Consider the following 144179-nt stretch of genomic DNA (forward strand, 5'->3'; position numbering starts at 1 on the left):
ATGAGCTATTTTGTCTCCTTTTTTAAATGGACAAATGAGGAAATTGCTAAAACTGTATGCTGTTCTTCCTTTATGTTTCTAAACCAGAGAAAGAGCAAGATTGTCTAGAATTCTGTGAAGTCCAATATAGTATCCACCTGCCCTATTTAATTTAAATTAAAATTTCAGTTCCTTAGTCATGCCACATTTCAAGTGCTCAGTAGCCACATGTGGCTAGTGGCTACCATGTTGGACTGCACAGATATAAAATATTTCTATAATCACAGAAAGTTCTTTTTTAAAATATTTATTTATTTGGATGCACTGGGTCTTAGTTGCCGCATGCAGGATCTTCATCGCCACATGCAGGATCTTCGTTGCATCATGCAGGATCTTTAGTTGCAGCGTGAGAACTCTTAGTTGAGGCATGTGGAATCTAGTTCCCTGACCAGGGATTGAACCCAGCCTCCTTGCATTGGGAGTGCGGAGTCTTAGCCACTGGATCACCAGGGAAGAAAGTTCTATCGGATAGCACTGTTGAAGGAAAAATTAGCAAGTTGTCCATGGCTTGCCTTTCTCCTTCCTGTAATGAAAGGCTAAATCTACTTTTCGTGGCTGCTTGGATGTCCTTCTCTGAATTTATCTTCATTCTCTTTACCATTAGTCCAAAGAAAATATGAGTGATTAATCTAGAAAAATGCCTGTTACTGATCAATGAAAATCCTTAGCCAAGGTCCTCATGGATTTCTTTGGTACCTAAATTTATTAGTTACTTTTCTTTTTTCTCTCACTTGACCTGTCTGTTATTGCATATGACATTTTTGAATATGCCATTCTTTTTGGCTTTTTCCTCTTTTTGTTTGTATGACACTGTGACTTTGCCTTTTCTACTTCTATCTCTCTGGTCCCTTTTTCTTAGCCTTTTTAGGTTCTTGTTCCTCTGCACATCTCTTAAATGACAGCCTTCCATAGCAGTCCATCCTTAACCTTATTTTTAACTCCCTGGACACCAGATACCACATATATGCTGAAGACTAACAAATCTATAAGCAGTTCAGATTTCTAACCTAAGTTCCTAATGAATATAACTACGTGGCTGCCCTAAGAGCATCCCAACCTCCATATGTCCAGAACGATTTCACTCCCTTCCTCTCTTGCGAACCTGCCTCTACCCCACCTAAGTGTGGGCCATTACTATCCACCACACTTCTAGCTAGAAATCTGGGGCCTCTCTCATAATTCAAACCAGTTAATCAGTTCCTGTTGATTCTACTTCCTAATTACCTCTGATACTGATTTTTTGTTTTTTCTCAAGGCCCTGTTTTCAGATCTTCCATATCTTCAGTTCTTACAACTCATTTATCTTTCTCCTTCTAGTTTATTTTCCCTGCTACTGAGGAGTGATCTTCTTAAAATGCAGAGCTGATCATTTTATTCTGCTATTTAAAATCCCTCCAAGGTCTCACATTACTTTGGCAAAAATGCAAACATCTTAGCATATCCAGTAGTCTCTTCTGGGTCTGCCTCTTCTCACCTCTCCCATCCCCATCTTTCAGTCCTCAGCTTAGAGCCTTTGTTCATTCATGTCCAGCCACTTAACTGCCTGGGGTTCTCAGAACCAGCCATGTGCTTCTCTCTCACCGCTGTGCCTTTTGAATTTTCCGTTCCCTCTACTTGGGGCTGATACCTCTTCCCATCCCCCACCACCGCCCACACACACCCTTTGCTTCCTTGCCTGGCCGATTGCATCTTGTCCTTCAGGACTCCATCAGGCCTCCTCCCATTTGGGAAACATTCCCTGATATTGTCCCTCCCCGGGCTAGTCTTTGTGCCTTCCTGACTTCCCTAATGTTCTCATAGTATTCCATGCTTTTCTCTACCATAGCAGTTATTTCCCTGTATTGTAATAGCACAGAAAGTATTCAATAGCAATTTATGAAATACTCAAACAAGTGTAAACTCTGAAAATATATTTGAATTCACAGACTAATGCATCATTATAGTAACCTTCCACTGTGTTCTTATAGGTGAAGATGCTGGAAGCAGATCTGGTTTCAAAAATGCTACGAGCTGTTCTACAGTCTCATAAGAGCGGAATAGCATTACCCCGGCTCCAAGGAGAGTACAGATCCTTAACTGGAGACTGGATCCCCTTCAAGCAATTTGGTTATCCTACGCTAGAAGCCTATCTGAGAAGTGTGCCAGCAGTTGTCAGGATAGAGACTAGTAGATCTGGAGAGGTAAGAAGGTAATTGTGTGTTTCAGAAGAGTTAAACCAATTCTTAATTGCCTGTCTCGCACTTCCAATCTCATAATTAGGGTAGAAGTCAAAGTGAAAAGCACTAGCCAAGATTGGTAGTGATAGAACAGCATCCACAGCACAGCCAAGATTCTCATGTCTTTTGTTTTACCCTCAAATTCTTTCTGTTGTAAAAATAAGGTTTTAACCATATTAAATTAAAAATTTTCAAGTTAAACTTTACCCAGTCTCACTGTCCAAACTAAATGTACTGGAGACCTTAACTGCCTAAATGTCATACCCACTCATTATAGACCTGCTACAGCTGTTTTTGCCTAGGTCACTAATGACTTCCTGATTACGGAATCTAGTAGACACTTTAAAATTCTCATCATTTGACCTGACTCCTATCTATTCCTACTGTCTGGGTCCTAGTTCAGCCTCTAATTGATTGATCATCACTTTTGGTTATTACACAGTCCTCCCTACTGTTATCCCTGTCTTTAGTCCCTAGCCTGTTCCTCACCTTCACACTTTAGTAACAGTGATCATGTTATTCTACAATTTTAAATCCTTTAGTTTCTCTTAAAGAATATTTTATATATAACATGGGCGATTAGGTGGTAGCAAGTGAATTTTTTACTGCATATACTCTGTGACCCAAAAGTTTCACTTCTTGGTTTCTGCCTAATGTACAGTATGAAAGATATGGACAAACCACCATCCAAGACAGAAAGGCACCCATCCCCACAATCAGTACCTTTTTCAGGGTACATTTCTATATATGTAAATATGTAGAACAGGTCTGGAGTATTTCTCACCAAAAATTATAATAGTTGTCCTCTTGGGAGGGGGGTGGGTAGGGAGGCAGTGGATAGAGGAGAAAAGGAGCCCAGGATTGGGAGAGTGGTCAGAGGTTCACGTAATCTGTAACAAATTTTATATAATGAGAAGGTATAAACTAATTAAATATTATATTAATAATAAAACTTTCTTCAGTGACCGTGGTTCTCCCAGACAGATTTAAGCCCTCCTTTCTGTCTGCTTGGCCCCTTGTAATACATCCAGTATTACACATGACATAATGTTTTCTGTTTAGTCTCTTTGTCTCTCTTTCCTTCATAAGTTTCTTGAGGATAAGGGATTTTTTTTTTTACCCCTAACAGTAGGTGTTTAATAAATATGTGTTGAATGTATAAATGATCAGATATCTGAATGAATTAATTAATAATTTAGTAATGCTTCATATACTTACTATGCTATAATTCACTCAACTCTTTATTCTCCTATTTTGGATATTTTTAATGTTTCCAGGTTTTGACTATTAAAATAACCCCTAATGTACATATTTGGGTATGTAACTTTTTCTTCTTTTGAAATATATTCTTACATTTTCAGGAATGGAAATACTGGGCCAAAGAATAGGAACATGTTTTGGCTTGTGGTGTAAAGCCTCACTGCTTTCCTGTTCTAGATTTCAACTTAGAATCAAAGACTTTAACACTAGATGTTTCTCTAGAGATAGTCTGATATCAACAGTCTACATTCTTTTTTCAAATCCTTTTTCAAATATCCTATATATCCCACCATTTTTTTTTTAAAGATAAAAAACTGAACTACTGTATTTTAAGTAGGTGCCAGAGGGTCCAGGCCTCTGCTTACCCTGTCTTGCCCTCACAGCCCTGAGGCACCTCCATGAAATTCTGTGGCTCCATTGAACAGTTTGAAAACCCCAGATCTAAGCTCTTCCCTGTTTTACAGCTGATAATACTAAGATTTTAGAAGTAAACTGGTTTGCCCCAAGTCACCCAGCTAATCCATTGCAGTGCAAGACTAGGATTTAGTGGTCTTTGGGAGACCACTAAATACAAATAGCAGTTACAAGTGTGTGCTTTGAATTCAGAGAGATAGCCTAGCTGTGTGGCTTGAGAAGTTTGCTTAACTTTCCTGAGCCTCTGTTTTCCCATGCGTAAAATGGGAATAAAATATATCTCACAAATTATATGAGATAATATATGCAAATCACAGGTTTCGTTTGGTTCATTTGTTAATCCTACAGTACCTAGCACATTTTAGATGCTTAATAAATACCTGTTTAAGGAATAAGTGAAAGTTTCAATTTGAGGAGAGATTATTCAGTGTGCCGGACTATGCTTGATTTCTCTTGCAGAAAATATAATTTAGCTCTAACATTATCGAAGAGAGAGAGACATGAATATTTGCATACAGCTTGATTTGGGACATATAAACACACAAAGATGCACTTTGAAAAATCAGCCTTTAGGTACCAGTGAATCTGAGAAATGTTTCTCCTCTTGCCTTGCCTCTCATAATTAGATTACCTGCTATGCCGTGGCCTGCACAGAAACTGCAAGAATTGCTCAGCTTGTAGCTCGTCAGAGGAGTTCTAAAAGGAAAACTGGTCGGCAAGTTAATTGTCAGATGAGAGTAAAGAAAACCATGCCATTTTTTCTAGAAGGTAAGATCTTTTCACATGCTAAAATTTTAAAGCCTGTCTATGAGTATACTGTCAGATGGAAATATTGCTTGTATTCATGATAAACACCTTTATTTGTTAATATTCATATGTCAAGGGAGAAGTCCTGAAGCTAGTATTTCCATTTGAAATTAAGTGAACATGATAAGCATGACTTATTAAGTAAAGTAATTATACAGTGTGAAATAACTCAGCATAGATTTTAATTAAACTTATTATGGCAAAGTGTGGTTTTACTCTTTATTTTGGGGGAAAGGCTCATCTAGAATGTTGGATGAACCAAGAACCTCTAAGTTAATGTCTTATTTAGGAAATCATGTCTTTTACTATAAATGCTCTATTTTCAGAAAAACGTGAATTATATAGTACATAAAGGTATTATAGGCAACTCAGCCTGTGTTTACTGATCATTTATCTCAAGGAGCTTATAAATCATTTCTAAAACTAAATTCTCAAGAAATAGTTCAATGATGGTAGAAAGGAGTTGATGCCTAAATGCCACAAGGAGCATTTTAGACAAAGGAGCAATCATTGTGAGAATGGCAGTGGAGGGCTTCATGGCAAAGGGGAGACTTGAACCCAGACCTCTAACAGTTGGAAGAATTTAAATTGATGGAGAAGAGATGGGAGGACTGAGATAATGGCTGAGTGTGCTGCATTTGTAAGAATGTGAGGTGACTGCCACCACGTTACTTGGTGAGTAGAGGGAAGGTAATGGGCTAGCCTAGCAGATGAAGCCACGTTCTGAAGAACCTCATCTGCTAAATACACACCAATCTACTCATCCCCTGCTGACCGACCCTCTAGTGACCATCTCCTCATATTCTTTATTTTTTTTAAATATTTATTTATTTATTTTTTTAACATGTTTATTGGAGTATAATTGCTTTACAATGGTATGTTAGTTTCTGCTGTATAACAAAGTGAATCAGCTATACATATACATATATCCCCTTATCTCCTCCCTCTTGTGTCTCCCTCCCATCTTCCCTACCCCACCCCTCTAGGTGGTCACAAAGCACCGAGCTGATCTCCCTGTGCTATGCGGCTACTTCCCACTAGCTATCTGTTTTACATTTGGTAGTGTATATATGTCCATGCCACTCTCTCACTTCGTCCCAGTTTACCCTTCCCCCTCCCCGTGTCCTCAAGTCCATTCTCTATGTCTGTGTCTTTATTCCCGTCCTGCCCCTAGGTTCTTCACGACCATTTTTTTTTAGATTCCATATATATGTGTTAGCATACTGTATTTGTTTTTCTCTTTCTGACTTACTTCACTCTGTATGACAGTCTCTAGGTCCATCCACCTCACTACAAATAACTCAATTTTGTTTCTTTTTATGAATGAGTAATATTCCATTGTATATATGTGCCACATCTTCTTTATCCATTCATCTGTTAATGGACACTTAGGTTGCTTCCATGTCCTGGCTACTGTAAATAGAGCTGCAATGAACATTGTGGTACATGACTCTTTTTGAATTATGGTTTTCTCAGGGTATATTCCCAGTAGTGGGATTTCTGGGTCGTATGGTAGTTCTATTTTTAGTTTTTTAAGGAACCTCCATACTGTTCTCCATAGTGGCTGTATCAATTTACATTCCCACCAACAGTGCAAGAGGGTTCCCTTTTCTCCACATTCTCTCCAGCATTTATTGTTTGTAGATTTTTGTTGATGGTCATTCTGACTGGTGTGACACCTCCTCATATTCTTACAAACTGTTCCAAGAATAGAGACCGACAGAAAACATCTGGACAGGGGAGTGACATAATGAAACCGTGGTTTTGGGAAGCTAATCGATTCCGTTATGTATGCCTGACTTTGTAGGAAAACCAAAAGCAACCCTCAGACAACCAGGATTTTCTTCAGATTTTTCTATCAGCAAAAAACCTAATCCAACACTGTTAAGAGACAAAGGAAACTCTCTTGGAGTTAAATCTGTTGCTGAAATGCCACCTTACACATTACATACAACTATTGGAAATGAAGTATTCAAAGATGTTCCAGTGCAGAGGCATGTGACCATGTCTACCAACAACAGGTATTTGTGCTTTGTCTGACTAAAAGGAGAAGTTTGGTGAACCTAGGATAATAAATATTAAACATGTGTGTTCAGGGTAAGAAGGAAGTACTTTCTGTTTTGTGTAATACAAGTTCACATGTTAGTAAAGAAATGCATCGTTACTAGTTAGTCCACTTTCCTGGCTGCCTAAATGTCATTCTCTGAATATCTCCATTTTGTATTTGTTGTGCGTTATTGGTAATCTCTCTTTGTAAAAATTATTTTAAAAGCTCTCACAAATTGATCTAAGATGCTATTTCAGCATAACTTACTTTTTCTGAAAACCTTTCTTACAATTAATTTTGTAAGTTTTAAATAAAATCTGATTGATTTGTACACTCTGCTGTGTTCCAATAATTATACCCTTAATTATACAGTAGCATTATACATCCATGCATCAGAATACTGAACTGGAAGTAATAACACAACTTTAAAGTTTTAGTTTGAATGCTGCCATTCACTAGCCAGGTGAAATAAGTGAAATTATTTCATCTTTTGGGGCTGTGGTATCTTCATTTGACTAATGAAAATGTTAACTGGGTGATCTCAAAGTTCCTTTCTGGCTGTAAATTTTATGGTTTTATGAGGTAACTCAGGTGAGCAAACTACAACTTATGGACCATTGCCTGTTTTTGTAAATAAAGTTTTATTGGAACACAGCCACATTCCTTTATTTATATATTGTCTGTGGTTGCTTTTACCCAACTACAGAGTTGTGCAGAGACAGTATGGCCAGCAAAGCCTAAAATATGTACTGTTAGACCCTTCACAGGAAAAGCTTGCCATCTCCTGATGAATCAGTATCACGTTCTTCCATCCTGTTTGTACCTCTGCAAAACAAATTTTATTGTATCATGTTCATTTAAATCAGTGTTCAAGACTTCCATTTTGTATAAAAGATAGTCCCCTTCCCCCCAAGCACTCCCCCTTCACTAGACTATTTAGAAATAATTAATTTTGTTAAGTTAGGTAAAAGGGTACTAGTTTTTTATATTTTGGTATTTTTTATAAAGTAACCCTTAAATATTTTTCATAATGGTATATATTTAATGGTGTTTATGGTTAGTTATTATAATTTTTGATAAGGTCTAGAAAATACATAATTAAAATTTGGATCTTGACCCAAAGCACTAGTTATGTCCAGTATGTGACTGAGGTACCATTGTCTTCTCTGGTTGTGGGCCTAAATTTCAAGATTTTGAATTGAATCTATAAAATGACAGCAAAACCAGGCATCCTGGATTGTGGTCCCAGAGGAGCATTCTCCACCCCATGGCCTGGTGTCTCCTCCTTCTCACCTAGTGCCACTGCATGGCCCAGGTAAGTGCCTTCCATCCCTGCAGGTAGCACTAGCAGTGATTGAGTGGGGGCCTTGCCAGCACCAAGCAGCCCACAGAGTAGGCCCAAGGTGGTGCTCTCTGACCTGCTGCCTAGTGTGCTCCCAGCCCTCCTCCCCAGCAGCAGGGGCCCAGGGAAGTGTATTCTGCTGTACCAGATCAGAATAGCACCATGAGGGCCCTGAAAACTAAATTATTATTGGAACCACAGCCTACAAAAGTGGGCCAGGAGGTATATGATAAACCTAAACGGAGTAACTGTCTGCTAAAATAGGACATTCGTAACTGATTCACTTTGTTGTAGGGCAGAAACTGACACACCACTGTGAAGCAGTTATGCTCCAATAAAGATGTAAAATAAAATAAAATAAAATAGGACATTCATCTTAACATATGTCCAAATGTCCAGGTTACAATAAAAAAAGTCAATCTTTATACTAAGAGGCAGGAAAATGACAACTTGATTGAGAAAAGATAACCAACAGACATGAACATTATGATGAATCAGATGTTGGAATTATCTGACAACGATTTTAAAGCAGCTGTTGTAAAAATGCTTCAGTTTGCAATTGCAAATACTTTTGAAAAAAATGAAAAAATAGAAAATTCACCAAAGAAAGAGAACATACAAAAAAGAACCAAATGAAACAACCAAAATAAAAATGCAGTGTATGAGCTCAATAACAGAATGAATATGATAGAGCACAGAATTAGTGAACCTGAAGATAGAACAATAGAAATTACCCAATCTGGACAACAGAGTAAATAGACTTAAACAAAACAAAATAACTAGCTGAACCTGAGGGGCCTATGGGGGGAAAAAACATCTAGCAGAGCCTTAGGGACCTGTGGAGAAAATAAGAAAAGATCTAATATTTGTATTATCAGAGCCTCAAAACAAAGAATGGGACTGAAGGAGTATTTGAAGGCATAATGGCTGAAAACTTCTCAAATTTGCCTAAGGACATAAACCTACAGGTTCAAGAAGCTTAGGAAATCCCAGACAGGATGAATCCAAAGAATCCCACACCATGGCACATCATAATGAAACTTCTGAAAACTAAAGACAAAGAAAAAATCTTGTAAACAACCAGAGAGAAATGACACATCACCCATAGGGGAATACCAGTTTTAATGACAGTGGATTTCTCATTCACAGTCATGGAGGAATCATGAAGGAAGGAAATGGCACATTTTTAGTGCTGAAAGGAAAAAACCTATCAACCACAAATTCTGTATCCAGCAAAAGTATAATTCAGGACTGAAAGGGAAATAAAAACATTCTCAGATGAAAGAAAACTAAGAGAATTTGTCATTAGCTGACTTACTCTTAAAGAGTGACTAAAGGAAGTTCTCTCAACAGAAAAGATGTTATATAAAATGGCTTGGAACTTCAGAAAGGAAAGAGCAAAATGGGTAAAAACAAGTGTAAATAAATGGATTATCCTTCTTCTCATGAGTTTCTTAAATCATATTAGTTTGAAGTAAAAATTATAACACCATCTGATGAGGTGCTAGCATATGTAGAGAAAAACTTAAAGTAATTGTATTTGTAAAGTAGGGAGGGCAAGGAGACCTAGATGAAAGTAAGGTTTTTACACTTGAAGTGGCAAAACATTGAGATGAGTAGAATGTGATGTTATATGTGTATTGAAATGCATAAGCAACCAATAAGAAAACTATACAAAGTGATATACTAAAAAAAATTATAAGTAAATCAGAATGGAATTTTCAAAAATGTTTAACCCACAAGAATGCAAGAAAAGATAAATAGAAGAATGAGAAACAGGGAACAAATAGAAAACAAATAATAAAGTGCAGACATAAGCCCTAACAAAACAGTAATTACTTTAAATGTAAAAACACATGAAAATATGTTCAACTTCATTAGCTATTAGGGAAATGTAAATTAAAACTACATTGACAGAAAAAAAAGCAAAAAAAAAACCAAAGAAAACCCTATATTGACAGGGACTTCCCTGGTGGTCCATTGGCTACGACTCCGTGCTCCCAGTGCAGGGGGCCCGGGTTCAATCCCTGGTCAGGGAACTAGATCCCACATGCTGCAACGAAGTTCCCACAGACAGCAACAAAGATCCTGTGTGCCACAGCTAAGACCCGGTACAGCCAAATAAATAAATAAATATTTTTTTAAAAAACTGCATTGACGTATCACCACAACACACCTATCAGAATGGCTAAAATAAAAAATAATGATACAATAATAGTAGGGGACCTTAACACCCACTGGCATCAATGGACAGATCATCCAGACAGAAAATCAATAGGTAACAGTGGTCTTAAACAACACAACAGACCAATTGGACTTAATAGCTATCTATAGGACATTAAATCCAGAAACAGCAGAATACACATTCTTTTCAAGTGCACATGGAACATTGTCCAGGACAGATCACATACTAGGCCACAAAACAAGCCTCAACAATTTAAGAGGAAGAAATTATATCAAGCATTTTTTTTCTGACCACAATGGTATGAAACTAAAAATCAACTATGGAAAGAAAAATGGGAAAAGAAGAAACATGTGGAGACTAAAGAACATGCTGCTAAAAAACCTTGGTCAATGATGAAATCAAAGAGGAAATCAGAGGGCTTCCCTGGTGGCACAGTGGTTAAGAATCTGCCTGCCAATTCAGGGGACATGGGTTCAAGCCCTGGTCCGGTAAGATCCCACATGCTGTGAAGCAGTTAAGCCTGTGCATCACAACTACTGAGCCTGTGCTCTAGAGCCCACAACCCACAACTGCTGAGCCCACGTGCCACAACAGCTGAAGCCCACACACCTATAGCCTGTGCTCCACAACAAGAGAAGACACCTCAATGAGAAACCCGCATCCCACAATGAAGAGTAGCCCCCGCTTGCCACAGCCAGAGAAAGCCTGCGCACAGCAATGAAGACCCAATGCAGCCAAAAATAAACAAATAAATAAATTTAAAAAGTTTTAAAAAAAGAGGAAATCAGAGAATACCTCAAAAGACAAATGAAAATGGAAATAGAACTTTCCAAAGTTGGGATGCATCAAATGCAGCGCTGAGAGGGAAGTTTATAGCAACACAGTCCTTCTTCAAGAAACAAGAAAAAAATCTCAAACAACCTAACCTACCACCTAAAAGAATTAGAAAAAGAACAAAGCCCAAAGTCAGCAGAAAAAATGAAATGATAAAGCTCAGAGAAGAAATAAGTAAGAGATCATAAAAACAATAGAAAAGATCAATGAGACCAAGAGCTGTTTTTTAAAAAAGATTAAAAAATTGATAAACCTTTAGCCAGGCTTACCAAGAAGAAAAGGGAGGGCTTTCCTGGTGGCGCAGTGGTTGAGAGTCCGCCTGCTGATGCAGGGGATGCGGGTTCGTGCCCCGGTCCGGGAGGATCCCACGTGTCATGGAGTGGCTAGGCCTGTGAGCCATGGCCACTGGGCCTTAGTGTCTGGAGCCTGTGCTCCACAGCGGGAGAGGCCACGGCAGTGAGAGGCCTGCATACCGCAAAAAAAGAAAAAAAGAGAGGACTCAAATAAGTGAAAGAGGAGAAATAACAACTGATACCACAGAGATATTAAAAAAAAATCATAAGAGAATACTATGAACAGTTATATGCCAATGAAATGGACAAATTTCTAAAAACATACAGCCTGCCAAGGCTGAAATAAGAACATACAGACAATTTAAACAGACTGGCCACTAGAAGTGAAATTGAATTTGTAATAGAAAAACTCTAAGCAAACAAAGTTCAGGGCTGGATGGCTTCACAGGGGGATTCTACCAAACATATAAGAAGAACTAATACCTATCCTTCTCAAACTATTCCAAAAAACTGAAGAGGGAACACTCCCACATTCATTCCATGGGGCTACCATTATCTTGATACCAAAACCAGACAGAGATACTATAGAGATAGAAAATTACAGACCAATATCTTTGATGAATATAGATGCAAAAATCCTCAACAAAATATTATCAAACCAAATCTGACAATATATAAAATGGGTCATACACCATGATCAAGTTTGGATTTATTCCAGAGTCACAGGGATGGTTCAACATTTGTAAATCAATCAGTGTGATATACCACATTAACAAAAGGAAGGATCAGAATCACATGATCATCTCAAGAGACACAGAAAAAACATTTGACAAAATTCCATATCCATTCATGATAAAAATTCTCATCAAAGTGGGTATAGAGGGAATATATCTCAACATAATAAAGGCCATTTATGACAAACCCACAGCCAAAGTCATACTCAGTGGTGAAAACCTTCCCACTAAATTCAAGAACAAGACAAGGATGCCCACTCATGCCACTTCTATTTAACATAATATTGGAAGTCCTAGCCACCAGCAGTCAGAGAAGAAAAAGAAATAAAAGGTATCCAAATTGGAAGGAAAGAGGTAAAACTGTCTTTACTTGACGACAACATGATACTTTAAATAGAAATCCCTAAAGTCTCCACCCCAAAACTATTAGAGCTAATAAATGAATTTAGTAAGGTTGCAGGATATGAAATTAATATACAGAAATCTGTTGTGTTTCTATACACTAATAATGAAATATCAAAGAGAGAGTAAGAAAGCAGTCACATTTAAAATGATATAAAAAAGAATAAAATACCTAGGAATAAACTTTGCTAAGGAGGTGAAAAACCTATACTCTGAAAACTATAAAACATTGATGAAGGAAATTGAAGATGATACAAAGAAGGAAGGATATCCCATGCTCTTGGATTGGAAGAATTAATACTGTTAAACTGGCCATACTACCCAGAGCAATCTACAGATTTCATACAGTCCCTATCAAAATAGCCAGGACATTTTTCACAGAACTAGAATAATCCTAAAATTCATATAGAACAACAGAAGACCCCGAATTGCTGAAACAACCTTGAGAAAAAAGAACAAACCTGGAGTATAACCCTCCCAGACTTCAGACAATACTACAAAGCTACAGTAATAGAAACAGCATGGTATGGGCACAAAAACAGACACATAGATCAATGGAACAGAATAGAGAGCCCAGAAATAAATCCATGCACCTGTGGTCAATTGTTGACAAAGGAGGCAAGAATATACAATGGAGAAAAGACAGTCTCTCTAACAAGTTAGTGCTGGGAAAACTGGACAGCTACATGTAAAACAAGATACTAAAACATTCTCTCACACTATATACAAAAGTAAACTAAAAATGGTTTAAAGAACTAAATGTAAGAACTGAAACCTTAAAAGTCCTAGAAGAACATAGGCAGAATACTCTTTGACATAAATTGTAGCAATATTTGTTTGGATTTGTCTCCTAAGGCAAAAGAAATAAAAGCAAAAATTTTTAAATGGGACCTAATTAAACTTAAAAGCTTTTGCACAGCAACGAAACAAAAAGACAACCTACACAATGGGAGAAAATATTTGCAAATGATGTGACCAACAAGCGGTTAATATCCAAAGTATATAAACAGCTCATACAGTTCAATATCAAAAAAACAAACACCCCAATCAAAAAAGTGAACAGAAGACCTGAATAGACATTTTTCCAAAGAGGATATGCAGTTGACCCCAGGCACATGAAAAGCTCAGCATCACTAAGCATGAGGGAAATGCAAATCAAAGCTACAATGATGTACCATCTCACACCTGTCAGAGTGGCTATCGTCAAAAAGTCAGCACATAACCAGTGTTGGAGAGGACGTGGAGAAAAGGGAACCCTTGTACACTGTTGGTGGGAATGTAAATTGGTGTAGCCACTATAGAAAACAGTATGGAGATTCCTTAAAAAACTAAAAATAGAATTACCATATGACCCAGCAACTCCTCTCCTGGGCATATGTCCAGAAAAAAAACAAAAACACTAATCTGAAAAGATACATGCACCCCAGTGTTCATAGCAGCACTATTTACAATAGTCAAGACACAGAAGCAACCCAAGTGCCCACCAACAGATGAATGGATAAAGATGATATGGTATATATATACAATGAAGTATTACTCAGCCATAAAAAAGAATGAAATTCTGCTATTTACAGCAATGTGGATGGACCTAGAGAATATTATGCTTAGTGAAATAAGTCAAAGACAGGTACTATATAATATCACATTTATATGTGGGATCTAAAACATACTACACGTGAATATATCAGCAAAAGAGAAACAGGCTCAAAGTCAAAGATATAGAAAACAAACTTGTGGTTACCCAAGGGGAGAGAGGAGGGGGAGGGACAAATTAGGGGCATGGGATTAACAAACTATTATGTGTAAAATAGATAAGCAACAAGGATTTACTGTATAGCACAGGGAATTATCTTATTAGCCATTATCTTATAATAACTTATAATGGAGTATAATCTGCAAAAATACCAAATCACCATGCTGTGCACCTGAAACTAATATAATATTGTAAGTTAAATATACTTCAATTTAAAAAATAGTGATAATACTGAATCTGGCAAGGATACAGAGAAAATGGATCACTCATACGTTGCTGTTGGGAATATAAAATTGTACAACCACAATAGAAAATAGTTGGGGAGTTTCCTTTTAAAAAAATAAAACATGATACCACTATATGACCCAGGAATTCCACTCCTATACATTTATCCCAGAGAAATGAAAACTTAGATTCACACAAAAACCTGTACACAAGTGTCCATAGTAAATTTATTCATAATAGGCCAAAACTGGCAAAAACCCAGATATCCTTCAGTAGTTGAAAGTTTCAGCAAACTGAATACATCCACACTACAGAATACCTCTCAGCAGTAAAAAGGAATGAACTATTGACACATGCAACATCAGTGGATCTCAAGGGAATTATGCTGAGTGAAAGAAGCTAATCTCAAAAAGTTACATACTATGTGATTCTATTTATATAACATTCTTGAAATGACAAAATTATAGAGACAGAGAACAGAGAAGTAGTTGCCAAGAGTCGGGGTTGGGGAAGGGGGAAGGGTGTGGCAATAAAGGGGTAGAAAGAGGGACCCTTGTAGTCATGGGATAGTTCTGGATATTGATTGTAGTGGTGGTTACATGGACCTATATGTGTAGTAAAATTGCACAGAACTATACACACACATGTGTATGTTTAAAACTGGTGGAATTTGAATAAGTTCTGGATTATACCAATGTCAGTTGCCTGGTTTTGATATTGTACTATGCAAGATGTTACCCTTGGGGGAAACTGGGTGAAGGGTACATGGGACTTCTATGTACATTTTTTGCAAATTCCCATGAATTTATAAATATTTCACAATAAAAGGTTAAAAATTGATAGCAAAATCTTTTTATATGGTTTTAGTTTTGAGAATTAATATAGTATATGCTTTTGTCTTTTGCCTTTCTCCATAAGAATTTTGAATTCCATATAGTTGAATGTCTTGTACATTATTGTACAATGATTTCTAGAACTACATACCTATTTGTCTTCATCTGTCTGACTTTGTATGGATTATATTTCAGACTATTTTAATTATACACTATTAAAGATGTTGTAAAACATCTTCATCAAATCTTTTTTTAAAGAGCATAATACAAATTGAAAGATACATTTAAAGAGAAATCTAAATACCATCTGGTGGCAGAGGTTATGGGCTGCCTTTCTAATTATAAAACCAAAGAAGTTGCTCTTACCAAAATAGAGCAATAGCAAAAGATTTTATTTCTAAACTTATGAAATATTAGGCAGTAATATTAAGTAGTATAAGTTATTATGAGCTTAAACTTTTTAGAGTCACCAAATCTTTAGAGTCACTAATGAAAGCTATAAATTATCTTCCCAGAAAAATTAATTTGTGCACATATACATGCATCTTTGTATACTAATGCAGGGAATACATGGGCCCCAGAAGCCCATTCTCAAAAACTCTGGTTAAGAACTCATGCCTGCTGGTTAACAAACTGGAAGGTTCTAGAAAAATAGTATAACTGATATTCTCTAATATTGTAGGTATCAATCTAAGTTTACCATGTGTCTACAGTAAAATAGAAAGAGGGGCCAAAAGTGAGGATGTACGATTGATTTATGGTTTCTCTGGGAAATGTTTATTTCTAAAAAAATAAAATTCATGACCGTTGTATTTTGTTAAAATGATGAGATTATTAAAATTTGGTTTTTTAATGTATTTATGCATAACACATAGATGAGTATGGCACTGAAGACCAGGGTTCCATTAGGCCTAGAATGAGAGAAGAAATTGCTGTATGTATATTGTAGTGAGTAAGATCATGGACTTTGGATATGAATAAAGGACTGTCTGGCATTAGCCAATGGGAACCATGATTGAAAAGGCATCTTTCAAGTATTAAGTTAAAGTAAATGAATGTAGGTTTCTGAGATCTTGTAGGTTTAAAAGTCATGTACTAAATATTTACAGGAAGCATTTTCTAAAATACATTTATTGCTTTCTTCTGATTACAAAAGTACTAATGTGTATGGTATAGACAATTTGCAAAGTAGAAGAAAGTAAAAGGAAGAAAAAAGTCACCTCTAATCTGGACATAAATGTAACCATTAAAAATTAACTTTCTACATTATTTATTTATATAAGTTTTAAAAAATACATATTGGGTCATGATGTATATTACTATTTTATAACCTGTTTTAAAAGGCAATATATTGTGAACATTTTCCATATCATTAAGTACACATCTCTGTTATCATTTTTAGTGTCAGGCTAGTCCATTGTCCAGTCACTCATTGTTGAATATAAATGATTTTCACTATTGTAAGCAATACTACAATGAACATATTTGTAGAATGATCCTTGCATATATTCACAACTAGTTCCTTAGAATAAATTGGTAGAAATAGACTCTCTGGGTAAGAGGGTATACACACTAAGGCTTTACTGATTTGTGCTCTAAACAGATTATACCAGTTAGATTCTTCTAGAAGCATATGGGAGTGATAGTTTGCTTGTGCACTTGCCAACATTGGGCATCAGTGTTTTATTTGCTACTCTAAAAGGTGAAAAAATGTACATATGTTTTAATTTCTATTTCTTTGATTTTGATTCTTAAGGAAGTTACATTTTTTCATATGTTTATTAGCCCATTTATAGATCTTTTGTAAATTACAGGTTTTTGTCTTTTGTTGCTTTTTCTTTCTAATTGGTAAAAATGATTTATAAATTAAAGATGTTGAGCCTTTTGTCCTGTAATATGTTGGCAATTTTACCAATGTTGGCAAGTTTGTTTAATTATGGTATTTTTGGTATACAAAAACTTTAAAATTTTCTATTTACATCTATTAATCTCTACCTTTATGGCTTCTGCCTACAGGTGTTGTGCTTAGAGAAGCATTTCTACCCCCATATTATGTAGTATGTCTTCTGTTTTCTTTTAGAATTTTTATGGTTTCAGTTTTTGCATTTAAACCTTTAATTCATCCAGAATTAATTTTGTTGTATAGCATGAGAGTAGGAATCCTGTTAGCCAGATGTCCTAATATCAATTATGACATAATCCTTTCTTTCCCTGCTGGTTTGAAACACTATCTCTATCAATACTAAATTGTTATAAATATATGACTCAGTTTCTGGGCTTTCCATTTGGAATCACTGATTACCTGTCTATTCTTTAGCAGTGCCAAACTACTCAGATTATTATAACTTTATAATAAGTGTTAATAACCTTTACTTTTTACTTGCTCCTCTCTCTGCCTCCTAATTTAGTTGGTTGCTTTTGTCATGTGCTTTTGTTAACACCTACTGCCCCTATTATAGCACTTAGTAGACTTTGTTCTTACATACAAATTCTGTCAGTTCATTATCTGTTGTGTAACAGGTTATCACGAATTTAGCAGTTTACAGCACATACTTATTATCCTGTAGCTTCTGTGAGTTAGGAATCTCAGAACCACTCAGCTAGATCCTCTGCTTCAAAGTTTCTCATGAGGTTGCAATCAAGGTATCGGCCATGGCTGGGTCAGCTGAGCAGGAATCCCCTTCCAGGCTCACTCGTGTGGTTGTTAGTACAATCCGTCCCTTTTGAGTTGTCCCTTAGTTCCGTCTGGCTATTGGCCAAAGACCACCTTCAATTTCTTGCCATATAGCCCTTCCTAACATGGCTATTTGCCTCATTGAAACCAGCAAGAGACAGATTATGCTAGCAAAGTGGAAATTAGAATCTTCTGTAATCTAGTTATGTATAATCCCCTCAACCTTGAAGTATCCTATTGATTAGAAGCGAGTTACTCAAAGGGAGGGGATTACACAAGGTTGTGGATACCAGAGGGGAGAATCACTGGGGGCCATCTGCTAGCCGCTTGCTACAGTCACTTTTCTCAACTATACGTGTAGTCCGTGAGAATAATGGTACCTTCCTCTTGTTTAGTCATTGATCATTACCCTCTGACACAATGCCTGGCATGTAATAGTAGGTCCTTAAATAAATATTTGTGGGATAATAATGTGTCTCTAATAAGTGGCATATGTTTGAGTTGGGAGGTATTTTTGTGGGGGGACAGTCTAAGTATTTCTTTTAAGAAACAAAATAATAAGTCTTTTATACTTACTGTTATAAAACTGGTTGGACCTCTATTATCTTATTAAGTTTGTTTTCACATGTCCCTGTGGTTTTCCTTGAACATCTTTCTTTTGCTGTGTTGACAGTTTTCTTTCCTGTGCATTAGGCCTACCAATGTTTGCATGATAGCAGTCTCTGCTGTATCCTTGCTGTACTTTCACTCTTCGCTTATATCCCTCTGCTTTCTGCTAGAGCCCTCACAGCTGACTCAAAGCAGGGGAAGATTCCAGTTTACATTTTTAGGGCTCTGGTGCAAGGGAAAGGATTGCTGGTTCCCTGCCAGTTCTGCAGAAGTAGGAGCTGGATATGTTTTTGGCATCTTCTGTCATTACCCAGATGCATTAATACACAAGTGTGATGCTCTTACAATTGCAGAGCATTGTATACTAAGTAAGCTTTTGCTGGTAGCCTACAATCTAATAATTTCTTTTAGAATTAAAATATTTTGAGGAGATGTGCTTCATTTCAAAGAATTGATCTAATTTTTAGAGTATTCCATTCTATTGAAAAATTGCGAAATAAGTGTACTGTCACTATCACCACTAGTCCCGTACCCGCCGCTGGGCAAGATGTACTCTTTGATTCTTTCAATCATCCTATTCATTCTTACAGCATTCGCTCTCCCTTGCATGTACCAAGCACTGCCCTAGGCACAAGAAACACAAGTAATTAAGACACTTGGGGTCTAGTGAGGGAGACAGACATGAATACAAATTATTTCACTTTGTGGGTGGTGGTGGTGGGTATTTCTTTGTCCGCATATTTAGAAAATTTTTCTACATATATCCAGCACAATTTACATAAAAATTTTTTTGGTGAGGGTATGAGGTGGGAAATCTACATTTCTTTCCTAAGTAGTTAATTGAATTTTAACTTACCTTTTTTTTTATACCTTAGGTTTAGCCCAAAGGCATCCCTTTCGCCACCTTTTCAGATGCATCTCTCAAGAACCTGTATTAAGGAAATGAGTGGTATGTTTTCTAAACATTATTTTCGTAATACATTATGGTTTCTGGAGCCTCAGAGCCCCCCCAGAAATATCTAATGGTGGCTTTTACATTTGTTCTCACCTTCTCCCACTTGGAATACATCTCTCCTCCCCTCTTTTTTGATTTCTTTAAGTTATGAATTGAAGTGATCTAAAGAGAAAGTAATACCTCCAAGGATATCATTATTATTCTGACTTGAGGCCTTCCTCACACTAGACCTATTCTGTTTCACTTCCACGTGTTACCTACAGAGATATTTGTGTCCCTTGTCACTCTCTTACACATTAGAGAGTAAGATTTAAAGCACATAAATAGGGGACTTCAACTCATAAAATAGTTCCAGATACTCTACCAGGTAAACTCTGGGGCCCTAAACTATGTGCATTGGCCACTAAGCATCTAAATAGGAATATAAATATATAAAATCCAAAAGGGCTGTTAAGAAATCAATAGAAGACATAATAAAGTTGAAGAATCTGAAGATTAGAAGTGCACACACTCATCTTGTCTCCTCCAACCAAAGTGTAAATTCCCTGCTGTTAGACCCACCCAAGGGATACAGTATTTTCAGAAATTTTGCTGCATGAAATTTAAATGTGGTTTTAAATGATTTGCTGCTTTAAGTGTGATTCTTACTGAGTTGAAATCATTTTTTTCCAAAGGAATGTATCTCCAGTATTTCTCATGGAAATTAATTGAACAATTTGATTTTTGTTTATATCAATTACTTTTACATATGCATTTTCTGAAAAATGACTACTCAGTAAAGTCATATACCCTTTAGAGGCTGTATATCCTTTACATTAGAATAAGCTTTTTCTGCAGAACCAGGAGGACTTGTTTCAGGACGATTATGATTCACCCAGCAGCTGATTTACACACACTTATACATAACCTCTCCTACCTGCTGGCAGCCTAAATTACTTCCTTGATTTGTTTAACAAAAGGTACAGAAGCTTAGCTGACTTCAGTGGCCCCACAGAGCAGGTGCATTTGCAAAGCCTCCAACTATATGTCAGCTGCTGACACTCTCTCTTTAAGGGAGGGACTGGCCAGTTCCAAGAAACTTATCTTTTCTTTCTTCCTGGTTCTTTTATATATCATTATTTGGGAAGAACTTTATAAATTAACTGTGCCTTTAATAGGAAATGTATGTGGACATCCTGGACCCTTCTGTTGGCTGAGCCAAACTAAGTCTCAGCAAGGGCAGGTCTCGTGCCCTATGGTGGGTAAAGGAGAGTCAGCATCCAGCCATACTCAAGGAACAGCTCTCCCTTTGGCTTCCTGGCATCTTCAAAGGCCAGCATCCCCAAACCAGCCTATGTGTCTCCACCAGCCAGTTTAAAAAATAAAATAAAATAAAAATTGTTGAATCCCAGCAGAAATGCTATATGATTAAAATATGAACATATTTTGCATATAGATGGTAATTTTTAAAATATTCTGATCTGTATCCCAGTGAAATTTAGAAAAGGTTTGGAATGAATTTCATAGTTCTTAAAATACCAGAAATATCAGCTATTGGGGACACTTAAATTTCTTTATTGCCTTAGGATGTTAACTCAGGCATTCTAAGTTTTAAATAAAAATAAATGTAAGAGAGCTAGCCAAAACTTTATAAATATTCGCTTATGAAAAATGAATGATTTGGATTGGAGAAATAAAAACAAATCGTTAATAGTTATTTATGAGCACCAAACCTTTTATTTATGTTTATAAACTGAGGCTAGGATGATTATTACAGGTGGATCAATTTTTGAACTTTCATTTATTGCTAAATTATTTTTTCTCATTAATAAAGGGAAAAATTGGGCTTCCCTGGTGGCTCAGTGGTTGAGAGTCCACCTGCCAACGCAGGGGACACGGGTTCGTGCCCCGGTCCAGGAAGATCCCACATGCCGTGGAGCGGCTAGGCCCATGAGCCATGGCCGCTGAGCCTGCGTGTCTGGAGCCTGTGCTCCGCAGCGGGAGAGGCCACAACAGTGAGAGGCCCGCATACTGCAAAAAAAAAAAAAAAAAAAACCTGGACAATTATTTATTTTTTATAAAATGTTCTTTGATCTTACTATTATGGCATTATCCTTAGGCTTTGTAAAATATAGCTTTAAATTTATCATTACATATACACCATTATTGTCTAATATTTAACCTTTCTTAGTTGCAATCAGAAAATGATTGGTTAAATAATAAAGTTCATTATTCTTTATGAGTTTAAATTAAACTATGACGTATCCTTGGAAAATAAAGGGGCTAGGTTCCCTCTCTGAGTGGCTGTTGACCTTCCTGGTTATTTCAGGGTTAAAACTTAGAATGAAATTGTCATGGTCCTGCTCTCCTAATCCTGCTCTCTTTGAAAGTCCCTTAACCCCCACAAGCCTGAAGTATAACAAAGCCTGAAGACACAAATACTAGGTAATGGGGATAATCTAAAATGTTAAGCATTCTGGTTAATTCTATCATATTTTTTAATTTAAAGATAATTTAAATCAGGCTGTTGAAAAACCAAATGTCACGCCTCCTGCCTCTTACACTTATAAAATGGATGAGGTTCAAAACCGCATAAAGGAAATACTAAACAAGCATAACAATGGCATTTGGATATCTAAGCTTCCACATTTTTACAAAGAATTATATAAAGAAGAACTTAATCAAGGAATTTTACAACAATTTGAACACTGGCCTCATATTTGCACGGTACGTTTCTTCTTATTCCTCCCTCCTGATGCCTCCTCCCTGCCCCACTTTCAGATTTTGAGTTGTTAGTAATATCACCTTTTATTTGGGGAGCACGAAGCTCTTTACATAATATTGCTTCATTAATCTTTATGACTAAGATTAACACATACTGGTTCTTATTTATAGGAGAAATATGTCACGGCTGAGGTCTGTGTGTGTTGTAATTGCTGTTTTTATAGATTTTAAGTTATTTTTAAATGCATTTAATATGTGATAATATAGATACCATTTTGTATTGAGCTGTTACCAATAGATACTGATGGCTTTGTAATTTTAATAACTTGAACTTAACTGGTAATAGAACGTTTTTTGTTAGCCTCAAATTTTATATTCTTGTTCCTGAGCATTTTTAAAGACATTCAGCTGAACAAATTTTAGTTATTTTGGCTAATTATTTATACAATACATCTAAAAAAATTAATACAGGGTTCAGATTTAAACTATTCACAAATTTCTTTGGAGAAAAATATTGAAAAGTGAGCTGACATCTATTTCCATGCCTCTTCCTATTTGAGAATCTATTATAATAAAACGATGGCTCAGAGTAGTTTATTAGAAATCTTTTAGTTCATCCAGAGATAGAGACAACTAGATTCTTAAAACAAAATAACTAATTTTTAGATGTTTCTTAATGTTTTTATTTACATAGAATATATTCAACAAAATAACTTTTAAATTAGCGGTTACTTGGTGCTTCTAAGCTTATAGAATTGAATATGCATGACAATTATTGCTTGGTAGAGGGCTTTCATTTCTTTAACTTAATATATATTTTGGCCCCCAACCCTGTTGGGCAGAGTGTGGGCCTCTCTCTTATAAGCACCTGGCCTAAAGACAGCATGTATTTTTATAACCACTTCTTCCTCCAGGGCACTGACACCCACTCCAGTCCCATGGGCTTTCCAGTCAAGAGTCATCCATCCATCCATCTATCTGTCTTATTTGTTCTTACATCATTTACTCTGCACCTGCAGGTACCATGCACTGCTTTAGGGGCTGAGACCACCTTAGGGCAATATGATGTGCTGATGAATATACATACAGTGTGAAGTGGGAAAACAAGAAGAAATGTCAAACTCTGGAATTATGGCTGTTCCCCTACCTATAAAGTCAAGAATGATCATGAGAACGTTATCCCTGATTTATGTTGAATATGGGGTTTATTCTTGTAGTGGGAATTCCTAAGGTTGCTATTCAATTCATTCCATTTTGACTCCTTTCTGAAAAGAATATTCTCACTGGATGCAGGTTTAGCAGCATTTGAGGGTTGACCCCCTTAGGTTTCCATAATCTTGAAGGGGACTTTTGAGGTTTCACCAGGCTGCTTGATTTGAAGGTTCAGGGCCTGGAGCTCCTTTTTGGAATACATATGGTTCTTTTATTTTTTAAATCCATAGACATTCATGAACTTATGTCTTCAATGAACTTTAAGCCCTTTTATTGTAAATAAATACATAAAACCCACTATTAAGCTTCGATAAAGAAATTATCTTTAGAGCAAAAGAATTTTAAATTAAATTCACAGATTCTTCTTAATGTATTATGTTTCTGGTCACTTTGTTTTACACTGCATGATAATTACTAGTATTTGTGTAGCTTAATTTATGACTTTTGGGGGGAAATTTTCATCCTCGCTACTCTGCATATCTGCAAAGCCTCAAAATTTCTCTTGCTAGGACTGCAGGAGAGAGAGTACCTATCTCTTTGATGTTAAAACTTTATCTAAAATGGGTGGTTTCCTACTAAATTTCAGGTGCTCAAATGACTGATTTTTAATTTTTTGGTTGCTCAAATGCATCTATGTTGCATGATTATTTTCTGTCCAGGCAGTGAGGGTGGAATGTGAAGCAGAAATGTAATATATCTTTCTTATCTCCATGCTGTTTCTCTCAATTTTGAGTAGGACTGTTTAGATGCAGTCACTATCAGTTGTCAGGTATGAGAATTTACTTAGTGAAGCATTGTGTCTAGGATGATAAAAACTGCCAGTTTTTTAATGACATCTGTTGATATTTTTCAAAACTTTTTTAAATAGCTCTGATTTTTTTTTTTAACAGCCTACTGGTAAACAGTTTCAAACTGTTACACCATGTTTATTTTTAGGCAGTTTTAAACAGTTACACCATGGTTAATTTCCCTTTCTTCTGACTTCTTGCTTTTCATCTTGCTGAAAAGCAGGAACACTGATAGCATGCCCAGGGCTGATTCTACTGCAAACAGGGTCAGACAGGTTAGAACACAGTGCAGAAATTTAAGGTAAGAACGACTTAGTAATGTGTATCTCCATGTTGTTGTGTAACTGAAGAAGAAATCTGAGTGCAGTGTACTTCTTTATTTAAAAAAAAAAAAAGTGCTTTCTCCCCTCAGTCATGTAAAATGTCCCATATAAAAATATTGAAAACTAAAGTTATAAATGAAATAAAAATCACCATCATCCTACCTCCCAGAGATAATCACTTGCAGGATTTCCATTTTAATATAGGATGGGTAGCATCAGCTCAAGGGACCAAATAAAAGCTCTGAAATTTTACCTTCATGAAGGTTTAATCAGCTATATGCTATAAGTCACTTTACAAGGTTGTTAGATGGTATTTTGATGCAGGCAGAAGGATGCTTTGAATCTGTTGTTCTTAACCTTTTGGATCTCTCTGACAACAAAATGTGGACTGAGAGTTTTGAAAGCTAAAGAGAATATAAAATCATATTAACAATGGTGACCCAGTTCCATAGTGTTCCTAGGCAACTTTCGAGGGAAATGGAACTTGTGCAGAAGCTGTCTTCAAAAGGCAAAGAGCCCAAGATGGCAGGCTTGACCAGTACTCTTGACGAAGGATACTGGCATCTAAGAATTGCCATTGAGTCCTAGGAGAAGGATAGCAACGTCTCTTGGCTGTTCTAAAGTGGTGGCCTTATTAATAATGTTCTCCTTAATTGTTGTATTTGGCTAGTATTGATAAAATGCTTCTGTGAGCCACCCACTGATCTGGGTGCTAAGAATAACAGTAAACAAGACAGACCTGGACCTTGCCCTTACGGAACTTAATGTCCAACAGGGAAAATAAACATTGAGCAGATAAGGGCAAGCCTGCAATAGTTATGAAGGAAAAATGCAGGGTGCTAAGGAAACTTGTAAACAGGAGGATGAGACGTAGTCTGATGAGTCAAGAAAAGCTTCCCAGAGGAGGTGTCTGTTACACTAAAACCTGAGAGATGAGTTGAAGTAAGTTAGACAAAGGTGGGAATGCTGGGGAAAAGGCACCTCAGACAAAAGAAACAGCTTGTGCCAAAGCCTGAGACAGAAAAACATGGCTTTTTCAGAAAATTGTAAGAAATTCAATAAGAAGACAGTGGCTCAAGAAGAAACTCAAGAGGCAAATGGGCCAATTCACTTTATTAAAAGAGTCATAATTTGGTGGAAACTTAGCGGGTCCCTGCCATGAGGTCACACAGAATCCAGACCCTCTGGCTGACTTCAATTTCTAGTAAAATTTCAAATCTTGTGACAATTACTGTTGAACATGAGAGATTTTGTTGAAATCCTCCACTCTGAAACATGGGTGGAGAAACGTCTCCATTCCTACCTGAGACAGAATATCTGTCTGTAGTGCCTTACCTGAAGCTGTGTGGAGAGCTGGGTGGTTCGTTTAGAGCCAGACAGGAATAGATGCACTCAGCTGAGAAGGCTCTCTGACAGTAGCCTCAAAGACCTATAGCGTAGGAGCATTGGGAGGCAACTTCAGGATAGTGGGAAACATTCCGAGTTCACCTGGAAGCACCTCAGGCCTTAATTACAAAACATAACATTTAGTGAATGAGAACATAAAATGTTGTAAATGAGAAAAAATACCTAATGACACTCATTATTCATGCTTTTATAAAAAGGTTTTACTGTTAGGCTGTATTTTATAAGTCATTTTTCTGTCCATTAGAAATCACTGAGCTTTAAGTCATTTAGTCCCCTAATACCTCAGACTTTTAAAAATTCCTAAAGTTCTGGATTCCTAAAGTCAATATAGCAATTTCTGTAATATCAAAAGAGGCAACAGCAGTTCTGCCACTTACATATTTTTGTATGTTCAGGAATTTGTCTTAACTTTAATTGTGGTAATTAATTATATAAGATAAAGCACCTGTCAGCCCATGCAAAATGAATTGCCTCTTTTTTTAAAGCCTAGATATTTCTGGGTTAAAAACAAATTGAATTTCTAAGGAAGCGAACATAAGTGAAACAGCAGTGATATATCCTCAGGCTTAGTGGTGTTGATACAGTCTGTGCAGCCATTCCAGCAGAAGCAGCAGTGAGAAGTAAAGCTAGGACTTGAAAGTACAGCCATAATATCTAATTGGAATCCAATTTCCTTTCTAACTTTTCATCAACAAAAAGAAATATGCAATGAACACGTTGGAACAGTTTTTAAATTCAATTTCAGTGACCATCTGAATAGAAGAAAGATAAAAGAGCACTGTGGCGAAATCAGAATAGGGCAGTAGGGGAGTAATGTGACATTGCTGTTCTGGAACTTGAAACAGAAAATTACCCATAAAGCCCAATAGTACAGTAGAAAGAGTTTGGGCTTTGCAGTTAGGCTTTTGCCCTGGCCATTTCTTAGTGGTGTTACTTTCAGCATATAAATCTGGGCTTCAGTATGCTCTAAAATGTGACTGTTTCTTCCCATCTCTTAGGGTTGTTAGAATTAAGTTACACAAACTATAAACAGCTGCCAGTACAGTATAGAAACATAGCAGGTACATAGGAGACTCCCCTGGTGGTCCGGTGGTTAAGACTCTGTGCTTCCAATGCCGGGGGCGTGGGTTTGATTCCTGGTTGGGGAACTAAGATCCCACATGCCGCACAGTGTGGCCAAAAAAAGAAAAAGAAAAGAAAAAAAGAAACATAGCAGGTATATAGGAAAAGACAGCTGTTATTTTTCCAGGAACAGTCTAGCTTAAATGCAAGCAAGTTAAAACCCACTGGTAATTTCCCCCCAAAAGTCATAAATCAAGCTACACAAATACTAGTAATTATCATGCAGTGTAAAACCAGAGGCATACCCAGCAAGCTCTACAGAGGAGCCTATCTCAATGAAAACAGAGGAAATGCTAAAGAGGGCAGAACAAAAGTTTAAATTGAAAAATAAGAGCAGTGGATAAAGGAACTAAAACTCTTAGATGAAGTGAATTTCTGCCATCCTAGAGGAGCAGATCCTGCTCCCCGCAAAGGTAATGAGAAGCATATCTAGTACCTGCTTAGCGTAGAATGCACAGTGAAAGCCGCAGCTGCCAGCCAAGATCATGCCCAAAAGGTCTGCACACAGTTAACCAGGATAATGTCTTCCTGAAGGGAACCTGTGAACAAGGGCCTAACCTTGGGCCACACTAAAGGAAAATGGCTTGAAGTTTATCCAAACATAAATGGTTGTAGTCAGCATCAGTGCGAAGTCCTTACTAGGAAAGGGATGGGAGTGAAAAAGTATTAGCCTTGAAATACATAATGTCTATAAAACTACTTACCCAAGATGGTGGAGAAAGAGTTTCTCTGGATAGGTGGTTTGTGAACAGACAGGGTACCATCTACAAGGAACTTTTTTTTTTTTTAGTGTACGCGGGCCTTTCACTGTTGTGGCCTCTCCCGTTGCGGAGCACAGGCTCCGGACGTGTAGGCTCCGGACGCGCAGGCTCAGCGGCCATGGCTCACGGGCCCAGCCGCTCCGTGGCATATGGGATCTTCCCGGACCGGGGCACGAACCCGTGTCCCCTGCATCGGCAGGTGGACTCTCAACCACTGCGCCACCAGGGAAGCCCTACAAGGAACTTTTTACCTTTACCTTTGATTAAACCTCTGTGGAATATGCCACAAACACCTGTACTTTCTTGAACAGAAGCGACTAAAAATTATAACCCTTTCTGAATAATCTTGGGCGTAGCATGAACTGCTGCAGAGAGGGTGGCAGTTGTAGGTGGTCTGGAACACTGAGTTGGGTGTTAGCTCATCTCAGTGTATTATTATCCTGCGTGCAGTATAAGCCTCACCCACTACCCTTAGAGGCTTCAGATCTGAACCTATCAGTTTGTCTTCACTGTGGCCCAGTCAGGCCATTGGGGACCATTTCCTCATCTCTTTCTCAGTTGTCTAACTCTCCCAGCACTTCTCAGCATTAACACAAAAAGACTGAGCTCTGTAGAAGGTCATCAACCAGTCTTCCTTTCTGTGAACTTGCTAATCATAGGGTGCAAGCTTCTGGTCAGTGACTCTTTGATGTTGTAGTTGTTGCTAGGTACCCAGAGGTCTTTACTGCCTGCTGAAATTGAGTTTTTTAATTGGCTTGTTTTTGAGTTCCAAGCCACTGCTAATAGTTGGAGTGCTGGAAGGCAGGTTTCCAGGTAAAGGTGATTTTACCATACTGTCTGAGGTTGGTATTGGGTGGTGAACATATAAAATGAGATTTAGAATGTAATTTAAAGCTTCAACACAAAAAACTACTACCCAATGGAAACAAAACTGTGTCTGAATGACACCCATAAAACTGCTTTGAAACTTTTTGATTTAATTGGACAATACCAATTCTGTTACAGAATCCCAAAGAAAATTCTAATTCCATAAGAAACAGTAAGTTTACCTCAGCAGCCTGTGCTGCAGAGTTAGCAGGTGAGCCTTCATAAACTCAAAGGAGTTTGGCTTCAAGAACTTTACAGAACAGGTAAATTAGGAAGAAGTAAAGACCTTAGAATTAAGAAGACAATTTCTAGGCATATCGCATGAAGACTTCTATTTGTGTGAACTTACAGGGCTCCTGAAGAATTTGATGTTTTAAGTCCTTGAGTCTCACATCTACCAAAGCTAATCTGTCAACTCCAAACTTACAAAAACTCAGAGGGATGTGAGAGAAGTATCTCATTCAAGTTGTGATTCCAAATGAGGCAGAAATCAAGCTAAATATAGTGAACTTGTGGGAATAGAAGGTTTAAGGCATGTTAGATACTAGAATCTTCTGATGATCACCAGAGGAGATGGCTTGAACTCCATGGTGTAAGGAGTTAATCCTTTAGGTTACTACCTGTCTCTTCTGTTGGGAGGTGGAGGTAAGGACCCATACATAGTAAATCTATGGAGTTCCAGGTCATGCCAGTTTCCAGTCATTGGACTGGTCATTTTTTGGGTGAATATCCAAAACCAAACACAAAACTGAAGAGCCACGAAACAATGAAACCGTGGAAGAAAATGGCAGGATTATGATCCTGAGGCTTCTCCTATAGAACAGGAGGCCTTTTGACCCCCTTCTCAGGTATGTACCTGAATCAATTAGACTACAGGAACTATTGGGTTGGCCAAAAAGTGCCTTCGGTTTTTAAGTAAAAATAAAAGACACACTTTTCATTTTCACCAAGAACTTTATTGAACAATGTACTCACCCTTTTGTTCCACTACTTTCTGCCACTTTTCAGGCAACTTCATAATTCCATCTTCCCAAGATTTTTTATCTTTTTGAGCAAAGAACAGTTCCAGGTGCCTTTTACAGTCTTCCAGGGAATTGAAATTTTTTCCATTAAGAAAATTTTGTAAAGACCTAAATAAATGGAAATCCGAAGGTGCAATAATATCTGGTGAATACAGCAGATGAATCAGAACTTCCCAGCCAAGCTGTAACAGTTTTTGCCTGGTCGTCAAAGAAACATGCGGTCTCACGTTATCTTGATGGAAGATTATGCATTTTCTGTTGACTCATTCTGGACGCTTTTCGTCAAGTGCTGGTTTCAGTTGGTCTAATTGGGAGCAGTACTTGTTGGAATTAATCGTTTGGTTTTCCTGAAGGAGCTCATAACAGAGGACTCCCTTCCAATCCTACCATATACACAACATCACCTTCTTTGGATGAAGACCAGCCGTTGGTTGGTGGTGGCTCATTTTGCTTGCCCCATGATCTCTTCCGTTCCACGTTATTGTACAATATCCACTTTCCATCGCCCGTCACAATTTGTTTTAAAAAACAGAACATTTTCATTACGTTTAAGTAGAGAATCAAATGTGGAAATATGGTCAAGGTTTTTTTCGCTTAACTTATGTGGAACCCAAACATCAAAGCGATTCACATAACCAAGAAGGTGCAAATGATTTTCAGTGCTTTATTTGGATATTTGAGTATGTTGGCTATCTCCCACGTGGTAGAACGTTGATTATTCTCAATGACTGTCTCGATTTGATCACTATCAACTTCAACTGGTCTACCCGACCATGGAGCGTCGTCCAGCGAGAAATCTCCAGCACAAAACTTCGCAAACCACTTTTTAAAATTTATTTATTTATTTCTGACTGCGTTGGGTCTTCATTGCTGCGCACAAGCTTTCTCTAGTTGCGGCGAGTAGGGGCTACTCTTCATTGCAGTGCGTGGGCTTCTCACTGTGGTGGCTTCTCCTGTTGCGCAGGACGGGCTCTAGGCACGTGGGCTTCAGTAGTTGTGGCTCACGGGCTCTAGAGCACAGGCTTAGTAGTTGTGGCGCACAGGCATAGTTGCTCTGCAGCATGTGGGATCTTCCCGGACTAGGGCTCGAACCCATGTCCCCTGCATTGGCAGGCAGATTCTTAACCACTGAGCCACCAGGGAAGCCCCACAAACCACTTTTGACATGTTCGATCAGTCACAGCACCTTCTCCATACACTGCACAAACCTTATTTTTGCGTTTCAGTTGCATTTTTACCTTTCTTGAAATAATAAAGCATGATATGTGGAAAATGTTGCTTTTTTCTTTCATCTTCAGTATTAAAATGACTACACAAAAATTCACCAGTTTTGATAAGTCTTTTTTTAAATGCACACTGAAATGATGACTGTCACAATACAATCTAACAAAATCGTTTCAATTGAAGTTAAAAACAACTAAGTGCTACTAGAACCATCTTTCGGAAAAAAACAAATGAACATTTTGGCCAACCCAATAGAAGTTGTAAAAGCACCCTCCTGAAAGATCCAACTGGAATGATTAGCAGCTGATTATCACACTAAGGAAATAATAAAAGCCATGTTTCAAGTAGCTATTGACTTACCTTGGTCATTTATGAAGGCCAGAAGACAGCTGTTCTGTTTTGGGGGATGAGACAAGAGAACAGCATGTAAATCTGGTCAGATGTACCAGAGCACAGTGAAGAGTGGACACCATACTGTAACCCACATTCCAGCCATTTCTTGCCTTTGGGAAGATTCTCATAGGCTGGGAATAGATAGAGTAATAGGTGTTGTTTCTAAGCCCATTGACCAGAAAATTAAAAAGAAGACACATGTTCTGAAGGACAGATGGTGATCACATTGGAATGCCTGAGAAAAGCAAATTTTCACTTTCATGATAAATTTAAAACAAAGAGTTTAAGTTGAAAAAAATTACATTTGTCTTAAATTACATATATTTCAAATTCTATACAATATGAGTTTCATGATCTTTTCCTTTGAATTGAGTAACCCTTCAGCTATTCTCCAAAGATTGGCTAATGACGTACGTGGACCAGGCATATTTTCCATGTCACTAAATTATCCATGAATAGTTGTCTAACATGTTGAGGAACATCTGCATCAACTCCAGTTAGTGTCAGATTCTGTTCCTAAAGTCAGGCTTATGTTTAATCTTAGTAGATGCTAATTTGAATTTAAAGAGGCCAAATTACTAGAGAACAAAGTGGAATTAGGCACATAACTGGCTTATGAGATCAAGAAGAAGCCAGTAAAAATTGGAAAGTGGCTACAATTCAAGGAACTAGTCATTTGGGGATTGCTGGGGGCTGGGGTAGGGTATCTACTTTAAACAATGAAAATAAAACTGCTGAGGAAACAAACCTGCCTTCTAGTTCAGATGATTATTTGGCCATTGTTTGTACTTTGAATAAACTCAGGCTTATTGGTCAAAAATCTACTTTATAGGCTGACTGGCAAAGCTTGATATAAATGCTACTGGCAAAGCTTGATATAAATGCTCCAGACAAAGCCCTGGAAGCTTACTACTTCCAGGTGATCTTTAAGCATTATTCTGGAATAAAGGCCAGAAAAATGGGAAGTCTCTCCTTGTCCTGACCAAATTCACATCAAGTGGACCTAATATTCATAACTTCTGTTAAGATAGTAATCCCCGGGCTTCCCTGGTGGCGCAGCGGTTGAGAGTCCGCCTGCCGATGCAGGGGACACGGGTTCGTGCCCCGGTCCGGGAGGATCCCACATGCCGCGGAGCGGCTGGGCCCGTGAGCCATGGCCGTCTGGAGCCTGTGCTCTGCAGCGGGAGAGGCCACAACAGTGAGAGGCCCGCATACAGCAAAAAAAAAAAAAAAAAAAAGTAATCCCTAGTTAGAAGAACTCAGTGTGCTGGTCATGTTCAGAGGTCATGTTTAGAGGTTTGATAATTACATTGTTAGGTAATTGGTCCTGATTGCATCTAAAGCACAGGTGGGAATGGAAGCTTTGGGGCCAAGAGTGGGGGAGATTAGTAAACAAACATTGAAGTATCTCATATTCCCAGTTAATTTATTGGAAAGAAAAGGATCATTAAACTGAAGAACTGTTGTCCTCTTTTGGGTTAGAAGAAGCCATGTGCACAGATAGGACATGCGTCTTGTGAGAGTTATTTTAGATGAATAAGATGGACTATATTCCATTGAAATTAGCCTCTGCCATCCACTTCAGAGAAGGTGTTGCAAAGAGTTGAGAAGATGTTGCTAGGTGAAGACTGAAGAAGGGTTTTAAGATGGGCCCAGCAGGCTCAGCTGGCTTTGGATATGGAGGACTGCCATGTCTAAATCTAAAATTGTACTAACCGGGATTCTTTTTTTGTTTTTTTAACATCTTTATTGGAGTATAATTGCTTTACAATTGTGTTAGTTTCTGCTTTATAACAAAGTGAATCAGCTATACATATACATAGATCCCCATATCCCCTCCCTCTTGCTTCTCCCTCGCACCTTCCCTATCCCACCCCTCTAGGTGGTCACAGAGCACCGAGCTGAACTCCCTGTGCTGTATGGCTGCTTCCCACTAGCTATCTATTTTACATTTGGTGGTTTATTTATCTCCATACCACTCTCTCACTTCCTCCCAGCTTACCCTTCCCCCTCCCCGTGTCCTCAAGTCCATTCTCTATGTCTGTGTCTTTATTCCCGTCCTGCCCCTAGGTTCTTCAGAACCATTTTTTTAAGATTCCATATGTATTTGTTAGCATACGATATTTGTTTTTTTCTTTCTGACTTACTTCACTCTGTATGACAGTCTCTACGTCCATCCACCTCACTACAAATAACTCAATTTCGTTTCTTTTTATGGCTGAGTAATATTCCATTTTATATATGTGCCACATCTTCTTTATCCATTCATCTGTTAATGGACACTTAGGTTGCTTCCATGTCCCGGCTATTGTAAATAGAGCTTCAGTGAACATTGTGGTACATGACCCTTTTTGAATTATGGTTTTCTCAGGGTATATGCCCAGTAGTGGGATTTCTGGGTCGAATGGCAGTTCTATTTTTAGTTTTTTAAGGACCCTCCATAGTGGCTGTATCAATTTACATTCCCACCAACAGTGCAAGAGGGTTCCCTTTTCTCCACACCCTCCCCAGCATTTATTGTTTGTAGATTTTTTGATGATGGCCATTCTGACTGGTGTGAGGTGATACCTCATTGTAGTTTTGATTTGTATTTCTCTAATGATTAGTGATGTTGAGCATCCTTTAATGTATTTGTTAGCCGTCTGTATATCTTCTTTGGAGAAATGTCTATTTAGGTCTTCTGCCCATTTTTAGATTGGGTTGTTTGTTTTTTTGATATTGAGCTGCATGAGCTGCTTATAAATTTTGGAGATTAATCCTTTGTCAGTTGCTTCATTTGCAAATATTTTCTCCCATTCTGAGGGTTGTCTTTTGGTCTTGTTTATGGTTTCCTTTGCTGTGCAAAAGCTTTTAAGTTTCATTAGGTCCCATTTGTTTATTTTTGTTTTTATTTCATTTCTCTAGGAGGTGGGTCAAAAAGGATCTTGTTGTGATTTGTGTCATAGAGTGATCTGCCATGTTTTCCTCTAAGAGTTTTATAGTGTCTGGCCTTACATTTAGGTCTTTAATCCATTTTGAGTTTATTTTTGTGTCTGGTGTTAGGGAGTGTTCTAATTTCATTCTTTTACATGTAGCTGTCCAGCTTTCCCAGCACCACTTATTGAAGAGACTACTAACTGGGATTCTGTATGACAAGGGAAAAACTTACATAGAAATAGAATTCTGTTTTATTTTTCCATTTTCTCAAAAAGTATATTTCTCAAATCTTTTCTGGATACCCAGTCTGTGTCCTTGTATCTTAAGTGTCTTAAAGCACAGTGAAGATAGGCATTTTAAGATTCCAGATTTTAAAATGTGAGTCTTTGGAGAGGTAGGCTAACCATTGAGAGCAAAATGAGGAGTGTCCCAAATGTTTGTGTTTCTAGCCTTAACATTAAGGACACAAATTGTGAATATCATATAAATACCATCCAGAGTGTCACACGGTGTCAGCAGGGTCAACTGTATTTATGTTCTCTCTTCCTAAGCATTATATAGAAAATTAGTAAATGAAGTCAATGTTTTTACTGACAAGCTACCCACCCAGCAACTTTAATATTCTATTCTTCTTGGGGAAGGGGTTACTTCTTGTAAGCTTGTATTATCACCTTAGTGGTCTGGATAGCCTCCTAAGGTCTTAAATTTCAGCTAAAGAATAGGTGAATAGGATCTGACAGAATAGAAGAATTTCAGAGGGCTATGAGTACTAACTTCAGTCTAATCGGAAATTGAGAAATTCTTTTTGTAAAGGACCAAGTAATAAATATTTTAGGTTTTGCAGGCCAAGAGCTTTGTGACTGTCACCCATAGTCTGGCACAACTACCCGACTCTGCCATTGTAGTGCAAAAGCAGCCATACGCACTACATAGAGAATGGCTGGGTGCCAATAAAACTTTGTTGATGTACACTGAATTTCATATCATTTTCATGTCACAAAGTAATTCTTTTGATTTTTTTTTTCAGCCATTTAAAAATAGAAAAATCATTCTTAGCTCATGGGCTATGGAAAAACAGGTGGCACGCTGCATTGGGCCGCAGCCTGTGGTGTGCTGACCCCTGGTCTAGAAGTGGAAAGGCTTAGAACTTGGAAAAATGGTTCCATACATCAGTTTCTCTTTTCCTCCTTCTCTTATATTGAAGCCGTCCCTCTCTGGAATGTTATGAGAAGAAAATTAGAAATTGAATGGTATACAACTGCTGGGCATTCTTAAGTCTTGTTCATTAGAGGGACAACACTTTTAGCTAACTTTCTACTGTAGTTGTTGGAAAATGTGTGCCTTACCTCTGGACTGACCTTCCTACATAATGGAAAGCTGAGGGTTTTCTCAGGACACTGCAGGAAGAAGAGGGACAGCACCTCAGTTTTGCCTGAATATTTCCTAGCTTTCTTCCCAGTGGTTTATTCCTGACAGTTCTGATACCTTTTCATGGTTTCATTCCTCCTTGTATTCTGTCAGTTTTGTAAGCTGTTGCTTTGTATTTGTTAGAGAAACTAGGTGAGACAAAACTATTTGTCAGAGAAACTAGGTGGTGTACAGGGCAGAAGCTCTCATGATTTCCTAGGGTTATTGGAGGTCAGGTGCTTCACATGGGAAATTCATACTATTTCATTTCCCTGCTTGTTACTGAAATGTGCATGATCATGTTTGCAGGTGAAGGCAGTGTATTAGAGTCTTAGTGATTGAGAAGAGTAAAGTGTACAATTTTGTGTTCTCTTCATAAATTTGAAAAGTGTTTCTCTCAAATTTAAAATGCATTAGTGTGCTCTCAGGTTGTTTTTAGCCATTAAAATATCTGTCATTTGCTGTATTTAAAAATTTCAGGTGGAAAAACCTTGCAATGGTGGTCAAGATTTACTTGTTTATCCAGCTAAGAGAAAGCAGCTTTTGAGAAGTGAACTGAATGCTGAAAAAGTGCCACCATCCCCACTACCTGCTCCAAAACAAATACCACCACTCAAAGGGTGTCCAACAGTTATGCCAGGAGACTTTAAAGAGAAAGTTGAGGAGCTGCTGGTGAAATACTCAAGTGGTCTTTGGGCCAGCGCACTCCCAAAAGCATTTGAGGACATGTACAAAGTGAAATTACCTGAGGATGCCTTAAAAAATCTTGCCTCGCTTTCCGATGTATGCACCATAGACTACATTTCTGGAAACCCTCAGAAGGCCATTCTCTATGCTAAACTTCCACCACCCACTGACAAAATCCTAAAGGATGCAGAGCAAGCACATGGAGATTATGATGTCAAGTCTGTGATTGAACAAGAATATTTGCAGATAGAAGAAAACATTACCAAAAGTGCTGATACCTTTATGGAGACTGTAACAATTCCTCCGTTAATCATTCCAACTGAGGCATCCCCATCTGTACTGGTGGTTGAACTGAGCAACACAAATGAAGTGGTTATCAGGCAAGTTTTATTTTCTAATTCTTTAGAATCCTAGTGTACTCTTGCTACTTGGCTATTCTTCATATAGATGCTGGTTGAGGAAGAATAATATATTTTTAGTTCTATAGAGTTATATTGAAGTATAATGTTTAAAATAACTATTTTTGCGAGAAAAGATTTCTTACAGTTTTAAAAATTGAAATGATGATATGGTCTGAACATGAAAATAATCTATGTCAAAAGCATAATGGTAACTATATAAGTCAAAAGCAATACCTAGTCCGTAGAAAGAGCAATCACCCACTAGGTAGGTAATACTGTTTAATCTGGGATTACGTAGTGTTTCCTAAAAGTCAGAATAGCTAAGCACCGCCTTCTAGTGTAATGCATCAGATTAGCCCTCTGGTTTCTCGAGCCTTTTGATATCATTGCCTGGGAGAAGGAATTATTGCCTAAGTGGCTAATGATAACTGGAATTCCAAAAATCAGTTCAGTTCAGGCACTTGATGTGGACTTTTGGAGGAAATGTAGAATACATAGAAAATATTGAAAGACTATAATTTGCTGTTTCTGACTTGGAATGAAGAATGGTAACCACTGTAGCTGGATCTCTGGAGGCAGCAGCCCAAGGTGTGGCTGTGGCTGGAGCAGAACAGAATCCAGGCTCCTTCACCCAAAATGTCCCTGTGCGTTGGGCTCTTACTCTTCCCAAGGATCACAGCTGAGCTGGGAAGATCCAATGAAAGGCCACAAAAAATAATCAAAGTCCTATACAGCAAACCTATTGAAGCTTTTCTGTTTGAACAAACTAAGTCTGATGATGAAGTGAGAATCAAGTATCTTAGGATGTTCAAACTAGAACATGTAGGAGCTTTGTTGAGGTCCTTTTTATAGAGGGGTGGTAAATGTATAGAGCTTTTATTCTAAGATGTGGTATGGCCTGAAGATAGAAATAGCTTGCTGAGGGTTAGGGTTCCCACTGTGGGTCACTAATAAACTGAGGTAAAGGAAGGATGTTGAGGAGCACATTGCTAACTTTTACCATTTGACATTATAAAGAAAATCTAAATCTGCTTCCTTGGCAGGATCCTTTGGTATCTGTTACCAGTAGTCATTGGTGCCACTTTCAGAGAGCCAAGCACCCAGCACTGGACTGGATGAATCATGTGATTTCTTACGTTCTTCCCAAGATCTGGCAAGAATCTGGATCAGTTCCAGGACTTCAATAGGATGGGGGTTCAATCTACTCCAGGATGATTAGGTCCAGGGTCCTCAGGTTATCTAGATCCCTTTTTCAGTATAAGTTAGAATCCCAGAGCCAGCATTCTATGTGTTCATTAGGGTGGCTGGCAACCAGCAAGCATGATGGGTAATGTCTGCCCTTAGGTTGACCCTAGGTCATTAGTATCCCCCCACCGTCCTGACCCCAGCAGGCTGAGCCCTATTCTACATCCACACCTTTACCCAGGCAGTAGACTCTGGAAACTAGTAGACTTGTGACTCATAAAAGTTACAGGGAGGTGCCATGGCAGGACCCTTAGGTCAAGTATGGGAATCTGTTGTCTCCAGTCTAAAAATTAACTTTGTAAAACTTTGTATTTATGGCATATCTAAATTGGCCTGCATATCATTCTTTGTTCACTTGCTCAGGTAATTTGGGGATAATGTATGACCTTATTCTTGCCACTACCCACTCTTATACCAACTGTCATATTACCTCCTTACCCCGCCCAGGCATCGTTCTCTGTTGGTGGCTACAGAGAACAGAAGCAGCCTGCAGATCTCATGCTGCTTCTCACCACCTCCCTCCTCCCTGGCAGGAGCCCATGCTATGCAGACTACCAAACCACGGGCTACAGCCTAGGCCTCTGCCAGTTGAGCTCCCAGGACTGTAGCAGCGCTACCAGGAGGCCCCATGAGACTCCAGATCCCAAGGAAATGGGCACTTGAGCAGAGCTGCAGATCTACTAGGAGACTCCAGAGCCAAAAGTGCAGCTGTATTCCAGGCAGTACCCTAACATTTGTAAAGCTCAGTAACCTTAAATGATAGAGTATGACACAGCTTTTACAGCTGTTTCTGGAGTGAATAATATGCATGTCATATTTTGTTTTAAAATAGCCATTGCCTCCAAAAGAGGCATTATTTCCACATTGTGTAGGGCTTTTAAAAGCTTTTTTTCCTCTAGTAACAAATAGGTTGACTCTGGTTTCTTCTGTCCTGCTGATAGTTACCAAAAACACAGGAAGATACTCCTAAAAGGAATAGTTTCTGAAAGCTGTATAGGACCACTTGGGCCCTGAATAGAAGCTAGAACAGTTCAAAGAGCAATGTTCTTGTGGCATATCCCCTGTCTCGCTGGCCAGGTGATTCTGGTGCTGGTACAGCATAGCCTTCAAACTCAAAAGGCTTCATCCCATGGCTGAGATATCTCCTGTTAAAGGAGCCAGGTTTGATTTGCCAGGTTTTCCATCCTGGAAGGAGGCCTTTGTTGGAATTGTCTCTGAAGACTAAAGGACAAGGAAGCAGCAGCCTATTTATGGCAGAAAGCAAAACAGTATGTTTTGATAACATAAACTAGGACAAGGTGATTGCAGTTGTCAACAGCCAAAAATTGTAGAAGGGGGATAGAAGAGTATCCTGGAAAAAAACATTTCTTAAAAAGCATGCAACTTAAAGAGGCATTTATCTAGAACATGTCATCTCTTTAAGGGTATCAGAACTCAACATTTTGTTGTAATTTGTTCAAATTTGTTCAGTAAGTTGGAGGGATGGGTTGTCACATGGTTCTATCTATTGTTTTCAAGGGTTTGTTTTTCTCTAGGAGGAGTCAGATTTCATTGGTTTTCAGAGATTGAGACTTGTTCAGACCCAGCCTTAGTTAAGGCAGAACTATCAACTACATTCTCTTCTCAGAAACCTACACACATCTCCAGCAGCCTGAGTCAAAATCTCAGGTCGACTCTTGCTCATCTGGCTTCCACTGGTGTCTTCCTTTCCACTTCCTCCCTTTCCTTCCCTTGAGTCTTCTCTCAACCTGGTCCTCCCTGAGTGCTTACTGTTATATCCTCTAGTTCTCTGGATTGTTGTTGAGCATTTGCTCTGTTGTGTGGTGTGTTGGACCTTGGTCTTTTTTTGTGAGCTCCACAGTATTGTATTCTCCTTTTTCAAGGTACAATTGTTGGGCTTCCCTGGTGGAGCAGTGGTTGGGAGTCCACTTGCCGATGCAGGGGACACGGGTTCATGCCCCAGTCCGGGAAGATCCCACATGCTGCGGAGCGGCTGGGCCCGTGAGCCATGGCCACTGGGCCTGCGCGTCCGGAGCCTGTGCTCCGCGACGGGAGAGGCCACGGCAGTGAGAGGCCTGCGTACCGCAAAAAAAAAAAAAAAAAAAAAAAAAAAAAAGATATAATTGTTTACTAACTCCATGTTCTCCTCCCTGTCAGTGTAAGCAAGTCTGAGCCTGGAACCAAAGATGACCGTAGAAAAACAGAGTAATATTAATGAATTCCTGTAGCTTTCCTTCTTCCAGGTTGCTTCATTTGTGTTCTCTTCCTTTAATTTAGGTATGTGGGCAGAGACTATTCTGCTGCTCAGGAATTAATGGAAGATGAGATGAAGGAGTATTACAGTAAGAACTCGAAGGCCACGCCCGTCCAGACTGTGCAGATTGGCCAGTTGCTGGCTGTGAATGCTGAGGAGGACGCCTGGTTACGGGCACAGGTCACCTCAACAGAAGGGAACAAAATAAAGGCAAGCATTATGAAGACAAACGTTATTTTTCAGATGAAAATGTTGCTTCTAATATTCTGTCCTCTCTAACTATATTTAGTTTTCCCCAGAAGTTGAAAAGATAGTATCTGTAAAAGATTATCTCTGTCAACTTTTAAGTCAGTGGTAGTTATATTATCTTAGAATTTTAGTTTAAAAAAAAGAAAAAAAATTCTTCTCCATTGTAGTACCATAACCCATGATGTAAGTAAGCAGGAAAAAAATCTCTGTTCCTATCCCCCAAGGTTATATAATGAATACTGATCAGAGCTCTGTGGGCTTCTTATCAAGGTCAATACTTTGGAGTGAGGGAAACCATACTGATTAGAGGAGATGGCATTCTTCTCTCCCTTCTTGCACAGCCAGCTGAGGAGAACCCCAGATAAGACTTGGGCCATGCCCCAAGTCTTGCCCTCTTGGTCATCTTGGAAAGGTTAGAGGGCTCGTTCACCAGTCTCTTCCCTCAGAGGCTCTAATACTTCCAGACTTGACCACATTCGTGGTGATCATCCTCTGCTCCATTGCCTCCTTTTTCCCTCAGCTCAGAGACCCAGAATCGGAACTCACTCATGAAGGCACAGTTTTGTCTAAATTTTGTAAGCAGGGTTAGCACATCTCAGAACCCTTAGCACTGCAGGGGGCAGGAAGTCCAGGTGAACAGGACCCCAGTCAGTGTGGCCCCATCACTGCTTTGTGTTCACTGAGAAACCTGAGTGACCTCTAGTCGATAGGAGATAACTGCCCCAGACATTCCTAGCTAAACTTCAGTCTACTTGCTGACCGTTTCCCTGCCCTTAGGAAGTCTAATACAACTTAAGCTATTTGAAGGCACAGGGATTGCTTATGAAGAGAAGAACCATACAAACCCCGGTGACATGTTAACAGTGCATCAGTGTTTATAATAAATGCTACAAATACTCCACAAGGATATCTCCTAGTCTGCGATCTATAAGGCAAAAATAACTTGGGCCTTCCCCTTCCTTCCTTACCTCTACTTTGGGAATTTAAGCTCTGGAGTCAGTTAGACCTGAGTTTAAGTCCCAACTCTGCCACTTCTAGCTGTGTGGCCTTGGGAAAGTTATTTAACTTCTCTGATTCCTTACCTATAAAATCAGACACTATCATTATGCTAGTATCTTCCTGTTAAACTTTTCATTCATTTTTTCCACTGTCCTAGGGCAGGAGACAAGACTGACAAGTCCTTGTTCTCGAGAAGCTTATATGCTAGTAAAAGAAGACAGATAATGAACAAGTATACAATAAATAAACAGGACGATTTAACAGCAGTGAAGGAAATAACCAGGGTGCTGTGATAGAAAATAACTTTGAAGGAAGGGATAAGCAGGGAGATGTGATCTGGTTTATTTGCTTCTAAGATTGTTCCAGTGCCCGTGTGGGGCATGGATTGTAGTAGTGTAGAGAACATGGATTGTAGTAGTGTAGAGAAGGAGAGTAAGACTGGTTAGATGGCTATTGCAGTAGCCAGCAACTTGTGACCTGAATTAGGGTAGAAACAGTGGAGACAGAGGTAATGGGACGTATTCAGGATGTATTTGGAGGTAGAACTGATAGGACACTAATTCATCGGATGTGGAAGAGAAGGAAGGAGAAGATTCAGGATGGCTGCTGGGTCTGGGACTTGAGCAACCTGGTGGATATTGGTGCCATTTATTGAAACTGGGAAATCAGGGAAAAGAACCAATATATAGGAGAATCAAGAATTTTGTAGGACCTGTTAGGTTTGAGAAAAGCTATCAGATTTCACCTGGACAAGCCTGGAGCTCAGGGAGAAGTCAGGACTGGAGATGTAGCAGCAGGGTGGGAGACATCAGCATGTAGGTGCTACTTGAAGCCATGGGACTGGGTCAGATCTCCTTGAGGAAGAATCACCCATAGAGCAGAGAAGGGGACCCAGAACTAGGCTCTGAAACACTTCAGCATTTAGATGGTGGGTGTGAGAGGAGCAAAGAAGACTGTCAGAATGGCCAGAGAAGGAGGAAAACCAAGAAGGCAGTGTCACGGAAGCCAGAACAGGAAAGTACCTCATAAAGGAGGAAGGAACCAGCTGTGTCATTGCTTCTGAGAGCTGTGAGCTGGTGTGAGGAATAAATAGAGCAGCTTGGTGTGTTTTACGGTGGCAAGCTCTTAAGGCAGCAGTAGTTGTGGCAGTCCTGGCCTCATCTTCTTCCCCATATCCCATGAACCAGACAGAGATGAGTTTTACCCTTTATTAGGAGAAACCCCAGCTACTTGGAAAGTCTTGTTTCTCTTGAATTTTACGGTGCCTGACAGGAAGAACAGGTTCCCTCCTTGCTTTCCGCAGAGCTTGCTGAGTATGAGAAACAGGAACATGCGGTCACCCCCTCAGGTTGGTGCCAGTTTGGCCTGGCGCAAACCCACATCCCAGGGGTGTTTTCTGGGTATCACTCAGGTGGTGCTGTGAGACCTGCGGCCACTTGAGGGAGCCAGAGACCCAGGAATGAACTGGGGCCCGGTGCCACGATTATGAGCCTGCTTGTGCTGATCTCAGGGCCAAAGGACACAGGACAGAGGGTGGTGAGAGTCCAGCTGGACAGTCCATGGGCAGATGTTTTATGAGCCGCAGATGACATACAAATACATGGTATCGTGATTCAAAAGAAGAAAGAAAAGAAAACAAGCTCCAGACATTACAGAAACCCTTTGAAGATTTTAGAGCAGTATTCTTTAGTCTCTTAGTGCTAGGAGTACATTCGAAATTGCCCAGGAATCATGATTTCACATACTATGTCCTATTCACAGACACGTTGTCTCCATTTTAACCTAGGAAGAGCAGAATCCAAGTTGTGGGTGTTGATAGCTATTAAAGGACACAAAAAGCTGCGTGAATCCTGAGGCCTTTGGGAAGGAAAAGCAGGTGCTAATTAGGGGTTGGAGAATTGGCTGGCTGTAGTGTGGGGACCCTGCCAGGGATCAAGGCCTCGGCGGGCACTGAGTCAAGATACGGACTCTAAGAGATGATCCTTTCCAACGGGGGATATACAGGCCCCACAGACACGGCTATCAGGTGGTCAGGGAAAGGCGTTAGTCATCTCTCTATTCTTTTCTTCCTTAGATTCTCTGATGGGGAGAATTTTTCTTTTGTATACTTACTGTCAGAATCTTGGTGCTCAGAAGCTGTGGACTTTATTTTACTGCAGAAAGTAAAACTCTGTATTACTTGGTATTTTCTTTGCCATGCCTTTGCCCTGCGTTTTTGTGATTTGTTCTGTATTTGTAGTAACTATCTGCTTTAATTAGAGAAGTGTACTAAGTTTTCAACACTTTCCCTCTGATTCCTAGTTATCATTCTAAACCACGGCTTAATGTCTCTAGATTTATTTTTCTCCAAAAAGAAAAAGCCGTTGGTTATATAGTCCTTCTCAACTGAAGGTTTTATTAATACACTAAAAATAATATCCAGGCTCTCCATGATCTGTGATGGTGGTGAGGAAGTGCCATGCAAGTTTCTGTAAACACAGAGCTCTGTCCAGCAGACTTGGGACCTTTTCCTGAATTGGATGAAGGCCTAACCCAGCTTCACAGCCCCCAAAAAACCCAGAATTACCTACCTTTACAGTGTAGAATTCCATGTTATCCAGCCATGACATCATTGTTGTCATTGACAGAAAGCATCTCGGTCCCTGGAAGCATAACAGCTGAGAGCAAGCTGTCACAAGTGCTGCTCTGGGGATTTAGAATCTGATAAATACCACCAGTGTGATGCCTCCTCTAGAAATAAATAAGGATCTGCCTAAGGAAGCAGATCCTTAGTGGAGTTGTATAAATCAAGAAAGAATAAGGTGATGTAGGCATTATGCCAGCAAGGAAAGGGTGGGGACAGTCAGGGCTGGCAGACCAGGTACGTGTGCTTCTGAGAAGCTGACAACAGAAGGCATCGGAGTTCAGCACTCTCCCTCTTCTCCCCTTTGGCAAAGGCGCAGCGGAGGAGTGCGGCTTGGAAGTTAGGAGCCCTGGCACCCCTGGTCCCATTCCCAGCATTCCTCTTCCAGGCTAAGTCAGGGGTACCTCCCCTGGCATTTTCCAGGCAGTGGTGCCACTTCACATGCCGATTATGGGGTAAAATGAAGCCAGTTCAATGCATCAAGTGATTTTTTTTTTAAGAAATGAGGATAAAGAGTTTTATTTGAACCTAAACGTTTTTGTTTCTGTTATCATTAGGTATGCTATGTTGACTATGGTTTTAGTGAAAATGTTGAAAAGAGCAAAGCATACAAATTGAACCCGAAGTTCTGTTCACTGTCATTCCAAGCTACAAAGTGTAAGCTCGCAGGTAAAAGGAACTTTTTTTAAAGTGCTCTCCACTTTGACAAACGTATGGACACCAAGCAGGGAAAGTTGGGGCCTGTGGGGGCGGGGGATGAACTGGGAGATTGGGATTGACATATATACACTAATATGTATAAAATCGGTAACTAATAAGAGCCTGCTGTATTTCTCTTTGTAAGATTTGATCATTATAAAAATGTTACAATGTTTTAATATATTTTTGTTACATTATATATAACATATAGCACATTTAACTTTATTATTAAAAAGCCTGTTGGACATCTGAGAGGGTTTGGTTGCTGTTGCCGTAACTGCCCTAGTAATAGCTGTTCGAGGCCCTGTATCGTGGGATACAGGATCAGTGTAAATCATGTTGTTCGACCTGTTGTAAAGTGACTCCCAGCTTCGTTCCCACTGAGATGGACTCCGTGGGTGCTGCTTGTTAGCAGGGAACACTCCCTCGTGCACCCAAGCACGAGTCCAGCTGTGGGTCATGTGCGGTCTCTGGCACTGTCACGTATCACTGTTCTTTTCTTTCCTCCTCAAGGAAGCGTAGAGAAATGCACATGTGTGAGAGTGACGTGTAGGGATGACCTGAAAGTATGGGGGGCACACGTTAATGATGAGGAAAGACATTGGAATATGTATGCCTCATGCAGGAGAGCCAGAGCTATATTCAGAAAACTATCAGAATTGTTTTCATGAAAATTAGACCTGTGAAGAAATGCCTCCTTCCCAGCAGGGATGTCTTTATGTCAGGGGAACTGGGTTTGGCTCTCTCTGTGAGATAAATCTAGAGTGATTTAAAAATACTGGTACAAACCTGTGGGAGTTAGTTTTGAAAAGAACATATCAAGAGCATAGGAAAAGATTTAGGATGCTGAAATGAAAGGTTTGATAAAAGCTATAGAGGTGTGTGTCTGGAGAACAGAATATGAAAAAGAGAAAGGTAGGTCAGAAGGAATCTGTAAACTTTTGCTTACGGATTTAAAGGGGGAAAATATAGAAATAGACATTGTAGTACCATTGGGGAAATGATGCCCTAGTTTAATTAGTTTAATGAATTAACTTAGAGTTGTCATATTATGTTATATGAAATTACAGTTTTCCAAGAATTTAAAGAATAATTAGACTGCAATAAAATTCACCTAATACCCACATTACATTAAACAGTATTTTACCTTTCTTTCATAAATCTGAAAGTTCTTTGGTGTCCTCAGGGCCATGATGGTTTACTTAAAAAGAAAGAATGAAAGGGAGGGGGAAAGCTTGTCTAAATTTTCAATAAGTGCATGTTCATGCAAGAAATAATTGTGCATATTTAATTAGAAAATGAAAAAACCAAGGGTATATTTTTAGGAAGAGTGTTACAAATACATGACTGGCAGACATAATTGGCTGACAACTTCTTTATGTGTTAGTCTTTTTGTTTTAAATATGTGTTTGTCAGTAAAGTGAAGGCTGTTTCTCCTAAGGTAGAAATTCAGATTGATCGTCAACTTTTCTTCTTGTTTTAAGATTGCCCGCCTTTGTGTAATCATTCAAAAGGGCATTCATGTTATAATAAATATTTTTAAACCTAAGGGTGGATGGTATAAAGAAGATTGTATAACAAAGCTTCCCTATTAAATTTAAGAATTTTGTAGTAGATTCATAATTGTAATAAGTAGCCAAAACAAACACAATCTCTGCATCTTAAAATGATTCTTCTAATTAAGTAGAAATTTAAATATTCAATATTTTTCAGGGTTGGAAGTTCTAAGTGATGATCCTGATTTAGTGAAGGTGGTTGAATCTTTAACTTGTGGAAAGATCTTTGCAGTGGAAATACTTGAAAAAGCTGATATTCCACTGGTTGTTCTGTACGATACCTCAGGAGAAGATGACATCAACATCAATGCCACCTGCTTAAAGGCCAAATGTGACAAGTCACTAGAGGTTCACCTTCAGGTACCACTGTGACCACTGTTGTCTATTCACAAGTATCACAGGAAAGAAATTCACCAGAAAAGAACGTTGTACATTTTAGGCTAACACTAGATAGAGACAGATTACGTATGTATTGGGGAAAAAAAGGAAGGAAGGGAGCTAAAAGGAGGGGAAATGCCAAAATATAAATAGTAATTATTAAGAATTGGATTTTTGTTTTATTTTCCAGTTTCCACAATGAGCATATATTAATTTTATATGAAATTATTTTGCAAAGATAATAAAGGAGGATAATTCAAATGAAGGGAAAATTAGATCAGTGAAGATGCTTATTAAATTGCTAGCTTTAACATTTTTTAAATGTGAAGAACATAGATGTCTGTACGAAAGGACACTTTTAAATAAATTATAGAGCAGCCACTCGAAAGAATGAGATGTTAAAAATGATCATTTTTAAGGCTTCATAGCAACATTGGGAAAATATTTGTTTTAATAAGTAGAGCAATAGTAAATTGCCTTTATATTATGATTTGACCAAAAATGGCTAAAATTAAACCTTTACTGTGATTATAATTTTTTAAAGTTACTAAAAATTCCTGTGGCCCATGGACGTGAATTAGAAAGTAAACTGATAATGGGATTGATTTTGTGAGAGTTTTTTATTTTTATTTCTGTTAATGCTGCAAAAATATGTTTTATATAATAATTCTTTTTCTAAATTAATGGGGAGAAGATAAACCAGAGTTAAAGCAGAGCTAAAAATACTCGTAGCCTTTCAGACAGTAGAAAGTGGTAATAATATAATGTGTGCAAAATGTCTACTCTGTGCCTGACACAAACGATACCAGATATTCCTTTTGGAAAGAGTGGTATGCAAACTAGTTTTTCACATTCACGTTACGAATTTCATTCTATCTGTCCTCCAGCTTGCTTAGAAGATTGAAAAGCGCAGAAATTTTCAATGAGCTACTTAGATAGATCCCCTTAGGTAGGTAAGAGCTGCACTCTGTTCTCACATCCTTGGTGTGTCCTTTGTTTCAGGTCGATGCCATGTACACAAATGTCAGAGTGACTAATATTTGCTCCGACGGCACACTCTACTGCCAGGTGCCTTGTAAGGGTTTGAACAAGCTCAACGACCTTCTGCATAAGATAGAGGAATACTTTCATTGTAAGGTATGGCCAAGCAGCATCCACCTCTAAGATGAGTCCTAACATTGCAAACAAGAGGAGTCACTAAATTGTACATGTGTAGTAAGTTTTGTATATTTTGAGGTAGACTCTCTAAAATAGAGGGTAAGAGCCCCAGACTTCAGAATTTAAAACAAAAATAAAAATCCCCACTAGTTTCTTCATGGTAAAATGAGGATAATAATAGTGAGTACCCACAGGATTGTTATGAGGACTAGTCACAAGGCTGCTTATTATTAGCACAGGGCCTGGCACATAGAAAGTGTGCAGCGACCGGTAGATTTGTCATTCACAAGGTGCAGTTGATGAGCCTACAGTTCAGCTGCCTGTGACTGTCTGCTCGAGCAGCTGGCTCCTCTGCCTGGCCAAAGACGGAACCGTGGAATTTAGAAGGAGAATAAAACTTCCGAGGCATCACTCCCCAACCTCTTTATGGTCCCTGAGAGAACCTGCGCCTTGGAAAATGTGGTTCTGCAGTTTACATTTATTAGTAATCTCTTTTCCCTTTAATTCTAGTATTATTTTCTGAATCAGGATCTGTAGAGGTTTTGTTTTAAGGTCCTAAAGGGACCTCCTTACCTCCATTTGGACATTATAGTTGTAATCCACAATATGCTGTGGTTTCCAAGTGACTAAACTCTGATGCCGCTTCATCTCTGACCCCCTCACCTGGAAGTGAACCCTTGCCTCTGACCTACAGAGCACCCCGAGTGCCTCATGACACTTGTACACAGCATTGTTTTAGCTGTTTGGGTATTTGTTTGCTTTACTAGAGTATAGGCTTCCTGAGGGCAGAGACTGAGCCTCACCAGCTTCTGGTAAGTACCTAATTCATTTAGGTACCGTAGTAACTTATCTAGTGTCTTACATAAAATAGGTATTCCAAAATAGTTGCTGAAGTGGATTAAACTTGTATTTAGACTACAGCCTAGAATCGAGACGTTAGATCTATAGCTTTACCTCTTTCTCTGTTACAGATGTCTTAGCTTGTATCTCAAGGTCATTACTTAAGTTTGATTTGCGGATCTATCCTAGAGAAATCTGAGACATCCAGAGGGTGACTGTAGTTACTCATTTGCACGCACGTGCTTATAATCTATAATGGTGAAAAGCACTCTTGATAGTTCTTAGTGCCCTGGAAACTCAAGTGGAAGGAGACATTGCCTTTGGGGAGAGTAGAAACATTCACCCTGAAGGAAAGAGGCAATGACAGGTCCCCCATTTCAAGCTGCAGCAGAGGAGGAGGATGAAAACACTGAACAACATTGAACTGGCACTGATATCCATATTTGTGTTGATAACGTTTCTTTTGTTTTGGATTAAAATCTTATCTTTGAATCTTGAATGTTAAAAGATGAAAAGAGGAGGCCTTATGAACAGCTAGCCTAACTGCTTCCCTTTCATACAGGCTGTTCATTTTATCGGATTCATCTTCCCTCTTTGTGTTTAACTGATGGTGCCTGAGCCTGGATGAATTATACTGACCTCCATGCTAACATTTTTAGACATTTTAACAAGGCTGATTTATGAGCCATGTGCAAGGAAGGAGGGTAGATGGCTGCCACCAACATATGAGAAACAAGGCAGAAGCCCTACAACCCCTGTACATATGCTGTGTCCACTGTAGCACACACCTCGCCGAAAGCCTGATCACATACGGGTGAAGCAGTTTGCCTGTGCCACAGCGGTGTTTTTCTCATGGTGTAGCAACGTGCTCTTTGCTGAGAATAATAAGTGTCATGCGTTTCTGTTTTGCAGCACATGACCTCTGAGTACTTCGTTTCATTACCCTTCTGTGGGAAAATCTGCCTCTTCCATTGCAAAGGAAAATGGTTACGAGTAGAGGTAAAATCAGTCACTTGACTTTTTTTAAACTTAAGATGAAATATTTCAGACATATAAATGAGGTTTTTAAAAAATGGAGTAAGCATCCATATACTCATCACCAGTTTAAGAAATAAAACATGATACATGAAACCAATATACAGTTGATGCTCCCTGTCTGCAGCCCTTTCTTTTACTCCCACCCCGGGGGAGCTACCAGCTGAATTTCGTGTTTCTCCTTCCTATTCACTGCTTTAGACTTTTACTATATTTGTGTCTATACACACATACTTTTACTATCTGTATATTTCAATATAGAGATATTTAAAATGTAGAAGTGAATAGTATATATAATATTTATAGTAAAAACATGAATAAAGTATAACTAAATGAATGAATGTCTTAAAAATTTACACAAATTGTAAGATGTATTGATTCTTCTATAACATGCTTTTTCATTCATTATGTTTGTGATGTAATCTGTTTTCCCTGCTGTATGCTGTAACAGTGTACGAATATGCCAACATTATCACTCCATTCTTCTGACAATGGATATTTAGATTGTGTCGAATTTTTTCCTATAAACAGCACTACCATGAACCTTCCTGTGCATATCTCCCAGGGTACATATGTAGGAGTGGAATTTCTAGGCATAGGAAATGCCTAATTGCTCTCCAGAGTCACCCCTCCCTCGAGGGGTAGCCCTTTGAGTGTTCTGGCTTCTTGGGGGCATCTCATGTCCTCCCTCACCCCTGCCCAGGATGGCTTGGGTTTCAGTGTTCACATATTCCTCTATTTCCAGGGCCTAATAATTGTTTTATTTTCTTACAAGCTCAGTTATGAATTTGCAAGGAGGTTTGTTATATTTTGTCATAAATCTCTGTATGTTTTTCAAAGGTAGGTTTTGGATTTTTGTGGTTTCTTTCTTTTCTTTGTCTTCTTCTTCTTTTTTTTTTTTGATATCTATTTTGCCCAGTTAGTAAAATTGCAAATCTGGGCTTGATTTTTTTTTTTTTTCCACAGTGGTGCTTAACCTAGGTGCAAAGACCTCTGCTTACAGGGAGCGCCTGGACCCCTACCCAACAACTGTATGCAAATTATGTGTGTGTGTATTATGTATTTTGGAGGGAAAGTATTCATAATTTTCTTAAGATTCTCAAAGAAACCAACCCTAAGTAAGAATCATTGCTTTATTGAGTTTTATTACTGCATAGCAGCATTGTGATTACTTAATTGTACTGATTTTCCCTTTATTTAAGTAAATCTTGATCATGGCCACTTTAATGAAAGCATCAGTTTTGAAATAACTATTGTCAATGTGAATGTGTGTCAGAAAGTTGAGATCTGGAGTTATATGACTAAGATTTGGGTGCTTAGCTATAAACTTCAAAACATGATTTGTTAAAAAGAACATGACATTATCTGAATTTTAAAGCTCTGTGCTGTTTAGTGTATAATATATAAATGCACAAATACTTAATTTTTTAACCTTTTATTTTGAAGTAATTTCAGACTTTTAGAAAGTTGCAAAAATATTTTAAGGAGTTCCCATATGCCCTTTACCCACCATCTCCAATTGTTAACGTCTTACATAACGATTATCAAAATCAGGAAATTAACATTGGTACAATATTATTAACTAATCTGCAGAACATACTGACATTTCCCAGATTGTCCTCCATATGTCCTTTTTCTGGTCCAGGATCCCAAGATGTATTTAGTTGTCATGTCTTCTTAGTTTCCTCCAACCTGGCAGTTGCTCAGTCTTTGTTGTTTGTGGTCTCTTGAAGAGTAGCAGTGTTTTGTAGAGTGTCTCTCAACTTGAGTTTCTCTGTGTGTGGAATCAGGCTATGCCTTTTTGGCAAAAATACCTTCTCAGTGTATGCTCAAATACTTTAGATAAATATCTAGTATTATTTTTATTACTGTCAAGTTGTGTATTATCTACTTTTGAGGTAGCAAAAGTGTTCATTCTCTTAGTGATGCATAGAAAGTTAAGGAAAGAAAGATGGTTAATGAAAAGCAGATCCTGTGTTTAAGTGATGTATTTGCTCTTGACATTGTAACTTGTCTAAAATTTAGTGCCTATACATTCTGAACTTATTCTGTAAGTCCAACCAACTTTATTCAGTGCAGTGGCCACTACTCTCCCTGTTTCCCTGTAGAAGTGGTCTGCATTCACTCTGCACCATCTTCCAGTCAGTCCTCAGTCACTGCCACATGACTTCTGCCCACAGTCCATCACAGAACCTGTTCTTGTGAACAGCATCTTAATTTTGCAGTTGAATTAGTATCTTCCAGGTCTTGTCGTACCAGACCTCTTTGCTGCATCAAACAGTGTTGAAACTTGAAATTCTCTTCTCACTAGGCTACCATGTTATCAAATCCTAATTTTCCTCATGATAGTCTAATAATTCCTTCTCTTATTTTTCACCCAAACCTCCTTCCACCCCCACTTCTGAAATGTCAGTGTCCCTAAGTCCTGTCCAGGCTCATCACTCTTCTCGGCCTCTGCATCCTTCTAGGTAATCCTATCTCATAGTTTCAGGTACCATTTTGGCCCTAATGACTCCCAAATTTGTTTTCCAGTCCTTGATGGGCTGCAGATTTGAGCAAAAGCCAGCCTAATTGTCCATCTCACAAACTCTTTTAAGTTCTACATGTCTGAAACCAAAATTATCTTTCCCCATCCTTACCTTTCTCCCTTATCTCTATTTTAGTGGTACCTCCATTCATGCAGCCATGCAGGCTGTTTCTTAAGAGTTATCTTTGACTCCTACATCTTCCTCAGCCCCAAGTGCTACTAATCACGGAACACTGCTGATTTTACAACTTTGTTAATTCTTGCCTGGAACACCGCAGTACCACACCAACTGGTTCCTCTGCCTTCACTCCTGTCTTCCTCTAGTCGAGTTCCGTATCACTAAGAGTAGCAACCCAAAATGCAAATAATTATACATCCAACTTATGACGAGACTTACTGTTTCCATGACACTAAATGCTTTTTTAAACATGACTGATCTCATTTCATGTTCACAAAACCCTGTTATCCCTGTTCTTACTGATGAGGAAAGTCATCCAGCTAAAAAGTGGGAGAGCTGAGATTTAAAACCAAATCTATCTGATCCTAAAGCCCTCGCCAACAATTTTAGAAAGCTGACCATCTCATTCTTCTACTTAAAGCTTGACATTGGCTTCTCATCTACAGGGTAAAGTCTTAGTTCTTGAAGGCATGATATCTGCTTCTCTTAGACCTTGCCTTTGCCTGTCTCCCAGCCTCACCTCTTGCCTTGCCCGGCCTCTCATTTTATGCTCTAACATAACCAAAATGCTTGTAGGCCCCACAAGTAAGAAGTATGTGTGTGCCTTTGCCCATCCTCTCCCCTCTATTTGAAATGTCCAGATTCACACCTAACTGGACTCCTACCAACCTTGTTTACTCCCATTCATCATTTAAGGTGCAGCTCTGAAAGGGCATAGATTTGTGAAATTTATGAAATTTCAGTTTGTGAAAAAGGAAATACAAATGCCCAGTAAATATGATTATTTCTTAAAGTAACAAATATGTGTAAACAAATTTACACAACTTAAATTATCCAGCCAAAGTGATTTCATAGATAAGTCACAATGTATGTATATGATAGACTTAAATAACATTAAAATGACATAGAAGACAAATAATATGAAATATTTTTATGAGACACTGAGTGGAAAGCAGTCAACTATGAAATAGTATCTACAAATATTTTGTAATTCTTGTAAATCTAATCTTTTGTGAATCATGGGTAAAAGACTAGAAGGATAATTGTAACCTATAGTAGATTACAAGTGATTTTTATATATTTAAGTATATAAATTTTCTACAATGGAGGCATTTTACTAAAATAAGAAGAAAAAAAAGTAAATTTTTAAAGAAAAGTACCAATTCTAGGCATTCCCTCCTCCTGAAAGCTTGCCCTAACACCTGCTTCCTGCTGGGTCAGGTACCCACTCTCTGTGTTCTCACAGTACCCCAAGTGCAACTTCATTATTGCCTTTACTACATTATAGTATGGTTATGTATTTGTGTCGTCTCTCATGGCACTAGGAGCTCTTTGAGAAGGGGAAGTATATCTTTGTAGCCTAGTTATGCCTGGATATAACAAGCATTCAACAGATACCATCCATACCAATATATATGTTCAGTATGTATGTTTGAATAAAATATTAAACATTTAAAAATATTAAACATTTAAAAATATTCCTCCATGGGACTGTTTGTGTTTATCATGTCTTAAGAGATTTAAAAATTTATGCTATTATATTAATCAAGCATTCTCTCGGGCAGTAGAAAAAGGCTTCACTTCTGGCGAATCTGACTTCCAAGAAGAAAGTGGCCCAGTTCTTAACAGTCATCATACCGAAGGCACCACCATGCTTAGGTAGCAGTTAGTGCAGTTGTAGGCGTGAGATCTCAGCCCAGATAACCACCCCCATGGGGCTATATTTGGCCACTGTAAATATTTAACAATGGCAAGGGTCACAATGGCATTTTAGGGGCATATTAGGGGAGATTGTGGCATTTAAAGGTGCATCCAGAATGTTACATTGTGTTCTTGCCATTTGGCCACAGGTAGGTAATTATTGCTTTGATTCAGTGTGTAACTTACCCATTTTTTTTTAAACATCTTTATTGGAGTATAATTGCTTTACAATGGTGTGTTAGTTTCTGCTTTATAACAAAGTGAATCAGTTATACATATACATATATCCCCATATCTCCTCCCTTTTGCGTCTCCTTCCCTCCCACCCTCCCTATCCCACCCCCCTAGGTGGTCACAAGGCACCGAGCTGATCTCCCGGTGCTATGCAGCTGCTTCCCACTAGCTATCTATTTTACGTTTGATAGTGTATATATGTCCATGCCTCTCTCTCACTTTGTCCCTCCCCGTATCCTCAAGTCCATTCTCTAGTAGGTCTGCATCTTTATTCCCATCTTGCTCCTAGGTTTTTCTGACCATTTTTTTCTTTTTTCTTTCTTTTTTTTTAGATTCCATATATACGTGTTAGCATATGGCATTTATTCTTCTCTTTCTGACTTACTTCACTCTGTATGACAGTCTCTAGGTCCATCCACCTCACTACAAATAACTGAATTTCATTTCTTTTTATGGCTGAGTAATATTCCATTGTATATATGTGCCACATCTTTATCCATTCGCCTGTCGATGGGCATTTAGGTTGCTTCCATGACCTGGCTATTGTAAATAGTGCTGCAATGAACATTGTGGTACATGACTCTTCTTGAATTATGGTTTTCTCTGGGTATATGCCCAGTAGTGGGATTGCTGGGTCATATGGTAATTCTATTTTTAGTTCTTTAAGGAACCTCCATACTGTTCTCCATAGTGGCTGTATCAATTTACATTCGCACCAACAGTGCAAGAGGGTTCCCTTTTCTCCACACCCTCTCCAGCATTTATCGTTTGTAGATTTTTTGATGATGGCCATTCTGACTGGTGTGAGATGATATCTCATTGTAGTTTTGATTTGCATTTCTCTAATGATTAATGATGTTCCCATTTTTGACAAATGATACAAAGTATCATTGGGCTTTCTGACTAAGCTATAAAATACCAAAATGTGTCATGTTTTAAAAATACATAGTATTGGGACCTCCCTGGTGGTGCAGTGGTTAAGAATTCACCTGCCAATGCAGGGGACATGGGTTCAAGCCCTGGTCCAGGAAGATCCCACATGCCGCAGAGCGTCTAAGCCCGTGCACCACAACTACTGAGCCTGGGCTCTAGAACCCACGAGCCGCAACTACTGAGCCCGTGCTCTAGAGCCCGCAAGCCACAACTATTTAGCCCGCACACCTAGAGCCCGTGATCCGCAACAAAAGAAGCCACCGCAATGAGATGCCCGCGCACCGCAACGAAGAGTAGCCCCCACTCGCCGCAACTAGAGAAAGCCCGCGTGCAGCAACGAAGACCCAACGTAGCCAAAAATAAATAAATTAATTAATTTTAAGAAAAGACCAAGTTTAACTGTAAAAAAAACCCAGCATAATATTTACCTACCACAAGTAAAATTCTGTCTCTGAATTCTCTCTATTATTTCCTCATTGCTAAGACACAGTAGTTTTGTTTTTTTTCCTCACATCCTGATATTTTGGAGAACAGACTGTATCTTACGATCAGCAGTATATAATAATGTATCAAATTGTTTTACAATCAGTAGTATCCTAGAATTGAAAACATAGTAATTATTACTATATTTATGAATTAACAGCAAGATGTTGAAATCAATTCTACTATAAAAGAATATCTATTTGGTAAATAAGTACATTTTAAAATAAGAGAAAATTCAATCCGCACTGATAGTTTTTGTTGCTTTTTATATGCATTTTAGAGCTGTACAAAATGTAATTGCACAGAAGCATTGTGGCCTTTTGGATATGCTAATAAATCAGCCAACACTTGTCTCATTGCAGATCACGAATGTTCACAGCAGCCGGGCTCTTGATGTTCAATTCCTGGACTCTGGCACTGTGACGTCTGTGAAAGTGTCCGAGCTCAGGGAAATTCCCCCTCGGTTTCTCCAAGAAATGGTTGCAGTACCACCTCAGGTACTATATGTTACAAGCCTAGGAGATTGGCTGAAAGGGATTTGGATGTGTTCATAATCACATTGTGAGATGCTCTCTCAGTTTTTGATGATGATTGAGTTTAGCAAAATTGGAAATGATCCAAATGGTGTCTCACTTAGACAAGAAGACCAGTGAGACTTACAGAATATTGTTTGATAAATGTTTGTTTTCAAGCATGTTGAGTCATCAGGCTATATTGTCCAGTTAGAGGTTCCACTTTAATAATTAGATGCCAGTGCTGGCTTCTACACAGTTTCAGGATATTATATGTAAATATTTACTTCCAGAGTTCTTAATTTAATTAGGTAACCATTCTCTTCGGATATATGTTTATATTTAACCTTCTCCTCATAGATTTTAGTGAAAAGATTAACTTCAGTCTATCCTTCCTCTCTTGATAAAAATTCAAGATGATAAGAAGTTTGAATTATTTTGAATTAATTAAAATTATTAATAGCTATTTCCTACTTAGGAGAAGTAGAGTTTGTACAGAAATCCATCATGCTTTGAAAATAAAATTGTTCAACATTCTATCATTTCAAGGGGCCCCTTGACCTATATTTACCAGAAGATTTCTTATGTATCAAAACTCAGTGAATAAAAAGTACTTGACCATAATTTGCATGGCTTTTATAATTTTTCTCACTGCAGTCACTGTCGCCTTTCCTAAAATGACTATTGCAGAGAAGCTGTTTAACTTGAGTTCAAGCCAATTTTCAGAATCACATTTTTTCTTATTGCTGCTCAGCATAATATTGAAAATTGTTAGACCTTTAAGTGCTGCTTTCACTTGATAACACCTCTGGCCTCTGTACCCCTTGTTAGAACATCCATCTAGGGCCAGCCTTACCTAGAAAAGGTTTCCGGGGCTGGAGGAGATGGGTGATCTGTTCCACTGCTTCTGACTGTCTGAAAATTACACAGGTGTACTTTCTTGGTAAAAGCCACTATAATTTTTTCTATTAATCTTATCTGGATTTTTTATTTGATAGATGTGAAGTTGGGGGAACCTTTAAAACCAGCTAGGGCAAGCCTCTGGCTAACAACATCTCCCCAAGAGGTTCAGAGTAGCAAACTGATGGCCTGTTGGCCAAGGCTGACCCATGAATATTGGGTCTGGGCCCTTGGCTCATATAGTGTTTTAATATGTGAATTAGTTGTCTGCTTCTAGCTTCTCTTGACAAACTAGAAAACATGACTCTATTGAGCAGTCCCCTTTATGGCACAGTGCTCTGTGGGAGCTTGGGAAGTGACGTTCTCCTCTGCAGGGCTTGTGCTCTCCAGTGCGCAGGCCCCAGCTGGCCCGCCTCACTCCCTCTTTGCCCACCTGGCACCTGCACTAGTAGAGTCTGCTCTCTTTGCTCTAAGTGACCTCCTCCCCACCCAGAAAGGTACCTCATGCAGGGGGCACAGTGGGAGACTTGGAGCCCCCAAGGATGAAGGGAGGGTGTATGACAGGGAGGGTGGGGCTCAGAGAGGAAAGAAGAAATCTAGGAATCCTGGAAGTCAGTTTCATCTCCTGCATAAAATTGCCTCCATCAGTTCAAAGCCTTCCGTGAGACTGGAGGGAGTCCCTGGGGTTACCTTTTCCTCCCTGATGTAGCCATTCTGCCGAAGCTTGTGCAGTGATGGTGGGAGGTAAAAAGCATCAGGGAAAATGAGGCTTTTAGGGGTCACTGGGTTTTAGTTTTTCTTTCCCTCCTTAATTCTCATTACGACCTCCTTCAAAAGGTAAATACAAATGCCTGGGGTACTCAGGAAATGCTTCATTCAGCCGGAAGGCTCCACAGAGATTTTTACAACAGGAGTCAGATTTCATCCAAATGACACTTCATTTTTTTTTAGTTGGGCATAAAGGGAAGACCTAGATATAAGTCCCAATCTTGTCTTCACGACTTTGTGATCTTACACAGGTTAGTATCTCTGAGTCTGTTTCACCGTCTGTAAAATGAGATCACAACACTGGCCTGCCATGCGGAAGTACTGTAGGGTCAGAAGTATGTGAAGTGCCTGGTATAACCCTGGCTCATGATAGGAGTAGAGACAATGGTAGTAACATAAATAGATCAGGAACATAGCAGATGCTACAGCCCGAGAACTGTGATTGTCATTATTAGCTATTGCTGTTGCTTGCTCTCTATCTTGGCAACATTTGACTTGTAGGAAAATAATATTGACACTACTCATAAGTACCTATTTTAAGATGGCATGTCCTCTTTTCTGTTGTGTTTTCTTTTCAGGCTATAAAGTGCTGTTTAGCAGATCTTCCACAGTCTATTGGCATGTGGACACCAGATGCTGTGCTTTGGCTAAGAGATTCTGTTTTGAATTGCTCAGACTGTAGCATTAAGGTTAGTTATCTTACTGGTCTTGATAAAAGGGGGCTGTCAGCCAGAAGGACTCACTTTTTTTTTTCCCACTTGTTTTTGTGAAAGAATTTTATCTTACTGTAAACTGATGCTTTCACCTCTGACACACTTTTATAGTCAAGAGGTTGGTTACATGTGTTGCTATAAGATATCTGATGGTTTAATTTTTATTTAAGAATATATCCTATATCTCCAGTGTTACTTTTAAACCCTTTATATAATTTTTTGATTATTAATAAGGTAGCAGGTAGTTCCGTGCTCCTATTTTGCTCCATGATAAGGAGTTAAGTCTGCAACAGAGGACTATGTATCTCTTGATAAATGTTTCTAAAGACCATTTAAATAAGTCCGGTATTCCTTTCTTTTATCCCTAAAGTAAAATGGATTATAAACAAATATTTGCTTGTAATCTTGGTTTTTGTCTCTTCCTAAAACTTATTTAAACTGCTTTATTTCTTTCACTAGCGTGTTTCTTTTTCACACTCTTGCATCTTCATATCAAAAACACTGCTCATATTTCCAAGAATAGAAATGTAAGATAATATTTCTCTATTTTAACTGATGTAAATAGTGTTATCATTTTATATAAGCATTTAACAATGTTAGCACTGAAATGTCCTTGAGAAATATCTTCATGAAGACCTCCCACTTACTCGAGCCCACACTGATTTTCCTATCTTCATTCTCCTCTAGGGTTTATCATGTGCAATCACACAGTTATATACCATTTTATATTCTTCAATTGCCACATGAATATTGTTTTCTCAGCTACATTTTCAGCTCCTAAAGCCAGGGTATTGGGTAGTCAATAAAAATATTTTTAATGGTTGATTTTTGAAATGGTGTTTCTGTACCATAAATATCAAAATGAATTAGCAGTCAGTACTTCATTAGCCCTCCAAAGAATGAATTTAAATAGACTCCTCTTGCTAGGAGAAAAGCTTTTAAAGTAAATTACTTTAGAAGGATTGCCTTGCTGGTGTCTCCTTGTCTTCATGCCTGTGTTCCTGCCTTTCATTTCTAGCCCAATTTGGTAAAAGATAGATGTGGCTAGAAGTGTCTCATTTTTGTTATTCCTAAGATAAACCAGAGGAGTTGATGAGAAGAATTAACAGTCACCCAGCCCTTTGGGACACACAGTCCAGTTATCAACGTGTGGTGCTCCCATACAGACATTCACCCCTCTGACAGAAAAAGGTAGCCAGGTGATCAGAGGTCTCCTAGGCGAAAGGTACAAAATGGTGACTATAATTTTGGCCTATTCAGTGGAGCTTTCTTCCTCTTTTTCTCCCAAGGTCCCTCTCCTCTCATGTAACTGGGGGAAAGGGAGAGGGGTGAGAGCAGATATTAGGACCAAACAAGGACTTTGGACCAAAGATCCCAAAGGGTATGGTGAAGGTCAAAGCTTTTTCTTTCCCTTCCCTGTCTGAGGGTACACCAGCATTAAGCAGAATTCTTACAGGACATTTTGCCATTTTTATTATTTTTTATTGTTGAAGTTGGATGATGAGCACATGGGGATTCATTGGGTTACTCTTTCTTCTTTGAGTGTTTTAACATGTCATTAATATAAAAAAATTACTCATGATATATAGAATCACTTTCTCTCAGTGATAATGACCTCTAGCCAGTCATAGATAGTCTCAGTTTTTAGAGGTTAGTAAATTTTTCATTTCCACAAGCTTGCCGCTGGTTTCTAGACTACTTGGACCTACGAGCTTATTCATTGCTACAGCTGTGATAGATAATTCATCTGACCTCAAATAAAATGATTTTAGCAAGTTGGGTTCTTTGCAAAATGCTGTTTTATAATATTTAAAGTTAATATTATAACCACCTCAGAATTCAGCGTGAACTTGGATTTCTTTAAGTTGGTTTTGTGTGTTTTCCAAAGGTGACAAAAGTGGATGAAACCAGAGGGATGGCACATATTTATTTATTTACCCCCAAGAACTTCCCCGACCCTCACCGCAGTATCAATCGCCAGATCACAAACGCAGACTTGTGGAAGCATCAGAAGGATGTGTTTCTGAGTGCCATATCCAGTGGAGCTAGCTCCCCCAACAGCAAGAGTGCAAACACCTCCATTGTGGGCAACACTGGAGAGAATTTCAGAAAGAGCCTCTCGGATATCCTCAAAAAGTCGTTGGTAGACCATACCAGCTCTTTCTCCATGGAGGAGCTGCCACCTCCTGTCCACTTGTCCAAGCCAGGGGAACACATGGATGTGTACGTGCCAGTGGCCTGTCACCCGGGCTACTTTGTCGTCCAGCCGTGGCAAGAGATACATAAGCTGGAAGTTCTGATGGAAGAGATGATTCTTTATTACAGTGTGTCTGAGGAGCGCCATGTGGCAGTGGAGAAAGACCAAGTGTATGCTGCAAAAGTGGAAAATAAGTAGGTCCTTGGACAGACAGAGCCTTTTATTCTCCTCCTAAGAAAAACGTGTAGAATGATACCAAGAGTCCTTAATCCCTGCAGGGGGACTTGGAACTGCACAAATGGGAATTTTGAATGGGAAATAAGACCAATGAATTGTGCAATTTTCTTATATTTGAAATGATGCCATTTATCTAAAAATCGAATGACCCTAGTCCTCTTAAAAACCTCATTATATCTAAAGTGAATGTTTAAATATTTTTTCTACTTTCCTATGAGAAAAATATTTTTTTATTTAAGAAATAATGTTTTTTATTTAATGACTTTCTAAATTTTAAAAATAAAATGTTTAGGGGCTTCCCTGGTGGCGCGGTGGTTGGGGGTCCGCCTGCCGATGCAAGGGACGCGGGTTCGTGCCCCGGTCCGGGAGGATCCCACATGCCGCGGAGCGGCTGGGCCCATGAGCCATGGCCGCTGAGCCTGCGCGTCTGGAGCCTGTGCCCCGCAACGGGAGAGGCCACAGCAGTGAGAGGCCCGCGTACCGCAAAAATAAATAAATAAAATAAAATGTTTAGGGCTTCCCTGGTGGCGCAGTAGTTTAGAGTCTGCCTGCTGATGCTGGGGATGTGGATTCGTGCCCCGGTCCGGGAAGATCCCACATGCCGTGGAGCTGCTAGGCCTGTGAGCTATGGCCACTGAGCCTGTGCGTCCAGAGCCTGTGCTCCGCAACAGGAGAGGCCACAACAGTGAGAGGCCCGCGTACCGCAAAAAAAAAAAAAAAAAAAAGTACAAGAAAACAAAGTCAGCCAACCAACATAACCCTTGTTAAACTACTTACGTATTTCTTCTAGTTTTTTTCCTATACATATTTATACAATTGGTATATTACTATATATAATTTCATACTTAACATAATTCTGTGAACACTTTTCCATGTGATGAGATTTCTTCATAAACATTTTAATGGCTAAATATTCCATCATATAGAGAAATCATAATTTACTTATCACTTTCTTTTGTAGGTTTTTTTCTCCCAGATTTTTCACTGTTACAAATAATGTTAAACTTAAATCTTTGTTCGGCTCTCTGATTCCTAGAAGAGAAGTCACTTGTTTAAAGATTACAGGATTTTTGATGTATGCAGTCAGTTTCTTTCTAGAGAACTTGTGGCACCCTTTATAAGGTGCAACAGTGTCTATTTCACTGCTCTTTGGCCTCTGGACAGTGAGAATCATAATTCCTTACATTTGTTTTAGCACTTTCAGTCTGTTTTCTTACGTTTGCACATTTGGATCCACACTCTCCTCTCCTGAAGCCCCCAGGATGTGCTGGTTCCAACCCAAGGAAGCCCAAGTTCCTCAAGCTATACGCTCACTCCAGGAAGCCCTGGACAATGGCACAAGCTCCCCGCTCCCCCTTCCCTTTGCCAACTTTCTTAGGGGAAATGTGCCAGCTTGTTTGACAATGCTGAACAAAAAGAACAATCTCTCCCCCTACCCTCCCTGTCCCAACACACAGACATACATACACACCCCCCAAAACTCAACTTGAAAGGTCAACTGCTTATTTTTTTTCTATAAAATGCTTTCATTCATTCTTTTGTTTGTTTGTTTGTTTGTTTTGCGGTACGCGGGCCTCTAACTGCTGTGGCCTCTCCCGTTGCAGAGCACAGGCTCCGGACACGCAGGCTCAGCGGCCAAGGCTCACGGGCCCAGCCGCTCCGCGGCATGTGGGATCTTCCCAGACCGGGGCACGAACCCGTGTCCCCTGCATCGGCAGGCGGACTCTCAACCACTGCGCCACCAGGGAAGCCCCTCATTCATTCTTAAGATAGCAAGTACAGGCATTTATAAAATTTTGTTATTTTTATGGGAGGAAAAAAACTAATTTTCAACACTTAAAAGTGAAAAGTATAATAGCTCTCATTCTAAAAAGCATTCAACTTATATGTCATAAGCTTTTCATCTTTAAAAAATATTTTTACTATGTCATGTTATTTACAATCATAAGCATAAATGGGTTCCAATTTGCCTCATCAGAACTCTTTGTTATTGGATAGTTTAATCTCAGTTAAAGCCAAACTAATGCTAACTCTTATCTGAGGAGCAGATTAATGATGATTAGTGGTGGGGAGGTGCCACTTGGAGGGAAGGATCATGTGAAGATCTCTGAACACCGGAGATCTGTAGTGTGGGACTTCAGACTCCAACCCTACTCCCCCATGGATTGAACAGTTCTGCCTCAGGACTCTGGGGCTTTAATCAGTTAATTTGTCCCAGATAATCAAGGGATGTCTTATATATGGGAACAGATTATCTGATATTTTTTGAAACTTTATGAACTGAATCAATGTAAAGTGTTCAGAGCTTCTGTCTTGCTTACAACCCAGGACTATTTACTAAACCTTGTTCCCAGCTCTGGTAAGTTAAGATTTAGGAATTTCAGGTACAGTTTTGATTACAGTGATTTCCAAATCTATCCCAATTTAAGAATAACCTGGGCAGCCTATTAAAAATGCAGATTCCCCTTCCTCACTCCAGGCCTCCTGAGTCAGAATCTCTGGCAGTAGAACCCCAGAATCTGTGTTTTAAGTAAACTCTCCAGGTGATCCATATGTAGCCTTGCACTGAAATTGGTAATGTTGTCAAAACTGAAGCCTTTATTTAAGCTCTTAGTTTTGAAAGTTGAAAGCTAAATAGAAATGCAACACATAGGTTTCCTGATGGTTCTCTCCTCACAGCTCTGTACCTCTTATTTATAGACTAAAAGCACAGACCATCAATCATTTGCCTTGTACAGTTTAAAGGCAGTGATATTGGTGGAAACCAAATGTTTTTATCTCCTTTTACACTTATATGAATTAGCAACCTGCACCATACTGGCATTTCCACATATGGAAATTTCTCTTCAAATTAATCTAAAGTTCTTATCTGCACAGCTTATCTTCATTTTAAGAATACTTATAATAATGGCTGCCATTTGCCAGCTGCCTGTTATATGCCAAATTAATGTGTTAGGCACTTCATATGTATTATTTCTGCAAGTAAATTAAAGCTAAACATTACACATGAGATAATTGAGGCACAGAGAGGTTAAATAAAGAGCCCAGAGTTAACATGACTGAAAAATGGCTCAGTGGGACTCCAGCTCAGGTCTGTTTGGCCCCCAAAGGTCAGGTCTGTTTGGCCCTCAGGTCATGTACTTATTATGATACCTTTCTGTGTCCCTGTTGTCTCTGTGATTCATGGGTAATTGCTTGCTTCACTTTGGGCTTATCTGAAGGTTTCTAGAGTTCCTCCCAGAACCCCCCAATTATATACAGTGTTTGAAGTTGGCCTCTTTGTAGCTTTTTTTTAAAAATAAGTTTATTTTATTTATTTTTGGCTGCATTGGGTGTTTGTTGCTGCACATGGGCTTTCTATAATTGCGGTGAGCGGGGGCTACTCTTCGTTGCAGTGAGCAGGCTTCTCACTGCGGTGGCTTCTCATGTTGCAGAGCACGGGCTCTAGGCACGCGGGCCTCAGTAGCTGTGGCACGAGGGCTCAGTAGTTGTGGCTCGTGGGCTCTGGAGCGTAGGCTCAGTAGTTGTGGCGCACGGGCTTAGTTGCTCCGCGGCACGTGGGATCTTCCTGAACCTGTGTCCCCTGCATTGGCAGGTGGATTCTGAACCACTACACCACCAGGGAAGTCCCGAAACCATTCTTATTAAAGATATAGAGCTCATTACCGAGTCCAGTGGCTTCTATTAACTCAATCCTAGTTGACCTCCCTGTAACATGGGATGCTTTACACTACTTGGTTTCTGCAGTACCACTCTTTTCAGGACCTCCTGCTGCCACCTACCTTCTATTCCTCAGTCTCCTCTTACTGGGTAACCTTCCTTTGCCTTAAATTTTTGTGTTTCCCAGGATTCTGTCCTCACTTCACTTTTTTCCAAACATTCTCTGCTGAAGCATTCTCATTCTCTCTCATAGCTTCATAAACTACCTTTATTTTGATGACCTTCCCCCCTACCAACTCTAATCTGTATCTCCTGCTTCAGCCATTCTCCTGAGCTCCAGACCTTTGGTCCAGATGCTACCTGGATAGCCCTAAAGTATCTTGCCTGGAAGTCCCTGAATTAATGCATTCTCCATACCTGGTCCCGCTTGCTTCTCTCTTTCCATCTTCCACACATGGACCTTGTCCCCAAAGTATGGCCATTTCCTGTCTCCCCGTCAGAGTGAAGGGATCTGCCAGCCTTGTCCTGATTGTGCTCTGTGGCACTGTTTCCTCCTGCTTAGTGGTGGTTTTCCTTTATTAGCTCCGTGAGGCCTGTAAAAGGGTATTGAGTGAACAAATTCCATCAAATGAGCCAGTGACAAAGCAGAGAATAGTAACCTTTGGAAAAAAAGAAGCAGTCTCTTTAAAAACTTCTACAACAGCATAGTTTTATATTTTAGTAAATAACATTTGTATTAATTTTCCTTTTTATCAAAAAATGTTGCCCTTAAAGCAGGTGTTGACTTTGTGCGTTTTTTTCTTCCTTTTTACTCCAATGCACATCTAGGTGGTACAGGGTGCTTTTAAAAGGAATCCTGACCAATGGACTGGTGTCCGTGTATGAGCTGGACTATGGCAAGCACGAATTAGTCAGCATAAGAAAAGTGCAGCCCCTGGTGGACATGTTCCGAAAGCTGCCGTTTCAAGCAGTCACAGCTCAACTAGCAGGTAACTTCTGGGGAATTTGGACTCATGACACAACAGTAGTATATATTGTCGTTTTGTCCTGGGTACAGAATCATTGGCCTATTGATAATTTTTAATGATCTCTCAAGGTCATGCCCTTCCACTATATCTGTTTCTGTTTTTCCATATTCCTTTCTGTCTCTGGTTTCATGTATGAGTATTTTTCTAAAACTGTAATCTTCGTACAGGTACAGTATTGCATTCTGCTTTCACACTATTACTTTTTGGGTGGTTGTTTGATGGTCCTGATAACAATTCTTAATAGCTGCAAAATATTCTGTTTAATTATTGTTTCCCTATTGTTGAACATTTAGGTTGTTTACACTTTTATTGTAGTATTGAGGAAAAAACCCCACAGCTACATACATTAGCCAAAACAAGCAAATGGAAACCATGAGACAAATAACCAACAGGAGAACATTGCGTGATTAAGATTTCATAATTTATTGCAGGAATTATAATGCATCTACGTAATGGACTTTCACAATTATAAAACATTCCTGGGTCGTAGAATATGACCATTTTCATGGCCAAATCAGTTTCCACTTGCATTGCAACTAACAACACACAAGTGTGTGATTTCACCACACTCACACCAGCCTGTTGACTGTCATAAAATCTGAGGAGCTGAGTTAATAGGTGTAGAGTGGTACTTCTTTATGATACTGTCTGATGAGATTTGTTTTATCTTCTGTGAAGGCAGTGCAGATATCTGTGTGCCCTCTACCAGTAGGTAGCATGGGTGCCTAGCTGAAACTCCACCCAGAGAGCTGTCGCCGTGAGCAGAGGGTGCGGAGGCCAAGAGGGATGAGGGGTGCCGACACCTCCAGTTGTCTGGAGGTCCTGCTGTGCTGGGATAGGGCAAGTTATGACCACATGTTCAACCCTCATTCCTCACCCCCGCTCACCCCATACACTTAGCAGTGGCAGAACTGACTTGATCTCAGAAATGAGAGAAATCATGTATATAAATTCTTCATATTGACAGCGTTTATTGAAGATATATATATGTAGATAGATAGGTAGAGAGAGAGAGAGAGAGAGAGAGAGAGATTGACTTATTTGAAGTATTTTCCAGTTTCTTTGTGTCTCCTACTAGAACTCAAAGGAAGCTCCCATGGTAGACAGATATGAACCAAAAATGGCATCTTACACATGGCATGACTACCACTGATCTGCTTTGAATTCAAACTTCTAAATGGTTTCTTCAGAATTAATGGCTACATTTTTCATTTTCACTTTTTAACGTTCAGGTTTTTCTAACAACACATTTTGTTAAACATGACAATCAAACGGCCCAGTGAAGGGGTCTCCGTGAGGGAGGATCGCATGGCTCCATCATCCCCACCCCGGCTTCGTGGCCACAGTCACTGGTGTTCCCTGTGCAGGGGACTCTACAGCCGCTTCATTTCACTGAACTCGTGCCAGTGCTGGGAGGCTCAGACTCTGTTACAGTCACTGAAGCAGCAGCTTATAGACAGTTCTAGGCTTCTCTCATGGGAAATTCTTAGTGATCAAAGAATTTAGCCCACTCACTACACCGAAAAGTCTTTTAAATTACATGTGAAACTCCCAGACCTTCATCACTATGGGGCATAATTTATATATCTAATCTAACATATGTGAACTTAATTTATGTTAGTTAATAATACTTCTTGAAAAATACATATTCTTGTCTCAGTTTTGTTTTAAAACCTAATTCAGAATTCTCTAACTTGAGCTCTCAAGTTTAAAAGTCATGGGGATTTAGAAATGCATGGGACTTAAAATTCATCTGGTCCAACCACTTTATTTTACAAGAAGTAAACTGAGGCCTGAGAAATCAACTGGTTTCCTCACGATCATACCATTTGATAGAGGAAGAGCTGGGAATAGTAACTGAGTCTCCAGACTTTCATTCCAGTGCTTTTACCATGGTGATGTATGTAATTTAAAATACTGTTGGGCTTCCCTGGTGGCGCAGTGGTTGAGAGTCCGCCTGCCGATGCAGGGGACACGGGTTCATGCCCCGGTCCGGGAAGATCCCACATGCTGCGGAGCGACTGGGCCCGTGAGCCATGGCTGCTGAGCCTGCGCGTCCAGAGCCTGTGCTCTGCAATGGGAGAGGCCACAACAGTGAGAGGCCCCCGTACCACAAAAAAAATAAAATAAAATAAAATACTGTTAAGTGTATTAATTCTTCTTCTTCTTCTTTTCTTTTTTTTACTATATCTGGTTCATCAGGGAAAAAAATCTGTAAATAAGAGAAATGTCATTGATATTGATATTTCATTCTCCATCAGTCTATATCTACATATACTTTACGGAAATGGGCAGTCATTATTATAACTTCATTTTATATCACAGCATTAAATCTCAAATGAAATTTGTGTCTGTAGGTGAAGGTTTACAGAAATAACCCCATTCAGAATAGAAAAACTGTAAGCAAGACTATTGTAAGATTCTTCAGCATCTGTTTTTCAGTTAGGCAAGTCTAAGCTGGTGTGTTTAACTACTTTGGGACTATTTAAAGAGTTTTCCATTATAACGGGTCAAAGAAAGGCTCATTTGACCCCTCATTGATCTGCAAACTCCCTTCCTCTTAGGAGTGAAGTGCAGCCAGTGGTCTGAGGAGGCTTCGATGGTGTTTCGAAATCACGTGGAGAAGAAACCTCTGGTGGCATTGGTGCAGACAGTTATAGAAAACACTAACCCTTGGGACCGGAAAGTAGTGGTCTATTTAGTGGACACGTCATTGCCAGACACAGATATCTGGATTCATGATTTTATGTCAGAGTATCTGGTAGAGCTTTCAAAAATCAATTAATCACTGCTTCTGAGACCCTGACAACTAATTCAGATTTTTTTTAGCAATAACAAAATGTAGTAGGCTTTAAAAAAAAAAAATCTTACCTCTGCTACATGGCTCTGACTGCTGTGCGGGATTGAAAAGAATATGTTTGTGTTTGATGAAAGATATTTAACAAGTTTTGTTCTAACAGAGTTGACTTTTCAAAGAGAATTGCACTTGGATTATTACTATAATATTAGAATAAAATGTTTATCAACACAAAAGCTGACTATCTTATCATTTCTAGGCTTTATGATCTTAAGGTGAAGAGTTTCCCTTTCTATGCATGTTGTCTTCCTTGTGGTGCTCGGTTCACAAAAGCTGACTATCTTATCATTTCTAGGCTTTATGATCTTAAGGTGAAGAGTTTCCCTTTCTATGCATGTTGTCTTCCTTGTGGTGCTCGGTTCTTCTCCAGTTAGACTGAGAATTCCGTGATTTAACCCTACCCTGGGGTAGTGATGGGTCCCAAAGCAGGTGCTCACCACACCATGTGAAGTCTCTCCCGAGTCTTTACCCCATCAGCATTGCTAGTGGTGCTGCTGGAGGAACAGCCCAGGCAAACCAGCACGTCCTGATCACCCCAGATCACCCCAAATCTTGGGTGGCTTATTGCCCAGAGAGTCTGGACTGAAAACGCAGGCCTTTACAGTCTCCCTGCCCAACCTCCCTGTTTACTACTCCTTGCGCCAGCCACACTGGACCTTCCCAAACCCCACGCATGTTCATCTAGGACTACTGATACTCTAAAGGAAGCCTCACTTCCCTCCAGACCACTCTTATTCTTTTCCCTCAGACTGCAGCTCATTTTCTCCCCACCATTTTTGTTTGTCGGTATCCTCCCTGACCTCCCAGTCTGTCCATGAAGCCTTCCCTGGTGCCCCTCCTACTGCACTGTACTTTGTGCCCCTCGTGCTGCCCAGATCTCACTGAGCTCCATAGCATATAACTAGTTGTCTGTGCCAGTCACCCCAACTAGACTGTGAGCTCCTTGAGGGAGGGAGGGGTCTTAGTCATCTCTCTATCCAGTCATATCCCGGTAAATGTTTGACAGCTGGTTCTGGTGGGTGTGTGGCGGTCACGCGGGGAGTGAGCCTTGATTTGTAGTGTCTGACGATTCCCATGTTATAAATATTCCTACTGCTGTTGCGTTCCAGCTAACAATGTGACCTCACTGAATGTGGTGTTGGGAAAAGATGCACCCAAGCAGCTCTTGTGAGCTCTAGGATGGTGACCCCTTACTCAGTTTGACTGGGAAGCCTAAATTTTTGATTTTGAACATATACTGAATTTAAGCTAGTAGACCTCTGTGTGAAAATATGCATAAACTATTGGAAATATGGAGAGAAGGGGAGAAGACCAGGCCAGAGATAAAAGTTTTTAGTCATTTGCTTATTTTCATTTGAGAACATCTAGGAAAAGTAAGAACAGAAAGAAAATAAAGACCAGATGTTTCAAGTTTTTCATGTAAAATGTGTTGAAATTGTCTTTCCAGCTTTTTAAAATTTATATTTAGTATTTATAATTAAAGTGATTCAAAATTCAGGAATGTTCATGCCAGTGAGTTAAGTAATCATTTATGATAAAGTAAAAATATCCTGACACACAAATGTTTAAGTGAAATAAAGTAGTGTAAATGTTTTTTTATAATGGTTTCTTTCCCTAATAACAACAACAACAAAAATCTTCCAATTGTCCACAGATAAGAAAGAAGTGGTTTGTACTTCACTAACTTTAGGAATGTTTCTATTACTTTTTAAAATAAAGCAATTAGTTGTGGATGTAACTGAAAAGTTAATCTGGTGCTGGGACAGTTTGACAGACAGAGAGACTTGCCCCCCACCTCATACCATATTCAAAAGTCAAGTCCAGGTGGACTGAAAGCCTAAACATGAATGGCCACTGTAGGAAGATAACCCAGGAAAATACCTCTATAATCCAGGAGCAGGAAAGATGTCTTAAACTGGATGCACAAAGTGCTAACAATAAAGGAAAAGATTGACATACAGTTGACCCTTGAACATGGTGGGGGGAGGCTATTTAGGGCACCAACCCTCGCTGCTGTGGAAAATCCCCATGTAACTTCACAGTCAGCCCTCCTATATGCAGTTCCTCCGTGTCTGTGGTTCCACATCTTCAGATTCAACCATCCAGAGACGGTGCAGTACTGTAGTATTTTCTACTGAAGAAAATCCATCTATAAGTGGACTTGCACTGTTCAGACCTGTGTTGTTTCAGGGTCAACTGTACTAGACAAGATTAAAATGAAGAACACCTGTTCATCAAAGACGTTATTATGAAGGTGAAAAGGCAAAGCACGGATTGGAGGATATATATATATATACACGTATATATATATATACAGAGAGAAAATAATAGATTACATATATTCAATAAACAAAAGAGTATCCAGAAGCAAAATGGGCAATACGTTTGGACAAACACTTTACAGAAGAGGAAATCTGACTGGCCAGTCAACATGAAAAGGTGCTCAACCCATTAGGACACAGGGAAATGCAAATTCAAAACTCAATGATATACAGCTCATATGCCAGAATGGTGAAAATGTTTCCATTTTTGTTAATTCCAAGTGTGTTGAAGATGTGTGCGCTTGTGCAGGAGGATACTGGTAAAGAATGTTCACAGCAGCACTATTTGTAATAGCTAAAACCCAGAAACAACCTACATGTCCATTAATAGTAAAATGTATGTTTCTAAAAACTGTGATATATTCATGCAATGGAAACCTCTACAGCAATGAGAGTAAACAAACTGCAGTCACGTGAGCCAACACGGATTAATCTCACAACATAGAGTTTCGCAAATGAAAATAAACTATGGAGGAAAGAGGCAAGCAAGGAAGTGATTACCGAAAGAGTCATGAAAGTGGTCAACTTCAGGAGGGAGTTGTGACGACCCGGAAGGGCACAGGTTGGCTTCTGGGCTGCTGGCAGTGTTGTTTCTTAACTTGGTGGTTGCAGCAAGTGTTCTCATGATAAAAATTCTTAAACCTGCACAGTTACGTTCTATGCCCTTTTCTTAAATGTTTGATTCCACAAAAAAAGGGTTTAAAATTTTTAATTTGAAATATTAAATCATTGCATTATTTTAAAATATATTGCACATGCCCCTTGAGAGGAATATTCTCATATACCCGTGAGGGTTTTGTAATGCAGGAGTACATTTGCATGGAAACAAGATTTTTAAAAGGTGTTTCTCATTAGTAATCTGTACACCAATATTAAAAAGTTTATATTAATAGGGTCTATCCCACCAGAAACTATCCTATAATAATCCAAAGACACCTTATTTTCTGTCCACACAAATTCCTTTTTATGAGCCATTTTTTAAATTAAAACACTTAAAGTTTCTGTTTGGGTTTAAGTGGTTTGTTCTGGAAAACATATTAGCCTTTTAAGAAAGTGGGGCTTTTGGAAACAAAAGCAAAAATAAACAAATGGTACTACATCAAACTAAAAAGATTTGCACAGTGAAGGAAACTTATCAACAAAACAAAAAGGCCACCTACAGAATGGGAGAAGATATTTGCAAATGATATATCCAGTTAGGCATTAATATCCAAAATATACAAAGAACTCATACAACTCAACATTTTAAAAAAACGATTAAAAAAAGGGCAGAAGATCTGAATAGATATATTTCCCCGTCTGTATAAGGAAGACATACAGATGGCCAATAGGCATATGAAAAGATGCTCAACATCACTAATCAGGGAAATGCAAATCAAAACCGCAATGAGATATCACCATACCCCTGTCAGAATGGCCATCATCAAAAGGACAAGAAATAAGTGTTGGTGAGGATGTGGAGAAAAGGGAACCCTAGTACAGCGTTAGTAACAATGTAAGTTGGTGCAGCCACTATGGAAAACACTATGGAGATTCCTCAAAAAAAAATAGAACTAACATACTATCCAGCAATTCCACTCCTGGGTATTTAGCCAAAGAAAACAAAAACACTAATTTGAAAAGATATATGCACCCTTATGTTCATTGCAGCATTATTTACAATAGCCAAGATATGGAAGCAACCTAAGTGCCCATCAACAGACAACGGATAAAGAAGATGTACATAAACACAATGGAATATTACTCGGCCACAAAGAAGAATGAAATCTTGCCATTTGTGACAACATGGATGGATTTAGAGGGTATTATGCTAAGCGAAATAAGTCAGAGAAAGACAAATACTGTATGATTTCACTTATATGTGGAATCTAAAAAAGCAAAACAAATGAACCAACATAAAACAGAAATGGAGTTATAGACAGAGAACAAACAGGTGGTTGCCAGAGAGGAAGGGGTTGGAGCGAGGAAAGAAATAGATGAGGGAGATTAAGAGGTACAAACTTCCAGTTGCAAACTAAGTCAAGGGTATGAAATGTACAGTGTGGAGAATTTAGTCAATAACTATGTCATATTTTTGTATGGTAACATATTGTAACTAGACTTATGGTGATCAGTTTGAAATGTATAGAAATATCTAACCACTATGTTGTGCAAAAGGAATTAACATGTTGTAGGTTGTGTTGTAGGTCAATTATACTTCAAAAACAAGCTCATAGAAAAGAAGATCACATTTTTGTTTGGGGGGGAGGATTGGATGAAGGCAGTCAAAAAGTACAAACTTCCAGTTGTAAGATAAATAAGTGCTAGGGATAAAACGTACATGATAAATATAATTAACACTGCTGTATGTTATATATGAAAGTCTTTTAAGAGAGTAAATGCTGAGTTCTCATCACAAGAAAAATTTTTTTTCTTTAATTTTGTATCTATGTGAGATGATGGATGTTCATTAAACTTATTGTGATAATCACTTCATGATGTATGTAAATCAAATCATTATGCTGTACACCTTAAACTTATACAGTGCTGTATGTCAATCATATCTCAATAAAACTGGAAGAAAAAAAAGGTGGGGCTTTGGGGGTTGTTTTGGTTATTTTAAGTCGTATTTTGGATACTCTATTCTTCCAGTATAGAGGGAATGCATTTGCCTCTGTTGGAACTGGATGTTCACAAAATGATCGTGACTAAAGCTTCGGCTCAAACCGGACCTAGTTGGGCTGCTGATAAGACCGGATGGGTCGTTGCTTCAATCAAAGGAGGTAAAGGTGCAGCAACCGCTTGGCTGGCTTTGCTCCATCCAAGGACCTACCGATTCTTACATCTTAGACCACACAGGAATAAAACTCCTCCCACCTTTTTCCAGATAACTCTACCTGGTACAAGTGGGGAAACTTAGACGCAGACAGGAGGCGACGCGCACCCACTTGGCCGCGGACCCAAGCTTGGGGCGGCCAGGGTCCCTGCCCCGCGCTTCCCCTTGTGGGCGTCTCTCCCCGGCAGGGGACTGCGCGCTGCGCCCCGGCGCCCCCGAGTGGAGGGAGAGGTAAGGAAGGCGAGCTGGGCGGGCGGGGCGAGGCGCGGTGACAGCGCAGAGCCGGGCCCGCCCCTGGCTCCCACCCCCGGAGCCCACAGCGCCCGCCCGCTCGCGGCCGCCCGGGAGCTCTTCCAGCGCCGCGCTCCCCTCACCCGCCTGCCGCCCGCGCCCTCCCGCCGGCCGCCCGCGCTCGTCCCGCCGCCGCCCGCGCCCGCGCCAGCCCCCGCGGCTCCACTGACCGGTAAGTGTCCCGCCGGCCAGGGGTCCCCCTCGCGCTTGCGGGGCTCCCTGCCCCCTCGCCGGGGCCCCAGCCATATCTGGGCAAAATATTCAGCTGTCGCCGCCGCCGCCAAGAGGGACTGAGCGTGGCTCCCTCTATAAATAGCCGCCGCCTCGGGTTGCCTGCGGGGCTGGGGAGCCCGGGTCTCGGGGTCCGGAACCGGGCGCTCGCATCCGCGCCACTCGGCGCGCGTGGCCCCGGCCAGGGCGCCCTTCCCTCTGGACCCCGACGCCGCGTCTGTAAAAGGGAAAAGGACCTGGGGGCTCTCGAGGAGCAGTGCCGAGGGCGGGGGTCATGGCGGGGCCGGCGTTCCCGCTGCGCGCATGGCTCCAGCGCGCAGTGGCTAGGCGCCCCGGGCGCTCTGTTGGGTACAGGTGCCGCCGAGCGCTGCACTCAGGCGCGGCGTCCCCGCCGGCTGCAGAGAGAGTGGAGGTGGGAGTGGGGACGCATTGGCACAAGTGAACGTAATACCCGGGTTCGCGCTGCGCCTGTTTGCGGCAAGAAAACTTTCCCAAACTGCGTGGGATGACAAGGTTTAAAGCACCACCGTTACGCGCCTTTCGCGCGGAGGTGGAAAGAAGAGGGGAAGAGCCTGGAGGCAGGAGTTCTCTGGCTATCGCCAACTCACTGGGTGAACTTGACAAGCCTCCTCCCTTCCCTGGGTCTCGGTTTCCCCATTTGTAGGAGCGGGGTTTGGTTCCCGCGATAGAGCTCGTGGCCAGGGCCGTGAGAGCAGTAGGGCGCGCTCTTGACCGCCGGCGCTCCCCCCACCTGTTCACCGGCTCTGGGCCTGAGACGCTGGAGGCACAGCCGCGCATATCCGGAAGGGTTGCGGAGACCAGAGACTTTGGCGGTCCCTCTGATTCGGTTCTTATACTAAGACCCAGTAGGACCCTCGGAAAGCCTGGGCAGTACACACCCAGGAAGCGCGCTCCACGGTGATTATGGGCATCTGTGCTGGGTGGCAGCCATCACCTTCGCAAAGAAGCTTGTGAGTCAAACAGCTTTAGACCCAATGAACTGAGCAGGGCTAGAGGCTCCAGTCCAGCCGCTCCCGGGCTTCTGTTTCCCCGTCTATTTGGTGTCTGTGCTGCTGCCTCGGAGCTCTGCAGGCACACCCCCTCCCCGTCTTTTCTAGCCTTGACCTTGGCCCTCTCAAACTCTTGCATATTACCTGGCCTAAACTTTTCCCTGTAGGATCACAAAACCAGACCCTAATCCAGGTTCTGGGCCCTCAGTGGGGGAACCCAAAAAATTCCCATTTTTCACCCAGTGGTGACAAACATTTTGTTACTGGCGAGGGGCTGCAGAGCCCCCTGCTCAAGGTCACACGCTGCTGGACATGCCAGGCAGTCTCCACCAGCCTTTCTCATGTCTTTCCTGACACTTCCTGCTGCTCAGGCAGGTCTTGGGGAATCTGTTCAACACCCCCTGTTCTTTGGTCTGCTGCTGTCCAGGACTTCCCCTTGCTCAGACAGTAGCGCCCTCATCTTGAAGTTTCATTTTTGTTTCTACTTTACTTTCTATCATATATTTTTTCCAAAGGCATCTTAAAGCCTCACAGAATTAAGAGGAAATGGAGACAAATAGTGAGGTTCTCATCAATTCGAGCCACACAACAAATGGGCAGAGAGTGAAAGCAAGGAGTGCTGTCACTTAGATGTGTTAATTCTATTTAATGAGCCAGTCTTGCAAACCCACGTTTTAGAAGATCCTGGCTCTTAAGTTCCTCCCAGCCTAAGTAGAAAGCCAGTGTCCTCTAAAAATAGCCTCCGCCCCACCTTATCAGGGTCTCACAGTTTCTCCCTCCTCCAGGGTTGGGCTGCTTCCCGCTACTTAGCAAAAAAACCACAAAAACTAAGAGTAGGTAGTGGCAGCTCTGAGTAATGGGCTGACCTGGAGATGAAGACACCTGGCTCCAGCCCCAGCTCTGCCACCCACTTAGAGTGACCTTGAGCAATGAGGGGGTGGGCAAGATGCTTTCCAGTGGACCTGGAATTAAGAGGACTCAGAGCTTCCCTTGGAAGACTTTCTATCATGAGAAAAGTGAAGCGCCAGGGATGAAATCCAGGGGAACCCCCCCTATGAAGAGGAAGGAAAGAACGGGAGAAACTGGTTCCCAAGAGCCAAGGGAGGAGAGAGATTGGCAGTGCCAGCTGGTGCAGAGAGACAGAGGGGAAGAGGACTGGGAAAGGGCCACCATGATTGGGTGACTTTGGCCAGGGCATTGCAGAGGGTTCAAAAATGGGATCTGCCACTGCTTTACTGAAGCCAGTGACCCAGCCTGTCTGAGCCCGTTTCCTCCTCTGTACAAGGGGATAATAATAGCATCCATTTCAGATGGGTTGCTATTGGGATTAAGGGGGATGATGCAGGGAAAGCCCTTGGTCCTGTGCTTGGTACCTGCAATGATGTTAATGCTAGCGAGAGGAAGAAGAAGCTAATGGGAGCCGAAGATTTGGAGACAGAGCCCACAGTTCTTCTAAAAGCTTGGAGGAGAAAGGAAGGAAGAGAGAAGGTAGTAGGAGCTGGAGACAGGGCCGAAAGGGGAGGCGGGTGTTTCTGGGCCGAGGAGTGCGAAAAGAGGCAGAGACAGACCTGGGAGAGGGGAAGAGGTGAAAAGAGCATCTAAGGGACATGCACATGGGAGGACTGAGGGCCTTCCTTAATGACCTGCTGAATGTCACAGGCTCTAAAATCACATTCCTCTAGATTCAGGCTGAGCAAAGAAAGGGTAAAATGAAGCCAGTTCTGGCTCAGACCCTGGTGTCCTCTTGGGAGACTTCAGTATCTGTGAAGGAGGGTGGTGATGGGCCGCAAAGGATAGTTTGACTCTGTCCAGGGGGCTCACGACCTTGGCTTGCTTGTTTCTGAAATGACGTCATGTATCGATGACTCCTGCTGAGTCCAGTCATAATGACCTTTTCCAGTCAGTGTTTTGATTTTTCTGTCTTACTAATGGACCAGCCAGGCTGCCAACATTTCTAAAGAGGCCAGTTCACTCTTCACTTAAAGCCAAAACACCAAGTAGATCAATTATTTGGCTGCTAGGAGCCATTATCAGTTTAAAGCGACAGGCTTGTTTGTATGGAAAAACATGAAGCAGATGGCATAATTTGGGGACCATTTCCTGTCTCTTGTTTTGTTTTGTAAAATCCTCCTTTGGTTAATCATGATAAAACCAGACTTTCTTTGCTCTTAATGATAACGAAAGAATGAGCTCACTGGAGTCAACCTAGGACAGTCTAGGAGGTTTTCTTGGATGTTAGGAGGTGCTGGATCTGTTTTTGATCTGAAAAACGAAACAAACTCAAGCGTTTCTTTTGTTTCTCCTTTTTTTACATCCTTTCTCTTGGAGAAAAAGAGATTTGTGAAAATGCTGTCTCTGTTTCAGTTCTTCCTTCTCAGATCCCCAGCCCCAGCCACCGCTCACTCCGGGGCTTTTAGGGAGGTGTCTCCAGGACTGTTCTTGGGAGATGATGCTGGTGGGTGATGAGGCAGAAATCCTCTTGGCCTCACTCAGCCTCCTTCATGGACTCATCTCTTCGCATCCCTTAAATATTAGTTCCACTCTCAACCCTATTGCTTTTCACCCCACACCCTCCTATAGTCCCATCCACTCCCAGGGCTCCCACTACTCCCTATACACTCAGAACTCCCAAATTCCTGTGTCCAGCCTGGACCACGCTCCTCAGCTCTAGGCATCCGTGACTCCAGCCTAGGGGACAAAGCCAAGAGGGTGTCCCAAAGTCACTTCACACCCAACAGGCCCAACTCAGGCTCACCACCCAGTCTCCCTCCAGGGTCCCCCCTTCTTGGTTAACAGTAACACCATCCACCCAGGCTCTGAGCCAAAAACCTCCATACCTTTCACCACCCCATTCATTTGGTCAAAAGTCCTATCAATTCTACCTTCCTTAACATCTCTCCTATTCATGTCTATCCCCAGTCGAGTACTTTGTCATCTCTCCCCCTGAGCTATTAGCAGAGCCTCTTAAGAGTCTTTCTGCGCCCGTCTTTTCTCTCTCTCTCTTTTTTTAACCCCAGTCTTTTCTTCTCATGCTGCTGTTAAAAGAGTCTTGTGAAACGTAGCTCGGATAGTGTTATTCCTCTTCATTCAGGGATTCCCCATTTCCTACCAGATTCCTTGGCATCCGACACGAGGACCATCTAAGATGTGGCCCCAAGCTACTTCTCCAAACCATCTCCTGACACGCCCCCCAGTTCTCTACACCTGGTCATGGTGCAAGCGTATGTGACTGCATGCCTTGCTGCCTTTGCCCCTGCTGTTCCTTCTGCCTGGAATGCTGTCCTCTTCTCAACCTGGCAAACTTGTAATCCTCCTTTAAATCAAAGCGCCTCATTGCCCCACCTGTGCTCCCATAGCCCCCTGAATGGACCTCAGAGAACCAGCCATAGTGTGTTCTAAGTGTAATCAGCTGCTTACATCCTTATCTCTGACTAGACTGATAGATTGAGGGCAGAGTTGAGGGCAGAGTTCATGGCTCTTGAGGGCAGAGTTCATGGCTCATTTACTGATATTTCTGCTTCCCCAGTGTCGAGCTCAGAGCTCAGCGCTTGGCAGAGTGCAAGGATTTTATGTTTTAGTTAGTGACTGATCACTGAATGAAAGAATATGTAAAAGACTAAGCAAATGAAAGCCCTGAGGTAACCGTGACAATCACACAACATTATCTACATGTTTTCCCATCTCACCACCCCGTCAGCTCCGTGAGGGCAGAAACCACACCTGTTCTGCTCCGCACCAACCCTGCAGCCCCTCAGCCCCCTCACAATAAATAGGATGAACCCATGATCTCATCTGAAACTCACAGTAATCCTGTAAGGGAGGAAGGGCCGGTATAATGACCCCTTTTTATAGATAGCATAGTGAACCCCAATAGGAATTATTCCAGGTCATCCAATTGGGATGTGTATTCCAGAAAAACCCAAGTGCTCTCCAGGGTTTGGTAAACTTGAGAAATCAGAGTCCTTGTGTTCTATCTACACTAGTGCTTCTCTAGCATTGGAGATACTCAGGATCTTGTTAATGCGGATGCCGGCTCAGTAGGCCTAGGAGGGGACCTGAGACCCTGAATCTCTAACAAGCTCCTTGTTTCTAATAAGCTTATTAAATAATAGGCTTAATAATTCCTAATAAGCGCTAATACACATCATAATGTGAGGCTTATCCTGCATACACTGACCACCAGACTTTGACCATCAAGGTGAGTGCTGATTATCTCAAAGTTTTCCCTTGGCCTTTGCATTAAGATAGTGTTTCTAGGGCTTCTCTGGTGGCGCAGTGGTTGAGAGTCTGCCTGCCGATGCAGGGGACACGGGTTCGTGCCCCGATCCAGGAAGATCCCACATGCCGCGGAGCGGCTGGGCCCGTGAGCCATGGCCGCTGAGCCTGCGCGTCTGGAGCCTGTGCTCCGCAACGGGAGAGGCCACAGCAGTGAGAGGCCCGCATACTGCAAAAAAAAAAAAAAAAGATAGTATTTCTATAAAAATCTACAAATGAACTCGTTTAAGCCTTAACTCAAAGTCAAAAATCAAGGGCTCATTCTGGGATTTTGTTGTTGTTGTTTGGTTGTTTTGTTTTTGTCTTTATGAGCAATGTACGGGGCATGAGGAGCGTGATGGGGCACGTGCAGGGGCTAGAAGAACGCGGTGGAGCATGTGGGGCATGGGGGCGGGACGTGTGGTGCGTGTGGGAAGGCCCAGGTGATGGGATGCACAGGGGGCGGGGATTGGTGAGGGGGCAGGTGATTGGGGGCGGGGCTTGGGGGCACGTGGCTGCAGCATGTTGGCAAGGAGGAAGTTCCAGGGATGGCAGGCAGCGGGAAGGGTCAGGCTTGCAGCTGCGGGTTCTTTCCACCTACTTCTGCCTTCCTGGCTTCTCCCTTGCTTTCCGGAGAAATTTAGGCCCAGACAAGGCTTTAAGGTCACAATGCCCAGTTCCTGGTCAGCCTAGAAACCCCCCTGAGCACTAGAGCTCCAGGCTTCTGTGTCCGATTGGCTTTTTCAGCGCACACTGCTTACAAGTTTGCTATCTATGAGCACAGGATGAGCACGTGGCCCGTGCCGGGGTGGGAACCGGACTCCCGCCTCAGAAGCACTCAAAAGACAACAGAGAGGAGAGTCAGGAAGGCGGACTTCCTCCACGCAAACCCAGGAAGATTTAAAAAGTCAGACTGAATGGCAACATTGCACGCATTTGTTTATGGGTTTTATACTACATTCCACTTACACCATTAAAAGGGTATGAGATTGCTTAATAAACCGGCATAGGCAACATAACTGGTGAGAACAGAAAAAAGAAAGAAAGGAAGGAGGGAGGGAGGGAGGGCAGAAAACTTGAAAATTAGGATCATGAAGCTCTGAGAATCTGATGGGAGCCATGGACTCTTGCTGCAGAAAAATGAATATATCCATGCACACAACAGTTTGCATGTCATTTGCGTGGGCGCATGGGTCTCTCTGAAGGCCTTTCAAAATGCCCAACACAGATTGAGAGAAAATATGCCAGTGTCCTAGCTGAATGACGGCACCTCTATTTGGACACTCAAATCAGCTGAAGGGGAAAGGGAGAAGCAATGAATTGGAGACCACATCATGTCTGATTAAAAAAGACCCGTCCTTCAGGAGAAAGAAATGTTTTCTTAGCCCTAATTCTCAGAGTGTTGGGAGGCAGTTTTGCATAGTGGTTAAGAACATACCTCCCTGGGTTCAAATCTAAGGTCTGTCAGTTATGGGCTGCATAAACTCAGGTAACTTTTAACTCCCCGTGCCTCAGTTTCCCCATCTGTAATATGGGGTTATTGTGGGGAATCTCTATTTGCACATGTATGAAGTGGGCTTGTTGTGGGGAGTAAATTAGTTATTATATGTAAAATGCTTAAGTCAGTGCCTGGGACATTGTTAGTGTTATAAAAGTGTGAGCTGTTATGAGAAGGCAGCATGGAGCAGTGGTAATGAGTACACATTGCCCCCCTGGATTCAAATCCCGGCTCTACTACTTACTAGCTTTGTTACCTTGGTCACTGTAGTAGGTTAAATAGTATCCTCTGAAAAGTCATGTCCACCCGGAACCTCAGAAAGTGACCTTCTTTGGAAATAGGGCCTTTGCAGAAGTAATTAGCTAAGCTGAGGTCATACTGGGCTAGGGTGGGCCCTAAACCCAATGACTGGTGTCCTTATGAGAAGTGGAGTGGACATACACAGGAAAGAAGACCACGTGACAATAGAGGCAGAGATTGGAGTGATGTAGGTACAAGCCAGGGAATGCCAAGGATTGCCAGCAGTCACCAGAAGCCAGAGAAGCAAGGTACAGAGTCTCCCTCAGAGCCTGCAAAGGGAACCAACCCTGCCCACATCTTAATTTCCAATTTCTGGCCTTCCGACTGCAACAGGATACATTTCTGCTGTTTTAAGCCATCCACTTTGTGGTAATTTGTTATGGCAGCCCTAGAAAACTGATGCAGTCAGATTACTGCATTTCAGTTTCTTCAGCTAAAATGGGAATTAAAAAGTACCTCCTTCACAGAGTTATTAGGATTGCATGAAATTATCCACGTAAAGAGTTTAGCACTGTGGCTAGTATGCGGTACGTACAGAATAATGCATGCTGTTAGAAGGTACATTGACATAACAGGCAATGGTAGCCTCAAGGATGGTGTTAATAGCATTCTATTGTATGTCTACATTATAATTCATTTACCCAGTGCCCTATTGATGAACTTTTATGTGGTTTCCAGTTTTTTGCTAAGATAGATAATAACCAGATGATTTGTACATATATATCTTTGTACAATTCAGTGAGTAAACTGGCAGGATAAATTCCTAGAAGTGGAGTTGCTCTGTCAAAGCGTGTGTGCATTTGGATAGATATGACTTAACTTGCCTCAAGAGAGGGTGTACCAGTGCGTCCTTCTATTCTGTGTGAGAATGTTGGTCTCCTCCACATCTTGTCAACACCAGAGATTCTCAGACTTTTTCATCTTTGTTAATCTGATAGAGGAGAACTGATGTCTCCTCTCTCAATTTACTTTTATTATGGATGGGTTTCATTCTCTGTTCATAGGCTTATTAGCCGTTGGTATTTCTTTTTATGTGAATTGCCTGTTCTTTTCCTCTTCCCACATTTTCACTGGACTCTTCTTCTTTTTTTTAAATTTAGGAACTCTGTTAAAAAAAATTAGCCCTTTGTTCAACGTGCGACAAATATTTTCCCCCCAACTTGCCTTTTGCCTTTTGGTATTGCCCACGCTACTTTTCATATTGACTTTGTAGAAGATACAAAAACATGCTTCCTAAGCCTGTGCCTATGTTAACCCCTGCTGTGAGGCGAGGTGGCAAAGTTCATGTGTATGAAATGGAGAGTGAGAACAGGAGTTAGTTCACAAGCTTTTCTACAAGCCAGCTTTTATTCCACCGAGGCTTTTGTCTTAAGGCTGTCAAAGTCAGTAATAATGCCAAGCGTTCATTCATTCACTTATTCAACAAAACTGACTTCAGCACTTGAGAGAAGCAGGGACCATGGGAGACGAGGATGCTTGCCTTCCAGTAGCTTTCAGTCTTGGGGGGTGGGGGTGGAGTGCAATGATGTAAGATGGTGCTTCTAATGACAGAACTCTGGCGGCCCCTCCCCTTGGTATTAGGCAGTTGCAGAGAGGTGGGGAGAAGGGACCACAGAGTGGAGTACGGCAGGGCTTGCAGGGGCCGGTGGGCAGGCCAGCTGGGACAGGGCGATGGGTTCAGCGTCTTTTCCTGGAACCCTCTTGCTTACAATGATTCGTTCAGTGACTCAGACACCGTGATGACCTCGAGAGGTGCAAAATGAAAACACACAATGGTGCGTGCACACACACGTGCTTTTCTAATTTAAACCTTTGACAGCTTTGACGTGTGGACCTTTGAGGCTCCGTGTGAACTGGGATGGGGCTCAGAGTCACTGCAGAGAGTGACGGAGTCAAATGCTGTGTCTTGTTTCCCTGCTTTTTTCAGAAGGTACTTTCCCGTATGACTAAGAGAATGAGATCAGCTAGGGAGAATAATGCAAACAGGCCAGGAAGCAAGTCTTTTTTAAAGAGAGCTGATCATCTCTGAGTCCCCATGCTCTCCACTCAGTGGCTCCAAACATGTCTTACATAACAGAACCAGGCCTTCATAGGCCTGAAATCTCATCTTGTCAACTCCTAAAACCCACCATCAGTCGAGACGTCAGCCGTCTCTGGAAAACCTCATCTAGGGCTCTAGCATCTCTGCTCACATGCCTGGCATAACAAGTGCTCACCACCTCCTGAATCAGCCCAGTGCCTCCTTGGACATTTTTTATTTTTAGACAATTCATTGCGCTGATCGGAAATCCATGTCCTGGTCACCTCAGTAAATCTATGTCTTCTGAGCGCTGGCATCCACAGACCACTTTTGTTCCTTCTTCCCCAGGTCAGCCCATTAGAAGTTTGCAGAGTGTGACCATGTTCCCCCGGCCCTTCAACTGTTCTTCATATGACACCCTGCCCCCCTTCTCTGGACTCGGCCAGCACCACTCAAGAGAAAAGGCCCAATTCACAGGAGAGGTCACCCATATGGCCAGTAGGCATATGAAACGTGCTCGGCATCCTTAGTCATCAGGGAAATGCACAATGAGATACCACTACCCACCCGCCATGATGGCTAAAAAGGAAAGTACCGACAATACCAAGAATTAGCAAAGATGTGGAGCAACTGGAACTCTCAAACCCTGCTGGAGGGGATGTAAAATTGTACAATTACTTTGGGAAACTTTTTGACAGTACCTACTGAAACTAAGTGTATGCCAACTCTGTGATCCAGAAATTCTGCTCCAGGTACATACCCAAGAGAAATAAGTGATTATTCCCACCAAAAGCCATCATAGGGCTACTTATAATTACCAAATACTGGAAATAACTTAAATGTCCATTAACAGTAGAGTAAACAAACAAATTATGGTATAGTTCATGTAATGGAATATTACACATCAACAAAAAAGAATCACCTGCCACTCTAACACACAACGTGGATGAATCTCACAGATATAAAGTTGCATCTGAAAGGAGCCAGATGCAAGAACATACCCTCTATATGTGTCCATTTATATGATGTTCAAAAACAGTCAAAGCTAATTCATTAGAAGGCTTTAAAAGTCCAAATAGTTGTTACCTTTGAGGGAGATGGACTGGGAAGGGGATGAGAAAGCCTTCTGGTGGGCTGGAAATGGCCTATATCTTCATCTGAGTGGTGTTTACATAGGTGTATGCATATGGGAAGATTCAGTGAGCCGTGCTCTTAAGACTTGCCCACTTGACTGTATATAACCAATGCCTTATTATTATTATTTTTTTTTTTGCGATACGCGGGCCTCTCACTGCTGTGGCCTCTCCCGTTGCGGAGCACAGGCCCCGGACGTGCAGGCTCAGCGGCCATGGCTCACGGGCCCAGCCACTCCGCGGCATGTGGGATCTTCCCGGACCGGAGCACGAACCCGTGTCCCCTGCATCGGCAGGCGGACTCTCAACCACTGTGCCACCAGGGAAGCCCAACCAATGCCTTATTAAAAAAAGAAAAAATAATCACACACCCCCAGTGCAAGAGTGGGGGCCCAGAGCTGAGCTCCAGCCTGAAGCCTAGCAAGGCCATCATCGCCCTTACTTTGTCCACTGTACCTTTATTGATGCAGCTGAGATCACACCATGGCTTTGAGGGCCAACGCCTCACACTGTTGATTTATGTTGGGTAGACAGTCACTTGAGAACCCCCAAACCTTTCTCATGGCTACCCAGCCATGTCCACCCACCTAATGCTTGTAGGGTTGGCTTATTGGGCTGGAGCTTCATGAAACTGAGGAAGAGGGAAGGAAACCAGCCATCTGAACTGCCCCATCCTTTATGTCACTGCTTCTTCACAGCACCCCTTCAGAGGTACAGGTTGTGCCCTCACCTTACAAATGAATCCATGAAGCTCAGAGGCACTAAGTGACATGCCCAAGATTGCCCCACCAGTTAGAGCCAGGGCAGGGATTTTAGCCCAAGCCTGCATGACCCCTAGTCCATGCTTTCACTTGCCACCAGGCTGACCCAAGAGGAGACATCATCTGTAAAGTGGGGCTAATGGCCCAGCTCAACCTCCCTCTGAGGGTAGTGGGTGAAGAGAGGATGTGTATGACACCACCCCAGGGATTTCTGTGTGAGTCTTATCCTCCCGACTTAATTGCAAGCTTCCTGAGGGCCAGAACTCTCCTATTAATTTGTGTCTCTCCCACAAAGGCCGACTATGCCCTGGACAGCGTGGGTGCTCAGTAAACACTCACTCAACGAATTAGGTTGTGGAAACTGAGATCCAGAGAGGTACAGCAACTTGCTCGAGGCCACACAGCACATCCTCAACCAAAGTCAGGACTTATAATCGAATCCCCTGACTCCTATCCCAGTGTCCTTCTGCCACTGCACAAGGGCTCCAGCTTCCTATAGACCCCAGGGAGTGGAGATCCCAGTGGGTTGGAGGATACTAGAGAAGAAAAGGACCATCCCAGGTGAGCCAAGGCTGAGTCTAGCCCTGGAGCCTTCAGGGTGTGTGTCCTGGGAAGAGGGCTGGGAACAGGTTGTAGGTTGTACAGAGCCCTGCTCTCGGAAGCACTCTGTGCTTGGTTGAATGCTCGGCAGTCGATTTCTTGAAATTCTTAATTTTATCTTTGGATTTATATTTTAAAGTGAAGCCCCATGGACAGTGAAGTGTGCACCAGGGCTTTGAGGTCCTGCACGAAGTCCCATCTCCTGCTGCCTCTCTGCTTCCTGAGGATGGGTTCTCAGACTCCAGCTGCTTCGCCTCCTGGCGCCCCCAGGTCCTACCAGCCTCCCCCTCCCCACCACTGCCCAGCTACTACTGGGGCTCTCGCCCTGGCTGCATTCGGCTGGCAACCTTGCAGGGCAAGCCTCTTGTCGTCCCGTGATCCAGGCATCTATTGTCCTGGTGCAGAGGTTGGGATACCCTTGGGATCACCCATCTCCGTGTGTTAGGGCAGTGGCCCCATTGGAAGGGGAGGAGCCTGGCTCAACTGCCCGCTCCCTACCCGGGCAGAGCATGTCTGTCCTGTATCTGGCAGGGGAGGGAAGCTGGCAGCCAGAGGACTTGGTGTGCCCTCTCTGAGTCACAGCACTCGGGCACCTGTGTAGAAAGACACCACGACAGATCAAGACAGAGACCATGAGAGAAAGGAAAAACTTTATTTCTTGGTACCTTTAGTGGCACTTTTTTCCCATTTTTGAACTCAGGACCCCACAGTCTTATTTTGCACTGGACCCGGCAAATCCTGTAGCCAGTCCTGCCTGAGAGAGTCCTTCATCAGGGCTAAGTGAGCACTCAGGCCATCACACAGGGGCTGCCCGGGGACACGAGATGGTGCCTGGGAGAGCTGGGCCCTCTTGGTCCAGCTGTCTCCCTCCCCCTGTCTGTCTGGATCCAATCATAGATGACAACATGCCAAGGCACTCTCACTTCTTGCCCTGCAGGGGACATGAAACTGCGGGCATGAAAGTGTTTGTTTGTTTGTTTGTTTTAAGTTGCAAAGGTCTCTGCACTTTGGACTGGTTTTGGGTGTAATTATTGTGTCACATTTTATGACCCTCTTCTAAAGCTTAAACACTGAGGAAGGTAAGCCCCCCAAACTTCCAATCCCTACTTGTCTACCTCTTCCACACCCTACCCTGCCCCATCCAGTCGAGGGACAGTTGACTTTCTTCCCTTTGGGGTCACTAGCCTGGGAGAGAATTCTGGTGTCCACCCAGCTCCGGGGGGTCTGTGTTCCTGACTGACCTGCAGTAACGGAGGCTTTAGCCTGAGTTGTGCGTGTGATGCTGGTCAGATGTGATGCTGTCCCCAACCCAGTTCAGCCTGGGGGCTGGGAGGCGGGAGCCGCCGTCACCTCCACTGGGCAGGGAAGCACTGCAGGGAGGCCGAGGCTCTCCAGTGAGGAGGTGGGGAGAGGGTGCTCCAGGCTGAGAGGACTGCGTGTGCTTGGCCCAGAATGTCAGGGGTGCTCAGGTACTGGGGGTGAGTGGAGGGTCCAGCTGGGAGGGGAAAGCCTGTGCGGGGATTAGAAGCTGGGGTGGCACAGAGGCCACCAGGTCTCCGACGGCCTCAAACCCCAGGCTGGGGAGTTTGCACTCCATCTGTCATAATGGGGGCTGTTGAAGGTGGCTTCAGCTCAGGAGCAGCATTAGAAGTGACTTTCGGGCTTCCCTGGTGGCGCAGTGGTTGAGAGTCCGCCTGCCGATGCAGGAGACGCGGGTTCGTGCCCCGGTCCGGGAAGATCCCACATGCCGCGGAGCGGCTGGGCCCGTGAGCCATGGCCGCTGAGCCTGCGCGTCCGGAGCCTGTGCTCCGCAACGGGAGAGGCCACAACAGTGAGAGGCCCGCGTACCGCAAAAAAAAAAAAGAAGTGACTTTCACAAAGATCACTTGAAGGCTGAGTTGCGTGTGGACAGGAAGGTAGCAGAACTGAGGCAGGGAACTGGGTTGGGAGGCTGTTGTGACAACACAGATCCAAAAAAGGCAGTCGCCGTAACAAGGGAGAGGAGGGACAGATACAAGGGATGGTAAAGAGATGGGAGTCTAGTCACAAAAGGACAACAGTGTATGATTCCACTCAGGTGAGGCACTTCGAGTAGTCCGATTCATAGAGACAGAAAGCAGAATGGTGGCTGCAGAGTCTGGGGGGAGCAGGACGGGGAGTTAGCGCTTAAAGGGGGACAGAGTCTCCTCTGGGAAAGATGGAAAAGTTCTGGACATGGATGCTGGTGATGGCTGTACAACAACGTGAATGTACTTAATCCTATAGAACTATACACTTAAAATGGTTCATTTTATGCTGTGTATTTTACCACAATCTAACAACAACAAAAACCCCTATAGCATTCCAAAGAATAAATGAGAGAGAGAGAGAGGGTTGACAGGCGTGGGGACCCACCAGAACTGGGGGGGTCGAGGGGAGGGTTCGGACTGACCCCCAGGTGCTGGCCTGGGTGGCTGACAGCAGCAGGGTGAGGGGCTGGTGGTGGCGGAGAGGTGACTGACTGCCCTCCGGGTTGGGCACGTGAAGCCTGAGGGACTCCAGGAGATGCGCTCAACAGAGCACGAGACCCTGCGAGGGTCATCAGCTTATCACTGGTAGCTGACCCCACTTGGAGAGAGCCCCCAGGGGGAGTGTGAGATGTAAGAGGGCAGCGCCCAGGGGCACAGGTGGGCCAAGAAGAATCCGTCATCAGGAAGAATGAGAAGGGCGGGGGAGAAAGGAAGGAGGCAAACCGGGACAGTCTTGTACTTGTCTGGCCGCAAGGAGCAGGGATGCATTCGAGGTAACTGAGTGCAGCGAGGGTGTGCGAGGAGAGGGTGGGCCTTGTAAGGATTGTGGTGGGGCGGGAGTCTCATGGGACTCCAGCAGGAGCCGTAGCGGCCCAAGCCTGAGGGAGCAGGGACTGGGCTCTTCTGGGACGCCGTGTTCCCCATCTCTCATCCCCATGAGTTCACCCCCCAGATCTCCCCACAAGAAGGACCAGCCCTGCCACACCTAGATTTTGGACTTCTAGCCTCCAGAACTGAGAGACAATGAATTTCTGCTGTTTAGGCCCCTCCGTTTGTGGTACTTTGTTAGGGCAGTCTCAGGAACCAATACAAATGCCAAGGAATGAAGGGGCTCATTCAAGCAGCTCACTCACTCTTTTTTTTAAATCCAAGCCACATAGATCACTGACTAGCCACTCAATTGGCTGCCTTTGAGCCAATTGATCACTGACTGACTCTGCCCAGTCAGCTGAGGTAGGGATCACATGCTATACAGCATGGCTGCCCCCAGAGGTGCCCCTTGGAGGAGGGCAGTGGGGAGACAGCTCTCTCGGGAGGAACAGAGGACATCTCAGGCACTCACTCTTGTGTCCCTGGAGCCAACGGAAGAGAGAGGCTCAGGCTTCAGTGATGAGGGATCATGGCCTAAAATCCCTTCAGCCAAAGTGTCGTCCCAAAGAGAAGAGAAGACAAAGACAGAGGAGAAGGGTTACGAAGAATCAACTTTGTTTGTAAATCCACCTCCCTTCACTGTGGCTGAAATAGCAAGATGGTATAACTGGAAAATATTCATTTGAACTTGTGACTCAGCTCTTCCTGACCTCAGGGAAATGCAGTCCATAAATCAAGATACCTCTCCAGAGCCTCCTGCCGCAGTGTCCCCTGGGGCAGATGCTGGAAGAGCCATTAACACAAGTGACGGCACCCACCTCCCGTGAAAGATCTAAAAGTGCATTCGGTGCTCCAGGAGCTGCCCTGTCTCAGAGCTTTCATTCCTGAAGCTTCCTGATGGATGGCCTCAGCCCTTGACCCACTCATTTTTACCATCCAACCTGCCTGGTTTTACTTCCTGGCACAGCTTGTAAATTCTATTATTTTCATATTTAGCAGAAGCTTAAGATTTCTGCCACTGAGAAGCAGGGAGGCCAGATGTGCCAATAGTGTAAAATGCACAGGATTTGGAAGACTTCAGTTTTTAAACGCGTTTTTAATTTATTGAGCTGTCCTTTTCTTTTCCTCACCAGCTCTTACTCAGGACCCAATTTGTAAAGCAGGCAGCAGCGGCGCGGTTCTGCCTTGGGCAACCTCATCACCCCTTCCTGTCCCATCCCTCCCCTCTTGGGTTCCCAGCCCTCCCAGAGTTTTCCACGTTAAGGAAGGGGAAACAGAGGACCTGAGAAGAGAAGGGACTTGCCCCAAGTTCCAAGGACACTAGAGCAAAGCCCAAATGTGCTCATGCCCTCCTAACACCTTTACCAAGCACAGGACTAGGCACTGGGGCCATGAGGACAAGACGCATGTCCTTACCGGGCGAACATTACAGACAGATGATAGTGTATGGGGGAGCAGGGGAGCGGGGCGGAGAGGCAGCGGCCCTGCCGCAGCCTCATAATAATGTGGCTAATATTTGTGGAGCCGGCGTTAACCACGCCTCAGCCCCAGGCTGGACGTGATTTTCAACTTTTTATTTTAGCAGCTGAATCCTTTCTTCAAGAGAAACCTTATGTGGAACCCTCCATAAATCAGACAGTACAGGGGGTGAGCCCTCTTGCTTAGCCTCTCCTATTTAACCCCCTGAAGGGGCTCTGGAAGAGCTTTCTCAGAGCCTGAGCTCTCCCCTGAGCACAGTTTAAAGACCACCCAGGGGGATAGGTTACAAGCAGAATTTCCGGGTCCATTTATGCTTATTTTACAGATGAGCAAACAGAGGCCCAGAGGAGGGAAGGGATTCAGTGAGGGTCACCCAGGGAGTTACCACCACAACTGGCACACCAGCCAAAGTCCTCTGAATCTCAGGTCTGTGTCCATCTGTGACACCTCTTTTACGAGGAAACGGGCCTTTTACTAACAGCTATAAAATACCATCTCTTCCAAACCATCTTTTTTTTTTTTTTTTTTTTTTGTCTTCTTTTGGCCGCGCCGTGCAGCTTCTGGGATCTTAGTTCTCCGACCAGGGATTGAACCCAGGCCCTTGGCAGAGAGAGCATGGAGTCCTAACCATTGGACTGCCAGGGAGTTCCCCCAAGCCATCTTTTAAAGCTGAGCTTGCAGTGGGCTCTATTAACGTGGTGTTTTCACCTCCCTCCTGCCCTGTCTGTCCCCCACCTCCAGTTCTTCCACATCACTGACCATAGGAGAAGAATCTCACCTTAGAGAAACTGTCCCTGGGAGCCAAGTAGATGAGAGTGGCTTGAAGCTGACAGCTTCATAGTTTACCTTAGGAGTTCTCCGTTCCTCTCAGCTTATTTAATGTGATGCCTCATCACTCTGTAATATTCACAGGACACTTGACATTAGAAAGGGCCTTTTAAATCCTTTGAAATAGGAGTTTTAAATTCATCGGCACCGTGGAGTGTGTAAGTGGAACATTAACTTTCCTGTGTGCGCAAAGATGGAGACTTCTTCAGGAAATGTAATGATCGCATCCCTCGGGGTGGCATCTCTGGAGGTAGCCTGCTACCCAGCTCCATCCCCCCTCCAGCAGGCCCCATAGTTGCCACCTACCCCTCTCTTCTTGCTCATTCCCAGCTCCTTTTTTCCCTGGGTGGCTTTGACATGGATTCCTCCCTCCCCTGTTCCCTTGTACTGGCTCGTCCCTTTCTCCAGGGTCTGTCCATGACTCTTTCTAAGGGTTTTAGTGCAAACCATCTAGGAAAAATGAGTCAACCGGCCAAGGTAACAAGCATGGGAAGCTCCTAGGGTTCCAAACCTGTCCCAGCTGGTTCTGTCCCCCAGCCCCTTCTTGTGTGAGTCTGAATGGCTCTCCATATGACCCAGAGGTGAATCTAAGGCTGTGTTTTCCAAACGTTCCATGAGATTCCAGTTCCAGGAGCAGTTTCTCAGAGACATGGGTTCATGGTCCAAAGGACAGGGAAGTTCTGCTTGTACCCTCCCTGTCTTGGCGACTGACATCCGTTGTGGGAAAGCAGACCAAGGGTTTTGAGAAGTCAGGCAGAGTAGAGAGCCCTGTGCAACTTGGTACAACCCAAGACCTGTTTGAGCACCAGAAGCGTGTTTTGCAGCCCATCTGAGAGATGCTAATTCGGAGGTGTGTCTATGAGTTGATTCTGGAAGCCTCCGAGCCCTTACTAGGGTCCTCTTGGCCCTGGGATGGAGACCACAGGGCCTCTCCCGGCTCCACTCAGGAAAATCCAAATTAGGTTATTCTCTGAGAGGCGTCAGGAAGGTTTTTTTTCCATCTATACCAGAGCATCGTCAGCTGCTTGTGCTTTCTTTGGAAGTAAATAGAAATGAATCAAGCCGGGGTGGGGGGGCCATTTATGGTCTGAACATTGCATTCTTGGGGTCTGGTCAAAGGAAGACGTCAGACCAAGCTGAGCCATTCTTAGAGAAAAGGATGGCACTGGCCTTTTCTGTATTTGGGAAGCAAGTCCTTTCTTATCAAGCCAGCTGTCACACACTCGGATTTCTCCTACAAAGAGGCCCACACATGCACAAACTTATATTAATAACACGTATCTCTGCTCTCTTTCTGAAATGGAGGCTTTTTCGGTAGCCTAGTCAACTTTGGTTTTTGTTTATTTTTAATTACTTTGTTTCAAATTAACAATTAATCCCAGCTTTTTGATTGATAAGTTGGTTATCTTTTCCTAGGTTTTGTTTCTCTCTACTCTGGAAAATTCCATCAGTCATTTCACAGATGAGCCACGGGTTTTGTTTGTGTTTGTTTCCATTGGGGTCTAAAACCACAAAACACTGTGAGGAAGGTGATACTGATTGTATTAGTTTGATACAGCTGCCGTGACAAAGTACCACACACTGAGTGGCTTAAACAGCAGAGATTTTTTTTTTTTTTTTTTTTTTTTTTTAACGGTACGCGGGCTTCTCACTGCTGTGGCCTCTCCCGTTGCGGAGCACAGGCTCCGGATGCGCAGGCTCAGCGGCCATGGCTCACGGGCCCAGTCGCTCCGTGGCATGTGGGATCTTCCCGGACCGGAGCACGAACCTGTGTCCCCTGCATCGGCAGGCGGACTCTCAACCACTGCGCCACCAGGGAAGCCCCAAATAGCAGAGATTTTTGTCTCAAAGTTCTGGAGACTAGATGTCCAAGATCCAGGTATTGGTAGGGTTGGTTCCTTCCAAGGGCTGTGAGGGTCTGTTCCAGGCCTTTACTCCAGCTCCTGGTGGTTTGCTGGTAATCTTTGGTATTCCTTGGCTTGCAGAAGCATCACCCCCATCTCTACCTTCATCTTCACATGGTGTTCTTCCTGTGTGCCTGTGTAAATTTCCCTTCTTTATAAGGACATCAGTCCTATTGGATTAGGGACCCCTCCTCTGGCATGACCACATCTAAACTAATTACATCTGCAACAACCCTCTTTCCAAGTAACTGTCACCTTCTTACTTGGAATGTGGTTCTAGGTTACTGAGGTACAGGGGGTTAGAACTTATATGAATTTGGAGGGGACACAGTTCCACCCATAACATCAACTCTGTACATAATAACACATTTCATTCTGCAGCATTTACAAATGCTCTGAGCTGCTGCCTCACCCTTTAGCCTGTCAGCCTCAGAAACAAAAGCTGAGAGCTCAGCTCACGCAGGCTGCAGGACAGGTGGGAACTGCCTTAGACACAGAGATGCTAGCAGCTCCTGCAGCAAGCTGACACTGTCCATTTTCCAAGAGAAGAGCCCAGAATGTCCTCAAGGTGGTCTGATTGGACCACCAATGGCAGGTGAGAACTGGAATTGGGTTCATTTCAGTGAAAGACTTCCTGCTGTGTGCACAGCCCTGTGTCAGGCCCTCGGGAGAGTGGGGTGGAGCAAACCCAGGCCCTGCCCATGAGGAAGCCGCAGGAGGCAGACGTGCGAGCTGCGTGCAGAGGGGTGGGTGCAGTGCTGTGGCCGTGATGAACTTTGCTCAGAGAGGGGACACTGAGGCTTCACAGAGGAGGTGATGTGTGAGCTGGGCTTGTCATGTTATCAGACAGTTCCAGCCAAGCTGGGGGACAGAAGGGCTTAGGGCCCCATTGTGTCTCCCGGGTTAGGTGACAGGCAGTGTGGTGTAGTGGGGAGCACTGGGGTCCGGTGACAGGGGTTCTGAGTCAAGCCCTAGGTCATCCCTCAGTTTCTTTGTTGATAAAAAGGTGTTAGTTAAAAAATTCAATTTACAGGGTGTGGCATCAGGATTGAATGAGTTCTCAGGTGTGAAAGTGTCATGGTTATGGAAGTAGCAGAGATAGGATACAAACACAGGTGTTAGGTGTCATCTGTGCCACAGAGAATATGCAGTAGCCTTCTCTCGCAAGGAGAGCAGCTGGGAAGCGGCAGACCTGGACTCCCACCCCCTCGATCAATCACTTCCTCCCTCTGAGCCAGCTCCCTGGGGGGGTGAAGTGAGAGGTCTGGACCAGGCGATCTCCTTCTGGCCATGAAGTTAGGTGACTCTATGAAAAGGTGCCTGATACAATGGCTAGAGCCACGTGGGCTTGGAAAGCCAGCAGACTGGGGTTCAAATGGTGGTCCTGTCCCCTCTTGGTAGTGTGATTTGTGTGAGTCACTCAGCCTCCTCATCTGCAAGATGGGGATAAATGCCTACCTCAGAGGTTAAATTAGAACGTCCTTGGGAATTACTTAACGCACAGCTTGGCCTATGGTAGTCAAAGTTAGCTATTACCGTCAGCTGCTTCTTGTGAGGACTGAATGAGATGTTGTAGGGGAAGGGCCTGCATGCAGCAGGTGCTTAATTAACCACTGACACTTGCCCTGCTTTTAAGATCAGCCTTGGCAGAATTTCCATCGTTCATGTTTTCCATCAGGGTGTGGGGTGAAGGGTGGAGGGTTGTACAGAAAATTTTCGAACTATTTGAAGAATAAAATAGTTTTCAGGCAGTCGTAAGCCATTTATAATCACCTATTGCTTGTAACTAATGGCCATGCCAATTACAACAATTACAAGTCGTTAAATTGCAAGCCCTCAGGACTTTTACCTTGCAAGGTTTATGAGATAATTAGTCCAACTTAATACAGGATTCCAGTATAGTAATTATTATCCTGACAATTCATAAAACATGCCCATGGCTCCATGTGAGTGACAAGCATCTATTTGCTCTGAGAGCAAATCCAAGACGGGTCTTTCTAAGATTTTTCTCTTTCTGGTAGGTCATAGATGGGAACAGAAAGTTCTTCTACGATGTCGTACAGACGAGAACTAGAGAAATACCGTGACCTGGATGAAGATGAAATCCTTGGAGCCCTTACAGAAGAAGAGCTGAGGACCCTGGAAAATGAGCTGGATGAGCTGGACCCTGATGTGAGTAGACACTAAAGGGGACACGTTGTCACAGTTGCAAGGACAGCAGCCATTACCACCTAGGGGAGGGGTAGGCCGACTTCCTGAAGTACCACTTTCCCTTTCCCACTATGACAATAACATTGGAGTAACATTGCCTTTGCAGGTGCGTGTGTGAGTGTGTGTTATATTAGTCAGGGTTCTCTAGAGAAACAGAACCATTAGGAGGTAGGAGATTATATACATATATATATATATATATATGTATAAAGAAATTTATTATAAGTAATTGGCTCACATGTTATTGAGGTTGACAAATTCCAAGATCTGCAGTTGGCAAGCTGGAGACCCAGGACAGCTGGGAGTGTAGTTCTAGCCTGAGTTCAAAGGCCTGGGAACCAGGAAAGCTGATGGTATTGTTTCAGTCGAATAACTGGCAGGCTCAAGACCCAGGAAGAGCCAGTGCTTTCAGTTCAAGTCCAAAGGCAAGAAAAAAAACAAAACACAAAAGCAGTTACCCAGCTCAAAGTAATCAGGCAGGAGGAAATTCCCCCTTTGCTGGTAGGAGGATCAGCTTTTTTGTTCTACATGTATTCAGACCTTCAACTGATTGGGTGGGGCCCACCCACATTAGGGAGGACAATCTGCTTTACTCAGTCTACCAATTCAAATGTTAATCTCATCTAGAAACCCCCTTACAGACATACCCAGAATAATTGTCTAAACACCTGGGCACCCCATGGCCCTGTCAAGTTGAGACATAAAATTAACCATCACAAGTCCACTCCTAGTCAACTTGGCACCCATACACATCTCCTTAAACCATACTTATCTCCAAATAAAGACAATAACAAGGTCATAATTCTGCCTAACATGATACAACTATCCTGTGTATAACCTGCCAGAAGAAGAGGTAAAGTCCTTGAGTACTGTTTACTTTTCTCCTTGATCTCCCATAATTTAATACTATGATGTAAAATTAACAATACTTAGATACCACCATATAAAACCAATACATCTTGTGTTTCATGTTAAGAGAATAAGAGAGGGAAGAAAACAAAGATATTTACTTAATACACATACATAGACTCACACATACACAAACATGTTCATAAAAAAATACAGAGGAAATACTCCTGACCACACTGTCCTCGTTTCTCTAACTGGTCATGTGGTCACAGCTGGTATTTATAACTACCTTCTTCCACTGTCCATTCTGTACTTCCCTCACCTTCAGCAACCATAGCCTCAGCTGGGTGTGGTTCTTTGCCTGGCGGAGTGAACCTAGTTCCGAAGGGCCTGGACCATTAGTAGTCCTGCCTGGATTGAGTTGTTATAGTTTTCCATTGACTCTAATCACAGGTCCTGGCAATACTAAGAAAGCCCTAAGGAATCTCCTGTATTACAGACATACTCTTCTTTACCTCCCTTGTGGAGCAGCAGTCTGATTTACCCTTGGTAACCAGGACCAATCACCCCAGCCGGTACAGAAACTCCCTCTCTGCCTCTTCATTCAGAGGCATAAGGAGCCCAAAGTGGCAGTCTTAACCTCCAATCCAATGGAATCACTGCTATGTCTCCTAGTGGAAGCATTCCTCCCTTTGGAACTAACTAAGACCTTGAGGCCAGCAGAGCATCAGGTCACAGGAACAGGATGCACAACTTTTGCCAGTGGGTCACTAGGGGGACCACTGGTAATAGTGAGCGGTGCTACTCCCATTTCTGGACCCGTGAATCCTGGCCGTGGGAGGAGAAGCGCCATATATTGGACTCTTATTCAGAGCATGTACAGGCTCCTAGAGATACTTGCCCCAGTCCCGCAGGGTATTGCCACCTAGCTGTACTGCAGCTGAGCCTGCAAAAGCCAAGTCCACCGTTCTGTCAAGCCCGCTGCCACAGGATGGTGGGGAATATGTGTCAGGTAGCACACGTAAGTGTGTTTAATACTCAGAATTTGCCTCTGCAGTGAGGTTACGGCATCACAAGGCAGGAGGCTCCCTGGTCATGTCTGTGGTTTGGCCGGTCACCATGGAGCTGTCAGCAGAGCTGAGGGAGGTGGCTATTTCAGGTACCCCGGCCAATGCCCAGCTCAGAGAAGGGAGAGAATGAATGTTACTGAATCAAGTGAATTTCCCATTTGATATATTTTTAAATTAAAAGTGGGATATTTCATGCCTTTTTAAAAAAAAACCTGTCACTGCTCAACCCTAGTTTAACAGTGATCCATACAAGAAAACACTACCATTTCACTAACCCTCAAGTAATTGCAGCTAGTGTAGAGGGAATGTAGGTTAGCAGGGAATATGCAGGACTAGAGGTTAGGTGTCCCAGGTGCAACCCTGGCCCTGTCTCTTACATTCGTGTGATCTTGTGCCAGTTGCTGTCTGTCCCTAAGCTTCAGTGTCCCCATCCATGAAATAATGGAGTTGGTTGGTCCCATTCAAAGCTAAGCTTCCATGAGCTTATAACCTGGTCTTATCTCCGGGTTTGATTAAATGTCTTCTTTCTAGATAACCCAGAATCCTTGTTTAGGGGTGCTGGGCCCTAGGCCACACAGAGTGACAAGCCCCTCCAGCAATGTGCTCTCATCTTGCTATTCACGACTCCTGCTGCCCCCCACCCCCGACCCCGCCAGGAGGAGACGGTCCCTGAGGTGAGGCTGCTGGGGTTGATTAGAAGACAGCGTTGGTGGGAGAGCCTTGGGTTCCTCCTTCCCCTGCACCACCGCTTTCCATTAGCCTGGGTTTCCATAAAAACCAGTGATGTAGGGAAGAAACAATCAAGCTTCCAGCTTTAGTGCTATAAAGTTATTCTGTTCTAATTCTATCCTAGATCACCGTTGTATAGAATTGCAAGAGCAGATAATTTTAAAAAGTGAGAACTAAAGGAGGATGTAGCTACTTCTAGTCAATTCAGTAAACATGACTCAGTTACCTGCCATGCGCCGACCCCTGTGCGGCCACCAGCAGGGGAGCCTAGCGGGGATTCTGCCCTTCAGGCCCTCCATCCAGTGGGGAGCGGGCATAATAAACCGTGTCCTAAGTGGGAGCACTCAGGGAGAGGATTAATTCTTTTTGGTGGGAGGCTTCACAGAATAGGTGATACTGGGACTGGGTCCTGGATTTTTCAAAGTCAAGAATAAAAACAAAGAATTCTATGCTGAGTGAAGGTCACAAGCAAAGGCTCATGTACAGCAAATAATTGGGGATGGGGAGTTTAGGCGTGGTTTCTGTGGAGGGCTCGCTGAGCCTGGAAGGGGGTTTGGGCTAGATATGGGGGCAGAGGGGTGCAAGGAAGACTAAAGAGTTTGGACTTTTCTCAGCAGGCCCAGGGAGTCCCGAAGGCAGAGAGTCAGTGGACTTGCTGACTAAGGACAGATGGACTGGAGGAGAGGCTGGGGAGATGGGTGAGAGGTGGAAGGGCTCCCATGGTAGTGACAGAGATCTTTCGTGAAGATAAGGAAGGGCCCCTGCCCCTCTCCACAACCCTTCTGCCATCTTGCAGAATCTTTGCTGTTTTCAGGGTGAAGCACAGACTCCCAGGAGCCCCCAGAGCCTGCTGCCTCTGGCCTTGGGGCTGTTGGAGTTGCCCTGAGCCCCTGGATGGGGGCGAGTTTAGATTAGGCTGTGGCTACAAATTGGGTAGGTGATGACAAGGGTCAGAGCCAGGCAACAGACCTGGGAGTGGGAAGGGGGCAGATGGAGGAGCCCTCTCAGAACCGGGAGTGGAGCCCCTAAGGACTGGGGAGCCCCTAAGGACTGCTTGAGCCCCAGCTAGGAGCTCCATTTCACTTCTAAACTGGCAAATGGCCTCACCCTTAATATCAGGGTGTCTGGCCCTAGCAGCAGATTCCCAGGGCCTCTGTACCGTCACACAGCCAGCTGCCCCGAGCCCTTCTCACCGGTGATTAACAGGAAGGTATGCGTGTGAACACTGGAGGGCTGGAGAAGCCGGTGAGGTGCAGAGAGCTGACTGACTTGCTCAGCGTCACAGGACCAGGGCATGGAGACTCAGATTTCACACAGGCTCCAAAGTGTGGCACCTCCCCCTCTGGCAGGAGGAAGGTACAAGTGCACTTGAATTTCAGAGTAGGGTTGGGCAATCCGAGACCTGTGATCCTCGTAGCATTGTGGCTTCAAATGGACATTTTCAAAGCCCCCTTTCTCTCTAAGTTCAAGAAAAAGAGGAGAGAAATCAGAGCAAGGATAGGAGATAACGGAGACCAGCGGGGTTTTTGTCCCCATCTAACAATTAGCCCTTCACTGAGATGTCTCTGTTACCTGATTTGCAAGTCAGGATGGGAGTTTTGAAAAGATCTAGTGGGGCTCCATTCTTTCTGAGAGCACAAACATTCCAGCTCGAGTTTCACCTGCCCTCAGCCCATGTTCTGAAATCACAGCACAGGGAAAGGTCAAACAGGAGGGGCCTCCGAGCCCCTGGCCGGGAGGGGATGCAGAGACCGGCAGGTGTCCAGCCATCCAACTTACAGAGCAGAAACTGAGCCCAGAGAGGGGAAGGAACTTGCTGTGGTCACAGGCCCGAGCAGAACCAGCCCAGGACCGCTGCCCTCTCTCTTATACCCTGTACTCCTCCTGTTTTAATTCTGGTTTAACAAGCGCTTATATGGCACTTTTTATGTGCAGACGCTGTTCTAGGCACTTTGAAAATATGAATTCATTCAACCGTCATCCTAATCCTATGGTGCAGGCACTGTTATCCTGCCCATTTTACGGATGAGAAAACTGAGAGGTGAAGTAACTTGTCCAGGAAACTGAAATGAGGCAGTGGCAGAGCCATGACACGGCTCTAAAAGTTCACGTCTTAGTCACACCGCTATAAGGCTTCACTGGAGTCTTCAGGAAGATAGTTTGAGCCACGGATGTGCCCTGGTTTTGTAGTTGGGGAAGGTGGTGTATGAAAAATTATCCCCTTTTCTTCCTAGAAACAGTCTAAGATGCAGAGGTCCTTATTCAATCTTGGCTCTGCCCCCAACTTTGGCAAGTGCTTTTCCCTCTTTGGATCTCAGTTTCCCTATCTGCAAAATGGACACAGTGGGCCTAGATGCCCTCTGACACCCCCTCCAGCTCTAACTGTCTCTGATTTTATGAGCAGTTCCTGGCAATCTTACGACCTGAATTCGGCTAACAGGTAATGTCTCAGGAGGTTATGTTTTCAGTGATGCAGTTGTTAAGCCCCCGTGAGTACACAGAGTTGGAAAGCTGCTTTGTTTGCTGCAGAGGACTCCAAACTTGGGCACAGTTAAAAAAAAAAAAAGTCCCCCAAACTTTCTCTCTCTTAGTCTGCGTCCTGGAAAAACTCAAGCTTATCGTGAGATTGTTGCACTTGGACTCCCACGGGAGAGGAATGCTCCATGTGCTAAAAGTATCTGCTGTTGACTGATTCCCCAAGGGGATCTGCCCTTTCTTGTCTCTCTGGAGTTAAGTGCATGCTGCTCTGAAGCTGAGCCAGCTCCTCGGTTCAGATTGCCTTTGTACCAGGCAACAGGGAAAACGGTCAATGTACAGCGATGTTTGAGAATGACAAGTCACACTGTGACTTGGGCAGGGTACAGTGTGTGAGCTCTTATAGCATCAATAGATAGTTGACATTTACTGGGACAAAGCCCTGCATGGATTATCTTCTTTAGTCCTCTGAGAGGTTTGGTTATCAGCTCCATTTTAAAGATGGGGAAACTGAGGCTTAGAGGGATGAAGTAGCCTGCCCAGGAGCTGGGATTCCAGCCCAGAGCGTCAGACCCAGTAGCCTGTGCTGTTAACTACCACCTCCTGTGAGTGTGTGTGGGAGGACCTGGAAGGCAACTTGGAGAACAAAGCTGGGGAATTACCAGCAAATTACTTTTTTCTAATTCAGTTTCTCTTGGAGTTGTTATGTTATTTTCACCATAAATATAAATCTTAAAAAAAGAAGGAAACCACCAGCACAAAGAATTTCACTATAAATGTTACTTGTTAATGAGGCTTTGAGGAAAAGGAGTAATATTTTTTAGTGTCTCAGTAAAAGGGTCAAAATATTTACACAAGAGAAGATGGTAGAGATAACCCCAAACTTACAAAGAAATTGGGTTTTACAAGTTGATTTTGAAGTCTGCTAGTGGGAGTCTGTGACACATTACAACTATAGAGACAACAATGGAAAACAACAGGCCCCTGCAAGGCCTGAAATAATAATAATAATAATTTTAAAACTACAGTTATTTCTCTGTTGAGGTCATCTTACATGCCAGGTGCTATGCTGTTTTATGGGCATCATCTCAAAAAACCTCCACGAGGATACTATGAGACTGATCCTCATAGGTTGGGGTTGAAATCATTTTAAGAAAAGGAAATGGATGCCCAGAATCACATAGCTGGTAGGTGACAGACTACATTCAGGTAGACCTGTCTCCCTCAGCCCAAAATGTGTCAAAAGCTCTGAGACCAAGGGACCATGAACTGCAGGGAGAAATGATGGAGGAGAAAACCTAGGACTGTAGAATCTCAGAGTTAGAGGAACACTTAGACATGATCTAAGCCCCACCCCTATCCCTGTATATACAAACATGGCACAGATAAAGAATCCCTGATTTACAGAGTCCCTCCTACACACATGTCATTCACCCAGTGCTTTATGTATTTCATCAAATCCTCATACCAACCCTTTGAGGTAAGCAGTACTATCCCCACTTTAGTGATGAAAAATCAATACAACAACAACAGAAAAAACCCCTGAAACCCAGAGAAGGGAAGGGACTTGTTCAAGGTCACACAGCAAGTAAGCTGCAGCACCAGGACAAAATCCTGGGACTTCCTGTCACACTGCATGGCTTCCCACCCGACTCTACAAAATCATAAAATCCTCCATATTCATGGCCCAAATGTTATCCTATAAACCAGAGGATGCTCTTGGCTGTGCAGGAAGCAGCCACGTTTGGTCCACAGGGCTGTGGTTCTCCCTTGTAGCACAAACCAGCAGATTCACAAGCCCAGGACAGAAGTAAACAGTTGAAATGGAAAGAAATAAATCTCTGCTCTAAAAATAGGCACACATCCTTAGAAACACTGCCGGCCGTGCACAGAGCCAAGGATGGGCCTGGTGGAGTGAGGGCGAGTGAGGCCAGGTGTCAGTGTGTCCCCATCCCGCCATCTGTCTTCTGGCCCCGTGACCACCTCTCCACCCCACTGCCTTCCCGAAGACTGGCCTCCAGCCTCCCCAGAATGCCCTCCTCCCTGCCTCTGCTGCTGGGGGACCTCTTGGATCTGGAGCCCTTCATTCTCAAGTCAGAATCCTCCCATTTCTCAAGGCCCAACCTCCCCACCTCTCCCTTGAGAAGACTTCCTGACCCTCCCCCTCCAAGCCCCCAGCACAGCACCTTTTTGACTTTGACATTTTTAATAGGAAATACGTTAAACATATAATAGAGTACAGAATACACCTATGTTTCCACTATCCAAACTTAGCAAATGTAAAAATGTTGCCTTACTTGATTCAGATCACCCTTAAAAAGAAGAAAAAAAAATTACCATAGATAAAGTTTTAACCCTCTCTTCCCACCCGCCCCCCAGTTTCTTCCCCATCTCTCCCACTGCCACGCCTTCTACCTGAGAGGCAGCAAACCAGCACCCACAACATCAGGTAGGTAGGTAATATAACGAAAGGAGGAAGATGGACCAATTTTCGTGAGGCACGTGGCCATTTTGGGTCATCTTTTACTTTTCCACTCTTGAAAGAGATGTGGACATAAGAAAGAAATTTTTCACTTACCACTTTACCTTCCAAGAAGAAAAGCAACAACAGAGCCAGCGATAAATGTTAACTGTTTCTTGGCCTCTGTGTCAGAGACAGGAGGGAGTGGTGGGGACTGAGGCAAATGGGAGAGTTTGTACTTGACTAAAGGGCACTTGCTGTTCCACTCCACCAATTGTTGCCCAGTATTGCCACGTCATCTAATTTTTCAAGAGAGGCTGGAGGGCTTCCCTGGTGGCACAGTGGTTGAGAATCCACCTGCCAACTCAGGGGTCTTGGGTTTGAACCCTGGCCCAGGAAGATCCCACGTGCCGCAGAGCAACTAAGCCCGTGTGCCACAACTATTGAGCCTGCGCTCTAGAGCCCGCGAGCCACAACTACTGAGCCTCGTACCACAACTACTGAAGCCCGTGCGCCTAGAGCCTGTATTCTGCAACAAGAGAAGCCACCGCAATGAGAAGCCCGCACACTGCAGCAAAGAGTAGCCCCCGCTCACCGCAACTAGAGGAAGCCCGTGCACAGCAACGAAGACCCAATGCAGCCAAAAATAAATAAATAAAATAATTTATTTTTAAAAATTTTAAAGAGAGAGCCTGGAAATCTGAATTTTTATGTGCAAGTTTCCTATTTGAAAATGTTGGCAGCTCATTCAAATATACAGACAAAACCAAGTTTTGGCGTTTGATTGGACTATAGGTCTCCCAGTTTCCAATTCTGACTCTGTTCACATGACAGATTTTTAGATAGATAGATAGATAGATAGGTAGGTAGGTAGATAGATGAAAAGTACCTAGCCCAGTGCCTGGCACATAATAGGTGTTTAATAAATGTTTGTTGAACCTGAATATATGATTTGCCCACTAGAATCTAGGGTTCTTGCAATTTAGAGCCACACTGTAGCACCACAGGTACAGTTGTGCAAGTTTTGCACTGCACAACTCCAGCAACCACTGTTCACATAAAGCAGAGAACATATAATGCCCTTGGAGTTGTGCCAGTGTACAACTTGCACAACCAGATGCAGCTGCCCTGACAGAGTCTCCCCATAATGCAGTGTCTGTTCAGTGGAATGAAAGTGAACAATTATGCCCTGTGGTGATAAAACTGATTGTCATAATCTGTTTCTAAGATAGAGTTCAAGGCTTTATTCTGAGGTTTCAAGCTAAAGGAGATCTTGACCATTTTACAGAAAGGAAATTCAAAGTCAGAGAGCACCAGTGCCCTGTTTGTGGCCTCAAAGCCCTGGGATGAGAACCCAGGCTGTCAGTTAGAATGCAGTTTAGCTGTAAGTAATAGAGATTCAAAATAACATGATGTAAGCAGTGGTTTATTCATCTCATAAAAGTCCAGAGGTGGACAGTCTAGGGCAGGTAGGGAGCTTAGCTCCCCAAACATCCCAGAGTCCCAGGTTCCATGCAGCTCACGTCCTTGCCATCACTAAGGTGTAGCCCCCATCCTCATGATCCAAGGTGGTGGCCAGGATAGCTGCATTCCAGGCATTAGAAGAAAAGGGGTGGGGTGGAGAAAAGGAGAAAAGCCATTTTTCAAGTACCTTTTAAGGAAAGTTACTGGAAGTTGCCACTGGACAGTTCTCATACCATGACCCAACCTAGCTGCAAGGGAGCCTGGGAAAAGTAGTCCTTAAATCTAAGTGGCCATGTGCTCAGCTAAGGGTGGAGTGCTTTTATTACTGGAGAAGGGGAGATATGATATTGGTGACAATTTGAAGTCTGTCACTATGGGTTTGCCAGTCTGATGGCCTGATGTTCTGCTCTGCCAAAAGTTCTGAGGAGGAGTGAGAGGAGTTGCTAGGAATTTAAATCCAGATCCCCAAAGGAAACATTACAAAGGTCTTACTCTCTAGCTTGGCGTTTTCCAAAATCTCCATCAGTAAACTCTGGTCCCATGGTGGGCACCTGCACTCTAGCACCCTTCATAATGCATCCCCTTCCCCAGACCTGCTTGGGGCAGCAGCTGGGTGCCCAGCAAACAGCTCAGGGCAGCAGGTGTGATGCTGACTTGAAGGGTGTCCAAGAAATACCATCTTTTCCCTGCTGGAGCATCAGTGCTGTGTGATTCTGGACAATTCAGAACACATTAGCGCTCACTGCTTGGTGCTGGAGATTCAGAGATGACTAGGATACGTCCCAGCTGGCCTTTGAGGGGCATTCAGTCTCCCTGGGGAGAGGGATACCGCATAAATGTGCTCCAAGACAAATTAGAAGGAACATTATATAAGAATTGGCAAGATGCCTCAGGGTGTTTGGAAAGAGAATCACCAGATCAGTGCCGGGAGCACAGCAAAGGCTGGACAGGGTGCCCAAGGGAAGGGCTTTGAAGGGTGTATGCAGGGAGGGGAGGAGGGATGGAATTCCAGGCACAGAGCACAGCCTGAGCAATGCCCTGGCAGGGTGAGGGTGTGGGGCACGGCTGCGGAATGCGGAGCAGCCTGGAGTGGCTGGAACATGGAATACTTAAAGATGAGAAGATCGGGAGGCTGGAGTAGGTTGAGGTCAAATCATGAAAAGCTCTCCATGTCTGGCTGATGAATTTAGTCATGATTCTGTGGGTTAGCAGAGGTGCTGAGCATTTGTGCGTGTGTTGGGGAGTGACCCTGTCAGATGCGCCAGTTGGTGCGGTCCGTCTGGCTGATAGAAGGGGAAGGGAGTGCAGATGGAGAGGCCAGAGGCAGGGAGGCCAGCCTGAGGCTACTCTGATGGTCCCAGCAAGAGACAGCACAGCTTGAACTAGGCCGGTTCCCCTCGGATGGAGACGTTTCCAAACCCTGCAGCCTCAGACTCCTTCCCCTGGCGAGCCACACCCCCTCATCCTGCCAAGCCTCTGTCTCCGCGGTGCTATCCCCCGGTAACATCCCTCTCCTCTCTTCTCTTACCCCGGCTGTCCTGCCTAGTGCCCTGGGACTCACTCAGCTCAGGAGCCACCGCCTCCAGGAAGCCCGGGTAGAGTAAGCTGCTCACACTTGGGCATGTCTCCCTCTCTTGGGCCCCTGTGGAGCGCAATCACTCATTCATTGTCTCAGGGTGCCCCGCACAGCAGGGAACGTGGAACATTTTCCTTGTACAGGAGGCAGAAAAGGAGGATTAGGAGAATGCCGGGAAGGGAAGGTTTGGCCTCACCTTGTGCCATGAACAGCAGAGAGACACAAAGTGTGCTGTCGTGAGCAATAGGTTCCACCACAAACAACTACTGGGCTTGGGCTACGAGGGTGCCTTTGGATGTCAGCACGAATACCCTGTAAAGCTGTCCGGGGGATGTGCTAGCTCCTGGGCTTCACCAGTCCTGCAGCAGGGGCATGGTGGCTGAGGCAAAGGCCTGGCTCTTTCTGGAGAGAACAGGAAGAGAGGAGGAGGTCCAGAGTGCGTTGGGCGGGTGGATGGGTGGAGAAAGGGGGCTTATTAGAGGTCTGGACCCGCTTGTCCCGTCTGTGACCGAAGCACGAGTGCTGTGCTCTCAGGCTAGGTTCTGCCATATGTGACAAGAAAGCTCTGCTGAAGCCCCACTGAGTGACCTCTAGTGGGATCTGGAAGCTGCTGGTGAACAGGGCAGAGGCGGGGTGCTCTGTCTCCTGACGGGCCCTGAGGCACTGGGGGCCACGCTTTACACTAGGGGAATCAGATCTGAAAGATAATTGGAAAATAAAAGTCCTCAAGGCCACTTGAAAAAAAGCATTTGGGTCAAATACCTTGTAAAAGGTAACTGGATGGCTGACTGGCCTGTTTAATGTTCAGGCTGCTGCTGTGGTGGACGGGGGGAAAGGGCGGGCGTCTGGGGCAGGCTGAGGTTGTTTGAAGCAGGAGGGAGAGAGAAATTTCTCAGTGGGAATTCTGAGAAATCTACCTCCTGGGCTTCACTCTTACCCAGGACAGTAACTCCATGCCTCCGTGCCTCAGTTTCTCCACCTGTAAACGGAGACCAGTGTGATAAAGAGGTGCGCTCCGGAGAGCGCTCTGGTTCTCACACGGGGCCACATCTGGTTTCCAGGATCCGTTCTTAGAGGAAGGCAGCCGGGTGGGATGGAAAGCTTTCTGGGGCTTGGAACTCAGGAGCCCAGGCTCTCGGTCCACGTGTGACCTCAGGCAAGGCCCTTGCCCTCCCCAGCCCTCGCTGCCAATACCCGATAAAGAGCGCGGTCCACCCTCTTCCAGGGGGCTGTGTATGGTTCAGTCACAGAACAGAAACCCAGGACTCCTGGAGCCCAGCCCAAGGGGGGGGACACATTGTACATTCCCTTGTTCTTAGACATAGTTGATTTATGGGCGAAAAGTGATAAAATTCCTTGTTTTTTGTCATTGTGAAGAACCAGGTTAAAGGACGTTGTATATATGCTAAGCCACTAGTCTGAAGACAATCATACTGATCCTTGAGAAGCCAATTATGTGCAGTGTCACCTATATATCAGCTCAGGCTTCCTCGCTGTGTGGCTAACAAGCTGTGTGACTTTGGGCAAGTGACTTCAGTTTCCCTTGCCTCAGTTTCCCCAACTGAAAATGAAAGAATTGGCCCAGAGGCTGTCTCAGGGCTTTACAGCTCTGAGCTGCCAGGAGTCTATGATCCTTTTAATACATTGTATGTGTATGTGTGTGTGTGTGTGTATGTGTTGCTTGTGTGTGTGCTTCTACCCCAGCCCGCAGTAGTTCTAGCCAGGACGGAGTCGCTCATAGCCCCAGCTATCTATAATTAGATAATTATAGTGATAATTGTGCAGTGGCCTTTACTTCACCTGTTTGCAGGGTGTTAGAGCTCCTAACAACGCAGTTGAGGATTTGTCAGTTTTCATTGTCCTGTGGGCAGCTGGACTCCAGAGCTCGGGTGAGAAAATTAGGCTAAGATGTTAACCTGTCAGGCTGCACATCCGAGTTTTAATTTTACAACGTTAAAGGGAAGTCACCATTTAAAAAACCACAAGTAGGGAACTACAGGAAGAGATTGCCTAGTTTTTCCCTCTGTGATTATTTCCAAGAACATATTAAACTTTTGATTCGTTTTTTTTGTTTTTTTTTGCTGTACGCGGGCCTCTCACCGCTGTGGCCTCTCCCGTTGCGGAGCACAGGCTCCGGACGCGCAGGCTCAACAGCCATGGCTCACGGGCCCAGCCGCTCCGCGGCACGTGGGATCTTCCCGGACCGGGGCACGAACCCATGTCCCCTGCATCGGCAGGCGGACTCTCCACCACTGCGCCACCAGGGAAGCCCTTTTGATTCGTTTTTAATTTTTTTTTTTTTTAAAACCTCTAAATTAAAAACCCATGTATACAACCTCTTTCTTCCTCTGGCCCAGAGCCTGAAAGGAGCAAGACATTCAGTGATCATGTGTGGAATAAATGAATGAGTATCTTGACTTTCTCTACCTGGAAGTTTAGTCTGATAGGAACCTCAGATCAGAGGTGGCAAAGTGGCAGCCCATGGGCTGGGACTGGCCTGCATCTGTGTTTTATTTGGTCTGAACATTGTTCTTAAAATATTTGGATCATGTGTCAATATTTAAAAATCAAGAGCTTTCACCTAAAGTTGAGCAGATCTAAGAACACCACCCACGTTCTTACACGGCAGTAATTAGCTCCAATGTGCCACAGTCCTCCCCACTCCCAAGCGCATAACAGCTATAATTTTATATTTAGGCTAAGATCAGAGAGTGTCTAGAAATTCTTCCTCCTTAAAACTAACACTAACTTTCCTGTCAGGCTATAATAAGGAGATCGCCCAAGCATTAGTCACTGCCCTCCTCACACAAGTAAATTTCCAATTGTAAGTAATATATATTGTACCAAATATATTGTACCAAAGCTGTCTCCTAAAGCAAATCTCACCCGTAACCCACCGGTCTTTGGAGTGAAGATGTCCATGTGATGTGTGTGTGTAAATACAGATTCCCCTCATGCAGAAGCGATATATGTCTTGGAGGAGCAGACTGATGCTTTGAGCTAAATATAAAGAAAGCACGTGCCCAGCAAATTTACCCTGTGCAGACATTAAGATTAGGAGAATGAGACTTAAGTGCCTTAAAGTTTAGATCGTTCCAATTACCAGCAGGCATCATGGACGTATACGACCTTTACAGGAATGTAGAGGCTAGTTATTGACTATTCTTTGCTATTTAGTAAAGTGGACCCCACTTTAGGATCTTGATTAACCTTAAAAACTAAAACAATACATTGTTTTCCACACGTGCTGTAATTGAGACTTTTCTCTCATTTTACTCTGCTTCCCCCACTTACCTTCTGTCTCCTCAGTTATTCCAAATTAGAGAGCCCTTGGTGGGGTCCTGGTCTTACCACACTGCCTGGACACATAATAGTCACTCCATGGATGTTTGTTGGACGAATAAGAAATGAAGGAATGAAAGATACATTTCTACACTTACATGTTCAACAAATACTGTCCTGGTCGAAGGTGACACCAAAATGGTTGTGGGAACTCTTTCCTCACCAACTGGTTAGGCTGGGTCTGAGAGTCAGTTTCAGGTTCTAATAGTCATCCAAGGCAGCATTTTTTTATACATTTAACTGCTCCATGATGAATTTACATAATATGGCACCTTGCTCTGTAAAACAAGACACCATATTAAATCTGGCTAGCTCTAGCCTGCCCAATCTCAGCATCATTTTTGGCCACTGACACACAAAGAGCCTGTGTTCTCAGCATTCCATGGGCATTTAATTTATTGCATTGGCCATTTTTGTAATTTTCCCCTCACTAACATAGTCCATTTTTTAAAAATTTATTTATTTTAAATTTATTTATTTTTGGCTGCATTGGGTCTTCGTTGCTGCTCGCGGGCATTCTCTAGTTGCGGCGAGCAGGGGCCACTCTTCATTGTGGTACGCGGGCTTCTCATTGTGGTGGCCTCTCTTGTTGAAGAGCACGGGCTCTAGGCGCACGGGCCTCAGCAGTTGCAGCATGTGGGCTCAGTAGTTGTGGCTCGCAGGCTCAGTAGTTGTGGCACATGGGCTCAGTTGCTCCGCGGCATGTGGGATCTTCCTGGACCAGGGCTTGAACCCGTGTCCCCTGCATTGGCAGGCAGACTCCCAACCACTGCACCACCAGGGAAGCCCCATAGTCCATTTTTAATAATGCCTTTTTTGAGATGTGAAATTCATAAAATTCACCCGTTTAAAGTATATAATTCAGTGTTTCTTAGTATATTCACAGAGTTATATGACAATCACCATAGTCAATTTTAGAACATTTTCATCACCTCAAAAAGAAACCTGTTCCCATTAGCTGTCACTCCACATTTCTCACCTTCCTCCTCAGCTCTAGGCAACCGTTAATCTACTTTCTGTCTCTACAGATCTGACTGTTCTCTGGACATATCATATAAATGGAATCAGACACTATGTAGTCCTTTGTGACTGGCTTCTTTCACTTAGCATGATGTTTTCAAGGTTTCATCTATGATGTAGCACGCACCAGTACTTCTTTTTGTTGCCAAATAGTATTCTGTTGTATGGATATACCACACTTTATTTATCCATTTGTCACTTGATAGACATTTGAGTTGTTTCCACGTTTGGGCTATTATGACTATAAACGTTCATGTATAAGTTTTTGTGTCAACATATTCTTTTATTTCTCTTGGGTATATACCTAGGAGTGGAATTGCTGTGTCATATGATAACCCTTAATCTTTTGAGAAACTGCCAGACTGTTTTCCAAAGGGGCTGTACCATTTTACATTCCCATCAGCAGTGTATGAGTATTTCAATGTCTCCACATTCTCACCAACACTTGTTTTTACTCGTCTTTTTTATTATAGCCATCCTAATGGGTGTGAAGTAGTATCTCACCCTGGGTTTAATTTGTGTTTCCTTGATGGTTAATGATGTTGAGCAGCTTTTCATGTGCTTACTGGCCATTTTTATATCTTCTTTGGAGAAATGTCTATTCAGATCCATTGCCCATTTTTATATTCTGTTGTTTGTCTTATATATTTTGAGTTTAGGAGATCTTTAAGTATTCTGCATACTCGATCCTTCTCAGATATATGATTTGCAAAAACTTTCTCCCAAACTGTGGGTTGTCTTTTTACTTCACAGTTTCCTTTGAAGCACAAACATTTTCAAGTTTGATGAAGTCCAATTTATTAATTTTTTTCTTTTGTTGCTTATTGTTTTCGTATCATATCTAAGAAACCATTGCTTAATCCAGGTCACAGAGATTTATGCCTATGTTTTCTTCCAAAAGTTTTATAGTTTTAGCTCTTACATTTAGGTCTTTGATTTATTTTGAGTTAATTCTTGTATATCATGTGAGTTCATATGCTGTTTTTGAAAACAAGTTAAAATGATAAATAATCATGAGTTTAAAAAATATACAACTGTCTGGTTTTAATTGAAAATCACGTTATAGTTCACTAGACGCACCATTTGATAGAATGAAAATAAACTCCTAATGAGGCTGATACTCTCAGTATTTACTTTAAAAATCCAATAAGCTAAGAATTGTTAGAAAAGGCCTTACATGTTTTTGTTTTTTAAAAGTCAACTGCTTTCAATAAAGATAAATGAAACTATATTTTAACATGACATCTAAGTAATATTTTTAAAATACATTAAAAACATCTTCACTCCCCTATTAGAATGATATGGGCTTCAGTTTTAACACTGAAATGGTTCTCAATCGGGGCGATTTTGCACCCCTACCAGGGATATCTGGCGATATTTGGAGACATTTTGGCTGTCACAACTTAGGAGGGGGGTGGTGCTACCAGCATCCATTAGACAGAGGACAGAGATGCTGCTAACCAGCCAAGAATGCATAGAACAAGCCACATGACAAGGAATCATCCAGCCCCAAATACCTCTTGTGCTGACATTGAAAACCCTACTTTCCCCGCCCCCAGTTTTATTGAGATATAATTGGCATACAGCACGGTAGAAGTTTAAGGTGTACAGCATAAAGACTTGACTTACATACATCATGAAATGATTACCAGTTTAGTGACCATCCATTATCTCATGTATATACAAAAAAAGAAAAAGAAAAAAATGTGAAAAGCCCTACTTTGAATCAGTGGCCTCTATCAGATATATTCAAAACGAGATGTGAGTTTGCAAACCCTTTTCCCCTCAGTTACAACATCATGGGTTTCTCCCATCACAATACTGAGCCTTTCGGAAGTCGGAATGTGCCCCAGCACCTCACTGCCATCAAAATCCTTTATGGTGACAAAATCTCTCAGGTCTTCCCTGTGGGGATCATTGGGAAAACACTTGCTTCCCATGCTTAATTCATTTTATATTTGTATGTGTTCCTTTTTCGAATTTTAAGATATATTGGGATAACACATACCCTGTCCAACATATTTGGGTAAGCAACCTCCTGGTATAAGGTGTTTTATCTGATTTTAGAACAGCAACAATAGTCAATGATCATTTATGTGCTCACTGTATCAGACACCGTGCTAAGCACTCTTCTGCACTATCTCATTTACTTTTCTCAACAATTCTGAGAGAGTGGCTGTTATTATTCACATTTTACAGCCAGAGAAACGGAGAAACGGTGAGATCTGCCCAAGATCGTGTTGCTGGAGACATCATTACTCCAAGTCAGGGCTCAAGCCTGGTGTGGGGTAACTGTGACATGCTGGCGTGTCACAAAGAATTTGATTACTTATTATGGGTAATCACAGATGGACATTTGCCGACATTTAGGCTGTGCCGTCACTCAACTGGGCTACGGTAGATGTACTTTCACTGAATGGACACACACCAGTAGCCACAGGAAATCCTGTCTCACCTGGGACATACCCGTGGAAATGTGGCTCATCTGTGGACCATCAGCCATCCTTCATATCACGGTGGACAGTGTCTGAGGACTGCTGCTTAAGGAAAACTAGGGTATCTGTGGCACCACGTATGTTCTTGATACTCATCCACAAATCAGTCACGGCTTGATTTTCTACCTATTGGCCGTCCTCTCATAATGTGCTCCAACTCCCAAATGTCCCTCTTGACTCGTGGCCTAAATGCATTTGCACATACACCAGCCCCACTCTCTGAGCCCCTGTGTGTACCGATCAGTGTGCTAGGCCCTGCTCACCTCAGCTCTCCCGGAGTTGGGCTCACACTCCAGTCTCCTGATCTTGCACCCACCACTCTTAGTGGAACAGCACAGTGGTAAACTATCTTGTAAAAAGAACAAAAAACAAAAAAAACTCATACTGCAGTCAAACAGTAGCATTTCCCTCCCAGGCTTTGTCCTTCTATGTCCCAGGCACAGAGCTCTTTTCTTATAGCTGATAGTATTTCCCTCTCAGAGGGGGCTTTTAGGAAAGGATTTGAAGTGTGAGTGAGTGAGTGAAGATATGCATTTTGCTGGTACAAAGATTGGAGACGGAACGGCTCTCCAATTTAGCCATTTTGGGGGTGCAGCAAGAAGTGAGGTGAGATTCTGCTCACATCAGCCTTCCCCATATCCTCCTGACCTCCCCGAATGAGAGGGAGTGGGGAGAGAGCAATGATCTAACTAGAAGATTGCCCTCTTCCCCCAAATCTGAAGAAGGACCCTGGTTTTGGTTCTAGATTGGGGCAAGTCTTTCTTTGCTCTTGGCCTCAGTTGCCTCTTGAAGGGAGCATGTGTACACTTGATGATCTCTAAGCATCCTGGCAACCGTAAACTTCTTTGAATCTCTACGATACTGAGTTAAAGTGAAGTCCATGTGATTCAAATCCACCCTGATTAGGAATCCGCCTTAGTAGTGAGCCCACACCTAGAAGCCTGTCCATGTTTGAAGAAGAGAACACAGTGATTGGTTGATGCTATCTTTCTTGAGAGACCCATCTCCACGGGCAACGTTCAAAATATTTAACAGCCAGCATGCATGAGCACGACAGTCAGGAGGGTAGAAAGCAGCTGGTAGGGCCAACCAGGGCTGCAGCCTGAGAGCATGCCTGGCCCTTCCTGCAGTCCTGCCCAGCTTTCTCTGCTTGTTTTTTGGGTCTGCCTCTTCCTGCCTGATTCTGCATCCAGGGCCCTAACTCAAACCCCCCGGGCTGCTTCTCTCCCCAACCACTTTCTACACAACGGCTGTAAATACCCTCATGCATCCAAACACCAACTTAATCCTATTTCTCCCTCAGCAGATGCTCTTGGAGCCCTCCGCTGTGCTCAGCCCCTGGTCAGCTGACCCCTCACCCCCTTGCCTTTAAAACAATGTTAGAGGCTGGGAAACAGGTATGGTTAAGAGACCTGAGTGCTAGCCTAGCTCTGCCCCTGTCTGCCAGTGACCTTGGGCAAGCCTCTGCCCCTCCCATGTTGTTAGTTTCCTTACATGTAAATGAGCGACTTAGATTGAGCTCCCCGTTTTTCAGTGATGAGTTTCTGGAGGAATGCGAGTCTTCAGCAGCTGACTGCTCTCTCTCTTTCTCTCTCTCTGTGCACCTGCCCCGCAACTGCCACTGTAGAATGCACTGCTGCCTGCGGGCCTGAGGCAGAAGGATCAGACCACCAAGGCGCCCACGGGCCCCTTTAAAAGGGAGGAGCTCTTGGATCACTTGGAAAAGCAAGCAAAGGAGTTTAAGGACCGAGAAGATCTGGTCCCCTACACAGGGGAGAAGCGAGGTACTGAACAATGTTGCACTTTTGAGTACGTCATTCCCCATGATCATTGAGTGGCAGCTGTATGCCAGGCCCTGTGTTGGGCCAGATGTGACTGGACCTCCTTGCTCTCATCCCTGCCTGGCCCAAAGTCACAAACCCAACTCCCAAAGCATTGGCGCATGGGGTAGATTTAGTGAAGTTTTGGGGTAAACCAGACCCGTAACACTCCCCTAAGTCCCCTTTAACTAGGGTGTCCTGATTATTTTTCATACAAACCTGATACTGTCAAAAGGGAAAGAAGAAACTATTAAAATGTATCAGGACATGAGGCCCAAACAAGACCTGTCCCCTCCAAACCAGGAACAAGAGATATCCTGTCTCTACCCTAATAATCCCTTCTTTTTCCCCAAAGTTCCTCTCTCTGGCAGCTGCAGCTTCCCTTCCTTCATCTGCCCCTCTAAGACTCTCTGCCCCAGACTAAGGCAAGCCATCTAGAAGACTCCGGGGAGCAGAGAGGCACTCCAACTATCCAACCCTTCCAGAACGTCCCCTTCACTCCAAATCATCCTCCTGTCCTCTGGCACCATACTCACCCTTGCTCACTGCCCTGCTGCCCCACAGGCCTCTTTCTCTTCCCCAAACACTCCAAGCTCTTTCCTACCTCAGGACCTTTGCACGTATGCCCTCTGCATGGAATGCTGGTCCTCTGTCCGCCTCCGAGCTGGCTTCAGGGCTGGCTTCTCTCCTCTGTAAGAGGCGTAATGGTTAGAAACATAGCCTGGAGTTGGGTCTACTTTGGCTACAGTCTTGGCACTACCCCTTACTAGGCTGTGTGAACTCAAGTACATTTGTTTGTTTGGCCATGCCACGTGGTTTACAGGATCTTAGTCCCCGACCAGGGATCTAACCTGTGCCCCCTGCAGTGGAAGTGCAGTCGTAACCACTGGACCGCCAGGGAATTCCCTTGAGTACATTTTTAAACCTGCTGTGCCTCCATTTCCTCATCTGTAAAATGGGGTTGATGAATATTACCAGCCTTCTGAGGGAGTTATGAAGATTGAGTTAAGATCTATATAAAGCACTTAAAACAGCACCCGGTGCATCATGAATGCTATGTCAATATTAGCTATTATTTCCCTTTCGGTCTCAACTGTACTGTCTCCTCTTTCAGGAAAGCCTTTCCGGTCTCCACTGTTTAGGACATTCCATCCCTTCAGTTCCCCCTTGGTTATTCTCCATCTCGGGAGCCTGTGTGTGTTCTTCAGAGCAATTCTTATTTTATCATTATGTATTTATTTACACTGGCCTGTAAGCTCCATGAGGCAGGGACTCAGCTGCTTTTGCCTACACAGTTCCCCCAGCACCCAGCACAGGGCCTAGTGTACAGTAGGGCTCAGGAGAGAGGTGTTGAATGAATGAATGAGTTCAAATTAAATATATGCATAATGGATCTTATAGGCTTTTTCCTTCAAATATAAGCTCCATGGGTACAAGTACCACATCTGTCTAGTTCATTGTTATATCTCTATACCTCAAAAACCCTAGCGTGTAGTAGGCACCTAGTAAAATATTTGTTGAATGAAAGCATTAATTCTAGTTAATAAATTACTTGGGTAATTAATTGTCTGTGTTCCACCTCTTCCATTCTCCTCACCCCCAAGAATGTCGGCATGATGGGCCAAGGGTCCCCGTCTTTCTGTGTCCCTGTTGTACTAGCACAGTGCTACCTGATAAATAATGAAATGAAAGAGCAAGCAGGTGTGGGCATTTCAGGGAGGACTTCTAGCCATCCCAGCGCCTGGAATTGAAGCTCAGTCCAGATTTTACTGAAAACTTGGAAGGTCAGGGAAGCCCAGGAGACATCTGGATCACAGAGCTTTGGAAGAATTGTGTGGTCTGAGGCACCCTGGAGCTGGCGGCAGGGGAAGGGGCCCTTGACCGTAAGGGCTGGGGGTGCCTGGCTGAGAGCATAGGCACAAGATGGTTTTAAGCAAGGTACTTGTACCATGAGGAGTGAGTTCTGTGCAGCAGGTGAAGATAATAAAATCTCTGGATTTCATGGGGCCTTAAAACTCCCACTATCCCCAACACACATTTGAAAAATGGGGAAACCAAGGCTGTGAGAGAGTCAGCAGCAGACCTGAGTGGACAGTTGGTGAGTCATTACTAACATCTGTTCCCTTGTGTGCCCATCCCCCTCCCAGGGGAGGAGCTGGAGATGAGATGGGGGATGGGGAAGGGAATCGGGGCGATATATAAACCAGTCCTGCTGCCCCTTCGCAGAGCGCTGACCTGGCCCCAAGCCGGGAACAGCTCACCAGACTCCCAGAGCCTGAGTGCCCTCATGAAAAACCAGACTGACCCAAGGAGGGTCGCTGGAATTTATTCTATTTTCATATTATGACAAGCCTCAAAGGTTTATCATCATCGTCACCACCACCAGCATCGTCGTCATAAAATATTTACATGATGATTGTTGGAGTCCATGTATATTGAATAAGTACAGTCTCAACAGAGAGTGTGGGGAAGGAGACCTTCCAGCTCTGACAGGCAGACGCAGGGCCGTTCAGTCCAGCTCTACTGAGCATTTGCCCCACGCTGGGCCGAGAGCGAGCCTAGGCTGAGGGGAAATAGCATTTCAGGCACTACAAAACCCAGCAGGATGTGGTAAGACCCATAAACTGGTACAAAGTCCTGAGAGATTTGGATTTTCCCTCAGTCTCACTCAAGTGGGAGAATCAGAATAAAGTTCCATGCAGGGTATTTTCATTATACAGATTGTGCTGAAGAAACAAAGTAAGAGAGACTTAAAATGGAAGTTTAGTTTCCTTTCACTTAGTAGAGCTGCAGGGTTAGGCATTCCAGGGCTTGTAAGACATCTTCCTTGGCATTAGGAATCAAGACCCTTTCCAGTTTTTCATTCTGCCATCCTTGTAATATATTCTTGTCCTCATGGTCCATCTAGTTGCTGAGGCTCCAGTCATCACACCCACATTCCAACTAGTAAGATGAAGGAAGGGAAGACATCTGAGTCCCTCTTATAGTGTCTTAAGAGTCACCACCCTCATGGAGGCACCTGCTGCAGGGGCATAATAAACCATAGGTCTTAAATATTTACTGAATGTTCATCCTAGTCACTGCATCAGTCATTTTCAGAGTTCATTTTCCTTTTAGCCATGTTGATTTGCTGTTTTCCAGATGCACCTCTGGTGAAGGTTATGACACATTTTCTCCCAGATGATTTTGCTGACTGTTCTGCTTGTATAGTAATTGATCTTTGCTGTAAACTATTTATTTATTTATTTATTTTATAAATTTATTTGTTTATTTTTTGGCTGCGTTGGGTCATCGTTGCTTCACGCGGGCTTTCTCTAGTTGTGGCGAGCAGGGGCTACTCTTCGTTGTGGTGCACGGGCTTCTCCTTGCGGTGGCTTCTCTTGTTGCGGAGCACGGGCTCTAAGCACGCAGCCTTCAGTAGTTGTGGCACACAGGCTCAGTCGTGTGGCTTGCAGGCTCTACAGCGCAGGCTCAGTAGTTGTGGTGCACAGGCTTAGTTGCTCCGTGGCATGTGAGATCTTCCCGGACCGGGGCTTGAACCCGTGTCCCCTGCCCTGGCAGGCAGATTCTTAACCACTGCACCACCAGGGAAGCCCCTGTAAACAATTTAAATAACAAAACAAAGTAATACTCTCTGCTGAGAGGTAGGCACTGATCCCATTTTAGTGAATATCCTTCTGAACATTGCTCTTCCCACCCCTCCCCACCTCTGGTCCAAGTCACTGTCATCTCTCATGTGGACTTTTGAAGGAGCCTCCTAACCATCTCCTGGCTTCCATCCTGGCCCCACTGCAGGCTATTCTCAATCAGTAGCCAAAATGAGCAGGTTTTTAAAAATTGAAGTAAAATTCACATAACATAACGTTAAGTATTTTCAAGTGAACAATTCAGTGGCATTTAGTACACACACAACGTTGTGCAACTACCATCTCTATCTGGATCCAAAACATTTTCATCACTCCAAAATAAAACCCTGTATCCAATAAGCAGTTACTCTCCATGCCCCTCGCTCCCAGCCCCTGGCAACCACCAATCTGTTTCTATGGATTTACCTATTCTGGATATCTCCTATAAATTAAATCATATAATATGTGACTTTGCGTGTCTGGCTTCTTTCACTTAGAATATTATTTTCGAGACTCATTCATTCCCTTTTATTACTGAATAATATTCCACAGTTTGTCTATTGACAAACATTTTGGTTGTTTCCACTTTTTGGCTGTCGTGATTGGGGTGCTGTGAGTATTCCTATACAAGTATTTGTATGGGTAACTTTTGGGTATATACCTAGGAGTGGAATTGCTGGATCGTATGGTAATTCTGTGTTTAATTTTTTGAAGAACTGCCAAACAGTTTTCCCAAGCAACTGCACCCTTTTACATTCCCATCAGCAATATATGAGGGTTCCAATTTCTCCACATCCTTGCCAACACTTGTTATTTTCCATTTTGGTTTTTGGTTTATGTTATAGCCATTATCATGGTTGTGAAGTGGTATCTCATTGTGGTTTTGATTTGCATTTGTCTAATGACCAATGATGTTGAGCATCTTGTCATGTGCTTGGCCATCTGTACAGTTGACTCTCCATATCTGCAGGTTCCATATCCGCGGATTCAGCCAACTGGGGATCAAAAATATTCAGAAAAATTCCGCACAGTTTAAAAAGGCAAAACTTGAATTTGCCACGCACTGGCAACTATTTACATAGAATTTACATTGTATTAGGTATTATACGTAACCTAGAGGTGATCTAAAGTATAAAGGAGGATGTGTGTAGGTTATATGCAAATACTATACCATTTTATATAAGGGACTTGAGCATCCAATCCCCCTCAGATACCTAGAGGCAATTGTATATCCTTTTTGGAGAAATGTCTTTAAGTCCTTTGCCCATTTTTAAATTGGGTTGTTTTTCTTTTTGTTGTTGAGTTGTAAAAGTTCTTTATATATTCTGAATACTAGATCCTATCAGGTATATGATTTGTAAATATTTTCTCCTCTTCTGTATGTTATCTTTCCACTTTCTTGATAATGTCCTTTGATACACAAAAGTTTTATTTTGGTTAAGTTCAATTGATCTATTTTGGTTAAGTTCGATTGATCTATTTTTCTTTACTTGCTTATTCTTTTGTTGTCATATCTAGGACTACTTTGCCAAATCTAAGGTCATAAAGATTTACACTTATGTTTTCTTCTAAGAATTTTATAAGTTTAGGTATTATATTTAAATCATTGATCCATTTCCAGTTGGTTTTTGTGTATGGTATGAGATAGGGGTCCAGCTTTATCTTTCTGCATGTGGATACCCAGTTGTCCCACACCACTTCTTGAAGAAACTGTTCTTTCCCCATTCAATGGACTTGGCACCCTTGTCAAAAGTCAATTTGCCATAGATGTATAGGTTTATTTCTGGACTCTCAATTCTATTCCATTTTTTTATATGTCTATCCTTATGTCAGTGTCACACTGTTTAACTTTGTAGTAAGTTTTGAAATCAGGAAGTCTGAGTCCTCCAACTTTGTTCTTTATCAAGATTGTTTTGGTTATTTGGAGCCCCTTACAATTCCATATGAATTTGAGGACTGGCTTTTCCATTTCCAAAAAAAAGGAGGAGGACCATTGGAATTTTGATAAGGATGGTGTTGAATCTGTAGATTGCTTTGGGCAATATTGCCATTTTAATATTGTCTTCCAGTCCATGAACTTGGGATAGCTTTCTGTTTATTTAGGTTTTCTTTCCTTTCTTTCAACAATGTTTTATAGTGTTCCATGCACAAGTCTTTCACCTCCTTGGTTAAATTTATTCCTACGTATTTTATTCTTTTGGATTGTATTGTAGATGAAATTATTTTCCTAATTTCCCTTTCAGATTGTTATTTGCTGGTGTACCCCACTTATTTGTATATGTTAATCTTGTACCCTGTTTTTCTGTGTGTGTGTGGAACATTTTCTGCATATAACATCGTGTCATCTGCGAACAGAGATCATTTTACTTCTTCCTTTCCAGTCTGGATGCCATGTATTTCTTTTTCTTGTCCATTTGCTCTGACTAGAACTTTCAATACACAGTTGGGTAGGAGCAATGAAAGCAGGCATCCTTGTCTTGTCGCTGGTCTGAGCAGCTCATTTCCTCACTCTGTCAGGGCCCAGCTCACAGGTCATCTTCCCTGACCACGCTACGGAAGATAGCAGAGCCCACCTCACCCACACCCCAGCGTGGAACTTCCTAGTCTTTTGCTTGGCTTTATTTTCCTTTGTGATTCTTAGTACTCTCTGGTATCTTTACATGTTTGTTTATTATCTGTCTTCTTTCACTAAACTGTTACTGCTGTCCCCCTAGCTCCAAGAAGGGTGCTGGGCACATAGGAAGTATTCAGTAAATATGTGTTGCATGGATAAATATATATTGATATATGTGCAATTTTCATAAATGGAATTAAATAATTCATGCTATTTTGTAAACTTGCTTTTCCACACAAGATTTTGTCTTGGGCATTTTCCTTTCATAGTAAGTAGAGATCTCCACCATCCTTTATAATAATAACTGCTAGAACACCATCGTGTGGACGCCCCATAATTTCTTTAACAATGCCTCTTGGTGCACACTGCAGTGACCGACCAACCTCTTTGCTCTCTCGTTCAATTATGAGTCTGACACTGTAAAAATATCATGTCCCAAGAGACATTATATTTTCTCCCTATGTCTCTTTTAATAATCTGAGTGTATTTTATTTATTTGGTTTAGAAATGTTTCTCGATTTTTCTCTCATACCAGAACGTTTGTTTAGAGTATTCCAGACCCTGGCATTTTATTATATTTTTCTTTTGTATCTTTTCCTACTTACAGATTGTTAAAATTAATAACCAATGTTTTCAGTAGTGAGCAGTCTCCCTTGACCAAGTTATAAAGTTCTTTTCAAATGTGCAGGGTGCTTTGTTGGAGATCTCTGATTCCCTTTCTTTGGACAAGTTTGGCACCGGGTCCCCAGAGGGAGAAGTTTTAATGGACTCTCGGCATCGAGGGACCCACAGGGCTTTGGGACGGTCCACCCAGGGCCCCAGTGCAGCTGCACTCCCTGTAATGGGCACCCCGTGTGTTTTCAGGAAAAGTCTGGGTCCCCAAGCAGAAGCCGATGGACCCCGTGCTGGAAAGTGTGACACTGGAGCCAGAGCTGGAGGAGGCCCTGGCAAATGCCTCGGATGCGGAACTCTGTGACATCGCAGGTAAGAGGCGTTCCTGATGCTTCCCCACGTCCTCCAAAAACGTTTGACCCACGTCTGCAGGCAAGCCTTGGATGGTTTATTTCAACATAAACACCCTCTCTGTTTCTAACAAGGACTAGAGCAGATAGAACTCTATTATTAAAAACCGAAATGGGTAAAATGGAGATAAAACCAAAACCCTTCCCACCATGGAGCCAGCTGTTGCTGCCATGAGACCCCATCCCAGAGGGTTGTGCAAGGCAGCCGGGGCCCTTCACCAGCCATGGCATCAAATCCTGCTCAGGCCGCCTGGGAAGACAGGATAGAGGGGGGAAGACAGAGGGCTGCCGGCATCTCAGGTCCAGGAGGCTCACAGAGGGCTGGAGCAAGTCATCTGATTCTACCATTTTGCACAGCTCGGAGAGCCGGGCTTGGAGGCGATCACCCCATATCTCATATTTGTACGACACCCTCCATCTTCATGTGTGTTTCCATGTGATCTTCACAAACAGCCCCTAAAACTCCAGAAGGTGGCCTGAGATCCAGAGCTTTTTGCCACCTGCTCTTTTCCCCTTTCTACTGTCTGGTCCCCGTCCCACTCGCCCGTGTCCCTTCCCCACGGGGGGTCAGGCTCTGGCCACAGTGTGCCCACCACCATGCTGTGCTCCCTGGCCCAGTGAGGTAGCTGGTCTTTTTCTTTTGCAGCCTTGGGGGCTACTAACCCTCACCCAGATGATGCCAGGAGTGTGGATGGGGTAGGGAGAGACTCAAGGCAAGTGGGAAGGGGAGAGGAAAGACAGGGTCAACTGTGAGGTCAAGGGAGGAGCCCAGACCTGGCTCCAGAGACTAAGTGGACGTTGGTGCCATTAATGAAGGTGCGTTAGTCTGCTCAGGCTGCCCTAACGAAATACCACAGGCTGGTGGCTTAAATAACAGAAACGTATTTTCTCAATAGTTCTGGAGGTTAGATGTCCAAGATCAAGGTGTCTACAGTCTTGGTTTCCTCTGAGCCCTCTCTCCTTGATTCCAGATGACCGTATCTCATGGTGTCCCTCTGTGCATGTGTCCCCTTGTGTCCCTTTGTGTGTCCTAATCTCCTTCTTGTAAGTACACCAGACAGATTGGATTGGGACCCACCCTAACAGGCTCATTGACACTTAATCACTTCTTTAAAAACCTTATCTCCAAATATAGTTACAAATTCTAAGGTACTAGAAATTACTTTATTCAACATATTGGAGGGACAAATCAGGACAAAATCAACAATTTTGGAGGGACACAGTTCAACCATAACAGCGGGGAGGAGAAGGTGTAGGGGAAATACGGAGTTCAGTTTGGGACCTTTAGAGTTCAGGGTGCCTGTGGGCCACCCAATCAAGGGCACTTGTACATGAAAGACTTTATTTTTAAAATTATCCATTTATTTATTTATTTATTTTTGGCTGCGTTGGGTCTTCGTTGCTGCGCGTGGGCTTTCTCTAGTTGCAGCGAGCGGGGGCTACTCTTCGTTGCAGTGCTCGGGCTTCTCACTGCGGTGGCTTCACTTGTTGCAGAGCACAGGCTGTAGGCACGCGGGCTTCAGTAGTTGTGGCTCGCGGGCTCTCGAGTGCAGGCTCAGTAGCTGTGGCACACGGGGTTAGTTACTCCGCAGCATGTGGGATCTTCCCGAACCAGGGATTGAACCCATGTCCCCTTCATTGGCAGGTGGATTCTTAACCACTGCGCCACCAGGGAAGTCCCTACATGAAAGTCTTGAGTTCTGCAAGGGGTCCACACTGGAGATAGAGAGGTGGGTGTCATTAGCATCATCAAGTTCCAGGCAGAGGGCATGGCAATAGTGGGGACCCGGGGCTCTGGAGGCAAGGGCCCTGGCCGAGGTAGAAGCCTTTGGGAGAGGAGTGGAAATGGGGTGAACATAGCCACAGTGGAGGCCAGGTAGCCACACATGGGCTGGGAACCAACGGCCAAATCAAGATGGGCAGAGCCTAACGCAAGAGCTAGGGAGACAGAATGAGGGTTCAGGGCTGGCCGGGAGACTCAGAGGTGAAGCCAGAGGCCAGGTGAGCCCGCCAGTGCCAGGAAACTCAGCCGGCCGCAGTGTCTTCTGCTTCTCGTGTCCTCCTGCTTCTCGTGGGTGTTGTGCACCAGTCCTGATGACACGCTTAGGAAAGAGGAAGAAGGGGCACCAAAGCCAGGTTGCAGGGCCTAAGGAGTGAAAAAGGAGAGCCAATGTGTAGACCCTCGGTCCAGACAACCCTTTCCTAAGGAGGCAGAACATTTGGGAAAGGACAAAGGGCAGTGGCTTAAAGGGTGTCAGGGCTGAGAGAGAAAGGTGTTCATTTTCACTCTGAAGCACACAGCAGTGAGGAGGTCACCTGGATGGAAGCGGAGCACGTAGCTCAGCATACTCAGCTGGTTTGCTCGTCAGAAACCACACAACGTGCATTAGATCCACATTAGGCTCAGGTGTTTTGACGGAACCGTCTCCCTGATGTGGGGTCCCCTTGAGTTCCGGTTAATCCGTGCAGCTGGGCGGTGGGTGAGTGACATGGTTGTCCAGCATCTCCACACTGACTCACCCCAGGGGCTGTTTTTATCCTGGTCCTTCTCCGATCACCCTCCATGACGTCACTCCCCTTGTGAGGCAGTTCAGAGGGATTATCAGATTACTCTGCTGTCGGTGCCAAAACAGAGCTGCAATGTTGTGCTAGATTTCTGGGTTGATCTCTTGAAACTATTCCTCTTTATTTGTATTGGCGTGACTAATTATTAGTATCTGTTCATGATACCATATGCTTCCGCTGTCCGGAAAGGAGAGGGGTGCTGCGAGGCGACACCAGTGTTCACTGGCTAACCTTGGACACGTGTCGCTGTATGTCAGCCTTTTGCAAGGTGGCAGTGGAAGGAGGCATGGAACATTTGTTGACCACCTATGTCCCAGCTGCTGTGGGAGTTGTTTTCCATACCTTGCTGCATTTGTTGACCACAGCAATCCTATGAAGTGAGTTTTATTGACGTCCCCATTTCTCAGAGAGGGGAAGTCGGCACAGTGAGGTTATCCTTGCCCACGGGGTTTGAACCCAGGCAGCTTGGTCCCACTCACAGCATCACCACCCAGCACAACCTGGATAAAGCCCTCCAGGGTAGGGGAATGGAAACAGAGTGTTGAGAGGGGGTGCATGGCAGAGTCTCACAGAGTCGGCCTGGGGAGGATGGGGCCGAATTAGGAAAGTCTCCGGATGTCGTGCAAAAGCATTGACACCCGTGCCTTGGGGGAGTGTTGGAAGAGGCCGGATGAAAGCAGGGGCTTGGGCAGAGAGGCGGTGGTGTTCGTAGGACGAGGGGATGTAGGAGGCAGGCCCCAGGTAAGGCCAAGGGCTAAGGTGGACTGCGTCTGGAACGTGGCTCCGAGAGACCAGCTGTTCCTAGAGTTGGGTCAGAGGCCAAGAGCCTGAGATGACGAGACGATGGCAGGCTTTCTGGCCTGAGGCATCAGAAAACAGAGCTGGGTGCCTGCAAGGATGCAAGGAATCAGTCAGTTTGAGAGACGGAGGCGCTGGAGGCAGGACATCTTGTCGGAGTGCTGGGTGTGTTGGGGAGAGTAGCTGGAGCCCCGAGTGGATGACTCATTAGGGAAAAAAGAGGAGGATGCGCTGGGCACAGGGTCTTCAGGTCATCTCTGCTCCCCACAACTCAACTCCCAGGCATAGCATTTCCATTAACTAAGCCTCCGATTGCTCTGGACCAATCGTAAGAAAGCGGCCCGGTTCCTGCCCTCGAGGAGCTGAGGTTAAACAAACACTGAGGCCAACGTGGAAGGACAAGTGGGAGTGAGTGTCGGAGGGAGAAAGGGCCGAGTGAGGTGGTGGGGCTGCAAGATGAGAGTGGGGACTGAAGCTGAGACGAAAGGAGGAAGAGTAGAGGTGAACTGGGCGGGGAGACGCATGCCAGTGGAAGAGGGTTCAAGCCCTGGTCCGGGAAGATCCCACGTGCCGCGGAGCAACTAAGCCCGTGCACCACAACTACTGAGCCCGTGTGCCACAACTACTGAAGGCCGCGTGCCTAGAGCCCGTGCTCCACAAGAGAAGCCACTGCAATGAGAAACCCACGCACCGCAACGAAGAGTAGCCCCCGCTCGCCACAACTAGAGAAAGCCCACACACAGCAACGAAGACCCAATGCAGCCAAAAATAAATAAATAAATTTATTTTTTAAAAAAAGAACGAAGCAGCAAGGAATGTTGATGTGCTCTTTTTCTCTATCACTCACTCCTGGTGACGTGAAGTGTGCAAAACCAAGCAGGATAAAGTCATGATTTGGTGCTTAGGGCGGGAGAGGAAATACTGGCTTCAGAGCCACCAAGCATTCTGCCCAGCAGTGGAGATTTAGCTTGGCCTCTCCCCTTCCTCCTTCCCTCCCTTTTTCCCTCCCTCCTTCCCTCCTTCCTTCTTAGAACTCTAATCTCCTCTGAACTGCAAAGTCGTTTTATTTCTTCTTAGGGCTCCTATTGATATACATTACCTTCTAGAATGTATTGTTATCTGTCCTTAGAATTCTGAAGTTGAGGACAAGTTTTAGAACTTTAGACCTGTTGGTGACCTAGTGTGTAGAGGTGTGGGTGGGGACACTAACTTAGAAGCCAGGAGGGTCCTCACCGAACGGTCTTTGACCAACCATTTCCCTCCTGAGCCTGCTGGAAAAGTGGGGACCGACAGTAACTACCCTGGATGCTTGCTGTAAAAATCAAACAGCGTAAGAAGATGAGAAATTGCCATGTGGCTATTAAGTCCCATGTGAAGGTAAGAGATCATCCTTCAAATATAGTCCATTTTACAGGTGAGAACACCGAGGACCCAGAGTAGAAGTGACCTGGACAGGGTTACCCAGCAAATTAGTACCAAGGCCCAGACTGGAGCCCAGGTCTCCTTCCTCTGTCCCCCAGCACTTCCTTGTAACCTTCCTGCCTCTGCCCTCTCTTTCTGGACCATTACAAGAAGCTATTGTCCAAGCACAAAATGCATTTTCCATTTTCCACCTCTCTATACACTCTAAGCAAGACCAGCCAGCCATATGAGGTTACATCTTTCCTACGATTCCAGCAACCTTTCCAAACTGTTTTTCCAAATCTGGAATCCCAGCAGCATCCCAGAACCACCACCAAAGCCGCTCTCTGTATGGGAGCTGGAAGAGAAGGTGACTCCAGGTGATCTGATTCACCTGCTGCTGACGCAGGCTTCAGCTCCCTCCGCCCGCAGAGATGCAGCCTAAATTAAAGCCCAGAGAGCTCAAAACAGGGCAGATGCCTCTCTCCTTACCAGCTCTCCTTAGCGATGAGCAGGCAAGTCTAATTTTAGCAGAGAAGACTCTTAGAATGTGAGAAACAGAAGGTACTTTGAGATCATCTTGTCTTGTGGTTTGTAGCTCCCACTAGGCATCAAAAATCATCCAAGGAGATTAAAAATACATCTCCAGAGATTCGAATCAGTTTGTTCAGGAGCACTGGTATTGTCGTAAAGCTCGCGGGTAATTTGTATATGCAGCCATGATTGAGAACCAATGGTCTGGTCTCACCCCTCATTGTACAGAGGAGGCTGAAGCCCAGAGAAGGGAGGGGACTTACCCAAGGTCACACAGCATCAGGGGCAGAGTCAGGGCTGGAACTTGGTTCTCTTGAGTCTTCACTAAAGGCTCGCTGTTGTCTCTCTAACTAGAAATCGTGTCTAATGAAATGGCCAGGGGAATTTTTTTTAATGAGCAAATGTTTACCAAATACCATCTTCTGGAAGAGGTAGAAGAGAGATAATATTCTTCCCTGACCTCCGGAAGCCCACAGTCCAGTAGGGGAAGCATGCGTGTACCCAGAGAGCTCTAACACTGTGTTGACTAAGTACTATGATAAGGACACCAGGTGCTGTGAGAGAGCTACAGAGACAGAAGGTGGAATCCAGGAGGTCTCCCTGGGGGAGGAAGCATTATTCCAAACTTAAAGGATGGGGAGGTAGAGTTGTTAGATCAAATATAGTATGCTCAGTTGGATCTGAATTTCGGATAAATGATGAATAAGCTTCTAATATAAGAAGGTCTCAAATACTGAATGGGATGTACTTACACTAGAACATTTTTCATTGTTTATCTGAAATTACAGTTTAACTGGGTATCCTGTATTTTTATTTGCTAAATCTCAAAACTCTCCTGGGGGGCATTTCAGCAGTGGGCAGTGCAGATGGAGAGAGGATTGCCAGCAGACAGGCAGCATTGGCAGAAGCAGGAGCATCTACTGAGCAGTGACCATTTGTGTCACAGGAGCAGAAAGGGCGTGGGCAAAGGCCAAGGCTATTGAAGCAGGGCCAGCCCCGGGGAGGGCCAGTGAAGCCAGACTCTGGAGTCACAAGGCACCATCCTCATGGTCCTGCACGCCCATCCTTCCCCTCTAGTCAGTGCTCCACATTCAGCCTGATAACAGTCACAGAACTTGAGTCAGACCATCTCACTCCCTGCTCAGGCCACGCCTAGAAAAAGACATCTGAGCTCCTTACCTGGACCTAGAAGACCCTGTAGGATGTGGCCTTGCCTATTTGAATAAAATCTACTCCAAAGGGTTGTTGTGAAGATTAAGGGGGACGGCATTAGGCAGTGTTCTCAACCTCGGCTGCCCGGTGAAACCACCTGGGGAGCTTTAAAAAAGGCAGATGCCTGGCCCCAGCCCAGGGATTGTGGTTTAATTGGTCTGGGGGAGTCCTGGGCATCAGGAGTTTCAAAAGCGTCCCAGTGATTCCAATGCACAACCAGACTGAGTGTCACTGATGTACAGTGTACTCTCTAGCCCGACATAAGCATTTGGTGAGGACCTGTTGCCCTCTGCCACATGTCCAACTTCACCTCTATCCATCTTCCGCTTCCCCCTCCCTCCCTGGCCTTCCACGCCCCAAGCCTAGGGCTTCCCACCCACCATCCCTCTGCCCAGAATGTTCTACCTCCTTTCTCTTAACTTGGCCAACATCTATATTCATCTCTCTCATCCCAAGTTTCTCTGTTCTCTTCTCCCAGAACACACTGAACTTTTTCTTTACAACACTTAGCATCCTCTGCACTTACGTTTTTAATTGTGTGGGTACCTGCTTAGTTTCTCATTCCCAGCAGTCTGTAACCTACATGGCAGAGCCCCTGTCTTTCTTGTTGCTCACCGTCCCCACCCCCCTGGAGCTGGACACGTGATGCTGGCCCTCGGTAAATGTCGAACAAATGAATGGATCAAAGAATGACTGATCATGGGGGGATGTGGTTAGGTTTGCCTTTCCAGAGAGATCTTTCTGGCTGCTCTGTGCTGAATGCTGTTGGGGGAAGATAGGAAGAGACTGAGGCCAGAGTACCAGTGATTCCACAGCTGTGATAATACAGGCGAGAACTGATAGGGCCTTAACCAGGACAGAGGTGATGGAGTGCGAGGTGGGACAGATGAGAGGCTCTGTCTAGGAGGGTGAGGATTTAGGGGAAGGGGTGCCATGTGACTGAGGGTCTACCCCGAGGGACAGGCAGGATGACCAGATGGAACGTGAGCCAAAGGAAGAGGCTGTTGTCGGGAAAGAGGAGTTCCGTTTGGGCCAAGTTGGGCTGGACGTGCCAGTGGGACATCAGAGGGACATCTAGGAATCTGGGGCCAGGGACAGAGAAACCTAGGCTGGGGATGGAGATTCGAGAGTCATGTCAATAGAGGCAAGAGTAAAAACCAAATAAAATTTAAAAGTTTACATGCAAGTGTTTCTTGCCATTTCTGTGAGCAAAACTTCCTGGGGCATGGAATGTCCGTGCCCAGAAGCCTCTCTGTCTGAGAGGCGCGTCATGGGCCCTTCGTGTCCCCGCAGCTATCCTGGGCATGCACACGCTCATGAGCAACCAGCAGTACTACCAGGCCTTGGGCAGCAGCTCCATCGTGAACAAGGAGGGACTCAACAGTGAGTACGGGCACCCCTCCCTGCCCCCAGCGAGGGCACCTTGGAAGTGAGGGGTCCTCCCACGTCTTGCTGCCTCTGCCCGCTCTCTGGCTCACTGCAGAAGATTTCGAATTCTATAAAGCCAAATCTATCCACTTTTTCCTTTTACTCTCCTGGGATTTTGTGACGTATTTACGAAGACCCTCCCCATCCCAGTATTAACAAAACGTCCTCCTGTATTTTCTTCTGTAAGTCTTAGAGGTTTACTTCTTATATCCAACTTCTTAATCCTCCTAGAGTTCGTGTTTGTGTGTGGTGTGAGACGAGATTGAACTTTCATTTTTTTAAATCAAATTCCTGTTGTCCCAACACCACTCTGTGTAAAGTTCATCCTTTCGCCTCTGGTTTGGAACTCCACCTTGATCATAAATGTCCATGTGTCCACTTGGGTCTGTCTCCGGATGCCTCTCCTGCCCCACGAGTCTCCTTGTCCTTTCCTGTGCCAATATTGCATTGTCTGAATTGCTCCGCTGCATCGTTCCAAGCTGGCATTTTGGCCCCAGAGAGAAACGAGGGCACCCAACGCGCAATTATCCCTCCCTCTGGAAGGCCTACACGTTTCCTTCCCATCCAGGCTTCATTTTACCCTCACAAGAGCCCACTGGGTAGAACGACTCATTCACATTCTACAGATGAGGACACCGAGGTTCAGACAGTTTAGCGAATTCACCCAGTTGTTGCAGGACGGCAGAGGCAGAGTCCAAGTAGGGCCCAGACTCCTGACCCCGCCCATTGCCCGCCCCCATCCCCCATAGCCCCTGAGATGCCCAGCCTTCCGTGTCCCTGAGCTCTGCTGCCGCTTCCTTCCGGTGTCCTTATGTCGAGGGAGAGTGACGCCTCGTCTCTGTGAGCCACCCGCCTGTTGTCGGTCACTCTAGGTGTGATCAAACCTACACAATACAAGCCTGTGCCTGATGAAGAACCAAATGCAACAGACTTGGATGAAACGCTGGAGCGGATAAAGAGCAACGACCCCAAACTTGAAGAGGTCAACCTCAACAACATCCGGGTGAGGTTAACCCCTTTCACTCCACTTGCCCTGCTGGGGGGAGGCGGGGAAGCCATGTCTAGTGCCACCCAGACCCAGGTGGCCCGGGCCTGGCTGTGCGGAGACAGCAGGGTCCTGCTTGGACTCTGGGTGCTTCTGGATCAGGAATAGAGACAGAAGCTTTCGGAGGGAGGATAGTGTAAACTAGCACAGCCCATGGCCCTGGTTTCTTCTGGGGACTGACATCAGACCCAGATGTTCACCACAGACCAACCCAGCTTCGGCTCTGGAAACCCGCCACCCTATTCAAAACACTGAGAGCTTCTCTGAGATAAAATCGTGAGTCAGACACATACGGCCGCACGGGATCCCGAGGCTGGAAAAGCCCAGGGCCCACCAGGTTCATGGGGTAACCCAAGCCCGGGGAGGGACCTAGCCCTGAACCAGTGTAGCATGCACATATTCAGCCTCATTCTGCAACCTTAGAAGGGAACTGTCAGCCCAAATGTCCAAAGACATATTCCAAGCCGTCGGCCCACATCTCTCCAGACCTTTCCCGTGTGACCACTAAGGGCAGAGCGGGGACGGATGGACAGGCAGTCCTACCCTGGACAGGCTGCAGGAGGAATTCAGAAGCAGGCCCAGCTGCCTGCCCACCTGCTCAGCCCAGGGACCAGAGGGATTAGTTCTCGGGGGGTGTGGATGTAAGATAAGAAGTGGGCCCCTCACTCCCCGTCTCCCCTTTCCTTTCTTCTCCACTTTCTTTTAAGTGGCTGCCAGCCCCACGGCACGATCAGATCGGAAACCTGCGCCCGCAGTGTTCTCCTGCACCTGGCCTTCCCATGCTCTGCTCCCACGGGGGCTAAAGTGACACTCTGAAATAAGAGATCCGTTCAAACACAGCCAGGCTCTCTCTCTCGGGCGCCTCCGCTGTCTGCCGTGTGCACAGTGGGAGACGCTGGCACAATTCAGAGCCGTGCACCCTGGCAGTGCGTACCAGGAGGCATGGGGGTGTGGAACCTGGCCACGGCCCTGTGTCTTCACCGTGAGGCCTCAGGCAAGGGCTCGGCCCTCTCCAGGCCTGTTTCCCCTCTGCACGTGAGGCAGTTGGACTAGGTCAGTGGTTTTCACTTGAGGAGATTAAAAAATAAATGAATGCCAATGCCCGGTCCCTCTCCCCGCAGAGAGTCTGATCTTATTGGTCCCGGGCAGGCCTGTGCATCAGCACTTTGTGACAGTTCCCCAGGCACCTCTGATGTGTGGCAGGGCTGAGATCCCCTGGGACAGATGTCTCTTAAAGATCATCTAGGGCCATGCCACACCTTAGTTTTCCAGAAACAAACCCAGAGAGGAGCAGAGACTTCCCCAGCGTCACACAGTGAGTCAGAAACATTGCCAGTGCTGGGGCGGAGCCCTCTCCCACACCCCCAGACCTGAGCTCTCACCACAGCACTCTTCTGCATCCTTTGCTTGATGTATTCCTCCTCCTCCGGTCTCCACATGTACAAAGAGAAAATTACAGGTCCTATTTGAAATTTTCAGGGAGGATTTTCTCAATCTGTTTACCCAAAAGTTCTCCTCCAATCTCAGCCATTTGGGGCAAAGCAGGAACCCTTTGCCCATTCAGCTTTTTGGTCAGAGACTTGCAGGGAATCAGGTTGCACGTGTGAGAGAGCTGCTGCCCCCATCTCTCTGCCCTACCCGCCCCTGACAGGGGCTGCTGGTCACTGCTTGCCTTTCTCTCTGCAGAATATCCCCATACCCACTCTCAAGGCGTATGCAGAAGCCCTGAAAGAGAACTCGTATGTGAAGAAGTTCAGCATCGTGGGGACACGGAGCAATGACCCCGTGGCATTTGTATGTACCTTTCTGATCTGCTGCATTGAGAGTGGGAGGCATAGAAACAGGAAGGTTGACGTTTGTAGCCTCAGGACTGGCCATGTGCCACTGATGAAGAACCCTGTGTGGTGTGGTGTGGTGTGATGTGGTGAAAGGCACTGGGCTAGGAGCCAGGAGAGGACATGGACAGAACAGCCATTACCCAGGCACCATCTGTACATTATCCTCCATGGTGCTTAATCTCCATAACCACCCCTGATCCCAGAGGTGCAGGGCTCCCCACTTTACAGATGAAGAACCTGAGGTAAAGGGAGCTCAGGCAACTTGCTTTGTCCAAAGTTGCACAGCAAGGGAGAGGTGGAGCTGAGATTTAAAAACGAGTCAAATGTTCCCTACAGCCAGCTCTCTCACCACTCAGCATGTCATGAGTAGACAAGGGTCCACCCCTCCCTGGTCCTCAGTTTCTCCATATCTAAAAATTATTGTCTTCATCAATGGTTCCCAACGACCAATTTTATTTGTTATTTACCTATGTCTTAAAGATATTGCTGATTAGATTAAATTGTACTTATTATAAAGTAGCCATCAATTCGTTTTTAGAAAAAAGAAAAACATTCAACACACATGTATGGAGTCTGTCTGTGCCCAGCAGTGAATTAGGCTCTGAGAATACAACTGTGACCAAGACAGTCATAGCTCCCACTTTCTTGAATATAATGGCCCATCCAGCCATGCAGTCAGCTAAAGGATAACAGTACAGCGTGACTACTACAATACTAATAGCAGGTAAAAAGGTACAGAGATTAGCTTACCAGTCATGGTAATTAACCATTTAGTAGCAATCACTTTGTTGATATCCACGAAATAACTTGCTGGGATTTCGATTGAGATTGCATTGAATCTATATCAAAATGGGAAGAACTGATATCTTGACAATACTGAGTTTTCTTGTACATGAACATGGAATATACCTCCATTTATTTAGTTCTTTTTTAATTTCATACATCAGAGTTTTTTAGTTGTGCTCATATAGATCTTGTACATATTTTGTTAGCTTTATACCTAAGTATTTCATTGTTTGGGGTGCTAATATAAATGGTATTATGTTTTGTTTTTTTTTATTATTATTTATGGTCGGCTGCATTGGGTCTTCGTTGCTGTGTGAGGGCTTTCTCTAGTTGCAGTGAGCGGGGGCTGCTCTTCGTTATGGTGCATGGGCTTCTCATTGTGGTGGCTTCTCTTGTTGCCGAACACGGGCTCTAGGCGCACGGGCTTCAGTAGCTGTGGCACATGGGCTCAGTAGCTGTGGCTCACGGGCTCTAGAGCGCAGGCTAGGTAGTTGTGGTGCATGGGCTTAGTTGCTCCATGGCATGTGGGATCTTCCAAGACCAGGGCTCGAACCCGTGTCCCCTGCAGTGGCAGGTGGATTCTTAACCACGGTGCCACCAGGGAAGTCCCAGACTGTAGATTTTTTTGTAGATATTCTTTATCAACTTACGGAAATTGCCCTCTATTCCTAGTTTACTGAGAGTTTTTATCATGCATGGATGTTGGATGTTGTCAAATGCTTTTTTTTTATCATCTATCGAAATGACTATTTTACTTTTTTAGCTTGTTGATGTGATGAATTATATGAATTGATTTTCCAGTGTTGAACCAGCCTTGTATACCTGGGATAAATCCCACTTGGTCATAGTTCAACATACTTTTGAATTTATCTTGAGATTTCTTCTTTGACCCATGTGTTGTTTAGAAGTGTGTTGTTTCATCTCCATGTATTTGGGAATTTTCTAGTTACCTTTCTGTTATTCACTTCTAGTTTGATTCCATTGTGGTCTGAGAGCAGACATTGTATGATTTCTATTCTTTTAAATTGGTTAGGATGTGTTTTACGGCCCAGAATGTGGTCTGCCTTGGTGAATGTTCCATGTGCACACAAGAAGAATGTGTTTTCTGCTATTGTTGGATGGTAGTCTATAGATATCAATTATATCTAGTCGGTTGACAGTGTCGTTGAGTTCAGTTATGTCTTTCCTGATCTTTGGCCTGCTGGATCTGTCCATATCCATAGAGGGGTATTGAAGTCTACTATGATAGTGGATTCATCTATCTCTCTGCAATTCTATTAGTTTTTGCCTCATATAGTTTGACGCTCTGTCATAAGGCAGGCACTCATTAAGGTTGTTATGTCTTCTTGGATAATTGACCCCTTTATCGTTATATACTACCCTTCTTTTTTTTTTTTTTTTTACATCTTTATTGGAGTATAATTGCTTTACAATGGTGTGTTAGTTTATGCTTTATAACAAAGTGAATCAGTTATACGTATACATATGTTCCCATATCTCTTCCCTCTTGCGTCTCCCTCCCTCCCACCCTCCCTATCCCACCCCTCTAGGCGGTCACAATGCACCGAGCTGATCTCCCTGTGCTATGTGGCTGCTTCCCACTAGCTATCTACCTTACATTTGGTAGTGTATATATGTCCATGCCTCTTTCTCGCTTTGTCACAGCTTACCCTTCCCCCTCCCCATATCCTCAAGTCCATTCTCTAGTAGGTCTGTGTCTTTATTCCTGTCTTACCCCTAGGTTCTTCATGACATTTTTTTTCTTAAATTCCATATATATGTGTTAGCATACGGTATTTGTCTTTCTCTTTCTGACTTACTTCACTCTGTATGACAGACTCTAGGTCTATCCACCTCATTACAAATAGCTCAATTTCATTTCTTTTTATGGCTGAGTAATATTCCATTGTATATATGTGCCACATCTTCTTTATCCATTCATCCAATGATGGACACTTAGGTTGTTTCCATCTCCAGGCTATTGTAAATAGAGCTGCAGTGAACATTTTGGTACATGACTCTTTTTGAATTATGGTTTTCTCAGGGTACTACCCTTCTTTATCCCTAATAACTTTCCTTGCTTTGAAGTCCATTCATAGCCATCAATTATTTTCTGATCTTTAAAATATATAGGACATTTCCTTTGATGTCTTTGAAGTGACGGAAGTGGCTCATAGTCTCTCACTGCTGCCAGTGGAGAACCTCTAGATAGATGTCCTCTGACCTCAGGACATCTTGGTAGATCCTGAGTTTGCCCACAGAGAAACAGCTGGCAAAGCCACATGCCCTGTCCACTGCTATGTCATGGATCAGAAACTACACCTGTGCATGCTGGCACTCAGCTCAGCTCCACGAATGTTTGTGGGGAATTGACCCTGTGCCAGGCGAACAGCTGATGTCAGCCCCTTCACACCAGGATACCCATTGCTGAATACGAAAATACTTCCAGAACAATTGGTAAATAGGCTTCCAGAGCTCTGCTAGTGCCCCCGCTGCCTGCCCCAGCTCTTCTCCTGCCCGTTCCTCCACTCTGCTCCAGCAAACAAAGAGTTGACACCTGGCATGACAGTGCCTCCAGGACCAGCTCAGCCACTAGTATGTCTACTTGGATTGGCCTGGTGCACTGACATACTGGTTGTTAAATTTTTTGATTATCAGGCCAGGCCTTTCCTGGGGAGTAAGAAGGGTGCTGTGGAGCGGGCACAGACTCAGTCCCTCCCCTCAGGAGGGTCCAACCTACTCAGGGTCACAGAGGAAGCTGACATGTCATCCTGGGGTACACGGAAGCAGGGGGAGCTGAGGATTTTGTCTCAGAAGGCATCATGGGAGCTGAGCCTCGCAAAGGTTTCAGCAAGCAGGGCCAGTGGGAAGGGCATTCCTGGATCAGATCATCATTTCAGACAACCAGGGCCCACTGATCATACATCCTGGCCATCAGCTGCTGGTGTCTCCTTTCCTCCATGACACGTCGTTTCTACCACCTGCTAATTACCTCATTTCCTTTAGAGGCTCTGATTATCATCTGCACCCCTGGCTGAAGTCCTCCAAAACGTGCTGGGGCCACCCGAGCTCCTCTCTTCCGGTTTGCCCTGGTCACTTGCCCAGCGGGATGCCTTCCCAGGCTCCCCTCTCTGCTGCTCAAAGAGAATGACGACTCCATGGAATTATAACAGGGACATAGAAGAGACAAGTGGAGAGCATATAGGGAGGTTGGGACTCCACTAGTCACTCAGTGAACAGTGACCGAGGACCTACTATGTGCTGGGCACTGTGTGGGTTGGAGGGCACCATGGGATGAATAAGGTGACCATCAGCCCACCAAGAGTACATAGGCTAATGGCGGAGCCAACGCCAGAATAAAAACAACTCTAAACGCAGGAATACAAGTTCCTTGAGGGAGGTTATGGATAAAGTCTGTGAGGTTCAAGAGGGCAGGCACAGCTAGCTGGGGGGCATCAGCAAAGGCTCTTGGAGAAACGGGCACTGAGAATGGCCTTAAAGGAGGGACAGGCTTTGAACGAGTGAAGCAGAAAGGAAAGAGCATTCCAGGTGGCAGGGACAGGATGAGGAAAGGCAGAGCAGAGGGAAAACACTGTGTGCCCGGGGAACTGAGAGTAGCCCCACCAAGACGGGCAGCCAGAGTTGAGGCTGATCAGAGTGGGGCAACCAGGTAATAGAGGCTTTGGATGCAGGCTAAGGGGCTGTAAGTCTCCAGCTGGGGGCTCGGGGCCATGGCAAGTTGGAGGGGAGGAGAGACACAGAGTAGTGCTTGGTGAAGGAAGTTGTGGAGATCATCTTGCCTGGCCCCTGACGGTGTGCAAGGGACTCTCACTCCCAGCAAGGCTCCCTCAGTATTTTAGGTTCTACCCACAGGGGCTCCATCCTTGATCAGGCTAACTCATGGGTACCCTGCATTTTCTCCTTTGGTTCAAGGCCCTTGCTGAGATGCTCAAGGTGAACAAGGTGTTGAAGACACTGAACGTGGAGTCCAACTTCATTTCCGGAGCCGGGATCCTGGGCCTGGTGGAAGCTCTTCCATACAACACTTCTCTGGTGGAACTGAAGATCGATAACCAGGTAGGATGGGCGAAGGTCTCCTTGTGTCCTTCACCTGATGCTCACCATTCTGTACTTTCCCGCTTGCTGCCACATGGACTAGACGCTGCTGGACAGAGCGGGTGCCGCTGCTTATAAAAGCACCAGAGCCCAGCTTTAAGGGACCTCCAGGGTTGTCCAGTCCACACCCTCCACCATGCTCACCTTCCTTCTTCATCATTCCCGCCAAGTGCTCCTCCACCTTCTGCTTGGAAACCCCCAGCGATGGGGAGCTCACTCCTTCCCGAGATCACCCCTTTCATTCTCAGTGAGAATATCCTTCCTTATATCCAATAGAAATCAGCTCCCTATAAGTGCTGTTTGTTGAGTTTAACTCTGTTCTCTGCTGCATACAGGACACATCTGGTGCACAGGTTTTATAAACCATTGGAATCTTCCTCACTAGGCTAAACGTCCCCATTTTCATGAGTCACCCGCCCCCCCCCCCGCAACACACACACACTCAGTGGGCTTTTGGGTCTTCTTACCATGAAGGTTACTCACTGGGCAAATTCTAGTTTGCCTTTATCCTTACAGGGTTATCATTCCTCTATACCTTCTGTGGTTCAGTCATTTATTTTCAGGGCGACTCTTTCAGTTCCAACTTTCTAAGACAATGCTAATAAGAGTATCTTGTATGTTGCATATGTTGAGGGTGTCCTGGGGGGCAGGCTCTGTGCTGTGCACCTTATATACATCATCTCTGATCTTCCCAGCAACTCTGCAGGATATGCGTGTTATCAGTCTCAGTTTTTGCAGAAGAGAAAACAGCTCAGAGAAGCTGAAGGCAAGCAGCTTTCTCAGGGCCGCCAAGTGAGCACTTTCGGAAGCAGGATTTGAATGCAGGTCTCTGACTTTAAAGCCCACAGTCCCTCCAGTACACCGTGTTGCTTCCAGTGCTAAAATGCTTTCCTCTTTATGGTTTATGGATAGGGAACTTGGGCGTTTTTTCCCCTACATGAAAACGTTTGCTGAATGGTCATATACATATGTATATAGGAAAAAGATTGGGTGGAAGTATAACAAAATTGTAAACACTGGTTGTCCCTGAAAGAGATCATCTCTACTTTCTTATCCTTATTGAAAAATACTATAAACAGAGAGAAAAGTGCATAGAAGTTAAATGCACAGCTTAATGAGTCATAATAGGCAGGTAACCTCAGCCAAGAACTAAAGCATCACCAGCCTCCAGAAGACTTTGATGGTCCCCTCCCAATCATAAACCTTCAAAACTCTTCACAGTTTGCTCCCTACTTACTTTCACGCCTCCATGTCTTAGCTCTTGCTTTTCTCTCCCCCTGGAATGTTATCCCCTGCCCCTACCCCTTCTCTGCCTAGAGAAATCCTCCTCTTCCTTCTGGATTCGGTTGAAGCCTCTCTTTCTCCTAGTGGTTCTAGAGCCAGCTTGAACCAGCACGCTGGAGCTGACTGTACACATCCCTTCTCAATTCCACTTGAGTGATGGCACGCTGGTACCTTGAAGTCACTCCTAGTGAGAGTATTTACACTATGGAAATTGGCAAACACTACAAATCCAACCTTTTTGTTTGTTTGTTTGTCTGTCTGTTTGTTTTTTCCAAGAGCCAGCATATCACCGCCTTCTCCCTTCAGCCTGCCACAGGGCCTCTAAACCTCCCCCCAAGAGAGTTAGGTGCTCCTTCCCTGTGTTCTCCTAGCTCCTCAGCTTCCCTGTGAGGTTCTCAGAAGACACTGCAGTGTCCGAGTCATGTCCATATCCTATTACCCGGCTCAGAGCTTGGCCCTGCCGTGGCACTTTATAAGCAGGGCTGCCCTGGATATTTGTATATGTTGTTCACTGCCCAATGAGGAGGCAGGGGGCAAAATCCAACCCATACTCTACTCTCCAAAACTTGGTATGGGCCTTCATTCACCCAGAGAAGGCACTTTTCTCTAATTCATATGAAGAGGCCACATCAGGCCTGCAGCAGCCCTGTCATGAGAGTTTGCTTCCATTTTGCATATGCCAGTGGCCTGCGGTTGCATCACCCATTCCCAGCCCCCATCACTTCCACCCTTTCTTCCATTGCTGACCCTGCTTTATCACAGGCAGATCAGATGGAACAAAGGCATGTAGCAGGCTTGGCAGCAGCCCTGAGCCAGGCCCTGGGATTGGCCACTCATGTGACTCCAGGCCTACCCAGGCAGGGAGTCACTATCTACCCAGTGTCAGCTGAAACCTGAGCCCTGGGGCAGAACGTTGGCGAAAGGTGACCCAGCGCACTGGCCTCAGGTCATTGCAGCGGCAGCTTACAGGGAGTGAGCTGCCCACTACTCCTCTCAGTGCTGTCTCCCCAGAGCCAGTGCTGACCATCACCCTCACCCTGGCTAAACACCCTGTGCGAGGACATTCACTTCCCTGAGCCTGTTTCCTCGTTTGTAAAATGGGAATAGTAAGAATCTCTACTTCTAAGGAGATAAGAGATGCAAACTATGAAGTTGTTCACTTTTATAATTACTCGGAAGGTGACTTAGGGAGTTTACGTGTTATTCTAAGAGTTAAGGTACTGAGCAGGTACCATATATCCATTATCTCATGTAATGCTTGCCAAGACTCTTTGTGAGTAGGTGTCACAACCCATCCCATTATTGTAGATGAGGAAACTGAGGCCCAGGCAGGCTCTGTACCCTGCCCGAGGTCACACAGTAAGTAACAGAGGCAAGATTCAAACCCACGTCTTTGTGACTCTAAAGTCCATGAACTGTGCCTGTGTGGGCTCTTGAATCCTACTGTAGTTGTGTGTGGGTCTTGGATTTTCTCAGCTATCCCTTTCCCTTGGTGCCAGGCCAGAGCACTGGTTAGGGTGCTGAGACACACCTAGTCCAGCCCTCCTTTTACCCCTGGGCGGGGGAAACTGAGGGTCAGAGAAGGGACAGGCTGGGCCAAGGTCATGGATCAAGTTAGTGTCAGAGCTGGGCTGGAACTGAGGAGCCCAGCTTCCAGACAGGCTGCATTTATGGATGGACAGGAGAGGCCCTCCCGGCGCCCAGGAAGCAGGCAGCACACATGGGATGCCTGCAGGCCCCGTACATCCCTGGCCGGCCCTATGCCAACGGTGGGGCGGCTCTCCGCCCGTCTTGATTCACCCTCCTTCCCCCGACCCCCCAGCTCCCTCCAGCAGGCCCTTCCCAGGACCCGCAGGGCGTGGGGCACTCTCCCTGCCCCTCAGAACAGATGAGGCCTGAAAACAGGACCCCAGCCCCAGTGAAGACACGGGCAACGTGTGGGGGCCGTTCGCTGGATTTCTCACTTTTCATTCCAATATTTGACAGTGAGAATGTGCTTCATATTTTGAAAAGGCGCTAAAGGAAGTGGATTGGGGTCTCAGACAGTCTCTATATCATCTGCCATGCCAAGCTGGCCAGAGCCCAGGGCTGTGCTGGCTCCTTCAAGGACAGGCCCGAGCTCTTCCCAGCCCTTTCAGGAGCCTTGCTGGATAGGCTGGTGGAATCTTGCCATCCTCCCTCTGCCTGCCCTAGTCAGCGGTCCAAGCCCCATCTGAACCCATACAAGCTCCAGTGAACTCGTAATACCTGGGAGGAGTTCTCTGTCAAGAGTCTCAGCTGCGGTTCCATGCTTGTCCATTTGGGTGTTGGGCTGATGTGTCTTCTCAACCTTCCCAGGTTGCTGTGCATTGATCCTGTTCCTATTTTTTCCAATCAATTCAATTCCTTGCCCTTGTGCTAGAGATACAGGGTACCGTGTGCTCTCCAAGGGCTCACAGTCTAGGGTAGCATCATCCAACAGAATTTCCTGTGTTGATAGAAATGTTCTGTATCTGCACTGACCAATATGGTAGCCACTAGCCAGTGGCTCTTGCACACTTGAAATGTGCCTAATGCAACTGAGGACCTGAATTTTAAATTTTATTTAATTTTTAAATGAAGTATAGTTGCTTTGCAACATTATATTAGTTTCAGGTGTACAACATAGTGATTCAGTATTTTTTTTCTAGATTGGATTTTATTTCTATATATTCTATAATAATACAGTTGAAAATCTTGCCCACTTTCACACTCAATAACTTTAACAATCAGTTCTTCTTAAAATTTTGGCCTAGGAGAACATCTGTATATCCAAACAGATGGGTTTGTGTGTGTGTATGTGTGTGTTTATAACAAAGATAAATATGTATAACCTATTGTTCCCTGTTTGCCTTGAAAGAGAGTAGCCCAAGGGCAAACTCCATTTTTGTTTCTTGCAGACATCCTACGGTGTGGTGCCTTAAAGTACACTGCCTGTACGCTGCTATATTTAAAATAGATAAGGAACAAGGACCTACTGTATAGCACAGGGAACTCCACTCAACACTCTGTAATAACCTAAATGGGAAAAGAATTTGAAAAAGAATAGATACACTCACATGTATAAGTGAACCACCCCGATGCACACCTGAAACCAACACAACATTTTTAATCAACTACACTCCAGTTTAATATGATTCAGTATTTTTATAGATTATACTCCATTATAAGTTATCACAAGATAATGGCTATAATTCCCTGTGCTATACAATATATCCCTGTTGCTTATCTGTTTTATACATAGTAGTTTTTACCTCTTAATCGCCTATTCCTATCTTACCCCTCCCCACTTCCCTCTCCCCTCTGATAACCACTAGTTTGTTTTCTATATCTGTGCGTCTGTTTCTGTTTTGCTATATATATTCATTTGTATTATTTTTTAGATTCCACATAAATTTTATTTAATTTTAATTACTTAAATTTAAAGTTTAAAAAACCCAAACAATCTGATTAAAAAATGGGCAGAGGATCTGAATAAGAAGACATACAGATGACTAACAGGTACATAAAAAGTTGCTCAACATCACTAATCATCAGGGAAATGCAAATCAAACCACAATGAGCTATCACCTCACACAGTCAGAATGGCTATTATCAAAAGGTAACAATTAACAAGTGTTGGCAAGGATGTGGAGAAAAGGGAACCTTGTGCACCATTGGTGGGAATGTAAATTTGTACAGTCACTATGGAAAACCGTATGGCTATTCCTGAAAAAATTAAACATAGAACTACCATATGATCCAGCAATTTCATTTCTGGGTATTTATTGGAAGGAAATGAAAACACTAATTCAAAAAGATATATGTATCCCCATTTCATTGCAGCATTATTTATAATAGCCAAGACATAGAAACAACCTAAGTGTCCATTGATGGATGAATGGATAAAGCAAATGTGGTATATACAATGGAATATTATTTAGCCATAAAAAATGAAATCTTGCCATTTGTGACAACATGGATGGACCTAGAGGGTATTATGTGATGTAAAATAAGTCAGACAGAGAAAAACAGATACCATATGATCTCAGTTATATGTGGAATCTAAGAAAAAACAAAAGGCAAAACCAACCAAGCTCATAGATACAGAGAACAGATTGGTGGTTGCCAGAGGTGGGGGTAAGGAGTGGGTGAAATGGGTGAGGGAGGTCAAAAGGTACAAACTTCCAGTAATACATAAGGCATGGGGGTGTAATGTACAGCATGCTGACTATAGTTAATAATGCTATATTGCATATTTGAAAGCTACCAAGACAGTAAATCTTAAAAGTCCTCATTGTAAGAAAAAACCCGCTTTTTTGTATTGATAACTATATATGGGGATGGATGTTAACTAGACTTATTGTGGTGATCATTTCATGATGTATACAAATATCGAATCATTATATTGTATACCTGAAACTAATGTTATGTCAGTTAAAAAAGATTTAAAGTTAAAGAGCCACATGCAGCTGGTGGCTGCTGTACTGAACAACACAAGTCTAGTTGGAGAGACAGTGTGGAGGCAGGTGACCCAGTAATGCAGATGGACTGGGCCGGGAGTAGAGAGGGACATACGGTGGGCCACTTGAGTGTCCAGTGGGGAAGGATGGTGTCCAGTGGGGAAGGATGGTTTCCAGGGGTAAGGATCCGGAAAGGTCTCGTGGGGAAGGGGGCATTTGTGATGGGTATTAAAGCACTAAGGATACACCAACAGGTGGGTACGGGAGGGTAGGGGCATTCCACATGGAGGCAGGAGGGCACATGAACATTTAGAAATAGACCTCTGCCTGCACGAGGTACCAGGTACCAGACTCCCCATCCCTGGGGTAACCAGGCTGAGTAAAGACTGAGAGAGGAAATAAAGGCAAGGACTAAACTGTAGCACTTGGAGTGCCAGGCTGAAGAGGAGGCGGGGCTTATCCTCTTGGGTTATTGAATGAATTGAGACCCTGCAAGTTGTGCACAAGGCATTGGGAACACAGTAAGCTCTCAGTAAATGACAGCAGTGGGAAGGGATTGGAGGTGGTTATGTGTTTCTGTTTGCTGCTTCTTTAGATCAATTTGGCAGTCTTGCCATCTTAGCAATATTAAGTCTTCTGATCCGTGAATACGGGATGTTTTTATGTTTATTCAGGTCTTCCTTAATGTACAATGCTGTGGTATAGTTTTCAGCGTGCAAGTCTTTACTTCTTTTATTAAATTTATTCCTAAATATTTTTATGTTATTGTAAATGGAATTCTTGTCTTAATTTTAT

At 43.4% G+C, this 144179-nt stretch overlaps 2 protein-coding genes across 2 annotated transcripts in view; both read left to right on the plus strand.

The window, feature by feature from the left end:
* Positions 1-2012: 2012 nt before the first annotated feature.
* Positions 2013-68747, plus strand: TDRD7 (tudor domain containing 7). The gene is made up of 16 exons (XM_065879135.1): positions 2013-2219; positions 4556-4697; positions 6544-6757; positions 19543-19616; positions 22111-22328; positions 36248-36834; positions 40378-40564; positions 44783-44894; positions 46638-46840; positions 47861-47995; positions 49769-49855; positions 56310-56444; positions 58706-58816; positions 60729-61231; positions 65763-65923; positions 68527-68747. Exons 1-16 carry the CDS (start codon positions 2013-2015, stop codon positions 68745-68747), a joined length of 3297 nt encoding a protein of 1098 aa, XP_065735207.1.
* Positions 68748-74295: 5548 nt separating this feature from the next.
* The window catches only part of TMOD1 (tropomodulin 1), a 79636-nt gene continuing 9752 nt past the window's right edge, over positions 74296-144179 (plus strand). Inside the window, exons 1-9 of the mRNA XM_065878549.1 lie at positions 74296-74422; positions 89437-89442; positions 95182-95315; positions 114463-114619; positions 121760-121879; positions 129721-129810; positions 130728-130858; positions 132587-132694; positions 137458-137601. Coding sequence (XP_065734621.1) covers positions 95196-95315; positions 114463-114619; positions 121760-121879; positions 129721-129810; positions 130728-130858; positions 132587-132694; positions 137458-137601 — 870 coding nt within the window. The 5' untranslated portion in view covers positions 74296-74422; positions 89437-89442; positions 95182-95195. The remainder of the gene's footprint in view (positions 74423-89436; positions 89443-95181; positions 95316-114462; positions 114620-121759; positions 121880-129720; positions 129811-130727; positions 130859-132586; positions 132695-137457; positions 137602-144179) is intronic.

The sequence above is a fragment of the Phocoena phocoena genome, chromosome 6, assembly GCF_963924675.1.
Source record: "Phocoena phocoena chromosome 6, mPhoPho1.1, whole genome shotgun sequence".
NCBI lineage: Eukaryota > Metazoa > Chordata > Mammalia > Artiodactyla > Phocoenidae > Phocoena > Phocoena phocoena.

Coding starts and splice junctions, on each gene's coding strand:
- TDRD7 (XM_065879135.1), top strand. CDS start 2,013: ATGCTGGAAGCAGATCTGGTTTCAAAAATGCTACGAGCTGTTCTACAG. Junction 19,617..22,110: donor CTGTATTAAGGAAATGAGTG/GTATGTTTTCTA, acceptor TTTAATTTAAAG/ATAATTTAAATCAGGCTGTT. Junction 61,232..65,762: donor GCTGCAAAAGTGGAAAATAA/GTAGGTCCTTGG, acceptor ATGCACATCTAG/GTGGTACAGGGTGCTTTTAA.